General features: G+C 35.0%; 3 protein-coding genes and 1 long non-coding RNA gene across 7 annotated transcripts; 3 read left to right on the forward strand and 1 right to left on the reverse strand.

Moving 5' to 3' along the window:
• Positions 1-7993: 7993 nt before the first annotated feature.
• LOC136036998 (uncharacterized) lies at positions 7994-13654 on the forward strand. Its single transcript, XM_065719397.1, has 2 exons — positions 7994-8124; positions 12932-13654. The coding sequence occupies exons 1-2, from the start codon at positions 8110-8112 to the stop codon at positions 13379-13381; spliced, it is 465 nt and encodes a 154-aa protein (XP_065575469.1). The 5' UTR covers positions 7994-8109; the 3' UTR covers positions 13382-13654.
• Positions 13655-20457: 6803 nt separating this feature from the next.
• Positions 20458-91461, forward strand: LOC136036999 (prostamide/prostaglandin F synthase-like). Of its 4 annotated transcripts, none has more exons than XM_065719400.1 (5): positions 20458-20555; positions 45257-45461; positions 58183-58298; positions 67849-67998; positions 72553-72760. In XM_065719400.1, exons 2-5 carry the CDS (start codon positions 45410-45412, stop codon positions 72745-72747), a joined length of 513 nt encoding a protein of 170 aa, XP_065575472.1. In that variant the 5' UTR covers positions 20458-20555; positions 45257-45409; the 3' UTR covers positions 72748-72760. The 4 variants fall into 4 exon arrangements, with proteins under 4 accessions (XP_065575472.1, XP_065575474.1, XP_065575471.1 ...); XM_065719402.1 differs by lacking the exons at positions 20458-20555; positions 72553-72760 and adding exons at positions 33340-33473; positions 91205-91461; XM_065719399.1 differs by lacking the exon at positions 20458-20555 and adding an exon at positions 33340-33473.
• Positions 91462-120628: 29167 nt separating this feature from the next.
• On the reverse strand, positions 120629-126788 carry LOC136037001 (uncharacterized). The gene is made up of 2 exons (XR_010619847.1): positions 126669-126788; positions 120629-120940 (listed from the first exon to the last, which is right to left on the reverse strand). It is a non-coding gene; the product is annotated as an uncharacterized LOC136037001 (long non-coding RNA).
• A 7998-nt stretch (positions 126789-134786) lies between these two features.
• LOC136037002 (uncharacterized) lies at positions 134787-143888 on the forward strand. The gene is made up of 4 exons (XM_065719404.1): positions 134787-134897; positions 135817-135944; positions 137427-137658; positions 143742-143888. The coding sequence occupies exons 1-4, from the start codon at positions 134799-134801 to the stop codon at positions 143820-143822; spliced, it is 540 nt and encodes a 179-aa protein (XP_065575476.1). The 5' UTR covers positions 134787-134798; the 3' UTR covers positions 143823-143888.
• Positions 143889-144179: the final 291 nt, after the last annotated feature.

Genomic DNA, 144179 nt, shown 5'->3' on the forward strand with positions numbered 1-144179 from the left:
TTAAATGTTTACATGTTTCGACTTTAACTAAAAAAATTTTTAAAACTTTAAGATTTTTTTATAACCTTAAAGGTTATAACCTTAATTATAACCTTAAGGTTATTATAATCTTAAGGCTTATGCATATTAAACTGACATTCCACGACCATTTGTTTTTGTTTTTCTCAGTAAAGTGCAAATCAGTGCCCTCTTTTCCCCAGGGGTGCCCAATCAAGTTTTTAGATGGCCAAATTATCAAAATAGGTCAAAGATCATATAAAAAAGCCTCAGGGGTGGATACAACCCCCCACATTTACTTGGGAAGGGTTGTAAGTTTTTACCGCGGGCGTATAAGTTTTCTATGGAAGGAACGGTCGTATATGATTTGAAGAAGGCTCATTCAACCAGAAACTTAGAGGTTAGTTAGGAAACATAGAATCCTAATGAAAATCACACGACCCGATTCTGCTTGTCAGAGAACCCTAGTGTAGAGGTTGTAAGCTCATCTCTTCAAAAATGTGGAATTTTGTATTTTTTCCAGAAGAAAGATCACGGAGCGTGTTTATTTGTTTTTTTTTCCTTTTCCCAAGGGTGATTGCATCGACTCAGTGGTCCTAAAATATTACGAAAGGGCTCATTTGAGCAGAATTCGAAAGCTTTATTGCCACTTTTAAGTGACAAAAAATATTGGAGGGCAACTCGGCCTCCTCAAACGACACCGGATAAAAGATTTAAAAGAATTGGATTTTTTCCCGAACTCACCGGATAAAAGATTTGAGATAGCCATTTTTTTTTCAGCATATTAGAAAAATCTAATAACTATGTCTTTGAGGACGACTTAATTGTCAGGTATGACCTTTAGCTGTGACGGTAATGAAAGGGAATACAATTTAAACAGCTTTTGGTATTTGATTCAGAAGTTTAAAAAATCAGATATGACCTTTAGCCGTTACAGTAGCGAAATGTCATATTATTTAAACAGTTTTTCGTATTCGTCAGTTGTGACCTTTAGCCGTGACGGCAACGAAAGGTCATATTATTTAAAAAGTTTTTGGTATTTATCTATGACCTTTAGCCGTGATGATACTAAAAGGTCTAGTTATTTAAACAATTATTGGTATCAGACAGTTTAAGGTAACGAACTGTAGTAAAGAGCGACCCGGCTCAATAGTAACCGAAACTCTAAAAAATGAAACTTTGATACCAAGAGTTACATGAAAAGAACTACATTTTAATGCTGATTTTAAATATATAAGTTTTATCAAGATTAGTCCTACCCATCAAAAGTTACGAGCCTGAGAAAATTTGCCTCATTTTAGAAAATAGGGGGAAACACCCCCTAAAAGTCATATGATCTTAATATAAATCACATTATCAGATTCAGCGTATCAGAAAACCTAATTGTAGAAGTTTCAAGAACCTATCTACAAAATTGTGGAATTTCGCATTTTTTGCCAGAAGACAAATTACGGATTCGTTTTTATTGTTTTTTTTTCCAGGGGTGATCGTATTGACCCAGTTGTCCTAGAAAGTCGTGAAAGGGCTCATTCTAACGGAAATTATAAGTTCCAGTGCCCTTTTTAAGTGACCAAAAAATTGGAGGGCACCTAAGCCCTTCCCACGCTCATTTTTTCCCCAAAGTCACCGGATCAAAATTCTGAGATAGCCATTTTATTCACCATAGTCGAAAAACTTAATAGATATGTCTTTGGGGACGACTTACTCCCCCGCATTCCCAGTGGGAGGGGCTGCAAATTACAAACTTATTGGATACCCAGAATCAGACACGCCCTGTTTTCCCAAATATAACCTTATATTTTAATTATGGGCAACTTGTATAACTTTTAGCCCTTGCCTCTAGGCCAATGCTCGGTTTCCATGTTTAATTGACCTAGTGGGAGGCTTATAGCGTCTTGAAGTTCAACATTCCCCTTATGATTCTCTGAAAGTTTCAACTAGACACCCTTTCCGAACTTCCCAAGCTGAAAAATTGAATGTGTAACCTTTTAAAACCTCCATCTGTTTACCATATTTTGATTATGTTTAACATCATCCTTAGCCTTCCATTAAATTTTCAACTTCTTACCCCCTGGTCGTCCTTAAGATCAATATAGATACACTTTTTTGACAAGTCGGATACAGGCAATGTACTTTGGTTTAGTGAGATATCCCCTCTCTATACTCCATGAAATTCCCAATTTAGCAATTTTAGCCATTCGTGAGATATTGCAGAAAAGCGTTTTCGACAATCTAGATACACTATGCCATTTTGATATCCAAGATGCAGTTAAACGCTTTTGATTTAGCTAAATTGTTCTAGTTGTAATAATAAAAGTTGTAGTAGTATTTGCAGTCACAGTCACAATCGTAGTAGTTTTAGCAGTACTAAATGTAGCTGTCACAGTCGTAAGTGGTAGCAGTTCCAGTCCCGAGTGGTCGAGTTAGTAGTCACAATTTTCAACAAACTTATTTGCAGTTAGTCGCAGTCAGGGTTGCAAGTAGTCACAGTCATATGTAGCAGCTCTAGAATTCGATATCTCTTCGTATTTACTCTCGTATCTAGTGGCAATTACAAGTGCTTACAGTTGAAGACAGTGCTTACAGTGCTTATCTCTCACGCTCCAGAGGGTTGGTCAGCCACATATTGTCACGGTGGCATGAAATATGCATAGTCTTGGCTCAAAGAAACGAGACATTTCCATTAAAACATCTCAGAAATACGTCTTAATATTGCTTGAATTTACCTCTAATAACAAGCCCCCCCTTCTGAAATTGGTTGATTAACTTTCTTTAATTCAAGCTTGTTTTGCTTATATTTCATCCTACATCAGGTTTTCTCACGTTTGTTTTTTCGTTTGTTGAGTTTTAACTGCTCTCTCTGTGATTTCATGGTTCCTTTTGCTTATATTTTACCCTATATCGAGTTTTATAATGTTTTTTCGTTTGTTGAGCTTTAACCCCTCTTTTTGTGATTTCATAATTTTATAACGCTTTTCTGTTGATAGAACTTTTGTTTATAATAAAAACTCTGTATATGTTTAGATTACTTGTTCAAGGATGAATCTTCAATATGTAATTATTTACGTAATGAAATATCTAAAACCAAAGCTATGTAACATCTGCTATGTATCTCAACCTGTCTAGATCACATTAGAATATGAATAACATTTTAATAGGCCGGTGCATCGAAAGGATCAAATATCAACAACATTGGAATGCTTTTGTACTCTCATGTAGAAAGCGTTGGAACATGCCATCAATTTAATCATGCTTTTAAGCAGGGCATGGGGAATTCTCCGCGTGCGGAATTAGTGCTTTTGCTGAATATGTTTCCCAAATCAAAATTTTTAAAAGTTTTTCCTAGTCCAGCTGTCTAGGGTCCAGTTCCATTGGATGAAAATATTCCTTTGGAATCCTAAAATGGACATAAAACTTTGGAAAATAAAGGCTCCCTGAGAAAAAACGGAAAAAGAATTGAAAGAAAAAAATTCACTTAAAGTATTATCGGAGAGCACATTTGTGCAATGTCATTACACAACATCCCACGTGTGCCATCTCCTAAGTTACAAAAGGGGATTCCCCACGGAGCCTGAAGTAACAAGTCATATTAGAATGTGTCATTATTGACATAAGCTAACATTATCCTATTAAATAACAACCAAAGAAATCATGAAACGTCTTGATAAACCTCTTGTCGGCGAATTTGGTTGCTAGGGGTCCACCCCAATGGAATTGGATGCTAGGACTCTTGGTGGTTAGGTCAGAGGCCCGATGAAATTTGATACTAGGGCCCCGTTTGAATTGGATGCTAGGGCGCCTGGTGATTAGGTTAACACTCCCGATGAAACTGGATGCTAAGGCCCCGATAGAATTGGATGCTAGGGCTCCCATTGGAATTGATTGCTAGGGTATCCCCGGTGGTTAGGTTAGGTTAGATTATGGTGATTAGGATGAAGTTGGATTTTAGGACCCCAATGGAATTGGATGCTTGAGGTAGGGTCCACAAGTAAAGTTGGATGCTAGAGGCCCTGGTGGAATTGGATTCTAGAGCCCTCAATAGTTAGGTTAGGCACCCATTGATATTTGGGTGCTAGGGCCCAATTGGAATTGGATGCTAGGGCCCCCGGTGGCTAAGTTAGGGCTCTGACGAAATTGGAAGCTGGGAACCCCTGGGGTCAGGTTAGGTTTGGGACCAATAAAATTGGATGCAAGGACAGATGGCATTGGATGCTAGGGCCCCAACGGAATTAGTTGCTAGTGGACCCGGTTGAAATGGGTTGAAATGGCTCGCTAGGGCCTCTGTTGGACTGGATGCTAGGGCCCAAACAAAATATACTACAAGGGAGGCCCTGGCTAAATTGGCTGCTCTGTCCTCCCCCGTTGGAATTGAATGTTAGGGCCCCATTGGAATTGTATTTTAGGGGGTCGGTGAAATTGCTCGCAAGGGGTCTAGCGTCTTGAAGGTCCCCCTCTAGCGGGCCCCAGAAGGTTTTTTCCCAACCCTCTGAAGGTTTTTTTTAGAGAATCGGAGAAACTATCACAACTATCACATAACAATCTAGGAATCCTGATTTTTGGGGTCTCCTAGGTTTTATAAAGACTCTCTGTTAGGTTAAATCCAAAGAATTTCTGGATTAGACAAGTCCTGAAGGAGTGTCAACGAATCAAAGAAACAATTATGTAACGTTTGCTTCTTGACTTTCGGATCCTGAAAGCTTTTTCTCCGGCCCACGTAAGTACTTTAAATACTCTCTATAACATAACAAGCAAACATAACTTGACTAACAGACACCTGCGTCTCTTAGAAAACATTCCCTATGACATATTATACACCTGCGTCTTGAAGAAAATCTAAAAAAAAAGTACCGCGACTGAGATTAGAAGGAATAGGACCCCACTCAAAACTGGAACCTCCTCACTACTTCCCCCTAAACATGTCCTGAAAGTTTCATCTTACCAGCCTCAACTGTTGATAAGATACTGAAAATCCATCTTTTTCGTGAAAGGGATACTCATAGTGAGCTTTTGATTGAATTTAACTTACTCTCCAACATTCATGGAAGTTTTACACAAAATCAAATATTTCCCTTTTTCAGACATACAAATTCAAACATTTCCTTTTTTCTCAATGATAGATTCTGTAAGTAAAAAAGGGCAACTAATTTACAACCCTTACCCGGGGCTTCTGGGGCATAGCATTTCCAGTGGCAGAACTATTAGAACTAGTTTTAACAAAATAGCTATATCAAAATTACGATCAGTCTTCAGGAGAGGGGTATCTTAAAAAGGAAAGGAGAGAGGGCTGATCACCTTTTAATAACAATTCAACATCTCATCAAAGTTTAAACCAAATATCTTTAGTTGTTCTTTAGATATTATTGATATATCCTTTTCATAACCAGCATACACACAGTATTTTTACGTTGCTATCGGAATCCCTCTCAGTACTTCCTTAAAGTTTCATTTTAACATTCTAAACTTTTTGGAGGCTTAGGATATACGTACACCCTCTTCTCAATAAAAAATCTTATGTATTAAGTATACACAACTTGCTTAGCTTACAACCCTTACCTTGGGGGCTCTTGAGGATGATGGCAGCCCTGGAGGCAAAGCTATTTGGCTCTTAAATTATTTTAAACATAGCAACTATCTGAACATATTCGGGGAAAAAGGGCCGTCCGATCCCATTTGAAACTTTAAAAGGGCACTATAACTTCGAATTTCCAATCGAGTGAGGCCTCTTTGAAATTTACTTGATATCCCTTTCCATATGAATTACCTCTGGGGAAAAGTAATAAATCAATAATAATAAATTGAATCCTTATTGCTCTTTACATTGGGCAACGCTGAAGTGCTGGCTCTGATCACAAAATATGATTTTGTCTGTATGGTTCAAATTATTAACTGCCAAATACGAACTTCCTTCTGATAGTGATTTTAAATACTTATTTGGGTCTATAATTATTTAAGTACTTATTTGGGTCTATATAATTCCAGTGGATTTTTATGAGAATAATGAAAATATGTGAAACGGTTCATTACACAGAACTTTATTTCTTAGTGTACAGCAAGAGTGCATGTCTCATTGCTTACTTTTCATGTCATTAAAAGTCTAAAATATAAGAGAAACATCAAAAGCGAGAATTCCTGTAAAAAAATCTGAGTTTCTATAAATTTCTGGCATTGTTTCTCAAAATCTAGGAGAAAAAATTGATACTTTTCTTGGGTTGTCGAAGAGATAAAATAAAAGTTCTTTTATTATTTACAGGTACTTGAATTCTAAAATGTTTGGACATTTTCTAAAAAGCTAGGGTGCTGGTCTAAGTAAAGACGAATGTGACTTCAAAACATAATTCAAAATATGTAAGGGCAAAAACTTCAAAATAGAAACACAAAGAAGAAATTTTATTTCTTGAGAGCCGATGTAAGCTCCATTGCTTAAAAAATAGAAAATTTGTCTATCCACGGTGGAAAAAAATCTACTTAGTTCATAAAAAAATTGATTTCTTGTATGTCAAATTAATCCATCCGCGATGACAGCTTTAGAAGCTATTTCTTAGTGTGTGTTTCAATTTCTATTACATAGAGCGTTTCTTGCTTATTTCTTATGGTACTATAAGTCTATAAAATACTAAACATAAAAATTAAAATTCTAGAAAAAAATTAACATCAAAATTCAATCAAATCGTGATTTACAATAATATATTAAAAAACTTATGATAGACACATAAGGTTTCCTGAGGTTGTCGAAGAGTTAGTATAAACTTTTATCAATATTCAAAGTTATTTGATTTCTAGAAAGTTTAGCTGTGAAAATATGATCTTTTACTCTAACAAAATGTAAGGAATAATCAAAACCAAAACTTCAGAATGAAAAAGTCACAGAAGGAGTTTTACTCTCGGAATATCAACGTAACACTCAGTTCTTAGAAGATCCAAACGTGTTCATTCACGTTGACAAAAATTATCGTGTATAGGAAAAAAGTTACCTCTAGGATATAAAAAAAATAATTCGTTATGAAAACTTGGGAATTATTTCAATGGAGAAGGGAGAAATTTTATGCACAAGAAAGTTTATATTATCTTGCAAACTTTTCAAAGTCTTACTCGATTATCATACAAGATACATCAAATCAAAATAAATTTTAGAAAGCAGTCTAATAAATTTGAATTTGGCATTCCAAACTGACTGTTTTAGAATTATATCCAAGAAATTTAGAAGCGATAAGCGATTTGAAAGGCCGTTTTCGGAGCAATAATTTAATATTCTGATAGAGAAGAATCAAAATTTTTTTGGAAAATTTCGATTTCCCAGCCATAATAGTTTTATTTTGACACAACGTACATGATGAAAAATCCGCTTCATTTTTTTTTAAACAACTATAGCTTTTAAAAACGTAACTCAACCTTTTCTGCTCCAGTTCACGATTTCCATCCCGAGGAAAGATGTTGAGTTTCATCAGTTAGGCCACTTTGCTGCTATAGACCATAGATCTTATTTTGGGATCAAAAGGAAGGGAAAACGCCAGGGAAGTTTAATTATTCATTTTTTTTTATTCACCACTACCATGAATCTTTTGTGTCATTCGTTGTCTTTGCATTATTGAATTTCTTTTTCAGCAACTGAGCCACTGAATTAGGCTCTACAAGTCACACAAGTCAGTTATGTGGATCTGTGGACACAGAATTGTATTTTGAAGGGGTGCAAATCTGAACCAAAAACAAAGAGAAATCTAAAATAGACCTTTAATATGACCGAAATAAGAAATTATAGCAAAAATTGTTGAGGCTTCAAAACTGTGGGGGCGGAGTTACGGCCTTAAAGATTCAAGTCTGCATACGTGTGTAAGCTCCCGCACTAATAATGAACATTATTTGCTACAAAAACAGTTTGCACAATCATTTCTAATGATACAGTATTGCTTCATCACTAACAGGGGCAGTCACGGGCAATATTTAGTATTAGTATTCTACGTATCAGTAAAAATTTAACGAGTAGTTTCTTGTTTTTTTTTGTTTTTTTTCACAGAATGACTGATAAGGCTATTTAAGTCTAGGTGAACATTCAGTGGTCGGGCAGTAGATATTAATTTGATTTTGTGAATTGAAGAGATAAATCAAAGTACGAGAATGAAAACTACTACAGTAAGTTCGCTTTATCTTTCATTTTTGATTTTAATTCATCTAGATAAGATAAGATTTATTCATCACGAAACACACATACAATATTACATTTTACTATTCCCCCAAAAGCTCGTTGGCCTGTAAAAAAGGGGAAAATAAACGAGTCACTTACTCAGAGATGAAAAAAATTTAAATAATCACTTATTTACAGAGAGAAGAGTAAAAAGGAGAAGAAAAGAAAATATAAATAAAATAAAAACTTTTGAAAACAAAACTAAATAGACTAATAGATTGAATAGACTAAATTGATTATATAGATCATTAGATAAAATAGACTCCAATGAAATAATAAGGAAATATATATACATATACATACATACACGCATATACACATATAAAAATAGATAAAATAATTTCTTAGAAGCAAAAGAATTTTTAATAATTTTTTGAACAAACCGAATGAGTGGCACCTTCGAGCTGATGCGGGCAACTTATTCCAAACAATATGACTCGCAATTAAAGGATTAAAGTCTAACCTTACACAAGGAGTAAAAGGAACTTGAGTATGATTTTCGGTATTCCGAAGATTGTAATTATTCTGATCAGAGATGAAAGATGGCGGAACGCTTAGGGGATGGGGGGAGGTCACCATGAAGCTGAGGAAAAGTAAAACGTGCACACGAAAGAATATACATTGACTCGAGATCAAGTAAGGGGATAACTCTTGAACGGTTAGTTTCCTTAATGAGGTTTCTAGCTTTATTATAAACCTTAGAAAGTGGTTTTAACAGTGAAGGTCAGTAACAAGTAACAGCCTACAAAACAAGTAACAAGTCTACCGTAACAAGTAACAGTCTAGTCAAAGCTCTGTAGGCTGCTAAGCTGTCTAATAAAAGAAACAAATGACCATTAGGCAAATGCTTGTAACTTTGATTTGAATGTAATGTTTAATGTATTCTGTCGTATGAATGTACATAACTGAAAAACTACTAGGAATAAGCATAATAAAAAAATCAGACTGCAAAGGAGGGGCACAAGTCTAAAAACTTTTGAAGGGATGAAAGTTTTGAAAAAAGTTCTCTATGCACAAAAACTATAGAATCTTTATACAATTTAGAAAAATCTTTGTTTTATTTAAACACCCTTTTATAGACGGGATTACAAACTCTTTCTATAGATGCCTACATTTATATCTATGTCATTTGTACTTTGCGAAAAGACAGCGCTTCGCATTATGTATTTATTGTACCGTTGCGAAGACAGCACTACAGACACAAAATATCATGATGATATTATTCCATTAAGAATTACACATATTGTTGTTCTATCTTTTTTAAATAGAAATATAAAACAAAGACATTTAAAAATGTAAATAATAAAAGAAGCTTTTTTCAAAATCAATTAGGGGGGGGATAGAAATTAGAGTAGCAATACGCTCCCACGCCCAGCTTGCGAGTGTCCATTGGCATTCATTTTTTTATTCCATAAGGCAGCAGTCATATGCGTGTCTCGGTGACACTAATTTCTACAAATTGTCTACTGAAAAGCACAAATGAGCTAAATGAATTTTGCAGTGACAAAATAGGCCTATCAAACAGTTTGCCGTATGAAACTGTAAGTAAGGAGCGACCCGGATCAATAGTTACTGAAACTCTAAAAAACGGATTTTGATACCAATAGATACATCAAAATAATTGGAGTTTTATGTCGAGTTCAAATATATAGATATCATCTAGTTTAATCTTACCCAGCAAAAGATACGAGCCTGAGAATATTTCCCTTGGTTTTGAAAAAAGGAAGAGACACCCCTAAAACTCATAGAATCTTAATGCGAATCACACCATCAGATTCAGCGTATTACAAAATCCTTCTGAAGCGGTTTCAAGCTCTTATCTGCAAAAATGTGGGATTTTATTTTTAATTTTTTTTTGCCAGAAGATAAATCAAGGATGCTTGTTTATTTATTTTTTTTTCTTCCTTGGGTTGATTGTGCCGACTCAGTGGCCCTACAATATCCCGAGAGGGCTCATTTAAACAAAACTTAAAAATTCTAGTGCTCTTTTAATTTATCAAAAAATTTAGAGGGCAACTAAGCCCCCCACACGCTCACTTTTTTCCAAGATCACCCGATCAATTTTTTTTATCCATTTTATCCAGTATAGTCGGAAAATATAATAATTATGTCTTTGAAGATGACTTTATTATCCAGTCCCCGGGGAAAGGGCTGCAAGTTGTGAACTTTGTCCATTGTTTACGTATAGTATTGGTTATTGGGAAGCATACAGACGTTTTCAGGTTTTTTTTCTGGTGGAGTGGGGTCAGGGGAGAAGGTTATGTGGGAGGATCTTTTCATGAAGAAATATTTCATGGGGAATGAAACTTTCCATGAAGGGGGCCCCAGATTTCCTAGCGTTATTTTAAAAACGACCAGAAATTCGATAAAAAAAAAACAAGTTTTTTCTACTGAAAGTAAAGAGAAGCATTAAAACTTAAAACGAACAAATATATTAAGCATATGAGGGGGTTTGCCCCCTCGTCAATACCTTGCTCTTTGCGCTCAAGTGTTTTTTTAGCACTTTCAAGAGAGCTATCTAATCTAATTAAACGGCCTTTGTGATTCAGGGGACATTCTTAAGGGTTTGGAACAAAATTTGAAGTTTAGCGTAAAGAACGAGGCAATGACGAGGTGGTGCACCCACTAATGGTGCAAAGCACAAAATGTTCTGAAATGAGAGTTAATTTATGATTTGCTAAGGGATGAATTATTACATAATAGATTAAATGAATAATTAATTTCAATTAACACCGACTTTTGAAAAAATAAAAAAAATCACAGGTCGAAAAGATTAAAGAGAAGGAAAGGAATAAAATGCATCAATAAATTAAAATGATGAAGAAAAGGGGGAAACCAAGGAAGTGGTAATGGCAACAATGTCCAGAGAAACTATTTGGGTGGCTGATTAATTCTTTTCAGTAATCCGGGTGGCAGAAGTATTTTTCACATCTTGAAGTAAAGCAACGAATAGGGGTAAGAAAAGAGCAGGTTGAGAAAGAGCATCGTTAAGGTGGATTTGAAATGGGAGGAGTACGGTTCCTTTGGGGTATATATATTTCCATTTTAGGACTGAAGTTTTGAAATCACAGAGGCACATTATATTTCTCTTGAACTACGTTTCTAACCTAGGGTTTCTTAGAGCCACCCTGTCCCTTAGATCCCAAACGCTATCAATCAGGAACCTTCATTTGTAGCCACATGTGCCGTCTCCACATTAAGGTGGAAATAAACTCGTGTTTGTGGAAGCTACTATGCCCGATAAAGTGTAGGGCAAGACTCGCAATGTAAGCAAGAAATCTTGGTTGAACCTGCAGGCGAATGCCAGTTAAGACCAGTGAATTTAATATAGATCTACTGCTAAAATATATTATTACATAAAGCTGATTCCTAGATAGCATAAATTTCCTGTATATTTGAATAAATGAAAATCTAGTCTTTGATATACCCGTTTTCGGCTATGTATACATAAGTTTTATACTTGTGAGAATTATTACAATGCAAGCATGAAATTAAGAATAAAACTTCTTTTGAGAGAACAATGATTTGAATTTCTCCCTCCGATTTGTTGAATTGTCTGTCTAACTCCTCCAGTAGTCTTTCTATTCATTTTACTCAAAAGGCCGATGGAGCTACTTAGACAAGAAATGGTGACACTTTAAAATCGGTCTATTGGAAATTACTTTTTATTCCTATTAAAATCATTTTGTTCGATTAGCTTTCATGGTATCCAAAGTTGAACTTTGTATAGCCTAATGTACTAATTTACTAATGAAAATACTATACTACGAAAATACTATGAAAATGAAAATACTAATATACTATGAAAATACTAATGTACTTTAATACGTTATTAACGGTATGTTAATACGTACCACTTGTACGTATTAAATTACTAACATATTAACGTACTAACATATTAAAATGTGTCCTAGTACGTTAATTAACGTACCTTAGTACGTTAATACGTACTAATAAAATAAGGCATGAAGGAGTTTTTTTTGCAAATATATTCTACCACAATGGGCAAATTGTGATTTGTTTCAGTGCCAGGTAAGTCTGTTGATCAGTGAAGAAGGTGGTAGTTTAAATAAGTCCTTCTCGTCTTCTAATCTTCCTTTCCAAACTTCATGGATGTATAATTTCTTTAGTTGAATAAATTGAGAATGCTCAGGAAACCAAAGATACTCTTGCAGTTGCTGCTGTGTATTCCCAGGATTATTTTAGTAGAATTTTTGAACTTTGTGTATTTCCACCGAAAAACAAGAAGTTTGAGTTGGAGGATCACGAATGAGAAAGAACTACTAGTAATACTGAAAGATTTGAATCTACTATAATATTATCTGGGAATAAACCCATTTATTTGCAAAGTAAAATATTTTCAGCCAAGGCTATATTGCAAAACGTAGGAATTTAAAAAATAACAAACAAACATTTCTATAGTACCTAATACGCAACATTGACTTTTGACTTTCAATTTGATAAAATGAACTTTTTCAAGATAATATGAAACAGAGGTAAAAAAAAAGCATTAGAAATAATAAAAATAATTATTATAATGTTAATAATATTAACTTCATGATTTTGCGGGGTATTATAAGATGGCGATGGCTGTTTGTCTGTCAGAGACAAACTTGGGTTTCCTTTTAATGAGTTTGTCACACCCTTTCGTTCTGCTAATAGGACAAAATAACAGATACAGAAAATAATTTTCACGCTGTTAGCAAAGTTAATTGTTTCTGAACAATCACAAATAAAATCATTGTTCTTTTACAGCACACTATGCTGCGCCTGTCCGCCATTACCTTTGTCACATCTTTTCCACTCACTGCAGTAAAACACGAGATTGTTTCTAGTATAGAACCTGAAGCCGCAGCAGTTGGATCATTAAGCAGCGACTCTGAAACATCTGTCACAAACATGAACAGCAATGAACAAGAGGAGCTACACTTGGAATCCGAAATCACACCAGTGAAATTGAGCGAAAGTAACTCTGAAGTATCGGTTATGAGCACCAATATTGGCGAACAAGTGAAGCCAAGCTTAGATACTGGATTTCAGCCACTTAAAAGTCTTGCTAAATTGGTCACGGAAGGCATAACAGACGAAACTGAAGTTGATGTCAGTAGAGTGAAGCGATCCCCTGGTCGAGGAAGAAAAAAGGGTTATGAATTTGTAAAAATTGATCCACAGCAAGAGAATTTGAGATTTATTTTGCAGAATTGAATGTTATGGAGCTGTGTTTGGATTGCTGAATCCGTGACTTTAATTCCTCTTGCCGTTTTTTGGCATAAGTTTTCCCTTTTTTGTGTCATACACAAATGTTACGTTTTTTACCATTGTAAGGTATGAATATTTCGATACTTTTTTGTTATATACAAAGGTGATTATTGCTTAATATGTTTTCAAAACGATTCGACATACAGTATAAGAATAAAGTATTCCTTGTTTCATTTAAGGATGACTTTTATGTTAATACAGGAAATATTAGGCATGTAATTTTGTGGTTATTTGTTCATCGATGCTTATATTATCAATATCTTCAATATTGATAATTTAGCAAGATATTACGAAATTTTTACACTGCCAGAGTCAACAACGAGATACAATTAATTAAATTTTTTCAATGAGTTCAAGGCAATGGCCACTTTTCGATAGAAACCTTTGTGCTAATCATGGGTCATCAAGTTTATTCTGACTTAATCTGACTTATTTAGGCTGAGAAAACTTTAAAAAAAGTAAAGTTCTATTAGACCTTCGGATTGATGAAATAGAATCGACCCTATCAATATGCCAGCACTTTCCATTCAGTGCTAGCCCAAAAAAGTAGAATTACTATAAAAGTATAAATCTGAGATAGCAAGTGTTTTAAAATTGCAAAACTTTAAAATACCTTGTTGGGATCAGAAGCCACTCTATAATGCTGTTGTAATGTGTAAATCATTTTTGTACACTTTGACTCCTTGTGATTGTGACATCACTTACTTGTTCACATGGCTGCAATTGTTTATTGCTTTAGCCGTGACTGCTTGTTGCGACTTGTGATTGCAACTAGTTGCAACTGCAACTACTTGTGATTGCGATTACTTGCACCTGTGACTGTAATCATTGACTGTAACTGTAACAACTTGTAATTGCGACTGCGATCACTTGTGATCACGGCTACTAATGCCATTAATACAATTAGGACTGCGACTGCTACTTCTACTCGTACGAAAATTGGTACAGGTACTACTACTAAAACTGCTACTATACTATAACTATTGAGCTAGAACAAAAGAGTTTAATTGTATTCGGGTTGTCAGAATGGCACAGATGTGCAGAATCTCAGTAACAGAAAAGGATATAAAGCTGAAATTTTAGGCGAAGTTAAGGAGGATGGAAAATGGAATCAAAAGAAAACTATGTGTATCCAGGTTGTCAAAAGAACGCCTGTGCAGGAATAACTAAAATTATTGCTTTGGTACTTTCAGTGCAAGCTGTTGAGAATATTAACCCAAGGTTGTCGTATTTGAGATATCTAAGAAAAGGCTAAGCTTGTTAGATTGAAATTTAGAAAGCAAAAGTACCCATATACAATATCTTAAGAACGCCTAAGGATATTAAGCTATGAATACCAATGGATATTATGATAAGTAATAAACAAAATCAAAAGACACTATGTGTGTTACAGGTTTTAAAAGCAATTATCTGTTATGTCTCAGGACTACTGAATTGGAATAAATTAAAACTATTAAGTCATGCTAAGGGGGGCAGTTTGAATAACAGCTGTATATGGACAGGGTTGTAACGTAATAATGGTCAGAATAAGAAGCCCAAAGACAATGCAGATTTTCAATCCATTAATTTTGGCTTTATGTGTTATTTGTTACTTTGTTCTATTCACCAATCTACTTTGTATGGAAAGAGTTGTCGTAGATACTTCGGAAGAGATTCGTTAAATTAGAATTTGAAAGTTCTTGTGTCCATTTTAAGACTCAAAATTGACTGAACAGTAAGCAGCGCCCATCACGCCACTTAATCCCCCAAAGACACCTAAGCAAATTCTGGATAGCCGTTTTGTTCAGCATATTTGAACGATCCAACAAACTATGCTTCTGACGGTGACACCTCTATTCCTCAAATACCCATGGGGTGAGGTCTTTAGGTGATGTAGTTCACTCATTACTTACATATAATGTTTTTTATTAGGATTAGTTTAAAACCTTTTTCTACAAAAGTTCAAAGTAAAGTACAAATTATGTTCTAGTCTTTAGAAGGCATGGGGGTTGTCAGCCCTACTTCAGTTAATTTTTGCTCGTTTTGAGTTCGACTTGGTGGTTTATTATAATTTCGGATTGTTTTTGGGTTTCATTTATTTATTGATGGTGATTGGTGGTAGTTATACACTCTTAAGATTATTTAATTCTATTTCTGTGCATTTTGGCTTAACGGGGCTCTTTACTTTTCTTTGAAAAACTTTTTGTGAAAGCATTTTGGAATTAATTACTGACCGTTTTTTATTGACATTAAATAAAAAAAACAAGTTTTTTTAACTGCGAGTAAGGAGCGACATTAAAATTTAAAACGAAAAGAATTTTTTCCGTATATGAAAGGGATTGTCCCCTCCTCAACGCCCCACTCTTTACGCTAACGTTTGACTCTTTGTCACAACTCTACTTTTTAAAACAATAAAAAAAAAAAACAATAAAACTGAATCAAGATGTGTCTCAGCCGGCTATGCCGAAGCCTTCTTACTCGGTTATAGTTAAGAACCCACCGAAACAGCTGGACAATTCCTGAGGCCCGTAAGAGCCTTCTGGACTCTGTAGGGGGGAGTAGTAGCGCTAGCATCGTACAGCTGAAGTCTCGTAGGGAAGCTTGGCGTGTGTTGCTCTCTAATAAAGTGACGTAAGCCACCGCGCAAACGCATTAAGCAGTTCGGACAAATCGATTGAGGCAAAAGTTAAAAACCCGTCATTTTATGGGATAGTACGCCATGTACCCGAAGACATGGATAAAGAAATGCTTTGCTCCCTCATCGTAAACTGTACGGATGCACTCCAGCTAGGTAAAACTAAATCTTTCCGGCTCAAATTTGAATCTCATGAACATTTGAAACATGCTAGCGACCATGCCCCTGTAATCGGTTAAGAGCGGCTCCCCTTGTTTGAGTGTAAGCCTCTCCCAAATAGGTGCTATAATTTTCATTCTTTCGGTAACATTCTAACCAATGTAAGAGCCCCCTTAAATACTCCGGATGTGCCGGACCTCATCAAAGTGACAAGGTCAATCCATGCGTGGAGGAACTCAAATGTGCCCTCTGCGGCTCCAGTGATCATCCGTGCTACTCGTTTAAATGCCCTGAAGCACAAAAAGCCCTGTTAAAAAAAATGATTACTTTATTACTGTTCAGATAAAAGATCTAGTAGTGTTTTCAGTGTACATGCCCACTAATTACAGAGATGGCGAGTCTGAAAATAAAAAATTCAGCGCGTGTGACAGACTATCCTGCCTTCTCGGAACTTGTAGTGACAAAAAACTAAAGTGGATTATCGCAGGCCACGTTAACTGTGATCTATCGGACAAAACGTGTTCCCGTACCCATGTCTTTCTTTAGGCATGTCCTGATACTCAAGCAATTTCAAATGATCTGCCCTTCACTTATGTACATAACTCCAGAGCCGCTTCTTCCCTTGATTTCATGCTTTCCTGTCCTGAACTCCAGTTTAGAAGTCAGGAAAGAAAATTTCAGCGCGTGTGACAAACTCTCCTGCCGTCTCGGAACTTATAGTGACAAAAAATAAAAGTGGGTTATCGCAGGCGACATTCAATGTGATCTATCGGACAAAACGTGTTCCCGTACCCATGTCTTTCTTGAGGCATGTCGTGATACTCAAGCAATTTCAAATGATCTGCCCTTCACTTATGTAAATAACTCCGGAGCCGCTTAATCCCTTGATTTCATGCTTTCCTCTCCTGAACTCAAGTTTACAAGGTCTTCCCATGTCGATATCAGTGTTAATGCTTCTGATCATTTTCCGTTACTTAACTCCTCTCTTTTTTTGCTAAATGGCTTTCTCATAGTTTTTATCGAATGATTTTGAGAACAAAAAGAGCGGGAGGGGAAGCCTAGTTGCCCACCGATTTTTGGTTACTAGGAAACTAGAACTTTCAATTTTTTACGATTGTTTTTATTAGTAAAAGGTATATGTAACTTATAAATTGGCTTACGTAACGAACTTTTGTATTCTCATGTTTTTATTACATATATGAGGGGGTTCACCCCCTCGTCTTTACCTCGCTCTTTACACTAAAGCTTAAATAGGCTTCGTCCCCAGCTCTTTTTTTTCTCAAAATCATTTCATCAAAACTATGAGAAAGCTATTTAGCCAAAAAAATAAATATACAAGTTTCGTTTTAATTATTCCTCTGCGGACAAAATCAAAACATACATTTATTCAAAAACGTACAGAAATTAAATAAAAAAATTTTTTTAACTGAAAGTAAGGAGCGACATTAAAACTTAAAAAGAACAGAAATTACTTCGTATATGAAAGGGGCTGCTTCCTCATCAACGCCCCGCTCTTTACGCTAAAGTTTTTTACTGTTTTAAATGGAAGAGTTGAGAGAAAGAGTCAAACTTTAACGTAAAGAGCGGGGCGTTGATGAGGAAGCAGCCCCTTTCATATACCAAGTAATTTCTGTTCGTTTTAAGTTTTAATGTCGCTCCTCACTTTTTTAGGGGGGAGGAAGGCAAATTATAGCGGGTCTGCATGCCAAATGTGTTATATACAACTATTCTGCATATTATGAAGAAAGAATTGTTTTCTAACTTCACACTGTGAAAATACTGTCCAAATACTGTTCACACTGTCAAATTATGCATTTCCCATCTATTTTGTCACTTCTCTTTGCCTTGTCTCGTGCTAAGTTAAAAGAAACCAAAGAAAAAACCGGTTTTACAGTGCGTCAGTGGATAAACAACTTGAGTGGTCGGGGCAATATCATACAAGTAGCCTGTTGTTTTAAGGTCCAGACCCTACAGAACCCTGAGGAGGAGAAGAGTAACCTCATTTTTTGTCACCAGGCTTACTTACAAAAAAAAACACAAACAAACAAAGAGCGAAGAAAAACAAATGGTGCCTGCCCATTATTCAAAAAAACACCAAAAATTTGGTTCCCAATATCAAACAGTAACCCGTTCACCGTTGTATGAACTCGGAGAGAATTAGCTTCGGCTCAGTGGAAAACTACATTGTAGGTATATTTTAATTAAATTTTTGTTTGGCATTTTCATTAGGTTAAGAAAGGTCAAGTTACATTTTACATGCAGGCCCGCTAAAGTTACCCCCCATCTAATGTTCAAATGTACCGCCTAAACTATATATATACATATATATATATATATATATATATATATATATATATATATATATATATATATATATATATATATATATATATATATATATATATATATATATATATATATATATATATATATATATATATATATATATCAGTTGTTTCAACCCGTTTACCTGTAATTTAAATCAATTTGGGTGTTTACTGAATAATGGACAAATACCAAACAAATAAAACAAAACAAAAAAAAAATACAATACTGCTGCTAAGATAATTTTCAGCCATTGGCTAGTTTTACTGTGTTTCTATGCTTACGCAATCGTTTCGTAATTATGCTCTACGATATTTTAATCTTAGATCCTGTTTAAGTAAGGGTAACTTGAATAAAAAGTTATTGGAGATATTAAAATATATTAATAAACTTAATTAAATGTCTTAGAACTATCTGTCAGGAACTTGAGCCCTAAATTCTTTCAAGGGTCCGTCGCCAGAGGGTGTAGTCGAACCTAATTTATAGGAAACCTTAACTGCTGTAAAAACAACCTTACCCACTTAAAAGATTGAAAAATAACGGTCAAGCAATAATTACTGGTCAAGGACCCCTAAGCCAAGACGGTACCTTTCTTATAAAATTTTATTAAAATCTGTGCCTAAAATTTTGGGCTAAATAAGGACCTTTAGCAATAAGTAATTTACGGTTCAAGAAGTCCAATATTGGAAATTTTCTTCCGAAATACATAAAAACACTTTGGAAATGCGATAACTTTTGGGTATTTAGCCAATAAATTCTAGAAAAAAATACCAATTTGCCAATTGAGGCTTTAAATGAGTTTTTATTGTGTATTTTGAAGGTTTTTTTTTTTTTTTTTTTTTTTTTTTTTTTTTTTTTTTTTTTTTTTTTTTTTTTTTTTTTTTGCAGACAGATTCACGAAAAACCAGTTCGTGTCCTTCCAAAGAAATAAAAAAAAAATAAAAAAAAATCAGGCTTTCCTTTTCAGTTTGCATATGGCACCATTATTTTTAGAATATTTTCTAGTTATTTTTAAAGAATTTAATTTTTAGATTTCTTAGGAATTTAACCATTCTATTATTTATATTGTACCATTATACGTACCAGTATGATATGAACCGTTCCATTTAATGCTTCCAGCAAGATCTTAATAAGATACTAATTTTGCAAGGTTTTCCTAAAAAGAAGTTTTCAATAAATTTATGCTAAAGCTTGAATTTTGTACCAGTTCTTTAAGAACGACTATTGAAACACAAAGGTCGTTTAATTGGAACAATAAGAACCCTTTTTCTAAAAGTACTAAAAAAAACTTTTAGCTTAAAGAGTGACGTGCTGAGGGAGAGGCAGCGCCCTTCATATACGTAGCGATTTCTGTTCGTTTTGAGTTTTGATGCTGCTCCTTACTTTCAGTTGAAAAAACTTGTTTTTTTATTTCATCTGTATAAAAAACCAAGATATTAAGGGTATACCTAAAAAAAAGTTATTCTGAGGGGGGATTAAGCCCTACATGGGTGAGCCTAACTCTTTGGGGAAAGTACCGTCTAGGAAAGAGGACCTTATTTAACCTTAACCAAAAACACAGATTGTCACATGCTTAATGTGTTTATTACACAACTTTTTCCGCTCTTAAATAATCATTCTTAAAAGCTCATCGGGGGACAAAACCAAGATCGTTAGGCTTTTGGGACCTCTTGTTGTCACGCAGGGCTAATATTTGTCAATGTTTTAGGTTTAAACATCGATTACATTCATCAATAAATCATAAGAAAATACTATATTGAGCAACAAAAGGCGAAATATTACAATTTTTTTCACGCAAATACACTTCCCGATCAATTCTATGATGCAATATTATAATCATGGGTCAGTCACAGGAGATTAGTATTCTATATACAATGAAAATTAACTAGTAATGATGGCAAAATTAATAATGACAAAACAACAAGTTAAACATAGGTATATAGGAAACATTTGTGCATTAGGTTTATTTTGAACCCGTGGTCTAAAGAGATAAATAGAAGCAAAATAATGAAAACTATCGCTGTAAGTTCATCTTATCTTTCTTCTTCTTCATCTACTTCATTGTAAGTTCATGCTATCTTTATATTCTTTCTTTTCAAGAATATCGAGAGCCTTGTTAGAATTGGTCTAAAACTCGGCTGAACTTGGTCAAGCAATTTTTATTCGCCAGAAACTTCGATTTCAGATAGCAATTTCTTTCTTGCATCCCTGATAGAATCAAATTCAATACGAGATTTTGTCCCTATAAAACTCAATATAATATTCACTTAACACATTAAAAATAGAATCAAACCATTTCCTTTTTCATACGCTAGTGTCTGTTGTACACATTTTAATCTCTGGAGTAATCCTTCTGTGCTAATTTCCCTACTTTACATTAACTTATCAGTGTTAAAATGAATCAATACCACATTATCCGAGGAAACTACATTTTGGGAGGCCAAAAGATATGTATACATGGGGTCCAGGCTAATATATACATACATATATATTTATTTATATATATATATATATATATATATATATATATATATATATATATATATATATATATATATATATGTATAATAAAAAAAGAAATCACCAATTCAATAGCACAAATACAAAAAAAAAGAAAAAAAAGGAAGACTGTTTTCCTACATTCGTAATTAATATAGATAAGTACCTGAATGAGGCCTTAACCCTACTCATCCATACAATCACATAGGTCAAACAGCATAGCCATACACAATCAACCATAAAGTCATCATTTACCAAATAGTAAAAACAGTAAAAAAGACAAATAATTCAGAGGCAACAACCCAACACAAGTACTCATCAGGAGAATAAATGATGACTTCTGCTTACTTACGACATGACTGCCTGTCCATGGATTATTCTTTATGGTTTGAAGTTTGAAGCTTATTAGCAATCGTTGTTAGAAATCAGACTTGCTGTAATAATCGAATATTTTTAATAGACTTAATATGAAAAGACATGACATTGCTTAAAGAGCAAAACTTGTAATTGCAAAAATATATATTTTAAATAGGGATTAAAACAATTTAAAAACCTTAAAAAAGAAAACTGAAATTTTGAAGCTTAGAAGAAATTGTTGCTAGAAATCGGACTTGCTTGAATAATCAAATATCTTTGAAAATAAACAGGATGAAAAGACAATAAATTGCTTATAGAGCACAAAACCAGTAATTGAAAAATATTTGTGTATATTTTTACAAGGGATTAAAACAATTTAAAAACCTTAAAATAGAAAAATAAAAGTTTTGAGCTTAGTAGCCTATCCTTGTTAGAAATCGGACTTGCTTCAATCATCAAATGTTTTTGAAAAGACACAGTATTTCCCATTTCTTCTGAAAAACTTGTATCTTGTTATATTCTGGCCTAAAAAATGATCTAGATTACATCCGTATTGCAATAATAAACATTTTATTACGATTTTGAATTATTTTGGTTAAAAGTGTTCTTTTGCCAGACATTGATGGTCCGCAAAGAAATGATCTGAATGGAGTTTTAAAGTGATAGATACTCCTTAAATTTCAAAATAGAACTGACCAAACATAAGCTCAATCTGTTGAATAAATACTAAAAAATAAAATACATGGTTTCTTTAACGCAAAATAAACGCAATACAAATCATATTACCATAAGCACCTGAATATATTTATATGGACATTAAAAAACACTAGGACAATTAAAATACACTTAAAAGAGGGTCCCACCAAGAGGGTGGTGAATGCTGTGCTCGCGGGTGGCCGCATCCTTCCTCACAACGCAGTGGCTAAAACGGCGGCTGGAAGATACCACTGCAGGTGGGGACAGCTATGGTAAATTCATAGCATAATATTAAGCACTTTTTAAAACAACGATTCTGCTTTGTGCAAAAAAATATAAATAAAATACATAAATATAAAATAATAACAGGTTGAAAACACTACATATAAAAAACACTCCGTATAAAAACACTAAGAAACGACTAGAAAACTGATATTGCTGAGCTGGAGACTGGTCAGGCCCCCTCCCACCAACTATTGAGCTTTTTTCAGACCAAGATGCCGTCCGTTCTCTACACAAACGTCTCGATCTGAGGTAAGGTACTGACCGTGTGGAAGTACTCTCACACTGTCCGTGCGCACATACACTTTGTCCAATATGGCTGAAATGGCACTTTTCTCTGCTCGAACTGTGTAGTTTCTAAATTTTAAACGGTGAATTACCATGACCGTCGCTCTTGGAATAAATGTCTTGGCGCTTCACTAGCTCCAGGTAATTGGACTCGTCCAAGTTGTTGCAGTCCATTAAAGATATTATGTTTGTACCATTTTCCAAATTGAAAATGGAATCTGTCAACATATTATCTGTCTTAACTTTTAACAGGAGTTAATCAGTGTTTTCATAATACACTTGACTTTGTACCTCCCTTGGTCATTGGAGGTCACACACATTGTAATAAAATCCCAACATGAGTTTCTTTGAAATTTCTAGTATTGCACTGCCAGTAGTAGTATCTTTATTTAAAACCACGTTTTTTTTTCTATGCAAAAGGACCATATTGAAGTCTATGATCGTGAACAATGTGAAATTTGGATCTGCAATGATTCGAGCACATTCTTGTAGGTCGGTTACAACGTCACAATGACTCCTATTGCGCACACTCTCGCGTATCTTACCAAAGGCCAAATTTAAAATGAGTTTTAAGATTTCATTTTTCAATTCGGGACGTTTCTTGACAAAGATGTCAATAAACGTCTATTTTTTTTTACAGACAATATCCCATAAGGCCAATACATCACTTACCAAGTACGTTTTACAATAGTCCTCTCTATTTTACACCCTCCCTTGACCCATAATTTTCTAGTAAATTCATAGTCGGTAGTGATGCATTGAAGTAAATCATAAAACGCTTGGATAGACGGTAATTTGTGCTCACTTTACCTCGGGGTGGTGTTTAGTACTTATGCAGGTATATGCCATTACAAGTTAATAGGTTATACATTTTATCATTTTGAAAGTGCTATTTGAGGATGGGAAACAATTAAAATCATCACTTTTCTGTACTTGAATGAGTTGACTAAGGGATTTGGGGAAGAAACAATAGGAATCTAAAAACGGATTTATTCACGTCCGTATTGCCATTTTTAATCTTTTTGCATTTGAATTCTAAGAGGGGCATTACTTGAATCTCTTTGCCCGTGAATAAAAAAGACCGCAATGGCTTCATGTCCTTTAACACGATTCGATTCTGATGGATCACACAAATCTATGAGTTTCGTTTTGATATCTAATGCCACCTTGTCACTATACAGGAATGACCTCTGAAAATTCTTAGGCCGGAAGATGGAATTGTCACCCGAGCTCGTCTCCACAGAATGGTACCCATGACGCTTACAGTGCCTCAAGTGATGTTTTAATTTTAATTTAGTATGGAATCTAGATAAGCACATTGGAAAAAAACAGCAGGTCCTCACTTCATCATATTTTGAACCCTTACTTCAAAACTGACTAACTTGTAGAATTGAAAAGAAATATTCAGTTACATCAGGCTCCCTGGCAGGCTTGTAAAGAAGCCATACCAAGTGTTTCACCGATTCAATGGATGGAGCCCTTACTGGATATAAAACCTCTAATTATATTTAAGTTCCCCTTCTCCATACTCTGTATCGCACTTTAACACTGAAACCTCAATCTTTGATTGCTCATTTGCTCTCTCAAAAATATCTATCCCCTTGAGCGTTACGGGATTTTGACCCTTTAAACATTGAAACTCAACTTAGGAAATTCTACCCACTCTCCACTCCTATTAACTGCCAAATCATCCGAAAATTTTTTTCTAAGACATCAAATCCTTTAAATTATTCCTTAAAACAAAGTCTTTCTTAAATTTTGTAAAATCAAAACTTTTCTATAAACAAAACAACTGACGCACTCCCATTTTCATTGTCATTCTCCACCCTATTAAATACACTACCCACCCAATCCTAAAAAGCCCTCAAAACTATGGAAGTCCGGATGAAGTGTCTGCATATCTGTTTTTAGGTAATGCAAGTATATATCACCCGTGTTTTCATCTAAGACAAAAATAGTTTTTGTGCGATGAATGAATTGACGCTGTCCCTAACCCGGCCTCCCGAATGTGTTTTTCGAGAAGTACCAGAATCTTGCTTACATAGGAGTGTGCTTCTATGTATGTCCACAGGATATGTATGGATACTACTAATTGGAAAAGTATTAAAGGAGTCTCCAAACTCAGCTCTGAAAACATTAATATTAAGCAAAGTGGTATCGACAAGGTAAAAATCGAGCAATACAGGGGATGAACCACTTCCACTTTGTCCTGCTCCCCCTGCTCCATCACTTTACAGGGCGGGTACTTTCTCGGCCTTGCTGACTGGTAACTCATAGTTGACCCATTCATAGTCCTTATTGAGACTGATTCCCCACGCAAATACATCTAAATCAAACATAAAGGGACCTGCATTAACTGGGTTCACCGCTGCACTTGAACTCCCCTCGCATTCATTGTTCTCATGGGGTGTACGTGAATTATTATAGAATTGGGTTGGCTTTGACAGGACAACCGTCTCAATGTAGGCCCCTTGTGATGTAGGTATGTGAGCCTAGAATCCAATAAGAGCTGTTTAGCTCATTGAAACACTCTGGATTTTTTCCTGCAAAAGAGTTGATATTACACTCAAAAGAGAATAGGTTAGTTAAGAGTAACCCTTCGGATGTGTGGAGACCAAACTACCAGTTACGAATTTATAACCAGAATTGGACCCTCAAAGTGATCTTTCGGGTCCATAGCCCCTCACACTGCCATCTAAGGGTTTAATGACCATGCTTGAACCACCAAAGCTATTTTTTCGATCATTATAGGCACGTGTTCAGTGTATTTAATATTTTTAAGTCTTATCATTATAAGTTGCTTAAACCGCTATTATCATACCGTGTCCTGCAGGATCACGTCCAGCCTGTAGCAATGTTGGATATTCGCCGGGCTTTAAGAAAAATCAAGTGTTCAAACAGCCTTGATAATGACGGCCTTTCTTACAGATATTTTGCTTATAAGTGTCCTGCTCTACTTAACCATCTACAAATACTTTTCCAGTCTTGCCTAGCACAGTCGCTTGTTCCTGATAGTTTCCTTTGTGGCCGTGAAACCTCTATTCAAAAGTGAGGCAAGCACCCCACGTCATATGCAAATTATCGTCCCATTACAGTATTGCGTTTCATAAGTAAGTTGCTTGAACATCTATTACTACCAGAAATTGAGTCGAAATGTGGTTTTTCGCCTTTTCAGTTTGGTTTTCGGAAAAGTTTCGGTTGTTCCCATGCATATCATGTTTTAAGCCGGCTCATGAAAGATGCCGTAAAAATGAAAATGTTCTTATACTGTCTTACTGTTGACATTTCTTGGGCTTTCGACAATATTGTGCACTCTCAGCCTCGATTTTCCCTTGCATCTTCAGGTGTTAACCCTTCTGTGTTATGTTTATTATCTTCTTGGTATTTTAAAGCTGAAATGGCCAGATATCTAACCCGGTAAAAATTAATAAGGGAATTTGGCAAGGTGCCGTGATGTCTCCTAGTGTATTTAATTGAGCTCTTGCATCGTGCCTTCGTCCCCTTAAAAGTTCTGTTTTTTAGGAAAATATTGGTTTGTCTTAGGTTGTATATGCAGCCGACGTTCTACTTGTTGCCCGGACTCAACGTGGATTGCTTTCCAATTTTACTATATTAACAAATGAGCTATCTAAGATTGGACTGTCAGTTAATGCATCAAAATGCGAGTTTATTTGTTTTAATAGCCTTTATGCGGTCGCTCCATTCGTTGCTGGGACTGCAGTTCTACCATGTTCTTCTTTAGTTAGTAGACTTGGTCTGTATTTCGGCCCAACGCTTTCCACAACCTGCTCATCCCTAGTGAATCAAGCCGTGAAAATCTACGCGTCACCCAAACAAAAGTCGTTACAACTGCAACGGATTGTAGATGATTTATGAAGCTTATTTTGCCCCTGTGCTTTTGTTTTTATCAGGCATGGCTCGTCTGTTTTGGAAGATAGAACGCAAGACTCTACGTGTGGCTTTTTCAGATATTGCAAATTCTTCCTGGGGCCTCCTAGACGGCACTGAAACAAAAAAGCTATTGCTCGATTTGGTTTAATAGACATGCCCTCTCGGATTTGGTCTTCCAGTGACAATTTCTGTAAAAAAAAAACTATCAAGTTTATTCACGTTTACGACCCTCTGCAGCCTTTTTTTTCCATATTGATCCTGGTTAATTAGTTATGTTGTCTTTGCTGTTGATCGTTTTTGTTTTTATTTATTTATAATACTCCGTACTTTGTGTATTTTATACTTTTAGAGGTAATGAAGTTCATTCATTCATTCATTCAAAGAGCTCCCTTTGGATTTATTGAGACCATGCAACACACTAACACACTTTTTTTGGCGGGGGTAGGTATAGTAAGAGAGGCTTAACTGTTGATATCTTTGAGACATACCCGTTTTTTTAAAAGTTGATGTGTCACATCCAAATCTTATGCAAGACTGATGGACTTTTCGTTCTAATATCTGTTTTTTAACCCCCCACCCAGGACAATGGAACTACTTAATACACCGTAAGAATAGTTATGGATAACTTTTCTGCTTTCTGGGAAATGACAGGAATCCTTTGTTCAGAGGAAAACCATTGGTCTCTCTAATGGTTCTCCACATAGAAAATAACTGCCAATTTGCTAGCACAAAATAGAAGAAAAAGCACGAATATATTTGTATGACGTTAGGACCATGCCCTTACTTAAAGCAGGACCTTGAAGGTTTTTAAAAGGAAATCTAGATTTGGGGGGGGGGTTGAAGGTTTTTAGTCATAACAACCAACGTAATTTTGAAGCAAAAAGGCCCCGATGGTTTTTTTTAAAAGCATCTATTATGTAACAACCGCATTAATCCTGGACTAAGGGAGCCCTGGCCCTCGTAGGTTCTTTGAAAAGAAACTATTAGGTAATTAGCAATGCGACTTTTAAAAAACTTTCCCTAAGACGAAACCAACACCTGCCGGCTGTCATGGAATGACGGGATAGGGATGTCATAGAATCCAGGGATAGGGATGTCACGGGAGTGCAGGGATAAGGATGTCAAGAGAACCCAGGAATAAGAATGTCACGTGAATATGTACATATATATATATATATATATATATATATATATATATATATATATATATATATATATATATATATATATATATATATATATATATATATATATATATATATATATATATATATATATATATATTGTGTGAAAAAATGGCGAACGAAAAGGTGTGTCGATTCTTAAAGAGCTGCCTATCAAACCGTTTTGGTATTAAGGGGTCCAAAGCAAAGACTGGCATTTGTTAATAAAAGAGAAACTGAAAAACAGAAGCGTGATTACAATATGAAAGATAGGTTAAGATATCTTAGCCCATTTTATCTTATCTTACCAAGGCTACGTTTTACAATTAAGTATTAGGATTGTCAAAGATTGTGACTTTGGTCATATGCCTGGAAAAATGGAAAATTGTTAGGAGGGCATAAAGGTTAAATCTTGAATAGTTTAAGGGTAGAAGGAGAGTCTGAGCAGATGCACTATGCATGGCTTTTATGGCTTACTACTTCAATGAAATGTTAGTAAAAGTAGTACTAGTTATAATACCCAATTCTATCATTAAATATACATATATTTCTTCATTTTCTATTTGTCTTGCAGTATTCTATGTTGCTAATAATAGCCGTCGCACATGTCACATCTTTTTGGCTCACAAGAATAATTGACAAATTTGCTTCAATCTCGGAATCAGAGCTTGTGTCAGCAGAATCACGCCAAAGCAGCTCCGAAGTGTTTGTCATAGATGCCAGCATTGAAGATCAAGATAAACCGAACACATTGTTTGAGACTTGGTCGTTTGAATCACTCAGCAACAGCTCTGGAATTTTTGTCACTGACGCTAATGTTGAGGGAAAAGTTAGCTCGAATATGTCAGCCAGGGCTCAATCCCTTGAATCACCTAAATCTTATTTTGAAGTGTCTACTACCACTACAAATAGAGAAGAAAAAGACAAATCCGATTTACAACCCAGGCTTTCTACAGTTACTGCTCTCAATATTGGTTCGAAAATACTAGGAACTGCAGTTAAGAACGAAGAAAGGGGTAAAGCTAACATTGAAATAAGCCGAACGAAGCGAACATTTATCCGAGGGCGAAAAATGAAATTAAAAAGTTTTTTAACGAACCCTTTTCATGAAAGGAAAAAGGAACAAGATCGTGATCTAGAGAGCATTAGATTCATTTTATATGCTTGAATAAGTTTAAGATTTATTTTGTATTAATTTATCTGTGAATTAAGCTGCTATTACTATGATTTGGTATAAATATTTCTATTCTTTTTTTGTTATTCAAAAGTAATCATCATATAATATAGGATTTTGATTTGAGAAGGCTGCTCTTGTAAGTATAGATAAAAAAAACAAGTTTTTTCAAACTTAAAGTAAGGAGCGACATTAAAACTTAAAACGCAAAAATTACTTCGTATATGAAAGGGGCTGCTTCCTCATCAACGCCCCGCTCTTTTTGAAATAGTAAAATTTTTTTAGCGTAACGAGTGGGGCGTTGATGAGGAAGCAGCCCCTTTCATATATGAAGTAATTTCTGTTCGTCTTAAGTTTTAATGTCGCTCCTTACTTTCAGTTGAAAAAACGTGTTATATTTTTATTTAATTTCTGAACGTTTTTGAATCAATGCATGTTTTGATTTTGGCTCTCCGCAGAGGAATAAATAAAACGAAATTTGCATTTTTATTTTTTGTTGGGCTAAATCGCTTTCTCATAATTTTGATCGAATGATCTTGAGAAAAAAAGAGCGGGGGAGGAAGCCTAGTTGCCCTCCAAGTTTTTGGCTAATTAAAAAGGCAACTAGAACTTTTAATTTTTTACAAATCTTTTTATTAGTAAAAGATATACGTAACTTATAAATTAGCTTACGTAAAGAACTTTTTATTCTCATGTTTTTATTACACATATGAGAGGGTTCGCCCCCTCGGCAGTACCTCTCTCTTTACACTAAATCTTAAATTTTGTCCCAATTCATTAAGAATGACCCCTGAATCACAAAAGCCGTAGAGTAAATAGTTGACATTAATAAAAATACTTTAGCGTAAAGAGCGAGGTATTAGAAGGAGGTGAGCCCCTCATATGGGTAATAATTTCTGTTCGTTTTAAGTTTTAATGCTGCTCCTTATTTCCAGATGAAAAAAACTATTTCATATTTATTTTTTCATTGTGTTTTTTGTAATAATGCTAGTAAATCCTGCGCTCCCTTCATGGAAATTTTCTTCCCCCATAACAAATTCCTCGATGGAAAGTTCCCCCAGTATATCCTCCTCTTCTCAACCCCTCCCCCCAAACCAAAAAATCCTCCTGAAAGCGCCTGTACACTTCCCAATAACCATTACTGTATGTAAGCACTGGTCAAAGTTTGTAACTTTGGGGGTACTCTGGGAGTAAGTCGTCCCCAAAGACTTTTGAGAATTTTGATCCGTTGACTTTGGGAAAATAATTAGCGTGGAAGGGGGCCTAGGTGCCCACCAATTTTTTTGGTCACTTAAAAAGGGCACTAGAACTTTTCATTTTCGTTAGAATGAGCCCTCTTGCAACATTCTAGGACAATTGGGTCGATACGATCACCCCTGGGAAAAAAAAAACAAATAAACACGCATCCGTGATCTGCCTTCTGGCAAAAAATACAAAATTCCACATTTTTGTAGATAGGAGCTTGAAACTTCTACAGAGGGTTGTCTGATACGCTAAATCTGACGGTTTAATTTTTGTTAAGACTCTATAACTTTTACGGGGTGTTTCCCCTTATTTCCTAAAATAACGCAAATTTTCTCAGGCTCGTAACTTTTGATGGGTAAGACTAAACTTGATTAGACTTATATATTTAAAATCAGCATTAAAATGCGATTCTTTTGATGTAACTATTGGTACCAAAATTCCAGTTTTTAGAGTTTCGGTTACTATTGAGCCGGGTCGCTCCTTACTACAGTTCGTTACCATGAACTGTTTGATAACAATAAACTTATTTCATCTCAAGAGTGAGTTCCTTCCTTTGTTTTTTTTTATTTTTGAAAATGGATAACATTTGAAAATGGTTGAAATATTTGCCAAAATGATCTAATGGACGTGCCACCTTCCCACTCAAATAACGCCGTGTCCTTTAATCCGCCAATTTTAGAAATGGTTCAAAAGTGAGCCTCTTCCCCTGGAATCTCATCCCCCCTCCTCATCATAAATCAACTCCTTCGTATTAAAACTAAACTGTTCTAGCTGGTACTCCTGCTTCTGCGAAACTTAGTGGTTTATAGCTGAAAAAATGGTTTTTAAGTGATACATTTTCAAACAGTTCGTGGTAACGAACTGTAGTAAGGAGTGACTCGGCTCAATAGAAACCGAAACTCTAAAAAATGGAATTTTGATACCAATAGCTACATCAAAAGAATAGCATTTTAATGCTGATTTTAAATATATAAATTTCATCAAGTTTAGTCTTACGCATCCAAAGTTACGAGCCTGAGAAAATTTGCGTTATTTTAGAAAATAGGGGGAAACACCCCCTAGAAGTCACAGAATCTTGACGAAAATTACACCATCAAATTCAGCGTATCAGAGAACCCTATTAAAGAAGTTTCAAGCTCCTATCTACAAAAATGTGGAATTTTGTATTTTTTGCCAGAAGGCAGATCACGGATGCGTGTTTATTTGTTTGTTTGTTTTTTTCTTTTCCCCAGGGATGATCGTATCGACCCAGTTGTCCTAGAATGTTGCGAGAAGGCTCATTCTAACAGAAATGAAAAGTTCTAGTGCCCTTTTTAAGGGACCAAAAAAATTGGAGGGCACCTAGGCCCCCTCCCACGCTAATTATTTTCCCAAAGTCAACGGATCAAAATTCTGAGATAGCCATTTTATTCAGCGTAGTCGAAAAACCTTATCACTATGTCTTTGGAGACGACTTACTCCTCCACAGTCCCCGTTGGAGGGGCTACAAGTTACAAACTTTGACCAGTGCTTACATATAGTAATGGTTATTGGGAAGTGTACAGGCGTTTTAAGGAGAATTTTTTTGGTTGGGCGAGGGGTTGAGAAGAGGAGGATATACTGGGGGAACTTTCCATCGAGGAATTTGTTATGGGGGAAGAAAATTTCCATGAAGGGAGCGCAGGATTTACTAGCATTATTTGAAAAAAAATGAAAAAATAAATATGAAAAAGTTTTTTTTCAGCTGGAAGTAAGGAGCAGCATTAAAACTTAAAAAGACAGAAATTATTACCCATATGAGGGGCTCACCTCCTCCTAATACCTCGCACTTTACGCTAAAGTATTTTTAGTAATGTCAACGATTTATTCTACGGCTTTTGTGATTCAGGGGTCATTCTTAATAAATTGGGATAAAATTTAAGATTTAGTGTAAAGAGAGAGGTACTGACGAGGGGGCGAACCCTCTCATATGTGTAATAAAAACATGAGAATAAAAAATTCTTTACGTAAGCTAATCTATAAGTTACGTATATCTTTTACTAATAATAAGATTCGTAAAAAATTAAAAGTTCTAGTTGCCTTTTTAATTAACCAAAATTTTGGAGGGCAACTTGGCTTCCTCCCCAGCTTTTTTTTCTCAAATCATTCGATCAAAATTATGAGAAAGCCATTTAGCCAAAAAAAAAAAAAATGCAAAGTTCGTTTTAATTATTCCTCTCTGGAGAGCCAAAATCAAAACATGCATTGATTCAAAAATGTTCAGAAATTAAATAAAAAAAACAAGCTTTTTCAACTGAAAGTAAGGAGCGACATTAAAACTTAAAACGAACAGAAATTACTTCGTATATGAAAGGGGCTGCTTCCTCATCAACACCCCGCTCTTTACTCTAAAGTTTTTACTGTTTTAAAAAGAAGAGTTGAGTTGAAGAGTCAAACTTTAGTGTAAAGAGCGGAGCGTTGATGAGGAAGCAGCCCCTTTCATATACGAAGTAATTTCTGTTCGTTTTAAGTTTTAATGTCGCTCCTTACTTTCAGTTGAAAAAACTTGTTTTTTTATTTTATAATTTATAAGAACAATACTTTGTCTCATCAAGTAAGATTAATTAAGCTCTTTCTCGAGTTCTACTGCACCCACTTCGACATAGCCAACCAGCTTGACTACCATGACTCAAAAATCGATTGACATTCGAGGGGATGAATCGAGTACAACAAACCGAGACAAAAACATGTAGCATAATAATAGGTTATAAATAGATGCATTTCTTATAAAGAAATTTCAATAGAAAAGGTATATTCTCGGTTCATTTTTAGAAACTTTGAAAAATTATGTTGAATTGACTTTGGGCTAATAATTCTTAACAATATTTTTGGGGTTAGATTATTTCAAACCTCTCAGACATTCCTTTTTTAAAGGATAATTCCAATGTGGGTAGAAATTGAGGATTCAAAATGAGCACAGAAATTAAGACAGAAGGCAAATGAAATCTTGAGCATGACCCCGGGTAAATGGTTCTACATATTTCTGGAATCCCGGAAATTTGAATTTGGAATGGAAGCAAACCGCGCGGGAAATCCCTTTTTAAGAATGATAAAACATTCTTGCCAGTGCTAATCCCAAAAGTATCTTTCTTACTTCTCCTTTCATCTAGAAGACCACCCTAAACTTCAAAACCAATCCCGTGATTCAGATGGCAGAGAGCACCAATCTTAAAGAATAACTCCATGTAAACGTTGAAAATACGCATTAGAGAAAAGCAAATACACATAAAACAGGTATTACTTTGTGTGAGACCAGATATTATGGATCAGAAAAAAATATTAGCTGGTATTGAGAAAATTCCAATAAATGACGCTTTCACTGACAAGGTAGTAGGATTTTATGTTGTTCAGTCAGATCCAAAAATGTAAAAAATAGTTTTGGTACCTATCAAACAGTTCGTGGTAACGAAACTCTAAAAAATTCAATTTTGATATCAATAGCTACATCAAAAGAATCGCACTTTAATGCTGATTTTAAATATATAAGTTTCATCAAGTTTAGTTTTACCCATCAAAAGTTACGAGCCTGAGAAAATTTGCATTATTTAAGAAAATAGGGGGAAACACCCCTTAAAAGTTGTAGAATCTTAACGAAAATGACACTATCAGATTCAGCGTATCAGAGAACCCTACTGTAGAAGTTTCAAGCTCCTATCTACAAAAATGTGGAATTTTGTATTTTTTGCCAGAAGACAAATCACGGGTGCGTGTTTATTTGTTTGTTTGTTTTTTTTTTGTTTTTTTTTTTCTTTTCCCCAGGGGTCATCGTATCGACCAAGTGGTCCTAGAATGTCGCAAGAGAGCTCATTCTAACGGAAATGAAAAGTTCTAGTGCCCTTTTTAAGTGACCAAAAAAATTGGAGGGCATCTAGGCCCCCTCCAACGCTCATTTGTTTCCCAAAGTCAACGAATCAAAATTTTGAGATAGCCATTTTGTTCAGCATAGTCGAAAACCATAATAACTATGTCTTTGGGGATGACTTACTCCCCCACAATCCCTGGGGGAGGGGCTGCAAGTTACAAACTTTGACCAGTGTTTACATATAGTAATGGTTATTGGGAAGTGTACAGACGTTTTCAGGGGGATTTTATTTTGTTTGGGGGTGGGGCTGAGGGGAGGGGGCTATGTTGGAGGATCTTTCCTTGGAGGAATCTGTCATTGGGGAAGAAAAATTCAATGAAAAGGGCGCAGGATTTTCTAGCATTACTAAAAGAAAACAATGAAAAATAAATATGAAAACGTTTTTTCAAATGAAAGGAAGGGGTAGCATTGAAACTTAAAACGAACAGAGGTTATTACTTATATGAGGGGTTCTAAAAATACTTTAGTATAAATAGCGAGGTATTTAGGAGGAGATAAATACCTCGCTCTTTATGCTAAAGTATTTTTAGTAATTTCAACTATTTATTCTACGGCCTTTCTGATTCAGGGGTCATTCTTAAAGAATTGGGACAAAACTTACGATTTAGTGTAAAGAGCGAGGTATTAACGAGCGTAAAAAGCCCCTCGTATACATAATAAAAATATAAGATTATGAAAGTTTGTTACGTAAATTAATTCTTAAGTTACATATATTTTTTACTAATAAAAACATTCGTTAAAAATTAAAAGTTCTAGTTGCATTCTTAAGTAACCGAAAAATTGGAGGGGAACTAGACCTCCTTCTCCACCCCTTATTTCTCAAAATCGTCTGATCGAAACTAAGAGAAAGCCATTTAGCCAAAAAAAAGAATTAATATACAAATTTCATTTTAATAATTTATGTGAGGAGAGCCAAAACCAAACATGCATTAATTCAAAAACGTTCAGAAATTAAATTAAAAAAAACTAATTTTTTTAGCTGAAAGTAAGGAGCGACATTAAAACTTAAAACGAACAGAAATTACTCCGTATATGAAATGGGTTGTCCTCTCCGCAATCCCTCGCTCTTTACGCTAAAGCTTTTAATTGTTTTAAAAAGTAGAATTGTGGTAAAGAGTCAAACTTTAGCGTAAAGAGCGAGGGATTGCGGAGGGGACAACCCATTTCATATACGGAGTAATTTCTGTTCGTTTTAAGTTTTAATGTCGCTCCTTACTTTCAGCTAAAAAAATTAGTTTTTTTTAATTTAATTTATTATAAAATCAACACTCAAGTTTACGCTGGTAAAACACAAGAACAAACCAGTTTTCTATTAAGAAACAACAGGCTTACGCTCAGTGGAAAACAATCTGCGGGTGACGGAATACATTGAAATTATATAATTTTGGCTATACTTGCACATTAGGGGGTGGGGGTTAGGCTATCCTCAACCCCACCAATGTGCAAATATATATTCCAAGTTTGTTTCTAAAGTATTAAATTTTCATCTTGTTTTGGTATAATTTACCTAACTTCAGGATTAACCTAACTTCATTTCCTGAGTGTTGGCGGCATAATACAAAAGTACCATAGTTTTGTTACACGGAGATATGCAAGAAAAGTTACACTGTGGGAGCGGGGATCTTCTGAAGGAAACATCTTAGTCAAATAAAAGTAGTACCATTAGATTCCATATTTTATGCTTCTTTTCTGTATAAAAGTCGCTACCTTTGCTACGCACTCCCCCTCCCCCTGATGGTTCCATATATAGCCCTAATAATGTTTTCTTCATTTTTCCATCTAGTCATTTGTCACAGGCCCTTTGTTAAGCCATTTATCCCCGTGGTCTGGAATTTATCTTTGGCTGTGACTGGGTGTGTAATTTACTCAATATTATTTGACAGTTTTTAAACTGTATAATAACGGAAGGAATCTGATTAATAGAAGCGTGTAATATACTGTAAAATAGTAATTTCATTGTTCTAATTTTTATGGCACTTGGTATTTACCAAGTGACATATAGCGATCGCAAATTCTGTTGGTCCCAGTTTTGCTAGTTTAGGCACTTTCAGATAAGCTAGGATGATGAAATTCTGTAGGTGTATCAGGGACCAGACGAGATTAAATTAGAAATAGTCGTTTCTCCGATTTGACCATCTGGGGGATTGGGACGACGGTTAATTTGGAAAAATTAGAAAAAATGGGGCATTTTTTACTTACAAAGGAATAATCGGATCTTAATGAAATCTCATATTTAGAAGGACCTCGTAACTCAGATCTCTTATTTAAAATCCCGACTTTATCCAGTGTCATTGGGGGGAGTTGGAGGGGAGGGACCGGAAATCTTTGAAAAAGCATAGAGTGGAGAAATCAGGATGAAACTTGGTGGAAAGAATAATCAGAAGTCCTAGATACATGATTGAAATAACCAGACTGAATCTGCTCTCTTTGGGGGAGTCGGGGGGGGGGATCATTCGGAAAAATGAGAAAAATTAAGATATCTTTAACTTAAGAACGGGTGACCATTCGTGAGGTATTTTTAAATTTGATATTTAGAAGGAACTCATGTCTCAGAGCTGTTATTTTAAATCCTGACTACGTCTAGTGACATCATGGGGGGAGGGGGGTTGGAGGGAGATACCGGAAATCTTGGAAAACGCTTAGAGTGGAGAGATCGGGATGAAATTTGGTGGATAGAATAAGCATATGTCGTAGATACGTGATTGACGTAACCAAACTGAATTCAATCTCTTTGGGGTTGGGGGGGGGTTCCAGTGCTTTGGCAAGTTTTGTGCTTCTGGACGTGCTAGGACAATGAAAATTGGTAGGCGTGTCAAGGAGCAGCATAAATTGACTTGATAAAATCGTTTTCCCCTATTCGACCATCTGAGGGGGAGGGGCTGAAGGGAGAGGAAAATTTAAAAAAAATGATGTATTTTTAACTTACGAATGGGTGATTGGATCTTAATGAATTTTGATATTTAGAAGGACATCGTGTCTCAGAGCTCTTATTTTATATCCCGACCGGCATTAAGCCTCTGATATTTCCTTTTAAATTAATCTATAGATTCTTAGAATTTTGCTAGAGCTCGTGCCATGAGAGCTCTCGGCTCTTGGCTCTTCCGACTTCATAACAAGTGCCTTGTGAGCTCTTAGTTCTTGTTTTTTTTTTGTTATATATACTAGGGATGGAACCAATGCCATATCCGTATCCAGGAGAAGGAGTACCAACTTTGCAACCCCCCCAAAATTTAAGTAGCCTTCATGTGTTTACAAAGTCAATTTGTGAAACCTCTCACCACACACAAAAAGTAGCCTCCCGGAAACGCGCATTAACAGTAACATCTAAAGTATATGTGTAGATTTTTTTTCTTGTAAGGAACTTATAATTAAAGCTCAAACTGTGTCCAGTAGAGCAAACTAATTACGCCTGTTCTATATATTATTCTAAGCACTTGCAGTTAGATCGGAGGATCTTAGGTTTGACTTTTATTCACGTTCAATTTTCAGCAGGAACAATTTCAAAACAGCAAAATGTGATTCTAAGTTCTTTACATTTAAACGCATAGTTTACAGGAAAGTTCTAGAGTCTAAATTGTGGCCTGGAGAGGTTTCGTGAAGTATTTATCTTCATCCTAGCCTTCTCTACTGTGCCCTGGTCCTTAACAAACTTTTTCAAGCCTTTTTATAAAATTGAAATTTCTGGACGCAAATTGACAGCACAAATAATGCCAATCAAGTTTTTACCTTTTCAAAATCCTGATAAGAGTTTATAGCTATTTTTTTTAATTATGAAAAAGCTTTCAAATCAGTTCCAGTTATTGAAAAGTTGTTTTCAAAGTCAATAGGCAAAGAACAGTACTCATCAAACTTTGGGGCAGAATTTTTTTTCCTCAGCAATGTTGGAATAATGTATGCTCTTCAGTTCTTAGTCAGTTCCTTTGTGTTAATAGTGCCCTCCGCAAATATAAAATGAGGAATACAGATTATTTCGTAGTTGAGCTTCGAGATGCCACACGTGCCGACGTCATGATCCGTTATTTAGCTCCAGATATTTGGAATGGTTCACCAACTAGCACTAGGGAGACTGTACACGCTGGTTTGTTTAAACAGAGATTGAAGTACAGTGTCTTTCCTGGGTGGCTGATGTGTTTAACGTTCATTGTATGAGTTTAGTAAATAAAATAGTCAATAGTCCCAAAGTTATTGATGTAGACCTGTGATACGTGTAATCCACTTTGTTTCTTATGGTAATATTGAATTGTAAATATTCATTTTTTACCCTCTGAGCGATTCAGATGTGAATTTTAATAGCCAATTTCTTAAAGAAGTTGAGATTCATGATATTAGACAATAACTTGGAAGTCAGAAGTATTTTATCAGGAAATCGTACACATTTGCAATTATTACATTTATGACATTGTTATATTTGTTATCAATAATTATTACTAGCTTAAAAAAGCCATCTGTGTGAACCCAGAGAAACAATAAAGAACACTGAACTTTCGTAAGTCTGAAAGGAAACTTTTTAAGGATAATGTAATGTCAGGCTGAAGCAGAAAATAGAATTAGTCTACATCTCTGTCATATAGGATCAAGAATTTGTTCGTCTTCAATATTTTTTAGAGGTAATTCTCTAAACTTCATTCTGGGTGTCCCAATTCCATTTTATTTTGGCTTTTTATTGACCTTTCAATCATGATCAGGTTTTTAGAATGTCTGAATGTGTGTATGGCTTGGACCTAGTAGTAACCTCAAACAAGTCCCCCAAGATTTTAATCATGAATGGGGAGAGTCGATGAGTCCTTCAAGATCCTGTCACTCACCCACCTATCAGAAGTGACTGTCAAATCACAACAAAACTTGTTAGAAAAGCCAGTTTCCTAATGAGCCATAATACAAATTGGTTTCATGCAGCAAAATTAACCTGAAACTTAAAATATAATTGATAAAGAATTTGATTTTGAGTTTGTATAATTGGTAAATGTCAACTAAGAGAATTTAAAAAGAGCATCGCTAAACGTGGAAACCCACTTAGTGACCAAGATAGACCCACAATTACATCATTCTCTACTCAACTGGAAGTCCCAGACACCTCTTTTTTTCTGGTTCTAAACCTTACTCTAAACCCATTTGAGATGAAGATTTAATCCCTGAACTGCACTGGTGGGATCCGTTGGTTTTCTTGAGGACGCATCATTTTTAATGATCTAAACAATATGAAAATTGCGATTTGAAACATGACAACGGTATAAAGTGCCATTGTCTCTGGGTATCTGGTTACACAGTAGCTTATCCCTAGAACACAGCTAAAACCAGTTTTAACACGCTCTAGAGGCCCCACCAGGTCCATTCCTATTTTGTGAAAAGGAGTTTCAATGGTCTGAAATGTTTGTATTGGCACTTTGTCTATTTGGGAGTTTCTGGCTGTCATCTGGCAATCAATACACTGTTAGCAATACTTTGCAACGTCCAAATAAACCTTTAGCCAAAAGAATTTTTGCAAAATCCTGTCAGTAAATCGTTGCCTGCCCGTTTGCCCTCCCATACATGAATTTTGGGCCAGGTTTAGCACGTCTGTTCTGCAGGTTGAAGGAGCCACTAATGATGACTTCTGCTTGTACTGACCTTTATCTGTAACTACTCGGTAATTTATCTTATCCATCACAATGAAATCTTTTGCCTCTGTAAGTTCAGCCTTCGTCTGCACCCAGAATTTTCACAGAGTTTCATCCATCTTCTGCAACTCGTTGAAAGCTTTTCTTCCTGTACAAGCTGACTTGAACAAGAAGCCTCATCTCTGTCGGATTTGCTTTGAGACGCGGCCTTTCTTTCTCTACGCTTCTGCCCCTAAATCTTTCATGCTTTTCCTACTCAAAAAAAAAACTAAGTCATAGAAGTTAAACTGCCATGCCTCCAAAATATTCGTTTGTGTCTCAGCCTTTTTGTTTTCTCAGGCTTTTGTTGTCATAAACACATTAACTGTCAAAATCATCATCCTCTAGAACTCTAGAAAATTTATCCCCGTCCCTGCCATGAACTTCTTTGGGATCCGATTTGAGATTGCAACCTTCCCTGGAAAGTCAACAAACAATCTATCTGCTTTTTTCTTTCTTACGTCCAATATTGACATAGGGTATTTGTGTGTGGCGACTTTTGTGCATCTTAAGCTTCTAGATTTCTCACAGCACCACGGCTTTTCTGGTACCAACTCTGGTAAAACTGTTGTCCGCTTCACTGTCCAACAACATTTCGATATTTCTTCCATCTAATTTGCCACTAAGCACTACCGCTGCCCTTTTGATCTCCTGGTGACAAGGCCTTTCCTGGCTATCAGCCAGGAAAACCTATCACATATTCTCTGGCTGCTATTCGTTCTTCGGAGAGTTCTTCTCGAAGTGTGACATTTCAATATACGCAAATTAGATTCTTCCGTTTCCTGCTCGGTGACTCTCGCGTGGTTTCCTACCTTAGACTCAGCTCGCGTTTGATGACTTTTTTCTGCTCCTTCACGCTTGTCGTCAAAACTCCGCTGTTTCTTTCCTTCCTTGCCCGGACGTCGGTCTCGGTTTGCACCAACCGTGTTCAAATAATTTTTCATTATTTTACTAGCTAGAGCGCTAGCTTCAGCAAAAGAAACAGCATCCTTAAGAGTTTGAAACTACCTCTTTCGAAGGGCCGCCTGCAGGTGGTACTGTACTACCTGCGTAAACTACTCCACCTGTAAAAGCTCAAAATTTACCTCTACTTCCTTCAACTGCTAAACCACTTTGGCTCTCCAGGGAATTTGTTGCCACCTTGTTCTCTGGCTGCGCTTTCAGTGAGTTCGGATTGAGCCATCTATTGAAGATGGTTGCCAGCTTCCTCCCGAATTCTCCGTAGTACTCCCTTCCTTCCTTTCTTCCACTTCAAAAACGCATGCGATACGTTTGAGAATACTTCAAATGAGAATTGAGAGTACTTCTCAATTACTGCTGTCTTACCCGAATCATAATCAGCAAATTTATCCACCAATAAACTTGACATCGTCTCCAACACGGGAATGAAAAATTTCGCTAGTGTACTTTAATTAATTACCATCGACTCAGTAGCTCTTCAAACGGGATCACTTGCAGGAATAGCAGAACACTTTGTCAATGTTCCTGATCCACCGTTCAAAGCCTCTCTGAATTCAGGTGTCTCATCCCAGCTTTTCCAAAGCAACATTTCCCAAAGCAACTAGCAATTAGAGCCCAAGTCCTAAAATTGGTCTCAATTGGGAATCCATTTCGCGGTAAAAACTCAAGAAGTTCAAGGATTTTCAACAGAGATGTTTATTGTTCAACGTTCAGGATAGGTCTAACTCATACAATAAAATCAATAAATTCATTGACGGTAAATCTAGCTATTTCCTTGGCTCTCAGCCAAATTAGGTAAAAACAACGATATTTGGACTGAACACTAATGAACCAAGAGTTCATAAAGCATCTTATAAGGAAAGTAAATGTAATTGAAAAACCATCACAGGCATTAGCTTAGTTTCTGCAGGAAACGAATTACTTTCGAAAGATGGTTCTTATTAGATTAAGAGATGCTGTGCATACAAGTATTACAGAAGAATAGTTTTAGAAGAGCTGAAGAACAAGTTTAAGGAAGAGGATAGGATGCTTTGTTGGAATTTTCACTCTTACATTAATAATTGGATGTATTCTGAATCATCAGACCCTTTAGTCCTCCGTTTCATAAACTCCGAACAGGCATTTAAATTAGCCAATAAAAGAATTTCAGTGAAGGTCTTACCCTTTGTACAGTATGCAAGATAAGCACAAGACCAGTCCTATGTACGAAAACAGTGTTGGCATGGCTGAGGTAGGAATTCAGGTTACTAACTTGTTCGGTGTTGAATAAAAATTAAGGTAAGGAAGGTTTAATCCTATCCCAATTAAAATTGATTTTTTTTTATGAACTTTGTCGTAAAGAACTTGGCAACGGACGTCGGAGAGCATGGAATCAAACCGGAATTTAAGACTCCTAGACGTAGATTATACAGATGGCCTGGGCGTGTTAGATAAAAATGTCAGAAAATTAATCAATTTTGGATATTTTGAGTATCCAATACACAGAGTAGGTTTGAAAGTTAATACAAAAGAATATCAAGTCCCTCTAACTATCAGCAAATGAAGATGAAGATGTGATGAAGGGTAACGAGAAGATTGATCAAGTGAAGAGCTTTGTTTATGTGGCAAGTAACATTAGTAAACATGGTGGATGCAGTAAAGGTGTAAAAAGTACAATAACGGAGGTGAGGTTTTTTTAACAGTTAAAACAGATCAGAAAGATATAACGATGGGTGTGCCAACCAAGAGTAGAATATTGGAAGCTGTGGTAATTATAGTGGTCAAGTATGATTCTGTAACCTGGGAACTTTGAAACGCAGAGCAAAATTTGTTTGCCATATTTTAGATGCCCAATTGCCTGAATGTATATTGAACAGCAAGCTTTACAAAAAGCGTATTTTTATCTCACTTTTTAGGTTTATAATGACTTTTTAGGTTTTATGTTGAATCAGACTTATATTTTAGGTTTTATGTTTTTAATGAAATCTTTAGGTTTTTTATGTTGAGATGGCTGGGATATGTCTTACGGATAAAGGATGACAGATTGACAAAGATTGTTCTTTTTAGCCATCCATCTTGGGCCAACGAAAAGCAAAATTTAAAATTTCCCGGATAGAGTGGGAAGAGGTCATAAGAAAGGGGTTAAAGGATATTCAAGAGGCAATGTCAATTATAGAATGGCATTCAAAAGCACTTATGAAATTAATTACTTGTTTATCGTGTTTCAAAACTACAATTCTTTCTCTTACAGATAGAACATTCTTGGTGTATTTGCCTATTCAAATAAGCAAACAATATTTTTCGTTATTATAAAAGATTCTATCGGATTTTGATATTCTTTTTATTTACAAACGATTCACCTTGATGTTCAATCTTTCTATTGAACATAATAATTGTTTTTTTTCAATGAATTATTACAATTAATTTTAATAAGCCCCATTCAACACGGGGCATAAGACGCCCAGAACTTTGACTACACAGCTTTTACTTGTCCACTAGATCCATTCTTTTTACTGGCCTTACTACTTTGGAAAGCCGTTACTTAAATGTGGGGTATGGACCAAATCCTTTGAAATTTAGCACCCATTAGGAAATAGTATAATACACGATCAACATCTTCTTACAACATAAATTAACACATATAAATAGAATATTATTGATTGTTTATACTGCTAAGATATTCTAAGGTGTTCTAGTGGATACCCAAGGGTTGCCAACTCTCAATCACTATGTAAACTTGGCAATTCGGACCGAGCGTTGCGGAACAGTGCCAAGCGTTTTGGGTATTGTTCCAAGCATGCTGAAACAGTGCTGCATACGTGGTGCTCCGAGACATATGCCGGGTGGCGAGAGGTGGGAAATCCCTAGGTAAATAAAAATCTAAAGCTTACTGTCTATAAATGGGAAGGAGGGGGTAGCAGCCCCCTTTACATATATGAAAACTTCTGTTCATTTAAGCTTTTTATTTTAATGTTTAGTTTCATTTGTCTTTTTGTTTTACCATCAGCGTTCTTTATGTCAAAGTACCTTTTTATTTTATTAAAGTGCTTTGAGAATGAGTAAGATCATTTTGGCAGATGTAGGCTATTAATATTTACTAATTTAGTTATTTAGTTCCTTTAGGAATTCACTGCTTTGAATCACACAGGCGTTCTCCCCCCCCCCTGCCCCCCAATTTCTAATATCCTACAAAAATTTTAGTAAATTTTAGTCATGTTTGCCAATTGTTTGTGTATTGTAATTTGTAGAAATTTTGTGCTGGTAAAAACTGAAAAAGTTTTAATCCACAAAAAACTGATTCTTGGCTGGAAAATATTGGGCCTAATCTTTCCTGTTTTCTTCAAACAGGAAAAAGTCAGGTTTGCCACTTTTTGAAGATGCTCTCAAATTCATTTTTCTTGTAAAAAAAAATATGAAATTAGTAAAAAAAAATATATATATAGCGCAGGAGGAGATATATACTAGCGTGATTCGCAATATAATTTCGACAAAAAACTCTCGTAAATATATAGGTAAAGAATTTAATATCACTAAGTCTTCTAACTCCACTCATCTGGATAGTATTATTATGAAAACGATGGGTGCAGTAAAGGTGTAAAACGTAGAATAGCTAAGGTGCAGGGTGCTGTTTTACACTTGAAAAAGGCTTGGAAGAATAGGAAGATAAGTCTGCAAAATAAGATTAGACTATTGAACTCTATAATAGTGACAGTGGTCTACTACGGTCTTAAAACGTGGGCGCTTTGAAATGCCAAGGAATATTTGATTCCAAAGGAAAGGGTTGAATATAGTTTTGGTTTATCATACAATAAGCTGTGCAAAAAACAGTCCTTTCCTACTTTTTAGGGCTAAAATGACTAGTCCACGCTTCACACAATAAGGATGATGAGAAATGTTGTTCATTTTGCCGCAATTTTGGGCCAATCAAAAAGCTGGTCGTCTCCCAAATAATTTTGGGAAGAGGTCACACAGAAGAAATTAAGATTTCATTTTGTTTCATAGGGGTTTTGTTTATATGGATCTATTAAATGATTACCCATTCCCTCGGACAGCCATTACTTTTTAGCTTGTTCAAATTTGTTTGTTATTCTATGATTGCGTCTACTTTTACTTTTTTTTAGATAATTTTTAACATTTTTTTTGTGAAAAAAAAAACAACGGAAACTCCCAATACTTCCATTATATTCATTTCTAGATACTAAAATGCGAATGCCTCTATGACGAATTCCTTTCGGATTTTAAATATCCTATCATGATATTGCATTGGTATCACTAGATATAGGCCAGGAAGAGGAATCTCCCCCCTGTAAAAGAAAGACAAAAGCTTCACGATTTGAGACCTAATTGCCCCTTTGTCACGTTTTATTCCCCTGTTTAGTCCCCTTTACTCTGTAATCTGTTCATAACTAAAACACTGTAATTTTATCAAAAGTATTACAACCTATTAGTGAGTTTCAAGCACTTTGGCTTATCATCATTACGCCTATTCATTGGAAATCTTACTCCTACCTTATAGTCTCCCCCCACCGAAAAAATTTATTTATGAAAGTCTTGCTAAAATATGAGCACTATGTTTTTGTGACCAGTTTTGTAGGTTAAGAGATTGTTTTACTAATTTCTGAATTTTTTTTTTTTTAAAGAACCATGGCTGATCCTTATTTTTGCTATTTTAGGAGACTAGTATTGGTGAGCTGTGGAGATATCATGACTGTGTAATTTATATAATTCGTCGGCTGGGATGATCCTTTAACCGGGTGCACGTGCGGTCTATTTCTGGGTTAAAATCAGAGTTAGATGCACGTGATATCCGGTTGATTTGCATTGGTATGGATACAAATTTCATCGACGATTTTTTTAAATTAACAGGATATGAAGGAAGTAAGACTTTTTTGGCTACATATTTTTTAAGTTTTTTTTGGTAAATCATATTTAACCTTATGCGACTTCCTAAAAGCACTTAACTAATTGCATGATAGTTCATCAAAATACCACCCAACAAAGGGAAATACACAACGAATTCTATGATACTCAATAATTCAGCATATCTTAAACCGTAACTAGCAGAGAAAACTTAACAGTGTACCAAAAACTTTTTCTTAAGCGGCGTTCCCATGGGTATCTAGCTAGAGTTCTGTGTCTAGACAGGTTTCTGGCCAGAAATCAAAGTCTAGGTAACTACCGTTCACAAGTAAAATTCCGTGCGTAGCTAAAACTATAAATTCAGTTTCGAATGGATTAAAGTCGTCGTTTCTAACGAATCAAGAGAGCTTATACTGGCAAAAATTTCAAAGTTGTAATACTAGCATTTTCTCAATAACTTTTACAAGGCCCATAGCCACTACTCTTTTCTTCTTCGCTGTTAATCACGAAGAAGTTTAGAGGTGATTCTCTTCGAGACACTGATTTTACCAATTGTGTACACCTTTTTGTTAAGAAATATTATAGGGAGTGTTTTTTCCTTGCTAGTTACGTTATTGTTTACTTATACATGTGTTTTCTTCGATATTTCTTTGGTTGTTATGTAATACTTATGCAAATGTTTAAAGACCTACGGTGCCAGGTAAGAAAAACCCTCAGGTGCCACCAGTCAAGTGAGGAGCCCCTAGTTATAAGAAATTGATAGTAGTCCATTGTTTACTTATTTAGAAGACATAGTTCTTTTGGTTTACACAACCCTCTGTTTTGAATTTTATTTTCATTGCTTCTAACACAGACAAAGGAACCCCGTCATCTATCAATTTTCAAGAGCAACAAAGACGTCCTGTTAATTGGTGTTGACACCTATTGATTTTCAACATTGTTTTGCAAGAGTTTGTTATTCTCATAGCGGATAATGGACAGGGTAATTCTCTCTGTCTCTTGGAGCTATAAGACTCTCATCCAAACATAGAAAACCATCAGTTCAGTATTCGAGATCAATAGTGAAGCCCGATTTTAAAAAAAGGATTTGATCCGAGCACACATGCAGGTATGGTTCTAAGTACATTAAGCGATTGTTCCCATCCCCTTCCCAAAAAGGGGTAAGTCTATTCAAATTGAAACTGACAACTATATAAAATTAACAACTTAAACTTCTTTCCCTTCCCCGCTATTGCATGCTTCTCTACGTGTTATAATCTTATTTCTCATGACAAAATATATTTTACTATAAATTTGTCCCCTTTTAGAAATGCTTTTCACTAAGTAAAGCCTATTCGGGCAGATGTGTTTAACCCAATGTAATTATCATCCATCAACTATTTGAGGATTAATCCTTAACTATAGTTGGCACTGAGGTATAGGGTTAGTTTCCATGAGTGGCTAGTGTCATGCATAGGACTAAATAATTGGACAAAAATTTTTCATTTAACATCTGATTTGTCTTCTAAATTGGCGTATTTTAACCACTAAAATAGATATGTAAAAAAGCATGTTATATTTACATTAAATCTTTGATTTCGAGTCAAGTGGAGAAGGTTGTGATTACCATTTTCTTAGTGAAAATGTGATTAGCTCTAATTTAAATAGTCAGTATTTATTCTGGGAAACGGGGCGGGGGCTGAGTATAAGTTATTATGAAAACTAAAACATGTATTTCTTAAATGATCAAATATTATTAATATAATCAGATTATATTAACCATATGCATCCTTATTTCTGAAAACTAAAATCCACGTTTCTTAAATGCTCCAATATTTTTAAAATAAGAAGAAGCATTTTAACCACGTGCGTTCCTTATTATCAAACTTAAATTCAAAGTTTCTTAAATGATCAAATATTATTAATAAAGTTATAGGTATTTTTACTACATGACTCCTTATATCTGATACCAAAACCCAGGTTTCTTAAATGCTCAAATATTTATAATATAATGAGATGTGTTTTAACTTTATGTGTTCTTGTTTCTGAAAACTAGAGCTCAAGTTTATTAAATGATCAAATACTATTAATAAAATCAGATTATATTAACCATATTCATCCTTATTTCTGAAAGCTAAAACCCAAGTTTCTTGAATGCTCCAATATTTTTAATATAAGGAGAGGCATTTTAACCACGTACGTTCTTTATTATCAAAACTAAATTCCAAGTTTCATAAATGATCAAATGTTATTAATAAAATCGTATGTATTTCAACCACATGACTCCTTGTTTCTGAAAACTAAAACCCAGGTTTCTTAAATGCTCAAATATTTTTAATATAATAAGATGTAGTTTAAATGTATGTGCTCTTGTTTCTGAAAACTAAAACATAAGTTTCTTAAATAATAAAATATTATTAATATAATCAGATTATTTTAAACCCATGTGCTCATATTTCTGAAAGCTAAATCATTTTATTTCTATATCAGGAAAGTTCTGCACAAGAAGGGTTTCCTCAAAGTGATCCAAGTGACTTAGGGATAAATTACCCAATGAGTCTATCACCACAGGACAAGTTGGCTATTCAAAATAAAGAAATGTGTTGGATCTGTAAGGGAAATTTGTTGAAGATAGTGGGGAAACGCCAGTTCACAACCATGATCATTTGAGAAATACAAATCTATCAGGGGGGAATAACTTTCGTGGACTGGCACATAAGATTTGTAATTTAAACGTTAAGAAGCAATTCTTTCTGCCGGCTAACATTCATAATTCCAACTACAATTTTAAATTCATATTACCAGCGTTGGCACTTTTTCAAAAAGGTGAAGATGTAAATGGCGCATGGGTAGATGGTTCTTTTTCATATAAAATCATACCCAAATCTTCCGAGAAGCTGCAAGTCTTCGATTTCAGATTGAAAACAGTTGATAATAGTAATACGTGCTTGAATCAAATCTATTTTTTACGTTCTTATAGTTTTTTCCCTAAGTCACTAAGTCAATTAATTCAATTACAGAGAAGCGACGACTTTAATAGTTTTCTGTTACTTAAACAGCACTTTCCAGATGAGATGTAGGAATTATTGGCGTTATGAATACTGCAACTCCACCCCAAAGCTAAGTGAGGAAAAATTGCCACCCATCTAAGCATTTCATGATTCATTTTACGACCGTCAAGTTAAGACTGCCAACTAAGAATTCGCTAAAAAAGTTAGGGCCAAGGGTGGGTATAGAAAAGGGAAGGATTACTGTAAAAATATGCCTGGCAAGTGATGTATTGACATTGTTGGATATTATATGTAAAAACAAGGACAACATCTAGCAGGAATTTACGTTGGATTTGGGATGTTAGTTTTCAACTCCTCATATGGTGAATTTGTAATAAAATAAGGAGGAAATAGGTCTGATCACCAACGTTGATCAGCATTTATTTGTTAAGAGACTAGTGAAGGGAGGCTATGTTTTTGACGGAGATCTTATCCTAGAAACCAACCCGACTAGAAAACGCACTGGTGAAAGGTCAGATGTGGTATATCTTTATATAAGCTCCCTTTATCCATCGGAAGTGTCTCACCTCTTTGCCTTATTAGAATTACAAATAGATGTACAATCCTTGTGATTCAAGTTTTCCTGAAATTACCACTAATGAGGAGAGGGGACCACAAGGATGGTTTTTCGAAATTGATGGTAAGATGCCAGTGGAATTTCATGACTTGGAAAGGATTTTTTTCCCGTTTATAAGAAGACCGATATTAAAGGACTCATTGAGTCCACATAGTATTTTTTTTGTAGAGAATGGGGGTACGTACCAGGCACCGTCAAAACAGAAGCTTATTGCCAACCTTCATCTGAAACAGAATATAGTTGTTACACCACGTCTCTTGCAGTGGATGCTAGCCGACGGTTTCAAGGTCACAAAGATTCATAGAGCCCTCCAGTTTGATTCATAAGCCATTTATGAAGACGTTTATTGACACCTCCGTCAGAAAATACTCTCAGGCAAAGTCGAATGTTGAAAAGGAGGTCATTAAACTTGTTTTAAATTCAGCCTTGGGTAAAATTTGCAAAAGTGTGTGCCATATTAGTTGCTGTGACGTTGTAACCGACCCTAGAGAATGTGCTTGAATCGTCACCGATCCGAACTTTACGTCTATCACCCTCATCATCATCATTCTTTCGCATAAAGAAAGAAGTATTAATTTCAATAAAAAGATTGCCAGTTGCAGTGCAATTTTCGAAACTTCCAAAAAACTCATATTGGAATTTTATTATAAAGTGTGTAAGCTCCAATGGCCGGGAAGAGTAATTTCAAGAGTAGCATTGAAAAAATGATTCACTTCTGTTACAAATTAAAACAGAATCTGTTGGACGATTTGGAAAATGGTGGGCGTATTAGCTATCGAATGGACGATACCAACAGGGATGAGTATTTAACCGGATCTAGTGAAGTGTTGGACCCCAAATAAGTTTTTGTATGTAAAATCTTAGAGGGGGATTAACTAAATTTCAAGTGGTATGTTTGCAGGTCCGAAGATTTTACTGTGTGCAAACGCACAGTGACGATATCAGTAAAGTCTGCAAGGGGGTGCCTACAAACTGTGTGAAGCGAATTATCGACATGGGTGATTACAAAAACTGTGTAGACAATATATTAGTTCCAAGAGCGAAGGTCATGGCGATTCGGTCTATAAAATTTAAAAACATATAAAGTTAGAGTTAGGAATAATCCAATGTCAGTCACATCAGACAAGGTCTATGTATATGCGGAAGGTTTGGAGGTACTAGAAGACGGTGATTGCCTAACTTCGGACGGGATGTATAAGTAAAATATAGATATGGTCTGGGTCTGGAGAAAATTCAATAGTTGGGGAAAGGAGGGCCCATCTAAACAGTCTGCATCTCAGCAGAGTGTTTTTACGTGTTTGTATATATTTGTTCCGGGTTTGCGCAAGGCGGAATCGTTGTTGTATTTGAAAAGTGTTTAATATTATACCATTATTTAACCACACCTCGTGCCCGCCATCGGTCCGACCTGGGACCCTCGGCCTTCGGCCATTGTAGCGGCCGCTGTGTCCTCGGGATAGGGCATATACCTGGATGTTTTCCAATGCCTACTTTTTGTTATTTTTCCTCAGTTTTTTTGTTGTTTTTTTCCCAAGCACCCATATAAATACGTTCAACTCCAAAGTGCCTATTTCATGTTTTCCCCCAAATGCTTATTTTATGTAGTTCTTAGAAAACTTGTAGTGCAGTTTTTGTCAATAAAGAAAACACGTATTTTTTTGTGTCTTTTTGAACATAGGAAACTCGTATTTATTCAACAGTTTGAGGTTAGGTTTGGATAGTTGTATTTTTACATCGGGAAGAGTAATATATATCAGTTTATAAAATTCCTTTCAGGTCATGTTTTTGCAGGTCATCAATGTCTGGCAACGAAACTTGACGAAATTAATTCAAAATCGTAATAAAATATTTTTAGAAAACTAGAAAAACATCTACTATTACCATAATATATGGCAAGAGTCCTGTGATAAAATAAAAACTATTGCACCAGACACAAATTTCATACGGGAAGTTGACAAGTTTAATATTATCGAACAAAACTCATGGTTTGTTATTGAAGCTGAATCCATTGACGTATGATCTCAGGAGAGAGTACAATTATTCATTGTCCGATCTAATCATAAAAAAATCATAATTATTAATCTCCACTTTCTCTTTCATCAGAGCGAATGTACGAGAACACTTGTGTTGAATTGTACTTATTATTTCATCTAGTGGGTTGTCGTGATTCCAGCCCCCCCCCCATAATTTTAAACAAACAAATATATCTCGGTGAACCAAAATTTCTAATGTCAGAATGCGATTAGGCTTCAAATAAGCCCTATGGTTACATTCTATCGGGTCTCAATTAAAACACACAAGAGGATTTATGTGTAGGTACTGATATTTTTGACAAAGAAGAAACTGACACTGAACATGACACTGGATTGATGATGACTGAGACATGACACTGAAGAAACTATATGAAAACGTAGATTTATTTTTCGTACTCGGTATTTCAAAACTGTGATACTCAAACATCATAAAATCCATTAACCTCCTATCATATCTTTGTTTAAATATGACCGAAGTTAATTTTCAACTGCCAGAAATAGCTAAACAGCAGACAAAGCAGCATTGTTCACGTCTACGTACCCTTGCATGCAAAAATAAGGGAAAGGATTTAAAAGAAAAGGGCTTTTTCAATCAGGTGGTAGGTTCTTATCGCCATTACTGCCGTAATTGCTGCATTTGTAAACAGTGCAGTGCTCTATAAAACAGTGCTCTAAAAAAATGGCTAAGCCCTATAAGCTGACAGCAATGGAACTATTCCTTTCACCAAAAGAGCACTTTGAAAATAATCTTAGTAAATTTATTAACAATGAGACAATTGTCGACCAAGAAAAATTTATTTTGCTTTAAGATACCATTCCATGAGTAGATAGGCATAAAATCTACCACAAAACATCGCTCAAAGTAAATGTCATTGATCACACCAGACCTCAAATTTCACCGACCATCAAACCCAAAACAAGAAGAACATTTATCATTGTGTAAGGGTTTAACAAGTGTTTTAGACCTATTACCTCAGTCAGATTGTGAGCAATGTAAAAGACTCTTGACATATCTCGCTGAAAATGAACATATACTAATTAAAAGTAAAAAGATTGAGAATTAATAGTAAAAGAAATGATTCATTTCAAGACCTACAATCTAGTTTATTTGATACCAGATATGATTGTAAATCGTAAGAAACTTGAATCATGTGACAGCCATTTGTATAAATTTCTAAAGTAATCAATTTTCTAAAAATTTGCAATGGGAATAAACGTATTTTAAATCGAATAAAGATACATGATCAAATATCAAAAGATGATTTTAAATCATTTTCGGAAAATACTAGCACACTAAGCGGCGATATTGATTCGCTAATTAAAAGGTACCAAGTGAAGGTGTCGTAATATCAGTGAAAACACTTGTCAGTATACAAAAGGATATTGGACACTTCAGAACACGTTTAAATTAAAGATGGCTCATATTTAGAAATGTGTTTATGAGAATATATGGTGAACCGGGAAGCTTAAGTTCCCCACCCCACTGACTTGATTCAATGAACTGGAAAAGAAGTTAGTGATAGAGTATTTACAGAGTGAACCAAGTTACACTATATCGAAATCATAGAGTTCGCGGTAGTTGTTATCGAAAAACTAAAGCCCTTAGATATATTACAAGCAGATATTTTTACTCTATACGTAAATAATATCTGAGACAAAACTGGCTAATCATGATAAAACTATATTTGGTCAAACAAAATGACTTTGTGGATGTATGTAAAAATGCTCAAAATTAATAGTTTCATACATCCACATTCATATATCCACATACACACATATTTACGTACATTTAAAAAATTCTGTTGTGGAATCAAATAGAGTTTCTGATAATAATTTACCTGGAAAGCAAGCAATTAGCCTTTGAGAGTGCTTTACGTAAGAAGATATTGTGAAATGCAATTTAGACTTGTGTTTTTTATTCAGTTACCCTTTCAAAATCAATCAGTTGGGGTCATCTTATTTTAGTTTTGTGTTGTTTTTTTCAAGGTTCATTTTTGTATATTTTAATCAATTTTGTCCTGCACTGAGGACGGTCAAGCGGAGGTCTTGACCGAAATATTTGCAAAATTTTCAATTTTTGTTTCACTGGCTTTTTATTGTCCTTGTTTTCTTCCTATCTTAGTGAATTAATGTATTATTAGACTCTATACGAGGTTCAAAGATGTCACAATAGTCCTTACAAGTATATTTTACTGGCAATCAGTGTTTATAGTTGCTATAAATTTGCCGTTACGGTGCAGATAAAGCGAAGTCATGAAGATGGATGTAGGCCCTTGAATCAATCTTTGAACAAGATTGTTATAGGAAAAATCAAGCAGATCGAGGTAGAAAATTTATTAATCTACATGTAAAAAGGGTTTTATTGAAATATAATACGGTGCTCTATCATAGTCGTAGCCAAATAAAGGCAGTGCTGACTGAACGATTGATAACAATTATTCAACTTTTCAAGATATTGTACATTGAACACTAGTGCTGCTTTTATTCAAGGTTCAGATAAAATCATCTTGGTTTATAATCAATGCCCTGTCCAATCTTAGTCCTCTGGAAGTTCTTCGGGGGGGGGGGAATGATACACTTGAAATTTTTTTGAAAAATATTCTAATGAAAGGCAAGTGAAAAAGAAGTTAAAATCAAATGGAATATTTTTGAAAAGGGGAATTACTTATGGTCCACTGAACTTTTTAAAGTGAAAAAACTCTTGGTGTTTTATGACTATGAATTACAAAAAAATCAGAAACAACATAATGTATTAAATTGAAAAGACATTGAAGAGTCGAACTCACAGAGGTAAGAGACAGTTGCTTTTTCTTTGGCTAGGACACAAATCCGATTTTGATTCATGGATTGCCGCTAAAGACGTTTACAATCCCCAGTGATTTTCATGTGACATTCCTGTCCTTTGTCTCTGACCCTCTCTGTGATAATTTGAATGCAACAAGCAATCTTTGGACTGTCCTGCGACATAAAATTTAATGCATTGTACGAAGTTGTTCGTGTGGATTGTATTCTCAAAAATACATCTAATATTCTCAGAAAAAATCGTACATATAACATAAAATTTAGACCAAACGATTGACCACTGTGTGATAAGGAAGAGGAATGAATTAAAGCACTCGACTCTGGTTTACTCACATCTCATCTGAAAATACAATGAATATGGTAGCGTGAAATATATGGGTTGTGCAATCAATACAAAGATTTTTTCTCGTAAGAGTGATGCATGCCACTTTAAATATTCATGGGAACATGATAGTGTTTACATTAGCTCCTCAATAGAGAATGAAATGATTCATCTCAACGATAAACTGTGTGATGTTCTTGCTTTTAAGTGGAATATAATCAATGGTAAAAGTGGTGGAGCCTTCAGCAGGATGGAATGTTATATTTTTGCAAACTATCCACCCGGCTTTTCATCGAACAATTGTCTATTTCTTTGTACATCCTTTGTTGAGACGTCTAGAGTTGGTAAAACCAGTGTCCCCCTTCTATGTGTTCTTGAATGAACAAGAGCTAAGAGTTCATATGGCACTTGTGACGAGGCTGGAAGAGCCAAGAGCTCATATGGCATGAGTTCTAGCAATTTTCTAAGAATCAATATATTTTTTTAAAAGGAATATCAGAGGCTTAATGCCGGTCATGATTCAAAATAAGAGATCTGAGACACGATGTCCTTCTAAATATCAAATATCTGTTGGTTCAAATAGCTGTTGGTGTGGCGCGAAGCGCCACACCAACAGCTAGTTATATATAAAAAGAAAAACATTTTCAAAAAATGGAATAGTAACACTCCTTTTTTACAGATTGATTCAGATCACAGTCTTCAAATATTTCACTAATGCGTTTAATTCATCTTGTAGTCTCTCTATATGTATTATATTCTCTTTTGCTGCATAAAACAACTGTTCTTCCAACTTCCATTTGATCAATGATATCACGTATCTTGCAAACATCTCATACCATTCAAGGGTTATCCGACAACTCCTTTTAATTTATTGCGACATTAGGTACTCTGGATTTCATTTCACCACTGCTAGTTTCTTCAACTTCCATTAGAGTAAACGCATCCATTACTAAAAATATGCTAAGAACATAAATCAATATCCACAGTGTTGAAACTCTGAACTCTTCCAATACTGAGGTAATTGAACCACGAGCTCTATCAAAACAAGTGTCATTGACCTTTAAAACCTGTTTTCATTGGATTATAAAGGTCCCAGAACCAAAGCAAGTAATTTAAAATAACGACATCTACATAAGCCATCAATGGCCTATGATCATTTTTATAACTGAGGAGCTACCACCTTGACTGGGGGGGGGAGGGGGCTGACGGTTTTTTAGCCTTCACCGTAGGTATTTAAACATTTGTGTAAGTTTTACGTAACAACCAAAGAAATTTCGAAGAAAATATTTGCATAAATGTACAATTACATAACAGCCGAAAATACTCCCTTTAGTATTATGTAGTAAACGGGTGTGCATAATCAGTAATATCAGTGTTTTGAATTACCGTTAAACTTCCTTGCGATTAATAGTAAAGAAGAAAATAGTAGCAGCTATGATCCTCGTCGAAGTTATTGAGGCGATAATACATGTAATTTGTGTTCTTATTGTCACTCAATGGATGAGACCAGCCAAGCAATTGCTTTAGCGTGCTTTAATATTATGTCTGATGTTGCATATTTGCTTGAAATGAAAAAAGATTAATGAAGAAACAAAACTAAATTTCAACTTCAAAATATAAACGTTGATGATGAAAATAGTGGAAATTTGACATATTCTGATTGGCTGTAGTCGAAAATCCTAGATATTGAGAATTAGAATCTAGAATTGGATGCTTGGCTCTAACTTATCTAGCCAATCACCAAAGTTTACTTATGAACGGTAGTTACTTACACATTGATTTCTTGTCAGACAGGTGATTAAACATGGAATTCTAACTAATTTTACTGTGTTTGCCTCAGTTGATCAGAAGGCTCCCTGGTTGAGTTTAGATTCGACTTGCATCTCAGAGAAACATTACTGTCTGTTTAAGGGTTTGAACCACAGGACAAAGAGCTTTGCTGAAATAAATTGCTGTTGCAAAACATTCTTCCACTTCACAAGAGGAGTGCACCAGTTTGTACATTGACCCCAGAACTGTTCAACAGTGTAGTCATAGACGGTACTATGATAAAGACTACTAAAAAAATCCAATTCAGCATAAAGTTTGGGGATTGTTTCATCTCATACTAGCTGACTCATTAAAGTAGGCGTAACTGCTGAGAGCGCTCTAAATTTTATAAAAAGTTGCCACAGTAGGACAACCAACGACCCAAATAGAACAAAAGAAAATGTTGCTGGTTCTTCATTCAACCTGGACGGCTCTAATAGCATTGGCATTCTTCGCAAGTTCATCTTCCTGGGCTCCATAATTTCCTCAGAATGGATCATTTCTTTCTCAACTGCAAGCGAGAATATCTAAAGCGTCTTCTGCCATGAACAGACTGAACTGCTGCCTTTTGGTGAAAGCCAAACATCGACCGTGCAACAAAGAAGAGTCTTTCAACATCTTTGTTGTTTCTGTGATAAGTGAACATCAAGTATCAGCAACATCTCTTCCAAAGTATTCTTGTAAAAGAACCAAAGGGGGATAAAAGACCGTGATAATACGTCTTCATCATCAAGGGTATTTTGCTCCAGCTGACTAAGCAGTTGAAGCGTTAGATCCAAATAGGCAAACAAACCTTACGATGTTTTGGACACATGGTTCGAATGCCTCCGCAAAGACCATTTGTAGCAGTTACCCTACACAGAAGGCTAGAAGTGACCTTGCGGTTGGCCGTAAAGACACTGGTCAAATAACCCGTTCAAGTTCCAAATGATAGCAAACATCAGACTTGGCAAAAGGTTTGTGCTCACCATAGACCAAAGTGGATTTACATCATTCTACACCAGCCAGTACCCGACAGGAGGTTTGAATTAATTAAGCCTTGTCGACATGTATGTTTTATGCCAAGTTCTTTTTTCAAGCGTAACATATATGACATGATATGACGTGGCATATTTTTTCTGGAATGAGTAAAAACAAAATCTTGGTACAGGAATTTTCCTAACTGTCTTATAAATCTGGCGAATGACGCAAAGATAAAGGGTTATCAGGCAATGATGGGACCAAATTAGTGATGGTGTTGACATAGCAAATTAAAAAAAAATTAATTCAGAAAACGGTTCGAACTATATCTCAGCCATCAAAGTATTGTAAAATTGTCATCATTTATTTAAATATCAATGCCAATTGCAAGGGGCAATGTAACTCTAATGAAAGGTTAAAACACAATGTATTTTTTGAGTTCCAGCATCTGTAGCATACCTGTGATGTACTATATCACCTTTTGAATTACCATAATTAAAAATTGAAAATGACAGAACTAACCCAATGTAAGAGTAGGATGTAGTCCCTGTAAGCTGTGTTTGAGGATGTCATAGATTGCATGTTCTGCTGAAAATACATTACATTGTGTCGGAATCTTGAATTTTCTAGTTTGATAAGATTTTGGTAAGCTCGAATATACATTTGTGCGGTGAGCCTTCTGGTCGATAACTTCTTTCTGAAATGTTACATTTTTCCCCATCTATTATAAACTCCCTTAGAACTCACGAATTTTTATGTGTTTGCTTTCTTTTATAACTAGTAACTTCTCCCTTCGGAATAAGTACTCACGTTTATCCCTGAGCAGCTTAATCTGCTGTGTTAAAATTACTAAATTTGTATTTAGTTCCCCTGAAATAAATATTTGATTTTTCTTTCTTTTTTTTTATAGTCCTCTGAAAACAAAATCATGTAAAAATATGTAGAATTTCAAAAAAAATATGTAAAAATATGGAGTTTTACGTGTCAACCATGAAAAATTGCAAGTAGACGTAAATAACGATTCCTTATATGCTGTACCTCTGACAATTTCCAAAGTCAAGGATAATACTGTTTTCAGACTTGATATTAAACCTTGATATTCTGAGGGTGGCATTCATAGGTCATCTGTGTTTTGAGTAAAGAGATAACCTATAAAAACTTGACTTGACGCAGAACTATTGTCGTAACTTGTTTCTCTTCTTTTTAGAGTTATATATTGATGAAAACGAAGAATGTTATCAAGCTCTTCAATTGAAAAGGATAACACCTTTGAATGCTTTACCAATGGTTTTCTCAAAATCTGCAAGGAATGGGATAAGACAGGTAGGGTATAGCAATTTTAGAGCTGAGGCACCCATATTATACTCACTGGTACTATAATTGCTACTAATAACAACTCAGTGCAGCACCAAGCCCCCCGAGGCCATCACAGGTACGCACGCCCCTCCTTCATCTTAATATATTCAAATTCTCCCTCCTTACACCCTCAGGAAGTTTCCTTTTCCTTAAAATTTTTCTTTATGAAGTCCTCCGATCCAACCGCGAGCGACTTACTTTCAGTTTAGCCATAGACAGTGGCCGAAAAGGATAATCTTTGGCAATCTGTCGTCCTTCATCCGCAAAACGTGCCTTGGCCATCTCAAAAATTCTCTCGTTATAGCTCTAGAAAATGGGACTGATCCACACTTTTCGTAAATCCTACTGTTTGAAATACGGTCAGCCAGCCGGGTACCTAGAACAATCCGTAGGCAATTTTTCTAGAAAACATCTAGCAAATCCTTGTCCGGTTTTCGGAGAGCCCACGCTTTGGAGCCATATTTTTCCTTTTGATCATTAACGGGCACATTTGTTTCTTTGGAGCTCGGCTCAAATATTTTATTTGAACCTTAAATAAATTCTGTGAGGGGCTTACTGAGAAAAATTCAAATGAACACAAATTGCTGAACTGATATCTCACAAGTGTTTTTTTTTTTTTTTTTTTTTTTTTTTTTTTAAGGGGATATATTTTTTTTGCAAAGTTTCTTATAGAAAGGCATTAATGTGGAACACTTTGAGCTTCAATAACAAAATGTTCCGCCAGTTTATATAAATAGTTAATAGAGAATTTAGAAAAGCATTTCAAAGCATTGAAATCGGCTGAAATCGGTTAAAAGTTGGGGCTTTGGTATCCGTAAGGCTAAACGTTGATGTGCAACCTAATATTGGTGTATTTACCTGATTGAACTAATTCAAAATTCATCTTACCATATAATATGCTTAAATTCCTCAGCAAAAAAGGATATCTCCTGTAGTACTAATTGATAATTTTTACAAAACATGGGTTTGTGGAAGATTAACATTTACTAACAATGTTCCAATCAATCAGTAAAACCTTCCTGTTTCCCCTACTTTGCCTGGTTAGAAGTTCCAAAATTCCCTATTTCTTCTTTTACCGGCTAATGGCTTAGATTAATTTTACCAGTCAATTAATCAATCAATCAATTTATTAATAATAAAACAACTATTACAAACGTAAAATGGGAGATGAATATCTTGATATGAACTTGCTCTTCTGCATGCCTGAAAATGCCTGAAAAAGACCATCCCCCTGTATAAGCAACTGATCCTCGTTCATTTCTTCCATAAGCCTATTAAATTTAAATTGTGTGGTGAGATGTTTTTTTTTAATTTATTTTAACAGTGAGCTTTCAATTCTTTGAGCTGGTATAGCTTGCAGGATCATGGAAAAGTCCCAAATGAATGTGCTTGCTAATGTAGCAAAAATTACAACACACTTAAAAAGAATAGCAGAAATCAAAATGTTGCAGAAAAGAAAGGAAAAAACACAGAATCCCTTAATAACAAAATGAATAATCAATGATATATTAACATTAAACAATTCTCCCAACAAGATTCTATATATATGCATTAATTGCAGTCGGTTTTTTAAAGAGAGAGAGAGAGAGAGAGAGAGAGAGAGAGAGAGAGAGAGAGAGAGAGAGAGAGAGAGAGAGAGAGAGAGATGAGAGTGAGAGAGAGAGAGAGAGAGAGAGAGACATAAATAGAGACATAAATAGAGAGACATAAATAGAGAGATATAAATAGAGAGCGATAAATAGAGAGAGATAAATAGAGAAAGATAAATAGAGAGAGATAAATAGAGAGAGATAAATAGAGAGATAAATAGAGAGAGATAAATAGTGAGAGATAAATAGAGAGAGATAAGAGATAAATAGAGAGAGATAAATAGAGAGAGATAAATAGAGAGAGATAAATAGAGAGAGATAAATAGAGAGAGATAAATAGAGAGAGATAAATAGAGAGAGATAAATAGAGAGAGATAAATAGAGAGAGATAAACAGAAAGATAAATAGAGAGAGATAAATAGAGAGAGATAAATAGAGAGAGATAAATAGAGAGAGATAAATAGAGAGAGATAAATAGAGAGAGATAAATAGAGAGAGATAAATAGAGAGAGATAAATAGAGAGAGATAAATAGAGAGAGATAAATAGAGAGAGATAAATAGAGAGAGATAAATAGAGAGAGATAAATAGAGAGAGATAAATAGAGAGAGATAAATAGAGAGATAAATAGAGAGAGATAAATAGAGAGAGATAAATAGAGAGAGATAAATAGAGAGAGATAAATAGAGAGATATAAATAGAGAGAGATAAATAGAGAGAGATAAATAGAGAGAGGTAAATAGAGAGAGATAAATAGAGAGAGATAAATAGAGAGAGATAAATAGAGAGAGATAAATAGAGAGAGATAAATAGAGAGAGATAAATAGAGAGAGATAAATAGAAGAGATAAATAGAGAGAGATAAATAGAGAGAGATAAATAGAGAGAGATAAATAGAGAGAGATAAATAGAGAGAGATAAATAGAGAGAGATAAATAGAGAGATAAATAGAGAGAGATAAATAGAGAGAGATAAATAGAGAGAGATAAATAGAGAGAGATAAATAGAGAGAGATAATAGAGAGAGATAAATAGAGAGAGAGATAAATAGAGAGAGAGATAAATAGAGAGAGAGATAAATAGAGAGAGAGATAAATAGAGAGAGAGATAAATAGAGAGAGAGATAAATAGAGAGAGAGATAAATAGAGAGAGAGATAAATAGAGAGAGAGATAAATAGAGAGAGAGATAAATAGAGAGAGAGATAAATAGAGAGAGAGATAAATAGAGAGAGAGATAAATAGAGAGAGAGATAAATAGAGAGAGAGATAAATAGAGAGAGAGATAAATAGAGAGAGAGATAAATAGAGAGAGAGATAAATAGAGAGAGAGATAAATAGAGAGAGAGATAAATAGAGAGAGATAAATAGAGAGAGATAAATAGAGAGAGATAAATAGAGAGAGATAAATAGAGAGAGATAAATAGAGAGAGAGATAAATAGAGAGAGATAAATAGAGAGAGATAAATAGAGAGAGATAAATAGAGAGAGATAAATAGAGAGAGATAAATAGAGAGAGATAAATAGAGAGAGATAAATAGAGAGAGATAAATAGAGAGAGAGAGAGAGAGAGAGAGAGAGAGAGAGAGAGAGAGAGAGAGAGAGAGAGAGAGAGAGAGAGAGAGAGAGAGAGAGAGAGAGAGAGAGAGAGAGAGAGAGAGATAAATAGAGAGAGATAAATAGAGAGAGATAAATAGAGAGAGATAAATAGAGAGAGATAAATAGAGAGAGAGAGAAAGAGAAAGAGGTTTATTTAAACAACAATCATAGCTCAAGTGGCTAATTTGGTGTTGATATATAAAACATGTTATTATGCACTATTATATATTGACCTAAGCAAAAGGGACGAAAGAGGTCTGGTAGCGGTTCGTCCGAGCACATATAGGCACGAGTAAATAGTGCTTGATGATTAAGAAAGAGGTAAAAATAAAAAATATCGTCCAGATTGTATTTGTTAAAAATATATGGGATAATATAACTGTTTGAATGCCCTGAGCTCTTATCTTTAGTAGCTGATAGAACAAGTAAATCTACAAGGGGTGCCAATTCACAAACATTTATGAGGGGCAATTTAAGTTTCAAAATATAGGCAGTGGGACGATATTTTTTTCCAAAGAAAACTCAGAATCTAGGGCCTTGCAAAAATATCTAGGGTGTGTTATAATAATGATTAATCGTCAAAAGTAATCAGTCTATGATTGGATTGAGAAAAGGCATTCCGCGGCATTCCTATTCCCTTGTCTATATCATCAAGGGGATGGCATATGAGCCCTATTAGAGAATTAAATAAAAAAAACTAGTGTTTATAACTGAAAGCAAGGAGCGACTTTAAAACTTAAAATGAACAGAAATTACTCCGTATATGAAATCGGTTGTCCCCTCCGCAATCCCTCGCTCTTTACGCTAAAGTTTCTAATTGTTTTAAAAAGTAGAATTGTGGCAAAGAGTCAAACTTTAGCGTAAAGAGTGAGGGATTGCGGAGGGGACAACCCATTTCATATACGGAGTAATTCCTGTTCGTTTTAAGTTTTAAAGTCACTTCTTACTTTCAGTTAAAAAACTAGTTTTTTTATTTAATTTCTGAATGTTTTTGAATTAATGCATGTTTGATTTTGGCTCTCCGTACATAAATTATCAAAATGAAAATTGCATATTAATTCTTTTTTTGGCTAAATAGTTTTCTCTTAGTTTTGGTCAGACAATTTTGAGAAATACGGGGTGGGGAAGGAGGCCTAGTTGCCCTCTCATTTTTCGGTTACTTAAAAAGGCAACTAGAACTTTTAATTTTTAACGAACGTTTTTATTAGTAAGAAATATACGTAACTTAAGAATTAACTTACGTAACAAACTTTTATATTCTTATATTTTTGATTATATATATATGATGGGGTTTGTCCCTCGTTAATACCTCGCTCTTCACACTAAATCTTAAGTTTTGTCCCAATTCTTTAAGAATGACCACTGAATCAGAAAGGCCGTAGAATAAATAGTTGAAATTACTCAAAATACTTTAGCCTAAAGAGCGAAGTATTTATCTCCTCCTAAATACCTCACTCTTTATGCTAAAGTATTTTTAGAACCCCTCATATGCGTAATAATCTCTGTTCGTTTTAAGTTTTAATGCTACTCCTTACTTTCAATTGAAAAAACTTTTCATGTTTATATTTTCATTGTTTTTTTTAATAGTAATGCTAGAAAATCCTGCGCCCTTTTCATTGAATTTCTCTTCCCCCATGAAATATTCCTCCAAATAAAGATCCTCCCACATAGCCCCCTCCCCTCAACCCCACATCCAAACCAAAAAAAATCCCCCTGAAAACGTCGGTACACTTCGCAATAACCACTACTGTATGTAAACATCGGTCAACGTTTGTAACTTGCAGCCCCTCCCCCAGGGACTGTGGGGGAGTAAGTCATCCCCAAAGACATATTTGTTATGGTTTTTGACTATGCGGAACAAAACGGCTATCTCAAAATTTTGATCTGTTGACTTTGGGAAAAAATGAGCGTGGGAGGGGGCCTAGGTGCCCTCCAATTTTTTTGGTCACTTAAGAAGGGCACTAGAACTTTTCATTTTCGTTAGAATGAGCCGTTTTGCAGCACTCTAGGACTACTTGGTCGATACGATGACCCCTGGGGAAAAAAATAAACACGCACCCGTGATCTGTCTTCTGGCAAAAAATAGGAAATTCCACATTTTTGTTGATTGGACCTTGAAATTTTTTCTATAAGGTTCTCTGATAACCTGAATGCGATGGTGTGATTTTGTTAAGATCCTATGACTTTTAGGGGGTGTTTCCCCCTATTTTCCAAAATAAGGCAAATTTTATCAGGCTCGTAACTTTTGATGACAAAAACTAAATTTGATGAAACTTATATATTTAAAATCAGCATAAAAGTCTGATCTTTTGATATATCTTTTAGCATCGAAGTTCCGTTTTTTAGAGTTTCGTTTACTATTGAGCCGGGTCGCTCCTTACTAAAGTTCGTTACCACGAACTGTTTGATAAAGAAGAAACTAAAGTTCACGAGGAAACATGAAATTACTGTCATATAATGTTACCTGGCAAAATTCTAAAGCATATTATAAGAGTCAAATAAAAATATTGGTCGGATTTTGTTTTCCTGTGTTAATTTATTGAATTTTTTCTAGAAAAATGCGAAGAAAATTATGATATCATTAAGATTCAAGATTTTCTTATTAAAAACAGCTTTCGTAGTATTGGCAAAAGCCTCAGCTAAAATACGCTACCATTTTCAACACAGAAGAAAAAAAACTAAGCGTGATTAATGACACTCGTATAAAACGGAATAAAAGGATTGCTGAAGCGATTTGTTCTGTATCTTATTGGCTTGAACCTGTTGATGTGTCAAGTATTGGCTTTGGGGGTAATAAGAGGAGGCAACAACGTACTGTGTTTTTTCCTAGCGAGGAGCGACTCTCCAAATTTGCACATGGGATGGAATCTCCGTTCTCTCAACGTTGCTTTATTCAACGTTGCAGTTACAGTTGTGTACGAGTCACGTTCGGAGCCCAGTATGATTTTTGTCATACATTTTTGAAAGCATAGTTGCCCCTTCTCACAGTGTTAGAAACTTGGTAGCTGAAAGAATAGTCAGTACTGAAAGTCATACCAAGAATCTTTGCAGTTGAAGTGGTAGGGATCCAAGGTTCAGGACAAGCTACGTCAATTTTTAGTGGTTTTAAACGAATCACTTTTGTTTTATTGAGGTTAATTTGAAGCCCATTATTTCTGCTCTGATCAGTGAGACTGTCTCTCAATTCACCTTTGAAATGGAGTATTGCTTGGGATTTATCCACGAGAAATTTGAGCAAGGTGGACAGATCATCGATGTATTTAAAGTGTTAGTCAAAGTCAACGAGAACATAGTTGATCACAGCCAAAAACAGTGAGGCAGCCAGTTTGGTATTTTAAGGAGCACTGCACGCTATTTCAGCCCTTTCAGAGTTGAGATCACCGGTTAAAAGTGTATAGGCATACTGGTTACGGCTCTTGAGGAAATCGACTATCAGCAGCAGACTCTGTTTTCTAACCCCAATTTGCTTTAGGTTTTGTACAGCAGTCGTTTGGTGGATTAAATCAGGCGCTGTACGGTAATCAGCCATCAGAAGGTCTACTATGGTATTCTCTTGTCTAACTATTCAGTTATCTGGGGATAGAGACGCACAAGATAATGGATAGGGCTGCTTCCTTTCAAACAGCTATCCTGGATAGGGTCTAGGGAAGGGCTGATTTGCGTCAGGAGGTTAAGATTTATAAAAGATTCGGTGACCTAGGCAAGATTATAAGTTATTAAAATGGATAGAGCTGCTCTCGGGATTTTAGGTCCTTCACTTTAGCTCTAACCCAGACCTATGCTCTCTTTCATGCTTGAGGGAAGATTTGTTCTCTGAAGTACCGATTAATTACGGACGTAGAAGACTTAGCCAGGAATACTGCACATTCAATCAAAAGTTTGACGGCATTTCTCTGAGATGCGAAGCTCAGTTCTTTTTTTATTTCTGCAGTTCCTTAAAAACCGCATGCTCAGGTATGTAAGCAAACTGGTAGTCTGACAGGTCCGCTTTGAAACTTTCGACATCTGTTTCAGTGAGTGATGAGTAAGTCAAACATATATTTGTGAAGAACGTGTTCACCTTGGCTGGTGATAGAAAAGTTCCATGGTCTTTTTGCGCCTTTAGGTCACTGCGACTTTAGCGGGTCATGATTAGACTTTGAGATTCTTCCGTTATCCGTGGCTTCTTGCTGTCACTTACCACAACTGTTTTAATGGGGAAATCTTCATGATATTTCGACTGGAGAAGAAAAGTTAGTGACTGGACTTTCAGGTTGACATCTTAATGAAAATTTTCTGTCAAAGTCAAATGTTCCTATCCATATCTTGTAAGAACAGATAGACTTCTTAGTTATAGGTTAAGTTGTAGACTTCTTCTTCTTTGGTCTTGGGAAAGCTGTCTTAGCTTGCCATAGAATGATGAAATGATCAGAGCTTTGTGGTTAACCAATGGAATGGGGAGGAAGGTAGTAGTCAGAAAGGTTGTTAAGTATGAAATCCAGTGTACTATCACTGGTGGGTGGGAATTTTCACAACTTACTGCAAGTTGAGCATGCTGGACACCATTGTTTGTGACTTTAATTGAAATTGCCGGTAACTACATTCACAGGAGTAGAGCAATGACGTCGAACATTTTTATTAAACGTTTTTCGATACTGTATTAGGTCTTTCCTGTTCTTAGCAGTTTCAAGATAGTACAAAACTGCGAGCATGAGACGCGAATATCAACTAGAGAAAAGTTTAGCATGCATTCAGCCCATATCTTTTCATGACAAGTGTCCGTAGGTTGGCTTAACAGCTTGCACGGTATGTCTTTCCAAATGTTCATGCCAAACCCTTCCACCGTAGCACTGTAAGCCACGGTCGCGTCTTGTAATAAAAAAGTTTGTATAATCATTTACACGGCTGTTTCGTCAGTAATGTCCCAGCATTCATAACAGCTGCAACCGGGTAACTCATCTGTTTGATATGAACTTCTAGCTCATCTTCCTTGTTATTTAGAAACCTCGCATTACACAGCAAGATGTTAGGCAATCGCTTCTTTGCTGTAAATACCACAGGTTTCAGTTAAGATGGGTCTGAAGCAGTTTCTATGACTGGCTCCTCATACCGTGATAATTGTGGAGGTAGATGTCGTATCATGGCGTACATTGAACTGGCGTTAGTATCCAAGGTCTTTTACTTCCATGAAGCTTCATTCTGTTCTCTGAAGTCTGGACTGGAATCAAGAAATGCAGGTTTCTTCACCCACCTCTTTTCCCTTGCCATCTACTTCTAGACTTTGGCGTCAAGCAGGCGATGTCATCTGATAGGGTTTTCAGTAGGAGGCTTTGGGTAGCTCAACGAAAATAGATGGTGCTGCGACCAGACAAAATGAATTAGCCTTGTTAATATGGTGCTTTTTGTATCAGATTGCCATGGTTAATACATTTAATGAAGCTAAAATGACTAATTCTTCGATGACTTGCACTATTTCACAGAAAATTGCACAAAATGCATAACGCAAATGAAGAAATCAATTGACTATATCCTCACAACATAAATCTTAAAGCGACAAGGCAAAACTCAAATCCATCTTGAATTATTATTCTTTTTTTGCACTTATTAAAGATCAGTTGCTTTTACGAGAATGGTTATGGATTCAAACTAAAAAAAAAACAAACAATTTTTTTGTGAAACGCTGCATTTCTCAATTATGTTCAGCTAATATTTGGAGACATAACACACATCGAAAAAGAATTAAAATTTCTATGCGTCTTGATTTACTTCTATTTTCACATTTTTTAGACTTTTTGCAGTATAGTAAATGAAGATTCTCGTTTGTGCATAACGAACAATAAACTACTTACGAAAAATGCGGTGCAATCCCATTTTCAAGGGCAATAATAAAAGAATTGATAGGATTCATAGATCAAATTCAATGGGTGGAAGATCAACACTATTTGGTAATCCACCTGGGGTTATGCAGAAACAAAGACTTGTTGAATAAGGCTATAAGGGCCCATAAGAAAATCTTTGAAAGAAAAATGAACAGCGTAGAAAGGAGTTCGAAGTGAGGTTTTGAACCAATTGGGGTAGAGGAGAGATGTTTGGGGTTAAGTTGGGCGTAGACCTTTTTTTGTTGTGGTGAAGTATCAGCAGTATTAGTGGCACTAATAAGTTTCGACATCAATGAATGTATGAGCATTGCTATGATTTTGTTGTAAGCAATCATCGAAATACTTGATTGTGATAAATCCAAAGGCACTCCTCTTTCTTGCAAGATGTTAACCTTTTCAGTTTTACCCCTCATAGAAAATGTACTACCTGTTTTCTTTATTCTTGCAATTTTATATGTATTAATCCCTAATTTCAGGTGAAAGAACAACGAGTTGGTGGTAACTTAAGAGGAGATGGATATCAGCTTGGGGGAGTTTTGATAGTCAGAAAAGGAGGGGATTTGGTTGCGTTTCAAAGACAAGAAAGCCCAGCTCAGTTACCCATGGAACCACACGAGGTTCTTCAGGTAAACAGCCAGAATTGTTGAAATGGGGGGGGGATATGCCTGATGCCCAGTTCAAAGCTTCAACGCGGACATGTGCAATATTTCTTTCATGGGAATTTTCAGCACAAACAATTTCTTAGTCTAATTTACTAGAAACAATATTCTTTGAATCCAGGGTTTTCCAGCTAGGTTAAAATTGATGTTCTAAGTCTGAAAATAGTCATGGTTTTGCTCAGTCAGGTCAGAATTCTGGTACAGAAATTTCTTCACAGTGAGCAACTGGACGGGTGCAGATGAAAGATTGGAGAACTGGAGGCTGTTTCCATTCTGCCAGTTCATGCCCGTAATATTGATGGCGCAGAAGTAACAATCACAGGCATGGTCTAACGGCTCCCCCCAAATCATTGGAATCACGAGTTTCAGCAAAGTTTTCGCACGAGAATAATAATACTTTGTTCAAGACTGAAAGTGAAATTACTAGTTTGTTCAGTGCGGAATCAGGGGTTAAGCAGGAATGTGTCTTGTCCCTGTTTATGTTGATCATTAAAAAAAAAATGTCCTAAAGAACTCAGAAAAGGCGAACTTGACATCATATTGAAAGGTAAATTTCTTCTAGGTGAAGACTACGCAAGATGATTTGAGTGTCTTAGATAAAATGCTAGTCAACTTAATTAGCTTTTCATGGCTTTGGAAGTTAAGTACAAAGGGTGAAGAGTTGATTTTTAGGTAATTAGTAAGTGATGATGGCCAAGTATGTCTGTACAACATGGGTGCTTTGAAAGTCGGAGAAATTTTTTTTTATATTTCCGATACGCAAAGTTTATTTACATCAGTTTTCCCAAGTCTCCCCCGCCCTCCAGTAAAGTGGCAAAATTCCTGTTTCTTAGTTTCCAAAGCTGTTACGTAATTTTGAATAGATAAAATGATGTTTTCAGGTATGCGCATACAGATGAGGGGCCTCTGGAATCGTGCCCTCCTCCGGAAAATCTTAAACTTAAAACCCCTTGTTTCTTTGTCGCTTATATTTTTCATGTATTTAACTTTTTCTTCCTTTGTTATGATTGACCTACTCCCTTCCCTGGAAATATTACTGCTCTTCCTAAGCAAACTGCACTGTATATTCACGCCTTACGTATTTTCTTTTTTGTTTTGTTGAAATCATGTATGCAGTGAGTTCAACAACAAATTATGAAGACGAAATTTCAAATTTTTAAGGAGAGAATAAGCGTCCTTCTATAGTTAAAATTGTTTGTCACTTTCATGCAGAGAGAAAATTATATTAGGAACTTAATTTCAAATTTCAAGGATAAACCCTTTTATTGTAAGGATAATATAATCCCCTTTTTGACACTGACTTCCTTAAATTCTTAAACAAATGAATTTATCTATATTCCACAGACACTTGAAAACGAACAAATTCAAAACATTCACCGTATTAAATTAGATTCTTTAGCTTTGAACAATTAATGTCTAGCTGATATTTTTGCGGTTTTTTTTTTAACTAATTAACCAAATGTACAGAATCTACCAGGCCATGTCCTAGAGTATATTTGCGTCACAAGTCACTGCTTCTATTGTGGTACTAAATTTACAAATAATAAACAAAAATACTTTAATTTTTGTTCCCCCATTCTTCTGTTTACCTTATTGTTATTTTTAATTTCTCCAAATTTACTAACTAAGAATCTGAGTTCGCCCAAATGAAAAGCCTTGGCCGTTGCCAGAAAAAGCAATACGCTGAAAAGCTAGACAAGGCTTTTCTTTTACAGTTTTTAGTGTTTTTGTTTCAACTATTTTCACACAATCCTTTTTAAGTGTTCAAAAAAGCAGAAACACCTTTACCAAGACAACTTATAGATTCCTTTTGTCAATTTATATTTTTTGAACCGACCTCAGTTTCAAACTATTCTTCAAATCAAATGACACCGAATCTTCAAAATTATGACTCTTAATTTATTTTAACTTAAAAGCAACGTGTTCTTTGAGACACCGCCTAGTTCCCCTAGTCCCCCTTTTCTTTTTCATTGTTCCCCAAACATTCAAGCGAATTGACAATCCATTTCCTTCACTTGCGTTGACACTGTATAAACTCCAACTTTATCTTATATTTCACTAGATTTAGTCCAGTTTTATATTAAACTTAAAACAGAAAACTAGAAACTGAATTTGACGATCATATTATCAGTTTGAGAGTCTGGGTTTTTAATCAAAAAGCCATTTAGTTATCATCTCGAAACAAAGAATATTTTACCGATTTCCCACAGTCTCCCTAACAATGGATCCGATTTTGGACAATCAACAATCTCCAGCAAAAAAAAAAAAAATCTGCCAGTAACTTTTTTTTTTATCTAAACAGGAGGTAAATTTTAATTTTGGTGAAGCTAGGATAATTTTTTTTATTCCAAAACCGATTTGAATTCGGTTCAGCAGTGGATTTAATAAATAAATAGACAACCTATGTTATCCGAGATGATTTCCTAACTTTACGGCTTGCAAACTTACGTTTTTTAATTTTTATCTATGATAATTGTGAAGGAAACCCGCTTTTGTTTTTGCTAAAAATATATGGACCTAACAACAAGTAAGTCAATAAAATTCTGAAATAGAATCAGTTACTCTCTGCCAAAACCCAATGTCTAAATAAAAGCATGACTATAAGTTAAGAATGACCATCCCAGTAGTGAGGGATTTTCAGGTTTAAACAAACCCATAGCAACTACTCTTTTCTTCCTTAACGATTAAAAATCATGAAGAATTTTAATGGGGATTTCCTCAAGACGCAGGTGTTATTAATTTTTTTTGAAGATGCAAGTGTTTGCTACGTAATAAAGAATGTTTTCTTAAGGATGCAAGTGTTTTTTAGAAAATAGAGTTTTTTCTTTGATTGTTCCGCGAGAGCCAGGAAAAACCATCAGGACCCCCAAGTAGGGACATGGTCCCAATATTTTCCTACATCACACACAAAGCCTTGGTTATCGGTAAATAAATGGTTTTTCCGCTATTTCCACCGAACCGTTATAAAGTCTAGACGTCTTTTTGTTTTCTAGGAACAAAGGTCTGTTATTCTTCTAGAAGGACCAGGTAATTTTCTATTGCTCTTTGGGGGTTATAAAAAACCGCTGCTAGAGGGGAATTCTATCAGTCTTATATTAGATATTGAATGTACATCAAGGATTTATAAAAAGGATATAACCTAAGGATACCAACAGGTGAGCCTCTATATATTAGGGATACCCCATCCCCCCAGAGAAAAGAGGGTAGATTATACTCAAATTTGAGCCGTTATAACTCACTATGTTCGATTACCAAGAAAACTTTCCCCCCTGCTATTACAAGATTCTCTCATTGATAAATTTACCTAATTTTCTCGCAAAATTACACTTATTCTAAATTCTGTCTATTATTCAAAAAGTACATTATGACTGACTTAGCAGACGGGTTAAACACACATCAATTATTATATATCGTGCGTAGGGTGTATTTCCGCTCGGTCTTTATTACCGTGAGCAGGTATCATCTAGCATAGGGTTAAAAATTTGGACGAAAAAGGTAGCATTTAACAATTGCTTTTGTCTGCGAAATTGAAAAATTTTTAAATGCTCACATATGTCCATGAAAAGTAAAACGTATTTTAACCATATCCATCCTTTTTATGAAAACTAATATTCAACGTTCTTATTTGATTAAAATAGGATGTATATTTTTACTTTAGAAAAACTAAAATTTTATTTTTATTAAAGGAAAGTACTGGTTAATACACCCTCCCCCTTACAGGGCAAGAGCATGTGATAAGGAAACATCTAGCCTTCCCGTATAAAATCAGGAGACGACCCCTTCAGCACCCAATCAAAGCAGCAAGAGTTCGGCCCCTTCCGCACTACACGGCTATGATGTGGGGCCTTCTTTACAGACCAACAAAGATGAAGCTACCGATCCGAATTTAAATGTAAATCATAGATATTTTGCGTCAAGTTTAATGTTTTATCGGTAAAAAACTTAGTGCAACTTCAGCACGATGAATCCATTCTTTTAGAGGTTAACAAAAGGAAAATAATTAGGATGTCAGAGACTAGGCTCGATGCCTTTGAGAGAGGATGGAGGAATTTGTCCCATCCTAAAAAAGTTTCTTTTGAGCTTAATAGTGGGGAAACTAGCTGGGTCCTCTCGATAATTTTAAAGATACTCTGAGGAGACCCCTTGGCCCTTAAAGAAATGGCTAAAATAACACTTTTTCGTTTTAATATAGGAAAAATAGCTAGGATCATGCTGGTTCTAAAAAAACATTCTTTTAGCGAATAGTAGTGTTTTACTGTTGAAAGGGAACAACGTTTGGAGAGGGGACCTTGAGGGCATTGCCCAATAGGTTTTTTTTTCAAGAAAGCCTAAGTACATGGACCATATTTTAGTAGAGTTTTACTATTGAAAGGGGGCCTTGTCAAATTGAGGAGCCTAGTCCCTAGATTAATAATGGGTTTCTTTTCAGCTTAATAGTATACTCTTTTCCAACTTAATATTCTTTTTTGCAGCTTAAAATTATAAGTGTTTCAAGGGAATAACAATCGTCACTCTTTTCAGATCGAAACTGAAATGCCAGCATGGATTGATGATTTGCTGACCGATTTCTTCGGGCGCAGAGTGGAACAACCCCTGACAATGGACACAACCTCCCCCTCTATATTTATTTTAAGACTCAAAATTTCAGTGGGGAACTTTGTAATAGCTGAAGCGTCAAGGAGGGAAATTGATCCCTATGTATTGGATAATTTTTGACTATTAAATTATTAGCTGGTAATATGGAATCTCTAAATCTAAGGGGTCACTTTGGGTCAATTTATGGAATAGTTTCTGGTAATTACACCTTTAGGTGATAGTTTGGTCTATTTATGTCTGAAGTGTCACTCTGCCCTCTCAAAAAATTTTCAGACTAATAATGTATTTCTTTTTCAGCCTAATATAAATTCTTTCTCAGGATGAAATCAAAAGTGTTTCAATGGGACAATAAGTTCTTATTATTATTTTTAGTTTCACGTAAAATCATCTCCAGTGGTCTATTTCCTGTATGAGGATAATGAATCGTTAATGGAATTGGAACAGACTCCAAAGAAAAGTGAACGAAATAGGGGATTTTAGTGCAGGGTTAAATCCAAATAGTGCATATCCCCTATTTTGATCTAGACGTGTTTGTGTGGGATTGTTACCTCGATTAGGACTATGAATGGGTTGACCAACTACAAGCAATTGGGGTCGAGAAAGTAATCACCCAACTAAGTGACCGAAATGAGGGGGAATAGGACAAAGTGGAGCGGGTTCACCCTGTATATTATCAGAGTTTATGTAGCTGATTCTACTTTGTGCAATGTTTATGTTTTAGAGCTCATAGAGCCCTTTAATGCTCTTACAAGTGAGAGTATCATACAGATCCAATGGACATAGTCCACTCCTATGCGGGGGAGATTCAGGCCCTTCTAGAAAAACAGTTTCAGGAGACGGTAATAATCATGTTATTACATGATTATACATGGTAATCATGTTATGCTAGGTAATAATCACTTCGGCAATTAGGGGTTAGCAACTTTTCCTAGTTGGTGTATCTATTGTTTATTTCCAGTGTATTTGATGGTAATATCAATTTAGTTCTAGTGGTAAAATATTTAGGGGACTTGTAAGTAATAATCTGCTGTAAGGCAACAGTCGTTTTCAGTGATGAGGGGTTTGCAACTATGCTAGTTGGTGTACCCATTTATTTGTATCCGGTGAACTTGATGCCTATCACGAGAGAGGGACTTATAGGTAAAAATCGGTTCACTTTCGGTGGCAATGAGGGGTTTGCTACTTTTGCTAGTTGGTGTAATTTTATTTGTTTCCGGTTTGTTTGATGGTTAAACCAATTTGGTTCCAGTGGTAAGAAATGTAGGGGACTTATTAGTAATAATCGGCTGTTGGGCAATAATCATCTTCAGCGATGAGGGGTTTGCAACTTTTGCTAGTTGGTGAACCCATTTATTTTTTTCCGGTGAACTTGATGTCTATCACGGGAGAGAGACTTGTAAGTAAGAATTCGTTCGTTTTGGGCCAGAAATTTGTGCAAATTGGTGCACATTGTATTCGCTCTCTTTAAATCCGGCAGAAGTAAGGGTTTACGCAACGGGTACAAACGATAACGTAAAATAATGAAGTAGTTTCGTAATAATTAGTGTCACCTCTGGTATTTTAATCCTGAAATTTACGGATAGCTTTATAATACCAACTAGATTATATAAGATATTGTTCCAAGTTTTCATCCGTCATGATGTCTACGATTGAATAGGATAAAGTTCAACTGGCTGCAAAGTCAATTTAGTCCCTTGTTTCAATATTATTTTGTAGGTGTTATTTTTCCAACGCTCAGGAATGGCCTTTGGTCACTTTATAGCTGATTGCGTTCTTGTTTGAAAATGCTGTTTTAAAATTTTCGATAGGCTGACAACTTCATCATTTAATCGATAATGAAGAAACAAGCACATATGAGAATGTAAAACAATGACATAGTTTCGTAATAACTAATAGAATTTCATCTATGGGATTTTGATCCTGAAAAGCTAGGGATAGCTTTACAATATCAACTAGATTATATAAGATATTGTTCCGAGTTTTCATCCGTCACGATGTCTACGATTGAAAAGGATAAGGTTCAACTGGCTGCAAAGTCAATTTAGTCCCTTCTTTCGATACTATTCTGTTGTTGTTTTTTCAACGCTGAGGAATAGCCTTTGATCATGTGATTACTGATTGATAGTGAAGAAACAAAACCAAAGTGTTGCTCTCGCTAGTAGTCGGCGAAGCCGGACAAAGGCTGCCACAACACTTCACGTTAACCGGGCAACGTAGGTCTAGCTAAAACTACATTCGGATCATTTTTGCGGACCTTCAATGTTTGGCAAAACAACACAACGAAAATAATCCAAATGGTTATAAAATATTTTTGGAAATATCTAAAAATATCTATTTTTGCCATCTGTAGTGTGTGGCAGGAGTCCTATGATAAAATCAAGAATATTACACCAGGCATAAAATTCTTGCGGGGACTTGACACGCTGAATATTATTGAACCAAACTTTTGGTTGATTATTGATGAAGTAGCTGAATTCATTGAAGAACTGTCTCAGGATATTTTACAGTTATTCACGATCTGGTCTTATCCTGAATAAATTTTAATAACCGTTGTTATCCACAATCTCTTTCATAAGAGCAAATGTATAAAAGCTCTTTCTTTGAATTGTACTTACTATATCGTCTATAGGGTTTTTCTTGATTCAAGTTCTCTTATAACTTTAAACAAATAAACATATCCCGGCGAACCTAAATTTTTACTCTCATCATAAAATCAAGCTACAAATAAATTTATGGTCATTTTCTATTGTATTTCAATCAAAACACGCCCGAAGATCTACTTGCGGTCACTGAAATTTTTGACAATGAAATTACCGTATATCTACCCATAAACAGTAAAAAGGTTCATCAGTTGGCATCAAAGCACTGTAGAAACTATATGAAAACAGACACTTATTTTCCATCCTAGGTAGTTCAAAACCGTGGCTTAGGAAAGCTACGCTCAAACATGGTATTGACAATTGGCCATGACTTTCACTTTTGTCACAACTATTCCTTTTTTTAATTCAAAAATCAACGGATGAATTCATTAATCTTCTATGTGAGCTTTGTTTAAATTAAACAGAATGCAATGTTCAACTGCCAGAAGGAGTTAAGCAGCAGACAAAGCAACATCGTTTTCTTTTATAAGAAAACGGCTTGTTCAAGCCAGTGGTAGTTTCTTTTCATTGTTACTGCCAATAATCGCGGGACTTTTAAACACTATTCTGTAGAAAAAGGCTAAGCCTTGCAAATTGGCGTCAATAGAACTCTCTCTTTCACCAAAACAGCACTTTGAAGATAACCGTGATAACTTTATTAACAATGAAACTATTTGTGACGATGAAAAGTTTGTTTCAAAATGTCCTTCGAAGTGTTGACAAGCATAAACCCTAACGTGAAAGACTGCTCAGAGTAAATGTCTGATCAGTTTCAACTTCAAAATTCTGAAAATTCAAAATCACCATCAGCACCACAGCCACCACTAAAACAGGAAGAATATTTGTCTAAAGTTTTATCAAGTGCTGTAGACCTAATGCCCCGTTAATATCTCTAGCAGAGTAAACGAAACTTAACCTATCTTGCTGGACATTAACATGCACAAATGAATGACAAAAAGAGTGGGTTTTATACTCCATAGCAATATTAATAATTTGATATTTTGGATTTGGCATTAGATTTGATTTCAAATCGTAAAACACTTGAATCATTTGATAGACATTTGTATAAACTTTTAATGTCATACTTTCAACTTTCAACTTTCCAAATCAACTTTCCAAAAAGTCTTATTGGTAATCAACATATTTTAAATCGATTAAGGGAATATGGTTAAATATCAAAAGATGTTTTAAAATCGTTTTCAGAAAATAAAAGTACGCCAAGTGGGGTTGATGATTTAAAAAGTATCAAACGAAGGTGTCTTAATATCAGTGCATCACCTATTAGTATTAAAAAGGGTAGTGGACAATTCACATCACGTTTACGTTCAAAATGGTGAAATGGGAAGTTCAGGTCCTCCCTCCACTACACTTGCCCGAGTTTCAGTAATTCAAAGGAAGTTAGCGACAGAGTATTTACAGAATTAACCCAGCTAGTCTCTTCATCGAAACCATAGATTTTGTGGTAGCCACTATCGAAAAACTAAAGCCTTTTTCCCATTACAGATATTACAGGCAGATGTCTTGACTCTATATTAGGTTCAGAGACGTCAGAATATCCAGTAAAATATATTTTACTCGCCATCAGTGTTTTTAGTCGCTATACATATGCCTTTCTATTGCGTTCAAAGAGAGATGAAGTTGTTAGAGCTCTTGAATAGGTCTTTGAGCAGGATTCTTATAGAAAAACTAGCTGTTGGGGTGGCGCTTCGCGCCACCCCAACACCTAGTTGGTGGGGGCGCTTCGCGCCCCCCTGAGCCCCCAGCGCGCGTAAGTCGTTACGCGCCATATTAGTTACGCGCCATTGTAGTTGTGTCCCTGTATCCCACCTGTGAGTATAGATATATATGTTTTTAACTACGTAAATCTTGCGAACATACAACATTCTTCGATGTCCCATTGTCTGTGCATATAAAACGATTGTCAGGTTTACCGACTCTTGGACATGCAACATAAAATTGTCCATGGGAAAAACAATCCGTATTCAGATCTATACCTCATTATTCTAATGATTGCCCTTGAGCTTTGTTGATGGTGACTGCTAATCGACTATTCCCTGTGTCCCGGTCGTCATTTATATTCCCAGTATCCCGGTCGTCATTTGTGTCCCAGTGTCCCAGTCTGTAATTTCTCTTTGAGCGTCCCATTCGTCATTTATATTCCCTGTGTCCCGGTCGTCATTTGTGTCCCGGTGTCCCGGTCTGTAATTTATCTTTGAGTGTCCCTGTCGTCATTTATATCTCCCGGTCGTTATTTGTGTCCCAGTGTCCCAGTCTGTAATTTCTCTTTGAGTGTCCCGGTCGTCATTTATATTCCCTGTGTCCCGGCTTTTAGTTTTCTTTTTCTCCTTTATTTTTCAGTGTTTTTCCTTTTATTAGTTTTTTTCTTTTTCAGTTTTTATTTTTTTTTAGTTTTTATTAGTTTTTATTTTTTTTCTTTTTAGTTTTTTTGTAGTTTTTACCTTTTTTAGTTTTTTTTTAGTTTTTTTTCTTTTTTGTTTTTAGTTTTTTACCTTTTTTTGTTTTTTTTTAGTTTTTTAGCTTTTTTAGTTTTTGTAGTATTTTCTTTTTTGTTTTTTTGTAGTTTTTACCTTTTTTAGTTTTTTTCTTCTTTTGTATTAATGCTAAAGCCAAGGTTCAAACCTGGAGCCTCTCGGAGCTTGAACCTGAAACGTAACGCTTTACCAACTTAGCCACTTCGGCTTGAATACATTCGTTTTAAGCAGCTTCCTCGGGTGTTGCCATTGTAGGTTCTTCAGTCATTTTACAATTAGAAATTTCTCTTTCAACGATCTTCTTACAATTAAAAATTTGTCTTTGAACGATATTCTTAAATACCTGTGTCCTGGTCGTCATTTATATTCCCTGTGTCCCGGTCGTCATTTGTGTCCCGGTCTGTAATTTCTCTTTGAGTGTTTTTTCTTTTTAGTTTTTTACCTTTTTTCATTTTCTTTTCGTTCTTTATTTTTCAGCGTCACTATGAAATACATATCGCCGAACCTTTGTTTTTTTTTTAACTAAAATCTGGTAGGCATTGATGACCTTATCCAAGTCAAAATCCCAAACCCAATCATCATCGCTATCATTTTCAGTTTTGATATGTTTTGACTCTCGCTGTCCAGGTGGATTTTCATCTAACTGCGCGGTTTTGCGTTCTTTAGCCGCAAGCCTGTTTTCTCGCTGTTCTTGTGATATCTCGGCACGCTTTCTTTTCTTACTTTCTCTATCAGCCGCAAGTTTTTTTGGCATAGACTCTTGGAGCAGCTTCCTCGGCTGTTGCCATTGTAGGTTCTTCAGTCATTTTACAATTAAACATTTTTCCGTCCACGATCTTCTTACAATTAAAAATTTGCCTTTGAACAATTTTCTTAAATACTTTTATTGACGTCATCGTCATAACAAACATGACGACATGATGACATGACGTCACTCGACAGACCCACAGACAAACAACTTATTTTTATATGCATAGATATAAACGGACTAGGGAGTGAATCTATTAATCCAAATGTAAAAAAGTTTTGATTTAAATATAATACAATACTCTATCGTAGTCATATTCCAATAAACGCTGCAATGGCTGAACGATTCATAACAACAATTCAAATTTTAATTTTGAGATATTGTAAATTGAAAACTACTGCTGTTTTTATTCAAGCTTTAGATAACATCAAGTTGATTTATAATAAACACCCTCCTCGATCCCTGTCCAATCATTTTTCTCCTTGAAGTTCATATAAGTAACAATACACTTGACATTTTTCTTGAAAAATATTTCGATGAAAGAAAGCAATTGAAAAATAAGAAATTTAATGTTGGTGATATAGTTCTAAAAAATCAAACAATCAGTATTTTTGAAAACAGAAACTACCTGTGGTGCACTGAACTTTTTAAAGTGTCAAAAGTCTTAGAAACTAAACCCTTAACGTATCGTCTACGTGATATGAAAGATGATAAGATTCTTAGCGGCTTTTACGAGTATCAATTACAAAAATTTAGAAACAATGGAATGTAGCAAGTTGAAAAGATATTAAAGTGTCAAACTCGCAAGGGTGATAGACAGATGCTTGCTCTTTTGCCTGAATACATCTGATTTTGATTCTTGGATTGCTACTGAATACTTTCACAATACCTAACGACTTCTGTGTGACATTCATGTCTAGTGTCTCTGATCTACTCTACAATGATTTGAATCAAACAAGTGAATTTTGGACAAAACCCTCCCCCGCCATCAAATTTTAGAGAAACCATGAATTTGCTCTGGTTGATTGTATTCTTAAAAATATGTATAATATCCTGAAACAAGATAGCACTTATGATGCAAGAGCTAGACCACATGATTGTGATTACCACGATAATAAAGATGATAACGATGATCACACATTATCGAAGAAAGGATAGAATCAGTTAATTTTGGCGAATGTGTCCATTCATCATATTACCATACAAACAATATAATCTAATAGAAGAATCTTCACACGCAAAAATGGTGCCTTTTACTTTAACTATTTAATGGAAGAGGGCAAGATCTACATTAGTTCTCCCATTGACAATGACAACATTATTCACAAGGATAATCTGAAACATGTCTTCAGTATCAATGTTAATAAAATCAATGGTAGAAGTGCTGGAAGCACCAAGGGCTTGTATCGTAGTATCTTTGGAGACTTTGGACTTTGATTCTCATCAGACCATTGTATATTTCTTTACGCGTCCTTTGTTGAGACATTGAGAGTCTGTAACACCAATGTCCACTTCATACGTGCTCCTGAGCGAAAAACCCACTCAGGAACACATTCACCACTGCAATATAAAACACCTTGTATGTGTTCCAGTATACACTTCACATTTGAAACTCTTTCAGTTAGCATTAAGAAGTGAATAAGGTGATCGTCTAGCAATAACAAAAGATTTGGCAGTGACTAAATATCACTTTGACCTATTCAGTGAGACGATTAAAAAGAAAAATCGTTTGTCCTTATATTGATTGGTATGTCGCTAATCTAGACCTCAACAATTGGGTCATAGTGGGGTCGTTCTTCAATATCCGCTTACGGTCTTGGCAATTGGTTTGCTAATTTGTTTCACTATCGAGTACCCCTTGCTAAAAATATTTTGTTCGTTGATTTTTCACCCTCTACAATACAAGATTAGAGCTCTGGGAAATATTTTAAAGACTATGTTGCACAAAATCTATCAGTCATCAGTCTCAACTCGGTCCGGAAGCGAAAAATATTGCTCTTGTCAAAAAAGCAACAGAAACCAAGAGTAAAAATTATTGAATCAAAAAAGGATTTTTTCAGCAAATAAAGAATCTCATCCTTCAGTCACCTCATCTCTTAATCTTTTCAATGCGGATATCATTGATGTGAGCATAAAACATGGTTACTATACACAATTTTATTCGCAACAACCACTCTCTGAAAACTTACATTTTCAAATTTATTCCTGTGAAGACCTATTTCGTAGATTTGACTTCCACATTTATAGATTTGCTCATGATTAACAAATAATCTAAAAATGAAAAACTAAGTACAGCCGTGGGGTTATCCTATGATGTTTTTGTATTGCACAATTTGCTTTGACAAATAATTGTCTAAATAAATGGAACGTTTTTAAGCACAAACAACAATCTTTCAAACTATGCTAGTTACACACAATGCCTGTTTACGACTATAATGCTTCATAAGCTATTGAGAGACTTGGCTATTGGACAAGAATATAAAACGGACACTGACACTTGCAATATACTTAGAGTTGCGAAAACTAAAGATTTATGCTTGGTTGGGAAAATAAATCATGAAATATTTATATACCTTAATATATAGCCTTCAATGTTAAGATTGATATAAAGGTACAATTTGCACGGTCCCATTTTTTTGCAAAAAGTACTTGGTACTACACCCGATGTAACAGTCTCTCTTACCTCGCCAATACTCCATGTGCGAAAACAACAGGCTATGAGTTCTGCTACATACAATACAAATGCATACAATCACGAAATACAATCATGAGTCAACGAAATATTAATACGGGTTTAAATACATACACCAAGTCGTCATATATCAATGATTGAAATTCCTTCAAAACTCGCTTTGGTTTTTTTTAAAAGTCCTAGTGTCATAGAATCATAGACAAAATCTCCATATAAATTTGGAATTTTTGGACTTTCATCTCTTGTATGTAAACTAAATGGAATTCTACTCTACAATACATTTTCAGATAAATCCCATAGCACCCTATACGAATGGACAATGCCATCCCTAGTTCGAGATCCAAATGATATCATAGTTCTGAATTTATATGGTAATCAATATATGAATACTGTTCAAACAGACACAGTATTTTTAGATTTTACTTTTGCTGAGCCGTTGGAGGAGAGTATAGCATTAGTCTGGCTAAATTACTTTGGAACTTATTGAGAAATTACCCCTGATGGTAGTGTTTTATTAGACTTGGCACCAGAAACACTAATCAAATAATCAATGAATTCAAATTGAATCCCTACATGTCCAAATGTATATCCTATTGCACACCTTCGGATTTGCTCAACCATATCCAAAGCGTCATCAATACTCTTAGCTTTGTTAGTAGCAGTCTATAAAGTGTAAAGACAGGACATTTTCTATGCATATTTCAAACATCGAAGAATACTGAATTTTTCGATTCCCTTGGCCTACCGTTCGCATTCTACACGCTTCACATTAAAAACTTTCTTGAGCAAAATGAAAAATCTGTTATACCAAATCGGAAGCAATTAAAAGATTTATCAGCCAGAAGTTGTTGTATCATGTACTATTATAGTTTATTTTTCAGTGTAGCGGATGTACTTTCAGTGAATTTTTCAGTATTAATGTGGACAATACTACTACTACTACTAATAACTCACTGCAGCACCAAGCCGCCTGAGGCAAACACAGCTACGCACGCTCCTCCTCCAACCTAATCTATTTAAAGCCTCCCTCTTTACACCCTCCCAGGAAGTTCCCATTTCCTTTAAATCCTTATTTATGACATCCTCCCAACCCAGACAAGGACGACCTGCTTTCCGTGTAGCCCCAGACGGTTGGCCATAAAGGACAATCTTCGGTAATCTGTCATCCTTCATCCGTAGAACGTAGCCTAGCCATCTCAACCTTTCTTTCATTATAGCCCCAGAAATCGGGATTGAACCACACTTTTCGTACAACCTACTGTTTGAAATACGGTCAGTCAGCCGGGTACCCAGAACAATCCGTAGGCAATTTCTCTGGAAAACATCTAGTAAATTTTCATCTGCTTTTCGGAGTGTCCATGCTTCAGAGCCATATTTGACCACTGTCATCACTGTAGCTTCCAATATTCTAATCTTGGTTTGTAGGCTTATCTTTCTATTCTTCCAAACTTTTTTTAACTGTGAAAAAACACCCTGAGCTTTAGCTATCCTACTTTTAACATCTTCACTGCTCCCACCATCTTTACTAATAATACTACCAAGGTAACTGAAGCTCCCAACCTGATCAATCTTTTCGTTACCTAAGGTCACCTGTTCATCTTCACTTATTCCTAGCCTTAGTGACTTAGTCTTCTTAACATTAATTTTCAAGCCTATTTTAGCACCCTGAACTCGTAAAACCTCTAAAAATTCATTCATTTTGCTCACACTTTCATCCAATATGCTTAAATCATCAGCATAATCTAAGTCCAGGAGCGTTCTTCCTCCCCATTTGATTCCATGGTCTCCAATTGCCTTTCCTGTGCTCCTTAAGACGAAGTCCATCAAAATGATCCATATAAAGGGGGATAGAACACAACCCTGCTTAACTCCTGATTTAATACAAAACCAGTTGCTAACCTCATTTCCTACCTTAACCGCAGCAGTATTTTTCTCGTACATAGCGCAAATCACTTTAATGTATTTTTCTGGTATACCGTATAACGATAAGACCTTTGTTAACGCTGTTCTATCAACAGAATCGAAAGCTTGCTCATAATCGATAAAACTAAGGATCAAAGGTGTTTAATAACGAAGGAACTTCTCAATTATTAATCTAAGAGTGAAAACATGGTCGACACATCCTCTACCTTTTCTAAAACCGCATTGTTCTTCCCTTAAAACTTTGTCTACAGCATGTCTCAGTCTAAAAAGTATCATATTACTCAGTAATTTGCTACCTACAGAGACCAGACTAATGCCTCGATAATTACGACATTCACTCTTGTCACCTTTCTTATACAGTGGCTTAATTAAGGTTTTCCTAAAATCATTGGGTACTTCCCCTTTTTCAAAAATCATGTTCATAATCTTCAGTAGCTTATTCCTAACCTCAGAGCCACCATATTTAAGGAACTCAATAATCATACTATCAGCACCTGGGGCCTTATTATTTTTTAATCCTTCTAGTACTGTCGCTAATTCTTCCTCACTAAACAAATCTTCCTTCACATCCAAGGTATCACAAACTTTTTCATTTTCATCTATATCTTTTCCTACAACTGTATCTCGGTTTAACACATTCTCAAAATGTTCCACCCATCTTTCTTTAACTTTTTCCTTATCACTAATTGTGGCCCCATTTCTATCTTTAACTGGGACTAGTCCGGATCGGCTACTCCCTTTCAATTTATTAACATGCCAGTATAATATTTTACTATTATGCCGTCTAGCCGCATCTTCCAGATCCTCAGCAATTTTATCCATCGCCTCCATTTCACATCTCCTTAGTTCATATTTTAATGCTTTCTCCACTTTCTTTACATTCCATTTGTTTTCATACGACCTATCGCTGAGATAATCTTATACAAACCCCTTCTACTCTCTAGTAAACCTAAAGCTTTTTCACTAATATTCCTAGTTGCTGTCTTAGCACTCTTCCCTAGGACACCATCAGCAACTTCACAAATTTTTTTTCTGAAATTATTCCATCCATCTTCCACATTGTCAAATTTTAAACCCTCAAGTTTAGTACTCAACTGTTCCTGGAATTTTTTTCTCAAATTTTCATCCTGAAGTCTACCAACATCATAACTTTCCGGGAGGGAGTTACTCTTCCGAACTTTCAACTTTAAATTAACCTTATACACTACTAGATGGTGATCTTTACTTTTAACATCAATAACGGCACTCCTATACACCCTAGTATCTTGTATTGATCCTGCTAGTCTTCTGTTTACAATAACATAATCAATAAGGTTTGCTGTCTTACCATCACTTGAGTTCCATGTCAATTTATGGGCCATTTTATGACCAAACACCGTTTTGGTTATACCTAGATTGTTATACCTACACAATTGCAAAAGTCTGTAGCCATTACTGTTTTCTTTTCCTACACCAAATTTACATAGGCTAGGATACCATCTATCCCTATTTCTACCAACCTGGGCATTAAAATCTCCTAGCAAAAACACCATATTTCTACCTGGTACCCTGTCTATTTGCTCCTGTAACTGTAAGTAAAATTCATCTGTGTCACTAGTATCTCCATCAATTGGTTCAATGGGGGCATTTACTACTATAACTGATACCCTAAACTTTTTAGTCATAAAATGAGCAATTAGTATTCTATTATTAATACCTTCCCAGCCTAAACAAGACTTAGCAGCTTCCTTATTCATCATGAGCCCTACTCCCTGTCTATGTACCCCATCCTTCCTTCCTGAGTAAACAAATTCTATGTCACCTAATTTCATGCTTCCTACCCCTGGGATTGAGTTGCTGAAACTTCTACTAAATCCAGTTCAAACCGTCTGAATTCGTCAGTCAAAATGTCGATGCGATAGTCATTTTTTAACGTCGTAACATTCCAAGTTCCAATTTTCATGTTCTTTAAATCTTTGAAATTATTTTGGCCTCAAGAAAAGCAGTGATCCCGGATACCAGTGCAGGATGGGGACCAACATATCTTCTCAAGTCTACACCGAAGCGCTTAAGCCGGCTTAGAACCGGACAGCAAGAAGTCCCTGGGACCTCCAGTAAGTTGGAGGCTTTGTGCAATCCTGGGCCCATCTTGGTCACAACATGGTTTTCAGCAATTGGCGATGCTCTTCTATCAACAAGAGTCGAAATCCTGCACAGACAGTCCCAAGCCTATTACCTCCGACTCATTATATATTCATGCCTACAAATATTATGCTACTACGAGGAGGCAGCCCATAGTAGATAAATTAGCTAGGAAGAGGTTTTTCAGCCCGAAAACGCCCATCAAAACAAACCAAGCCCAGAAAATTATCCAATATTCAGAATCCCGTACGATTGCTGTGTTGTTTACTAGGCTATAATTTCCTCGAGGGGCGCCACTCCTCAAGTGGGAAAAATTGACCGCAAGTTTCCCAGTCTTGCAGGTACCCCGAAAGGGTCGAGGCAGCCCTTTACAGAGGCCGTTGTCCATAAATCTGGATCTTACGCCCTGCCGCAGTTGTCCTCCTATAGAGGATCCTCCCACGATGGTGTTCTGCTTCACCATGCAATTTAACCCATTACTGGGAGAAGGTTTGTAACTCATCTGACGCGTGAACACGGCAGTTGGCCCTGCTGAGTGTACATTTGAGGGGCCTTCTTCCTCCTCCACCTGAAATTATGACCCCCAGGGGAGGGTTTCCCAGTTTCTATTATGGGCCCCACTGGGACAAGGTCCTACTTGGTCTAAGCCTCCTATGGAGCTACTCTACCTATCTATAGGGCTTTCCCCTATCTGTTGTCCTCCACAAAAATCTAGCATGATTATATAATAATTTTACTAACTAATTAATAGTTGCAGTAAATTGCAACTTTACTTTAATTTAGACTATGCAACGTCTTCGAGAATTTCCATTGCACTGTTCTTAATATTTCTTCTGCACTTTTCGAGCAATTCTGTAGTAATAGTACTACAGAAGCAGAACGAAATCCCAGACCTACAGGAAATGGTAACGAGACTGGATTTCATTTTTTTCAGCATAAAAATTCACCATAAATAGAAAGAAATCATCAATAATGAGGATTTCATTTTTAAAGCACAGGGTACCAGATTTATCTGAAGTTGGTATAACAGTAGTTCAGAAAATTAGAATTCTGGGTGTCATTTTTAACGATAGATTGACATGGGACGACCATATAAATCATTTAATTTCCCAAATTATCCCTCTACTAAGGTCTTTGGCAAAATTACGCCGGTTTAATCTAAGAAAAGATGCAATGCTTACTTACTACAAAACTCACATGAGACCAATTCTAGAATATGCGTGCCCAGTCTGGCACGCTGGTATCACAAAAGATCAAACCAACAAACTTGAGGGAATACAAAAGCGTGCATTGCGAGTGATTTTGGGGGATGCACTGTTACCTTATGGAGAATGTCCTGTTCTGTCAGGTCTCACAACGCTTGAAACAATGCGGCACGAGCTACTAATGGGCTTCGGACATGGCCTTCTCTCATCACAGAAGCATCGCGCACCGAATATTACACAAAACAAGCACGACACCCAGCACTGCAACAAGCTACAGCCATGCAACCCCAGAGCAACACAGTGATACAGGAAATCTTCCGACAATATTTCACCACTCATTGTGTTGCGAGAGCAACACTTTGGTTTTGTCGTGTTTTTTTTTTTTTTAGTTTTGTTTTATATATTGCGATTATTTATTTTGATATTCCGCAATAAATTATTTGTCGTTGTCAAAAAGATCAATAGTGCACAACTTAAACGACATCTTTATTTGGTAACAATTAGTAATAATGGTAATAATGTAAATTAGTAATGCTAAGCTAAGTTTTGCTAGTCCAATGTAGACCCTGTTTTTACCAGCGTTTAATTTTTTTATAAGTCTACTCATAAAACCTTCAATTTATATTTTTTTATAACCTTCAATTTAACATATCTATTTGGATCTTAACAGAGAACATCGACACTCTAGACTTCATAGTCCCAACGTGGGGCGCAGGTCTACCCTAAGGGGCATGGAAATATTTTCGTGGGTCACGGGCAGGACATGCACCTTTCGTCTGACTAAAATTTAAGAATTAATTATTGTATGAATGACGTCACATTCAAAGCCATTTAAGGAGCAAAAATGATACATGATAGTATTGCAATGATGCTATACACTGCAGAAAAGGAGTTGCATCCAGACAATATTTTTCATTAGCATAAAATATGCCAATAAGATGACCCAAAAACAGAAACCAAGTTAGTGGCCTTTTAAGCTTCGTTCAGGAATGGTAGTATTTATCCGTTACTCATTGTATTTTGATATTTATATAATGATATTTATTCATGATAATTTCTGTTGATTTTACGTTTGGCTTCATTTATCATAGTAATTTTGAATAGTTACAGTTTTAATTTCTTAATTCAAAGCGATTTCTAATCCTTTAAAATTTGGTCTTATGTAAACTAGTTTCTCCTCATTAAGTTTCAAATTTGCTCTTTACCTTTCATGTATTTTTTTCTATTTGTTGATTTGGTTACAGGACTATAACTTTCACTGTACCAAGTAAACACTTAGGTCAGTCGGTCTATTACTACTACAACTATTAAAAACTGCCTGCAGGACCAAATCACCTGAGGCGAACACAGCGGCATATACCCCTCCTCCACCCCAATTTACTCAACGCTTCGCTATTTATCCCTCCCATAAAGTTATAATTTCCTTTGAAGCACTCCTTATGATTATTTCCCATCCCATTTGGGAGCAACCGATATTCATTTGACCCAGACAGATAGCAAAAACGACTATTACCATCCTTCATCCCTAAGACTTGACCTACAATGAGTTGAATGCCAATTTACAAGAATGGCCATACACAATCCTCGATTGAATTACTTTCTAGTTTTGAACGGTTGGTTTTCCAACCTTTCTTGCTGGTTTTCTGATTTTCTGTCTTTTATACTTTTCTCTGATTTACCCTTATATATGTTACTGTTCATCTGTGTGGATGTCCACATTTCCCTCGATACTTGCTCCTATTCACAATCCTTATGAGAAAGCGGCAAGAATTCTCCAGTCGGCTACACACATTCCTCTTGACCTCCTCAAAATTAAAGATATTTATAAGGCTTCTTATTAAATGTTTCTTATGGTTTATTCATTATTTTTTTTCTTTTTTGGGTTGTTGTTTTGTTGGTGTTGTATCCTCGATGACGCGAGAATTTTAATTTGTATTTTATTGTCGGGTGATGTGAGGGTCGCTGTTTCGCGGGGACTGCCGGTGAGTTGATTTCTTTTCCTTACATATTTTTATTTAGATGCTGGTTAGTATGTTTATGACAAGTTTTATGATTCTTTATTTATTGTATGCCGTTTCCCAAATAACGGGCCATTGAGCCCTTTGGGATATTGTTTTTGTTATTGTTATTGTTATTTTATGAAATTAAATAGAACTTGAACTTGAACTTCAATGCTCTTTCCTACCTGTTGAATACAAATTTCAGTTCCATAAGGGTACAATTTTTTGAACATGCTCGTTAATTTGTTTATTAATAAATTGTATGTACAATAAAAAACCTGTGTCCTTTAGATTTCTTTTTCAACGTATAGGTCACCATCGGTAATGATAAGTGGCAGCAGCTCGTCAGGATTCAACTTGTATTCATCTTGGCATACAAAGTTTGGGTTGCATTTTCGACAATATAATGTAACTTCACTGTTATTATATCTCCTTGTAAAATCAATAATATTATTTTGATTCATATTATAAAATTCAGGTGTTTCGATTTGCTTATTTGATGTAAAGTCATATACGATATTTTCATACGATCCGTCACTTCCTATAACAGTCAAATAAAAAGTCAAAAATTTATAATGATAATGAGCCGTATAGTCACTGCGATGTTAAAAAACCAGACTCTGTTATTCTTCCAGCAATTGAAGCGTAAACCAGGTTCTTCCTCTTGATATAATTTAGAACAACGATAATACCAATCTCTTACAAATAAACTGAAATCACGTTTAGGGTATTTTCCAATCATACCAGGGTAAGTATTTTCCCATTGAACGTATTTATCGTAGTGACGATTGAAACAAAGGAAACCTTTATTGTGAGTCACAAACTTCTTCAAGACAGGAATTAAAGTCTTTAAATTACACTGCGTATCCTCTATGCAATTAACATGGATTGCATATTTTACTCTTTTTATTATACTCATCAACGATAGTACAATTCATGTACAATAGTAAAAGAGGATGACCAGAAGCCCAATGTATACAAACATAAGGGATATGTGTAAAAAAAATTTTAGATGTTTACTGTCTCACAGCCAAAAAGAAACTGACTTACAATTGACAAAATGAATGTTCTTTGCTATCACTAGTCACTTTTGCTCGTTACTTTTTGGGTCAGTAGCGAAATGGGTAGAGTAACTGAATCCCTGGGTAATGTTCAAACAGACGCGCAATGTCATTTTGTTTTGTTTCGATTAGTATGTGAATAAATTGAGTAAATGTATCTGAACCACGACGTAAAAGTTTCATAAAATAGTCGAAAGATGGAGACTCATTTCTCATTATATCGTTAAGCATTCTTTGAGAAAATATTTTACTTTGAAGAGATAACTCTTGAAGATTCATCATCTAGAATCGAACATTTTTCCAAAGTCACTAGACTCCCTGTGATTTTTTGTTCCTCAAATCCCAGTATTTTTAATCTTGACACTCTCACTAACGATTATATACTAATAATGAATGAAGAGTTTCTCGCTATTAAAATATCCATGAAACTTAATTCTTTTTATAGATTGATTCATGGTTCAAGGAGTGTGTACCTAAATAAACTATCATTGGCACCAGTAAAATTTGCATGGGGTATGCTTTTCATCAATTCAATTTAAATTTTCTTACTGGTAATATCCCCTGGTGCCCTTTTGTTTTACCAGTGACTTTTCTGTCCATTACCACATTATTTTTACATAGATTGTAGTTTCGTTACCTCGAAGAAATATGTTGCATGCCATTGGAAAATGGGCATGATTTTCTTCTTTTTACCTTTCGTTGAATAGTAATAGTAGGAGCATGGTGAAAAGATTTATCAAGTGGTAACGAGTTACCACCAGCAGTAGAAAAATTGGCCTTCGTCATTAACTTTAAGTCTTATGTTTGCTTTTTCTTCCAACGCCAACTCTCTCTGGGGATAACACTGTCACATATCCACCTCTATAACACTTCATTTTTCTTTCAGCACTCCAAAGGAAACTATCTCCTTACTTTCATGACAACGCACGCTTACACAGCAAATAGTGTTACCATTAGCACTTGCTTCATAATCCAAATATTTTTCTTTCTCGGCATTCAATGCTACTACAACTCTATCATGTACACATGCCTTTTTGGAATGTTTCATCTTCACTTAAAATAAAAGAAAAATGTGGATGTTTACCCACCCAATGCACAAATAATACAGAAGCAGATATTAAGATCCAGCAATCACGTAAGATTATGTCCCTCTCAATAAATTTAACATGTAACACGAGATTACGTAAAAACACCTGCATCTTGAAGAAAATTAAATAATACCTGTGTCTTTACAGAATCACTGTTAAACTTCGTTTTGATCTTAAATCATGAGTGAAAAAAAAGTAGTGGCTCTGAGTCCGTCTAAACCTGGAACCCTTTCACTAGTCATCCCTAATTTTGACACATTAATGAGAAATTTATATTTATCTATCTGCTATACTTCTACAGTTCTTGATTGTGTATTTTTCCATGTTGTGTTTTGAATTTCTCTCCGTTTTTTCTTCTCTTTTTTTCTTTAATTTTTTTTTCATTGTACTCCGTTTTGTTCCATGTGAAAAATACGGATAATAAATATTTTACTTACTTACTTAATGGCTTAAAAAGTTTGCAAAGAGTTCCTCTGTTCTCTGCACCTAACGTAAAGGTAAAAAAAAGTAAAGTAAAGGTTAAAAGTAAAAAAAAAGTAAAAAAAGGTAAAAAATTTTAAGGTTAAAAAAAGCTGACAAAATTATCATTCTATCTCATTGAATTTTAGATAATCGATGACAGAAGCCTTGGCACCAGACAAGAAAACTTAACAACGTTAAAGCAACCGCAACAGAATACGAGATCTCCATCAATACAGAATATTGAGAAGATAAGAAGTGAATAAACATATCCAGTTTCTTGGAAAGTAAATGAAGCTTAAGGTCTAAATATTTGACTTTGAGGCTGATGTAAAGCTTTCAAAGAGACTTCATTGTTTTATATCATAGTTTTGTTATTGGTAAAATACACTTCCTTCCTAAATGACTTCAATTAGTGTATCAATTAGGAATTGCTGAAATAGCCTGAGTGGTGGTGGGCAAGGCTGTTTTGCGGGGTGTTATCAGGTTTATCCTCTTCCAAATTTTGTCTAACTCGTAAGAAATTAACAGAAAACTTATATAATCTAGAATAATTCTGTGGGAGGGTTGCAACCCCTCCCACAAGCAAAACGCCTGGATACACCCTTGGCGGTCCGCGCTAAGCCATAGCAAAAGCAAAAAGAGTGGTTTAGAGCAGGGAATTTGTAAAAGAAACAGTTAATTTAGTAGCTATAGAAAGTTTGACCAGTATTGACTAATTTTTGTGTGCATATGGCCCATGGGCTTTTGAAATACACTTCTTCTATCTGTCTATAGTCAGTCTATTTGAGAGTAAATGAAGTTCCAAATTGTCTAAATGACTAAACTGGATTTTTTATTTGTTCAAAGTAGAGAAATCCCATTGCATTCAAATGCAAGAGTATGGAAGATAGAAGACGAATTTTCAGACATTCCGTGGTAAAAAAAAACTAAGTAAGGGGTGTCTGGGTCCTATAGTAACCAAAACTCTAAATAACTGAATTTGATAACAATAGGTATATCAAAAGATTTAGCTTTTTCTATTATTTCTAAATATATAAAAATTATTAAACATAATGTTATCCATCAAAAGCTACAATCCTGAGAAAACTTTCTTCAAACTTGAAAAGGGAAGAAACACCCAAAAAGTCAAGAAATCAGATCCAGCGTATTAGAAAGCGCTTCTGAAGAGGTTTGAAGCTCTCATATGCAAAAATGTGCAACGTCGTATTTTTTGCCGACGAAAGATCTGGGATGCGTTTTATTTTCTTTTCCTTTTCGGGGGTGATGGCATTGAACCATTGGTTCTAGAAGATCGGGATAGGGCTTATTCGAACGAAACTCAAAAGCTCTAGAGCCCTATTTAAGCGACCAAAAAGAATTGAGGGCAATTAGCCTCCCTCCCACACCTTTTCTCGAAAGCCATTTTATTAATATTTTGAGATAGTAATTTTGTACAATATATTTGAAAGGTTTAATAACTATGTCTTCGGGGATGAAATGATCCCCCACCCTATATCCTCTGGGGAAAGGGCAGCCAGGAATGAAATTTGCTCACTATTTATGACCATAATATTTGCTATTGAGATGAATGCAAGCATTTTTTAGGGGGGATAAATTCTCTGCAGTTGGAGGGGGGATTTTCCATGGAAACTCTCCGTGAGGGGGAATGTCCAAGAGGAAATTTTCAGGGGAATTTTACATGGGAGAGTATACTAGAATTCCCATTAAAAACTCTGTGTTTGACTTACTTTCTCTTTGGCAACTGACTTTTACATGTGAAGTCCATCCGGATGAAATTTTCTCTGTGTTGGAACTGTCTGAGGCATTTTTACTAGGGGGGAGGTAGGATTTTCCGCAGAAGAAATTCTCCACGGGGAATTTCACACATGAGAAACATTCCGTGGGAGGAGGATTTAAAGAAAAAAAAATCGTTGTGATTTCAAAGAGATCAAAATTTAAATAAGTAACTACTATTTTTTAAATAAAACTAGACATAGGAGAACTGAACTTTACAGATAGAATTGTCCTTAGGAAATTGTCCGGGAGAAAATTTTCCGCGAGGATGGAATTTTCAGGGGCGGATTTTCCTTAGAGGAATTTACCGCGCGAAGGACATCCCATCCTCGAATAGTCTATGGAGGGGGAATTTTCCATGAAAGGGTGAGGCGGCGTTTTGCTGCATTGTTTGAAAAACGATCAGAAACTAAAAAAAGTTTTTCAACTGAAAGTGAGGAGCAACATGCAAACTTAAAAAGAAACAGAAACTATTCTATATATGAGGGTGGCTGCCCCTCCTCAGTGCCTTAATCTACTCTAAAATCTTTTTTTCCCAACTCCAAGAACGACTATTAAATCAGAAGAGCCATTTAATTAGAACGAAACACTTTTTTAAAGCACTAAAAAACAGTACGTTAAAGAGTGAGGTATTGAAGAGGGACTAGACACCTCTTATATGGAATAATTTAAACTGTTTTGTTCTACTAAAAGTGACCACAGCAGGTGAAGTTCTACTCAGCTTCCCGGACCAAAAGTATACATCTCTTCTGCAATATCTTGAACATTCCTAATTTGCTATTGAATAGATAAAATCAGTTAATGTACTCTTATTTCTACTCAAGTCATGGGGTATTTAGAAACTATAGTTGGTTCAAATATTTTTGAAATGGAAATTTTCAGCGGTACCTTGGCTTCTATATTAATTCTAATCTTTCGTGAAAACATCATAGTGACATTATTTCCACAAAAATTGCACGTGGAGCAACTATCAAACAGTTCGTGGTAACGAACTGTGCTAAGGAGCGATCCGGCTCAATAGTAAACGAAACTCTAAAAGCCAGAATTTTGATACTAATAGATATATCAAAAAATTGGATTTTTATGCTGATTTTAAATTTATAAGTTTCATCAAATTTAGTCTTACTCATCAAAAGTTAAGAGCCTGAGACAATGTGCCTTGTTTTGGAAAATAGGAGGAAACCCCCCATAAACATCATAAGATCTTGAAGAAAATAACACCATCGCATTCTGCGGATCAGAAAACCCTACTGAAGAAGTTTCAAGCTCTTATCTACAAAAATGTGGAACTTAGTATTTTTTTTTTCTGCCATAAGACCGATCACGGGTGCGTGTTTATTTCTTTGTTTGTTTGTTGATTTTTTCCCCAGGGGTGATCGTATCGACCATATGGTCCTAGAATGTTGCAAGAGGAATCATTCTAACGGAAATGAAAAGTTCTAGTGCCCTTTTTAAGTGACCGAAAGTAGGGCACCTAGGCCCCCCTCCGATGCTCATTTTCCCCCAAAGTCAACGGATCAAAATTTTGAGATAGCCATTTTGTTCAGCATAGTCGAAAAATATAATAACTAAGTCATTGGGGCTGACTTACTCCCTCACAGTCCCCAGGGGAGGGGCTGCAAGTTACAAACTTTGACCAGCGTTTACATACAGTAATGATTATTTGGGAGTGTGCAGACCTTTTCAGGGGAATTTTGCGTTGGGGGGGTTGAGGGAAGGGGGCTACATGGGAGGATCTTCCCTTGGGGGATTTTTCGGGGGAGAAGAGAAATTCCATGAAGGGGGCGCAGGATTTTCTAGCACTATTTAAAAAAACAATTAAAAAACAAATATGAAAAAGTTTGTTCAACTGAAAATAAGGACCAGGATTAAAACTTAAATCGAACAGAGATTATTACGCATATGGGGGGTCCATCTCTTTCTAAATACCTCGCTCTTTACGCTAAAGTATTTTTAGTAATTTCAACTATTTATTCTACTGCCTTTGTGATTCAGGGGTCAATCTTAAAGAATTGCGACAAAATTAAAGCTTTAATGTAAAGAGCGAGGTATTAACGAGGGGGCAAATCCCCTCATATACATAATAAAAATATACGAATATAGAAGTTCGTTACGTAAGTTAATTTGTAAGTTATGTATACTTTTTACTAATAAAGAGGTTCGTTAAAAATTAAAATTCTAGTTGCCTTTTTAAGTAAACGAAAAATTGGAGGGCAACCAGACCTCCTCTCCCACCCTTTTTCTCAAAATCGTCTGATCAAAACTAAGAGAAAGCCATTTAGCCAAAAAATTAATACGTAAATTCGGTTTTAATTATTCATTTGCGGAGAGCAAAAATAAAAACATGCATTAATCCAAAAACGTTCAGAAATTAAATAAAAAAACAAGTTTTTTTAACTGAAAGTAAGGAGCGACATTAAAACTTAAAATGAACAGAAATTAATCCGTGTATGAAAGGGGCTACTTCCTCCCTCAACGTCCCGCTCTTTACGCTAAAGTTATTTACTGTTTAATAAAGTAGACTTGAGAGAAAGAGTAAAACTTTAGCGTAAAGAGCGGGACGTTGAGGAAGGAACAGCCCTTTTCATACACGGAGTAATTTCTGTTCGGTTTAAGTTTTAATGTCGCTCCTTACTTTCAGTAAAAAAAACTTGTTTTTTTTATATTTAATTTATGTATAATATCTGTTATTTTTAAGTATGCATTCTGTTTTTGGGTAAAGGATTGAATTTTCTGCTGGAGGATTTTCCGCAGGGAGAATTTTCCATTGGGAGGGATATTCCTGTGGGATAAGATTTTGAGTGGAAATTTTACACTGGGGGGAGTGGCCAGAATTCCTAAACAAAATTATTTTTATTTATTTTACGTTTCTCTTTGTAAACTCAATCTTACGCGTGAAGATGCTAAGAGTAATTGTCCGGGATAAATTTTTAACGGTATTGAATTGTCTAGACAATTTTTTTCCGGGGAGAGGATTAATTTTTCCGTGAAGGTGGAGCTAAATTTTCTGGCATTTTTAAAAGACCATTTGAAATAAAATAAAAGTTTTTTTGTCTCAATGTATGCCTAAAAGAGAAAAATTAAAAGGAGCAAAAAAATATTACATATATGAAGGGGATTGTCCCCTGTTTCTTTACGACTGAGTTTGAATTAAGTCCCGATTCTGTAAGGACGACTCCCAAAACATAATTGTAGTTTAAATAGAACAATGAGAAGCTTAAGTACTAAAATACTTCACCTTGAATAGTCGGGTGTTTAGAGGGGGCAACCCCCTTATTATGTTATCGTTTCTTTTTTTTCTTTTTTTCTTTTTAATGCTGCTCGTTGCTATCAGGGGATTTTTTTATTAAATTGCTGGTGTAAGTTCATGTTTGCTTGCCGAAGAATATTCATTAATTTGGAGAAATCATTGCACTTGTTATTGCTCTATATGCGATTATTGCTTTTCTGTACTTTATTTTTGTGGTCTTTCTGGAAATAAATTGCATGAAGTCTCATTTTCGGGCTTACAGAATAAAGCAGCAAAAATAATATAAAACCTACAGCATAAGTTTCAGAGCGTAATTCGGCCTTCTTCTTTTTTATATATTTGAAAACAGTTTTGAGGTTTTGTCCGCAATATCAGCAATAATCGTTTTAGCTATGGGTTCCAATCCCCTACACTGGCTCTAATACCTACTCTGTTAAAAAGAATATAAATAGATATATACATGTTTTTAATTACGTAAAACTTGCGAATATACAACATTCTTCGCTGTCCCATTGTCTGTGCATATAAATAGATTGTCAGGTTTACCGACTCTTGAACATGCAACATATAATTGTCCATGGGAAAAACAATCCGTATTCAGATCTATAACTCATTATTCTAATGATTGCCCTTGAGCTTTGTTGATGGTGATTGTTAATCGAATATTCCCTGTGTCCCCGTCGTCATTTATATTCCCTGTGTCATGGTCGTCATTTGTGTCCCGGTGTCCCAGTCTGTAATTTCTCTTTGAATGTCCCGGTCGTCATTTATATTCCCTGTGTCCCGGTCGTCATTTGTGTCCCGGTCTGTAAATTCTCTTTGAGTGTCCCGGTCACCATTTATATTCCCTGTGTCCCGGTCGTCATTTGTGTCCCGGTCTGTAGTATCATCTTATAATGACGTCATATACAAAGCCTTATATACTTATAATGACGTCATATGCAAACCCACAAACAAACAAACATGCATACATACAACTTATTTATATATATTATAATAAGTAGCTTCGCGCCACCCCAACACCTAGTTGGTGGGGGCACTTCGCGCCCCCCCCCCAAGCTCCCCCGCGCGCGTAAGTCGTTACGCGCCATATTAGTTACGCGCCATTGTAGTTGTGTCCCTATGTCCCACCTGTGAATATAGATAGATAGATATATATATATATATATATTTATATATATATATATATATATATATATATATATATATATATATATATATGTTTTTAACTACGTAAAACTTGCGAATATACAACATTCTTTGCTGTCCCATTGTCTGTGCATATAAATAGATTGTCAGGTTTACCGACTCTTGAACATGCAACATATAATGGTCCATGGGAAAACAATCCGTATTCAGATCTATACCTCATGATTCTAATGATTGCCCTTGAGCTTTGTTGATGGTGATTGCTAATCGACCATTCCCTGAGTCGCCATCGTCATTTATATATCCCCCTGTGCACCCCGGCGTCCCCTTTGTAGTTATGTCCCTGTGTCCCGGTCGTCATTTATATTCCCTGTGTCCCGGTCGTCATTTGTGTCCCGGTGTTCCAGTCTGTGATTTCTCTTTGAGTGTCCCGGTCCCGGTGTCCCGGTCGTCATTTATATCCCCCTGTGCCCCCCGGCGTCCCCATTGTAGTTGTGTCCCTGTGTCCCGGTCGTCATTTATATTCCCTGTGTCCCGGTCGTCATTTGTATCCCGGTGTCCCGGTCTGTATATACATTCGTTTTTTAGTTTTGTTTTTCTCCTTTATTTTTTTCCCTTTTTCTTTTTTTTCTTTTTTAGTTTATTTAGATTTTTAGATTTTTTAGTTTTTTTATTAGTTTTTAGTTTTTTTGTAGTTTTTACCATTTTTTTTAGTTTTTTTAGTTTTTTTTTTACTTATGTCCTGGTCGTCATTTATACTCCCTGTGTCCCGGTCGTCATTTGTGTCTCGGTGCTTTGTTGATTGCTAATTTATATTATATTTATATTTATATTTTTTATATTTATTAATATTTTTAGTTTTCTTTTTCTCTTATTTTTCAGTTTTTTCCTTTTTTTTAGTTTTTTCTTTTTTAGTTTTTAGTTTTTTTGTTTTTTACCTTTTTTTAGTTTTTTTAGTTTTTTTATTAGTTTTTAGTTTTTTTTTAGTTTTTGCCTTTTTTTAGTTTTTTCAGTTTTTTTAGTTTTTAGTTTTTTACCTTTTTTAGTTTTTTTTTAGTTTTTTAGCTTTTTTAGTTTTTTTTCTTTTTAGTTTTTTTTTGTAGTTTTTACCTTTTTTAGTTTTTTTTCTTCTTTTGTATTAGTGTGAAATAATTCAGACGTCATATGCGGACAAACACGACGTCACTCGACAGACAGACAGACAGACATAACCCACAAACAACTTATTTTTATATATATTTATTCATATTTTTTTAGTTTTCTTTTCTCTTTTATTTTTCAGTTTTTTCCTTTTTTTTAGTTTTTTTCTTTTTTAGTTTTTAGTTTTTTTTAGTTTTTTACCTTTTTTAGTTTTTTTTAGTTTTTTTAGTTTTTTAGCTTTTTTAGTTTTTTTATTAGTTTTTATTTTTTTTGTAGTTTTTGCCTTTTTTTATTTTTTTCAGTTTTTTTTTAGTTATTAGATTTTTACCTTTTTTCAGTTTTTTTTAGTTTTTTAGCTTTTTTAGTTTTTTTTCTTTTTAGTTTTTTTTGTAGTTTTTACCTTTTTTAGTTTTTTTCTTCTTTTGTATTAGTGTGAAATAATTCAGACGTCATATGCGAACAAACATGACGTCACCTGATCCATCCACAGATCCACACACAGACAGCTTATTTTTATATATATAGATATATATATATATATATATATATATATATATATATATATATATATATATATATATATATATATATATATATATATATATATATAGATATTGTTTCTTTTTTAGTTTTTCTTTCTTTTAGTTTTGCAGCTTTTCAGGTTTTTTTGCTTTTTTCTTTTTTATTTTTTTCCTTTTTTAAATTTTTTTTCTTTTTAGGTTTTTTCTTTTTATGTTTTTTTTATCTTTTTTCGCACCATATTAGTTACGCACCATTGTGGTTGTGTCCCTGTGTCCCACCTGTGAATATAGATATATATATATATATATATATATATATATATATATATATATATATATATATATATATATATATATATATATATATATATATATATATACTAGCTGTTGGGGTGGCGCTTCGCGCCACCCCAACACCTAGTTGGTGGGGGCGCTTCGCGCCCCCCCCCAAGCCCCCCCGCGCGCGTAAGTCGTTACGCGCCATAATAGTTACGCGCCATTGTAGTTGTGTCCCTATGTCCCACCTGTGAATATAGATAGATATATATATATATATGGTTTTAACTACGTAAAACTTGCGAATATACAACATTCTTTGCTGTCCCATTGTCTTTGCATATAAATAGATTGTCAGGTTTACCGACTCTTGAACATGCAACATATAATGGTCCATGGGAAAACAATCTGTATTCAGATCTATACCTCATGATTCTAATGATTGCCCTTGAGCTTTGTTGATGGTGATTGCTAATCGACCATTCCCTGTCCCGGTGTCCCGGTCGTCATTTACATCCCCCTGTTTCCTCCGGTGTCCCCGTTGTAGTTGTGTCCCTGTGTCCCGGTCGTCATTTATATTCCCTGTGTCCCGGTCGTCATTTGTATCCCGGTGTCCCGGTCTGTATATACATTCGTTTTTTAGTTTTGTTTTTCTCCTTTATTTTTTTCCTTTTTTTTTCTTTTTTAGCTTATTTAGATTTTTAGATTTTTTAGTTTTTTTATTAGTTTTTAGTTTTTTTTTCTTTTTAGTTTTTTTGTCCCGGTCGTCATTTATATCCCCCTGTTTCCCCCGGTGTCCCCGTTGTAGTTGTGTCCCTGTGTCCCGGTCGTCATTTATATTCCCTCTGTCCCGGTCGTCATTTGTATCCCGGTGTACCGGTCTGTATATACATTCGTTTTTTAGTTTTGTTTTTCTCCTTTATTTTTTTCCTTTTTTTTTCTTTTTTAGTTTATTTAGATTTTTAGATTTTTAAGTTTTTTTATTAGTTTTTAGTTTTTTTTTCTTTTTAGTTTTTTTGTAGTTTTTACCTTCTTTTTAGTTTTGTTAATTTTTTTTTTTACTTATGTCCTGGTCGTCATTTATACTCCCTATGTCCCGGTGCTTTGTTGATTGCTAATCGAACATTCCTTTTGTCCTGGTCGCTTTCTCTTTGAGTGTCGTCATTTATTTTTTTCTTTTTTAGTTCTTTTAGTTTTTACCTTTTTTAGTTTTTTTTAGTTTTTTAGATGAAAATTTTTTTAGTTTTTTCCTTTTTTTCTTTTTAGTTTTTTATTGGTTTTTACCTTTATGTTAGCTTATTTTTCAGTTTTTTCCTTTTTTTATTAGTTTTTAGTTTTTTTGTAGTTTTTGCCTTTTTTTAGTTTTTTCAGTTTTTTTTTAGTTTTTTATTGGTTTTTACCTTTATTTTAGCTTATTTTTCAGTTTTTTCTTTTTTTTTAGTTTTTTTTAGTTTTTAGTTTTTTTAGTTTTTTACCTTTTTTTAGTTTTTTTAGTTTTTTTAGTTTTTTAGCTTTTTTATTTTTTTTATTAGTTTTTAGTTTTTTTTGTAGTTTTTGCCTTTTTTTTAGTTTTTTTAGTTTTTTAGCTTTTTTATTAGTTTTTAGTTTTTTTTGTAGTTTTTGCCTTTTTTTAGTTTGACAACTTATTTTTATATATATAGATAGTTTTTTTTTTTTACTTATGTCCTGGTCGTCATTTATACTCTCTGTGTCCCGGTGCTTTGTTGATTGCTAATCGAACATTCCTTTTGTCCTGGTCGCTTTCTCTTTGAGTGTCGTCATTTATTAGTTTTTTCCTTTTTTTTCTTTTTAGTTTTTTATTGGTTTTTACCTTTATTTTAGCTTATTTTTCAGTTTTTTCCTTTTTTTTAGTTTTTTTTTATTTTTTATTTTTTTTAGTTTTTTACCTTTTTTTAGTTTTTTTAGTTTTTTTAGTTTTTTAGCTTTTTTACTTTTTTTATTAGTTTTTAGTTTTTTTTTGTAGTTTTTGCCTTTTTTTAGTTTTTTCAGTTTTTTTTTTTAGTTTTTTATTGGTTTTTACCTTTATAGTTTTTTTAGTTTTTTAGCTTTTTTATTTTTTTTATTAGTTTTTAGTTTTTTTTGTAGTTTTTGCCTTTTTTTAGTTTTTTCAGTTTTGACGTCACCTGATCCAGTTTTTTCAGGTGACGTCACCTGACACATCCACACATCCACAGACAGACAACTTATTTTTATATATATAGATATATGTTTTTAACTACGTAAAACTTGCGAATATACAACATTCTTCACTGTCCCATTGTCTGTGCATATAAATAGATCGTCAGATTTACCGACTATTGAACATGCAACATATAATTGTCCATGGGAAAAACAATCCGTATTCAGATCTATACCTCATTATTCTAATGATTGCCCTTGAGCTTTGTTGATGGTGATTGCTTATCGAACATTCCCTGTGTCCCGGTCGTCATTTATATATCCTCCCTGTGCCCCCCGGCGTCCCCGTTGTAGTTGTGTCCCTGTGTCCCGGTCGTCATTTATATTCCCTGTGTCCTGGTCGTCATTTGTGTCCCAGTCTGTAATTTCTCTTTGAGTGTCCCGGTCGTCATTTATATTCCCTGTGTCCCGGTCGTCATTTGTGTCCCGTTGTCCCGGTCTGTAATTTCGTCAGTCGACAAACAACTTCATGACGACATACAACTCAATCCTTATAATGACGTCAGTCGACACACAAAGGTGACGTCAGTCAACAGACACACACAAGCAAACAACTTATTTATACATATATATATATATATATATATATATATATATATATATATATATATATATATATATATATATATATATATATATATATATATATATATATATATATATATATATATATATATATATATATATATATAGATGGATGTTTAGTGTGGAGCAGCAAATTTTTTGTTAACTAAATGCGCGTGCAATCGCTACAAAATAATGCCGCAAGAATAAATGGGAAGTATTACAAATTGTAAAAGACACCAGTGGATGCTTTAATTTTCTAAGGCTACTCAAGGTTGGACAGGTAAGGGACTATTGAGCGGCGATGTTAGTGTATCTAGTCCTGGAAACTTCAAGAGTGTTACTGTTCCATAAGTTCTGTTCATGATCGTGATATAAGAAGCTTTGAGAGCTTCAACTCTATTTTCAGGCCCCCCACGCGGAGCCTGGAGTTATATTTGATGGTAGTTGTTGCGCTGGAGTGTTTGGGAGAAGATGATTGTTTCTTTTGTTTTACTTTTTAAAATTGATTTATAGCTTAGGATGTTTCTAGGAATGTTTATGTAGGTAATCTATACGCGCTAACAAAATGTTGTTTATTTTCCCAAGCATAATGATTTATATTTGTAACGGTTTCTGTTTTTGTTTATTATGGTAAATTAAGGAAAAGATGCTTCCTAAAACGAAAACAATGAATTTGGACAGTGGCATTATTAAATTAGTTAATTATTAAATTTGTTGCACTTTTCAAATAGTTGAAACAGAGAAACAATTTTGTTTTTCTAGTAATTATTAACTGTTGTCAAAGTTACCTACATTTATATGAAGAATAAACACTAATTGATGGCGTAGTCACCGGCAAGACAGTCACGCATAATTCAGTATGGAATATTTGCAGGAAGTACTGGTCAAAGCTTATAACTTGTAGCCCCCCTCACGGGAACTATGGGGGAGCAAGTCGTCCCCAAAGACATAGTTATAAGGTTTTTCGACTATGCTGAATTAAATGGATATCTCAAAATTTCGATTTTGATGACTTTGGGAAAACAATTAGCGTGGGAGGTGGCCTAGATGCCCTCCAATTTTTTTGGTCACTTAAAAAAGGCACTAGAACTTTTTATTTCCGTTAGAATGAGCCCTCTTGCAACATTCTAGGATCCGTGGGTCGATACGATCACCCCTGGGAAAAAAAACAAAACAAAAAAGCAAACAAACAAATAAACACGCATCCGTGATCTATCTTCTGGCAAAAAATACAAAATTCCACATTTTTGTAGATAGGAGCTTGAAACTTCTACAGCAGGGTTCTCTGACTCACTGATTCTGATGGTTTGATTTTCGTTAATATTCTATGACTTTTAATATTCTATGACTTTTAGGGGGTGTTTCCCCCTATTTTCTAAAACGATGCAAATTTTCTCAGGCTTTTAACTTTTAATGGGTAAGACTTAACTTGATGAAACTTATATATTTAAAATCAGCATTAAAATACAATTCTTTTGATGTAACTATTGGTATCAATATTCCTTTTTTTAGAGTTTTGGTTACTATTGAGCCAGGTCGTTACCACGATTTGTTTGATTCTTGTTACCATTAAAACAATTTGTCTGTCGTAATACTTCAAACACAGTGTAATTTAACCTTTAGGCTATTTGAAAAAGAAAATTTTATCTCGAAACTTTTATCTGAAGTGTTCAGGGGAGGGTATCTAAAAACGCCTAGGGAAGGAGACTGGTTGTCCTTCTTGGCATACCCTTGAAGTTTTAGGTTAATAACCATAGCTATTTCAGATCCTTCCAAGATCAAACATTCCATTTCTCCAAATACGAATCCCATGGATAAATATTGGGGTAATTGCATGACTCACTTCATTGCTCCGAGGGAATTAGGGGGTTGTTTCATCGTGTCATCCTAAAAAGCGTAGCTATTGGACTTTTTGAGCGTACTAAAAAAAAATCACTGTCAAAAATATTTTGATCAGTGTCAAGGGAAGAAGGGCAATTGAAAAGGACAAAGTACGAGGGGGGTTGCCACCAACAGCTTTTCAAAGTCACCCTTTAATGCCCTACAAGTCTCAACTTAATACCCTAAGGCACTCTTGAGGTATTGTTGATACATCCTTTTCACCAGCGCTTATTATTGCTTGTACTTATTATTATGTCTTAAGTTCGCTGAATATCCCCCTCAACATTTCCTGATAGCTTTAATTTTATACCCTCAGTATATTTTGGAAAGCAGGGCCCCACATGCTCTCTCCTGTTTCCTAAGTAACAAAACCCATATGTAAACAATGTGGAATTTATAAGACTTAGGGTCCTCACCTCAAGACTGGGGAATTATGTCATCCCTAGAGATACATTTATTCTCCAGGGATGTGAAGTTTTACTTCACAACCAGCTTGTACTTATTATTGGCTTATATATTTGCTCTATATTTTTGGAAATTTTCACATTTATACCCTCAGCATTTAGGGAAATCAGGACCCAATATGCCATATCCCCTCTGATAAGTAACAAAACCTATATGTAAACAATGAGGAATTTACAATATTTAGGGTCATTGCCCCAGGGATCTAGTGGCCTACCTCATCCCTAGGGGCACATTAATTGACTCTTAGGTTGTTTTGAATAGAGTGGCTATCTTAAAATTTTGATCAGATTCATTTGTCAGGAGAGTGACTAAAAAGCTTATGGGAGAGGAATGGTTGCCTTCGATTACTTTCAAATTAAAAAAAAGTTACATTAGAACTGTCATTTTATAACTTAATAGATCCCTTCCAAAGTGTCTGTTACCAACCTTTTCATATGAAGTGGATTTGGGAAAAAAAAACAAAAAAGGTTAAAGCCTTAGCCCCTTTACTATAGGCAGTGTAAGAGAATTGCCCCTGATATTCCTGGAGGATTTTTGTGTTTTCTTTTTGTGAAAAACTTCGGAATAATATTCCCTTCTAAGGATTTCTAAACCATCCTATGGATAAGCAGAAAAGCTCCTAACCAAACTGGATTAGAAAATTTACTTAAAAAAAAACATGTTTATCACACCATACGGTCAAGTTTTATTGTATTTACATTATGATGAAATCTAGAAATATTTCCACCCCAGATATGCATTCAAACCGTTAGAAAATGTAATATGTTTCGTAATTCTTTCTTCAATGTTTAATAGCCTACTAAAAGAGGTAACAAGATCTTATCAGCTTTATTATCATTCAAATACTCTATAAAAGCGTTCATCTTCCTAACATTGCGTATCAATTCATCCGAAAGTTTCGATTTGTGAACAATATCAGAGATGAAAGCTCAAACGGTGAGTAGCCACGTTCTTCGAGGGCCGCTTTTGGATCAAGTTAAATTTTTTCATTCTTTTCCAATTTGTCGAAGATTGAAATGCAAATAAACGTAATTTGTGTAATATTTCCAAAAATCACGATGCCCAAAAACTAACAGGGGATTTTTTTCCCTATTTTTTTTTGCATTTCTAATATATATGCCCTGTTTCTCTTTGTTATTAGCTATATTTTTTTGAAGCTATGCTGAATTTGTATCTGATTTGCAAATTTATTTAAATCCTTCTGGTTGTTGTTGTGCAGTAAACATCTAAAATGCGCAAACCTTGTACCGCAAGAGTCAAAGGTCGAGACAAAAAATAAATAAAATAAAATTAAGGATTAAAAGTAAAAATTTTCTGTATTTGTTTGTTTTCACTTTTGTTTCAGTTTTTTACATTTCTAAAAGTAGCTTTTAATCTCTTATCACGGTTCCAAACCCAAAATCAGGGTACTTTCAAAATCAGGGTGCCATAGCAAAGGACTAGATATCTAGCTTGATTTTTCTGGTCTTTGGTGGTTTTAATAACTACTAATGGCCATAAGGGGTATCCCTGAAATGAAGCTAGTACAAGATCGAACGGTCTGTATTTTGCCATTTTACGATCTTCAGTCACAGTGGGTAGGGGTCACTACAGCTGGCAGGTATGCAGGGGGGGCCTTCTGGCCCACCCCACCCCCCCCCCAAAAAAAAAATCTGTGAAATGTTTAGTTTTCCCATGGTTTCTTGGGATTTCTGGCAAAAGTAGAACACTTATTAGGAATCTAGATACATTTGTGAAGCATGTTTGGGGGATTTTACAGCATGCAATTATCCGGTCAAGTCACTGCCCAATTATTAACCCATTTTTTGTCTAACTTTTTACCCTCTTTTAAGTAATTACCGATTGTACTTTTTTCGTAAAGAGAGTTTGCTTTCCACAACAAAATAGAATTATCCTTGATATTAGGGCGTTTATCCCCCTTTTTAGGATAACGTACAGCTTTTACTTGATCAATTTTGGAAGAAGACTTTAGTCTTCTTCCCCTCGTCCGCTACAATACTAAAAATTAAAGTTAATCTGTATTTTCCGATATACGTACTTTCTGCATTTTTTTAGTTACTAAATAAAAAAAGTGCTACTTTATATCTGCTGTTTCAAAGGTTTCCCCCCCCCCCCGAAAAAAATTCCTGCGTACGTGCCTGCACTACAGGTATGAAATTCTAACTACAGAATTTCCAATTTGCCGCCCCAAAAGTACTCAGGTTTGCAATATGTGCTTGGTTATTCACGCAAGTTCATCAAATTCTCAGCAAGGACTATATCCGATTCAATTGAAAACTGGTTTAGCTCTTCACTCTCTGAACTCTGACAGTGAACTGAACACTGACAGCGAACTCTTACGCATTAAGTAGTTTAGTAAGGCGCTACGTAGGTATTTTTCACTCAATCTGGAATAAATTTGTCATCATGAAATACAATTACCAAAGCTATACTAATTGTCAAAAATCATATTAAATTTAAGCTCCTACGTCGAAGCTATTGTGCATAAGGAAGTTTAGCCCTTCCTCCTAAAAGAAGCTAAATATAAGTGAACATTAATAAACTCAAGGGAATACCTTACTTTAAATTCCAGGATTCGAAGAGAATTGTCAATGTATTACAAGTTCAGGGTGCAATTCTTGCCATAGGAATATTGCCCCCCCCCCTATCGGTGAATCTAATTGTCACGACATGGAATCTTTTTACAAATATAATTTGTGGTGAACTGCGAGTTTCCTTTTTTAGTCAAAAAAAAAATTCAGTTACAGAAAAAATGGAGGGGGAGCCTGCTTTTTCCAACACGGTTTGTATTTCTGAACGTCTAATTTTCCACAAGCTCCACCACGCTTGGCAAGCTTCCACCATGCTTGGGATGTGCCACTAGGTGCAGCTTGTTTCCAAAAGTGGGTGCCCCCTCAGAAAGAAATTTCCATTTTTGCGGCGATAGACATGATTTTTTACTTCTTAGTATATCAAACAGTTAATAAGAATAAGTTAATAAGGATAAATCCTTTTATTAAACAATGATCAAACAGTTCGTGGTAGCGAACTGTAGTAAGGAGCGACCCGGCTCAATAGTAACCGAAACTCTAAAAAATGGAATTTTGATACCGATAATTACATAAGAAAATCGCATTTTAATGCTGATTTTAAATATATAACTTTCATCAAGATTAGTCTTACATAGCAAAAGTTACGAGCCTGGGAAAATTGGCCTCATTTTAGAAAATAGGGGAAAACACCCCGTAAAAGTTACACATATTTAACGTAAATCACACCATCAGATTCAGCGTATCAGAGAACCTTATGGTAGAGGTTTCAAGCTCCTATCTACAAAAATGTGGAATTTCGCATTTTTTGCCAGAAGACAAATCACGGATGCATGTTCAATTGTTTTTTTTTTTTTTTTTTTTTTCCAGGGGTGATCGTATCGACCCAGTGGTCCTAGAATGTCGTGAGAGGGCTCATTCTGACGGAAATTAAAATTTCTAGTGCCCTTTTTAAGTGACCAAAAAATTGGAGGGCACCTAGGCCCCCTCCCACGCTCATTTATTCCTCAAAGTCACCGGATCAAAATTCTGAGATAGCCATTTTATTCACCATAGTCGAAAAACCTAATAACTATGTTACGAGCAAAAGTTATGAGCCTGAGAAAATTTGCTTCATTTTAGAAAATAGGAGAAAACACCCCGAGAAAGTCATACATACTTAACATAAATCACACCATCAGATTCAGCGTATCAGAGAACCTTGTGGTAGAGGTTTCAAGCTCCTATCTACAAAAATGTGGAATTTCACATTTTTTGCCAGAAGACAAATCACGGATGCGTGTTCATTTGTTTTTTGTTTTTGTTTTTCCCAGGGGTGATCGCATCGACCCAGTGGTCCTAGAATGTCGTGAGAGGGCTCATTCTAACGGAAATTAAAAGTTCCAGTGCCCTTTTTAAGTGACCAAAAAATTGGAGGGCACCTAGGCCCGCTCCCACGCTCATTTATTCCTCAAAGTCACCGGATCAAACTTCTGAGATAGCCATTTTATTCACCATAGTCGAAAAACCTAATAACAATGTCTTTGGGGATGACTTATTCACCCGCAGTCCCCTTTGGGAGGGGTTACAAGTTACAAACTTTGACCTGTGTTTACATATAGCAATGGTTACTGGGAAGTGTACGGACGTTTTCAGGGGGATTTTTTTGGTTTGGGAGGGAGAGTTGAGGTGGGGGGGTTACGTGGGATGATCTTTCCATGGAAAAACTTCTCATGGGGGTAGAGACTTTCAATGAAGGGGGCGCAGGATTTTTTAGCATTATTTAAAAAAACAATGAAAAAAATAAATATGAGAAGTTTTTTGCTACTGAAAATGAGGAGCAGCATTAAAACTTAAAACGAGCAGAAATTATTGCGTATATGAGGGGTTTACCTCCTCGTAATACCTTGCTCTTTACGCTAAAGTATTTTTAGTAATTTCAACTATTTATTCTACGGCCTTTTTCATTCATGGGTCATTCTTAAGGAATTGGGACAGAATTTAAGCTTTAGTGTAAAGAGCGAGGTATCGACGAGGGGTGAACTCCCTCACATACGCAATAAAAACATACGAATATAGAAGTTCGTTACGTAAGTTAATTCGTAAATTACGTATAGTTTTTACTAATGAAAATGTTTGTAAAAAAATTAAAAGTTCTAGTTGCCTTTTTAAGTAATCAAAAAATTGGAGGGCAACTAGGCTTCCTCCCTCTCTTCTTTTTCTCAAAATCTTCCAATTAAAACTATGAGAAAGCCATTTAGCCCAAAAGAAAATTAATATGCAAATTTTGTTTTAATTATTTATGTGCGGAGAGCCAAGATCAAAACATACATTAATATAAAAACGTCCAGAATTTAAATAAAAAAAAGTTTTTTTAATGAAAGTAAGGAGCGACATTAAAGTTTAAAACGAGCAGAAATTACTCGCAAGTTAAGTAGGTTAAGTTCCGAGTAGGTCTACTCGGAAGTAGAATTAAGAGAAAGAGTCAGACTTTAGCGTAAAGAGCGAGGAGTTGAGGAGGAAAACAAGTTAAAAAACTTGTTTTTTTTATTTAATTTCAAAATAAAAGCGCCCAATCTGCTGTTTTTATAGTCTTGAGTTTAAAATTTCCTGGTACCAAGAATATTATTTTTCATTTTTTGGCATAGTTAAAAAAAAACCCTCTTCTAATTCTTTAAAAAAAAATTTATTTTTGGCTTGGGTTTGTTTAATTTCGTATCTTTCCATTACAGATTGTATTTGCCCTATTTATCATGTTGGCTTTGGTCAGGTCAGCTCCTCTCGAAAATGAAGCTATGGCTGACAGTATTGTTTACGACACAACGTCGTCGAGTTTGGAAACCAGCCAACCAAAATTTGGATTCAACCGCCAGGAGAGGCAAGTGTTCAGAATGCATCATTGGCACCATTATGGAGGGAATAATGATGACAACGAGGAAAGAGAGAAAGACAGAGAAAATATCTTGTTGTTGCTAGAATCATAGACGACGAGACGTGCAATTTTAAAATAAGTGTTCTTAAGGATTCGACAGTGTTACAAATTCAGTGTTTTCCGCTTAGTCCATTTTTATGCTGTTTTTCTATCTAAAATATATAGGCTACTACTACTAAAAAAAACTTATAGCAGCACCAAGCCGCCTGAGGCCAAGAACGCTACATACGCTCCTCCTCCATCCCAATCTATTCAAAGCCTCCCTCTTTAGACCTTCCCAGGAAGTTCCCATTTCCTTTAAACCTTTCTTTATGACATCCACCCAACCCAGACGAGAACAAACTGCTTTCTGTTTAGCCCAAGACGGTTGGTGGAAAAGGACAATCTTCGGTAACCTGTTCATCCGCAGAAAATGCTCTAGCCATTTTAACCTTTCCTTCATTATAGCCCTAGAAAGGAGGATTGAGCCACAACTTTCGTATAGCCTACTGTTTGAAATACGATCATTCAACCGGGTACCCAGAACAGTCCGTAGGAAATTTCTCTGGAAAACATCTAGCAAATCTTCATCCGCTTTCCGGAGCACTCATGCTTCAGAGCCATATTTGACCATTGTCATCACTATACCTTCCAATATTCTAATCCTGGTTTGAGACTTATCTTCCTATTCTTCCAAACTTTTTTTTTAACTTTTTTCAACTTTTTATAAACTTTTTAAAACTACTTTTTACATCCTCACAGCTCCCACCGTCTTTACTGACTAGTACCAAGGATGTAAAGATGCCCATCTGATCAATCATTTCGTTATCCAACCTTACATTTTCATCTTCACTTACTCCAAGCCTTATTGACTTAGTGTTGGTAACATTAATTTTCAAGTCCATTATAGCATCCTAAAGTCGCAAGACATCTAAAATTTCACTCATTTTGCTCATATTTTCATCTAGGGTGCTTCAATCATCAGCATAACCTAAGTACAGGAGATGTTTTTTATCTCCATTTGGTTCTGTCGTCTCCCATTGCCTTTCCTGTGCCTTTTAAGATAAAGTCCATCAAAGTGATCCGTATAAAGGGGGATAGAACACAGCACTGTTTAACTCCTGATCTATAAAAAAAAAACTAGCTGCTAACCTCATTTCCTACCTTAAACGTAGAAGTTTTATTCTCCTACTTTTCAGTAACCACTTTGATGTATTTGTCTGGTATATCATACAAGGGTATGACCTTTGCTAAAGATCTTCAATCAACAGAATCGAAAGGTTGCTCATAATATACATCATTGAGGACCAAAGGTGTTTGATACCTCAAACACTTCCCAATTATTAACGTATGAGTGAAAATTGGTCGACACATCTACCTTTTCTAAAAGCGTACTGTTTTTTTTTTTTTTTTTTTTTTTTTTTCTTTTACATTCAAAACTTTTTCTGCAACCTGTCTCAGTCTAAAAAGTATCATATTACTAAGTAACTTGCTACCTGTAGAGACTGGACTAATGTCTCGATAATAACCACACTCACTATAATCACATTTTTTATACAGTAGTTTGATTAAGGTTTTTCTAAAATCGGTAAGTACTTCTCATATTTCAAAAGTTATATTTATAATCGTCAGTAACATATTTATAACTTCAGAGCCACCATATTAAAAAACTCATTTACCGCAATATCAGGACCTGGAGCCTAATTATTTTTTAATCCTTACTGTCACTAATTCTTCCTCATAAAACAAATCTTCCTTCACATTCAAGGTAACACAGACTTCTTCGTTTTCCTCTATATCTTTTCCTGCAACTGTATCTCGGTTTAGCACATTATCAAAAATTTTCCACCCATCTTTCTTAACTTTTTCCTTTATCACTAATTGTGGCCCCATTTCTATCTTTAACTGGGACTAGTCCGGATTGGCTACTCCCTTTCAGTTTATTAACATGCTAGTATAATATTTTCCTATTATGCCGTCTAGCCGCATCTTCCAGACCCTCAGCAATTTTATCCATGGCCTCCACTTCACATCTCCTTAGTTCATATTTTAATGCTTTCTCAAGTTTCTCTACAATCCTTTTGTTTTCATACGACCTATCACTCAGATAATTCTTCTGCAAACCCTTTCTCCTATCTATTAAACATAAAGCTTTTTTTGCTATTATTCCTAGCTGCAGTCTTAACTTTTTCCCTAAGATACCATCAGCAACTTCTCAAATTGTTTTTCAAAAGTTATTCCAACCATCTTCCGCATTGTCAAATTTTGAACTCAAGTTTATTATTCAACTATTCCTGGAAAGTTTTCAACATAATAACTTTCCGGGTAGCTACTCTTCCGAAATTTCAGCTGTAAATTAACCCTAGACACTACTAGACGGTGATCTTTACTTTTAACTTCAATAACAGCACTCCTATATACCCTAGTATCCGGCCATTCTTCGGTTTACAATAGTATTATCAATAAGGTTTGCGGTCTTACCATCACGTGAATACCATGGCAACTTATGGGCCATTTTGTGACCAAACACCGTATTGGTTATAACTACCTGAGCCCTACTCCCTGTCTATGTACCGCATCCTTTCTGCCTGAGTAAACAAATTCTATATCACCTCATATCATTCTTCCTATCCCTCGGAAATGAGTTTCCGAAACTCCTATTAAGTCTTGTTCGAATTGTCTAAATTTGTCTCAAAATGTCAATACGATAGTCATTTTTTAACGTCGTAACATTTTAAGTTTTAATTTTCATGTTCTTTAAATCATTGAAATTAGTCTGGCCTCAGGAAAAGCAATTATCCCGGATATTAGGTCAGGACGAGGATCAGCATATCTTTTCTTCTTTTCTATATATATATATATATATATATATATATATATATATATATATATATATATATATATATATATATATATATCATGAAAAGAGAAATCACCAATGCTACAGCACAAACACACACACACAAAAAAAAAAAAAAAAAAAAAAAAAAAAAATAAAAAAAAATAAAAATAAAATAAAGAGACAGAAGGAGAAAAGGAAGACTGTTTTCCTAAATTAGTGATTAATATAGACCAGCACTTGAATAAGGCCTCAACCCTACTCATCCATACAATCACATAGGTCAAACAGCATAGCCACACACAATCAACCATAAAGAATAATCCATGGACAGGCAGTCATGTCGTCAATAAGTATAAGTCGTCATTTACCGAACAATAGAAAAAATAATATAGACAAATAATTCAGAGGCAACACCCAACATAAGGGCTCATCAGGAGAATACACTGGCCTATATTGGGTTTCGCCACTCTAAATTCTCTACCCAGCACAGTGTTGTGAAAAACTAAAAAAAATAAAAAGAAAACAACTTAAAAAAACTAAAAAGAAAAAACTAAAAAAAAAATTAAAAAAAAAACTTAAAAAGAAAAAATGTAAAAAAAAAAAAAATAAAAAATAAAACAGTTCAAAATAGGGAAGATACCTTTTTATTGACAGTGAAATATAAAGTTATTTAACTGGATATTTCGAACACATATAGCCTACAGTGTTCATCATCAGCAGTAAAACTCTGTTTTACTGCTGATGATGAACACTGTATATGTGTTCGAAATATCCAGTTAAATAATTTTATATTTCACTGTCAATAAAAAGGTATCATCCCTATTTTGAACTGTTTTACTTTCGTCATGGAAAGGCAGTGTGGTCTTCGAAGTTAACTACGTCGAAAAAATAAAAAGGTAAAAACTAAAAAGAAAAAAAACTAAAAAAAGCTATCCAACTAAAAAAAGAAAAAACTAAAAAAAACTGGGAATTGCACAAATATTTCAAAATATTTTGACAAAAGATTAAGGTAATTCGAAAACCTTAAAACAGATACCCAAATTTTAAGGTTTATTATAAATTTTTGGAGCTTTAGCTTGCTTGGCACGTAAAGATTTTTCCAAGTGTCAATGTTAGAATGAACATTGACAAATTGAAGAAAACAAATCAATAAAAAGAAGAAACTTAAAAAAGAAAAATTAAAAAAGAAAAAAACTAAGAAAAAAACTAAAAAAGAAAAAAAAACTGAAATGAAACTGTATCTATCTATATATATAAAAATAAGTTGTCTGTGTGTGGAAGTTGTCTGTGTGTGGATCTGTGGATCTGTGGATCAGGTGACGTCACCTGAAAAAACTGGATCAGGTGACGTCAAAACTGAAAAAACTAAAAAAAGGCAAAAACTACCAAAAAAAATAAAAACTAATAAAAAAAATAAAAAAGCTAAAAAACTAAAAAAACTAAAAAAAGGCAAAAACTACAAAAAAAAATAAAAACTAATAAAAAAGCTAAAAAACTAAAAAAAACTAAAAAAAGGCAAAAACTACAAAAAAAGCTAAAAACTAATAAAAAAAATAAAAAAGCTAAAAAACTAAAAAAACTAAAAAAAAGGTAAAAAACTAAAAAAACTAAAAACTAAAAAAAAGGAAAAAACTGAAAAATAAGCTAAAATAAAGGTAAAAACCAATATAAAACTAAAAAAAAAACTGAAAAAACTAAAAAAAGGCAAAAACTACAAAAAAAAACTAAAAACTAATAAAAAAGTAAAAAAGCTAAAAAACTAAAAAAACTAAAAAAACTAAAAAAAGGTAAAAAACTAAAAAAATTAAAAAGTAAAATAAAACTAAAAAAAAGGAAAAAACTGAAAAATAAGCTAAAATAAAGGTAAAAACCAATAAAAACTAAAAAGAAAAAAAGGAAAAAACTAAAAAAAATTTTCATCTAAAAAACTAAAAAAAACTAAAAAAGGTAAAAACTAAAAGAACTAAAAAAGAAAAAAATAAATGACGACACTCAAAGAGAAAGCGACCAGGACAAAAGGAATGTTCGATTAGCAATCAACAAAGCACCGGGACACAGGGAGTATAAATGACGACCAGGACATAAGTAAAAAAAAAAACTAACAAAACTAAAAAGAAGGTAAAAACTACAAAAAAACTAAAAAGAAAAAAACTAAAAAAAGGCAAAAACTACAAAAAAAACTAAAAACTAATAAAAAAGCTAAAAAACTAAAAAAACTAAAAAAAGGCAAAAACTACAAAAAAACTAAAAACTAATAAAAAAAATAAATTAAAAAAACTAAAAAAAGGTAAAAAACTAAAAAAAATAAAAAATAAAAAAAACTAAAAAAAGGAAAAAACTGAAAAATAAGCTAAAATAAAGGTAAAAACCAATAAAAAACTAAAAAGAAAAAAAGGAAAAAACTAAAAAAAATTTTCATCTAAAAAACTAAAAAAAACTAAAAAAGGTAAAAACTAAAAGAACTAAAAAAGAAAAAAATAAATGACGACACTCAAAGAGAAAGCGACCAGGACAAAAGGAATGTTCGATTAGCAATCAACAAAGCACCGGGACACAGGGAGTATAAATGACGACCAGGACATAAGTAAAAAAAAAAACTAACAAAACTAAAAAGAAGGTAAAAACTACAAAAAAACTAAAAAGAAAAAAAACTAAAAACTAATAAAAAAAACTAAAAAATCTAAAAATCTAAATAAACTAAAAAAGAAAAAAAAGGAAAAAAATAAAGGAGAAAAACAAAACTAAAATACGAATGTATATACACACCGGGACACCGGGATACAAATGACGACCGGGACACAGGGAATATAAATGACGACCGGGACACAGGGACACAACTACAACGGGGACACCGGAGAAACAGGGGGATATAAATGACGACCGGGACACCGGGACAGGGAATGGTCGATTAGCAATCACCATCAACAAAGCTCAAGGGCAATCATTAGAATCATGAGGTATAGATCTGAATACAGATTGTTTTCCCATGGACCATTATATGTTGCATGTTCAAGAGTCGGTAAACCTGACAATCTATTTATATGCAAAGACAATGGGACAGCAAAGAATGTTGTATATTCGCAAGTTTTACGTAGTTAAAACCATATATATATATATATATATATATATCTATCTATATTCACAGGTGGGACATAGGGACACAACTACAATGGCGCGTAACTATTATGGCGCGTAACGACTTACGCGCGCGGGGGGGCTTGGGGGGGGCGCGAAGCGCCCCCACCAACTAGGTGTTGGGGTGCGCCCCAACAGCTAGTATATATATATATTTCTCTTTGTTATTAGCTATGTTTTTTTGAAGCTATGCTGAAATTTGTATCTGATTTGAAAATTTATTTAAATCCTTCTGGTTGTTGTTGTGCAGTAAACATCTAAAATGGAAAACCTTGTACTGCAAGAGTCAAAGGTCGAGAGAAAAAATGAATAAAATAAAATTCAGGATTAAAAGTAAAAATTTTCTGTATTAGTTTTTTTTTCGCTTTTGTTTCAGTTTTTTACATTTCTAAAAGTATCTTTTAATCTCTTATCAAAGTTCCAAACCCAAAATCAGGGTGCCGTAGCAAAAGACTAGATATCTAGCTTGATTTTTCTGGTCTTTGGTGGTTTCAATAGCTACTGATGGCCATAAGGGGTATCCCTGAAATGAAGCCAGGACAAGATGGAACGGACTGTATTTTGCCATTTTACGATCTTCAGTCACAATGGGGGGGGGGAGACTACAGGTATCAAATTCCAACAACAGAATTTTCCAATTTGCCGCCCCATAAGTACTCACGTTTGTAGTATGTGCTTGGTTATTCACGCAAGTTCATCAAATTCTCAGCAAGGACTGTATCCGATTCAATTGAAAACTGGTTTAGTTCTTCACTCTTTGAACTCTGACAGTGAACTCTTATGCATAAAGTAGTTTAGTAAGGCGCTACGTAAGTATTTTTTCACTCAATCTAGAAAAAATTTTTGTCATCATGAAATACAGTTAGCAAAGCTATACTAATTGTCAAAAATCATATTAAATTTAAGAGCCCTTCCTCCTAAAACAAGCTAAATATGAGTGAACATTAATAACCTGAAGGAAATACCTTACTTTATGTTCCAGGATTCCAAGAGAAATGTCGATGTATTACATGTTCAGGGTACAATTCTTGCCCCAGGAATATAGCCCCCCTCGGTGAATTTAATAGTCACGACATGGAATCTTTTCCATGTCGTGACATGGAAAAGATGTCACGACATGTCGTGACATTATATATATATATATATATATATATATATATATATATATACTAGCTGTTGGGGTGGCGCGAAGCGCACCCTCCAGACGGTTCAACGCGAAACCAGATTGACCATTTCCTGATCGCCAGAAGGTGGCGTACAAGCCTGTTAGACGTACGTGGGTATAGAGGAGCAGACGCCCAGTCGGATCACACGCTCATGATCGCCCACTTACAGATCAAACTACGTGCCCCAAAAAAGACACAGCAAGATCTGAAGAAACTGTACGACACGGACAGGCTACAGGATCAAAAAATCTGCAGAGATTTCTGTATCTCTTTATGGAACAAATTTGATGCCTTGGCTGTTGAGGCAAATGACTCAGAAAGCATCGAAGAGAAATGGGAGAAAATAAAAAGTGCATACACGACGATTGCCACAGAAAAGCTAGGTTTCCGAAAGAAACCAAAGGAAAGGTGGATCTCTGACATAACATGGAAACTGATTGACGAACGAAAGGCACTCAAGCAAGCCATGCTCATAGATACTACAAGGTGTTCAGAGCTGGCAACAAAACAATTATACAAAGAAAAAGATAAAGAGGCAAAAAAGAGTGCAAGAAAGGACAAGAAACAGTTCCTTGAAAAGAAAGCAGCTTTAGCTGAAGAAGCTGCTAGGAAGGGTGACTCCAAGACTGTCTACCGATTGACAAATGAGATGGTAAGAAAACAAAGCAGCCGAATCACCCTTGTCAAGGACGAAAATGAATCAATTATATCTGATCCAGAAAAAATTGACGAGAGATGGGCTTCCCATTTCGAAAAACTTCTGAACTGACCGAGAACTTGTGACCAAGCTAACGTACCTGATATCCCTTTTATGTATTTAGACATCAATACAGATCCTCCGAGTGCTGAGGAGATCATGCATGCAGCAAAGAAGTTAAAAAATGGACGAGCCTCGGGTATTGATGGCATTTCAGCAGAAATGCTGAAGTACTCAATTAGTACCTGCATATCCATTTGGCTTTCTCTCTTCACCAAAATATGGACCTTAGTGAAGGTCCCAACCATAACTGGAGAAACATCAATCTTCTCCCTGTCTCATCCAAACTACTAGCCTCCGTCATTTTGCAGCGTCTGCGGAAAGCACTAGACGCAACTCTACGAGAAGAGCAGCATGGTTTCAGAACTGGGAGATCCTGTTCTGATCTAATTATTTCAAATATATAAGTTTTATCAAGTTTATTCGTATTAATCAAAAGTTGATGAAACTTATATATTTGAAATTAGCATTAAAATGCAATTCTTTTGATGTAACTATTGGTATCAAAATTTCGTTTTTTAGAGTTTCGGTTACTATTGACGTAATTGTTTGATAAATGATTCTTAAAGCAAGTCAGATTTCTAACAACGATATCTACTAAGATTCAAAATTGTGTTTTTTTTAAGATTTTGAAATTGTTGTAATCCCTTGTTAGGATATATACGATTATTTTTGCAAGTACCACTTTTTTGCTGTTTAGGCAATTTAGTGTCTTTTCATACTAATTATTTTCAAATATATTTGATTATTGAAGCTAGTCCGATTTCTAATAACGATGTGTACTATTTGAAACTTTTGTTTTCTTTTTGAAGGTTTTTGAATTCTTGTAATCCCTTGTCAAAATATCGAACCATCATTTATAATAATAACAAATTTTCGTTTTTTTTGCCTTCCTACCGACATTATCTAACCAGTTGCATCACGTGGTGAGTGGACTTTATCTAACAAATAAACAAACTAATTTTAAAATTTTCTGGTATTTTTATAGTTTGAATTAAAACATAAACATTATTGTTCAGGCACCATAAATATTTTTGCAGTTTACCTAATAACTTTGGCGATTCTGAACTGAACTTTTTAAAAAAATCAACTTTTTTCTTTTCTTACAAAGACATTTTATAAATTCAGTAACGATGTTATTCTGACAAAGATTTCTACTAAGCTTCAAACTTTTGGTTTTCTTTTTTAAGGCTTTTGAATTGTTGTAATCCCTTTTTAAATATATATAAATATATTTACAGTAGTCAATTTTTTACCCTTTACCCAATTTAATGTCTTTCCATGCTAAATTCTATTCAAAGATATTTGATCATTGCCGCAGTACTGATTTCTAACAACGGATTTCCACCTTTTTTTTTAAGTTTATATTCAAGATTTTGGAGTTGTTGTAATTCCTTGTCAAAATATGTGTAAATATCTACAAAAATGTGGAACTTAGCATTTTTAGCCAGGAGACGGATCACGGATGCGTGTTTATTTGTTTGTTTTTTTGTTTTTGTTTTTTTCAAGGGGTGATCGTATCGACTGAGCAGTCCTAGAATGTTGCGGAAGGGCTCATTCTAACGGAAATTAAAAGCTCTAGTGCCATTTTAAAGTGACTAAAAAACTTGGAGGGCACCTAGGCCCCCTTCCACGCTCATTTTTTCCCAAAAGTCACCGGATCAAAATTCTGAGATAGCCATTTTACTCACCATAGTCGAAAAACCTAATAGCTATGTCTTTAGGGACGACTTACCTCCCCCGAAGTCCTCGTGGGAGGGGCTGCAAGTTACAAACTTTGACCTGTGTTTACATATAGTAATGGTTACTGGGAAGTGTACAGACGTTTCAGAGGGATTTTTTGGTTTAGGGGGAGAGTTGGGGGGGGGGTTACGTGGGAGGATATATCCATGTAGAAACTTCTAATGGGTGAAGAGAATTTCAATGAATGGGGCGCAGAATTTTCTAAGCATTATTTGAAAAAACAATGAAAAAATAAATATGAAAAGTTTTTTCTACTGAAAGTGAGGAGCAGCATTAAAACTTAAAACGAACAAAAATTATTACGCATATAAGGGGTTTACCTCCTCGTTATACCTCACTCTTTACGCTAAAGTATTTTTAATATTTCAAATATTTATTTTGCGGCCTTTGTGATTCAGAGGTCATTCTTAAGGAATTGGGACAGAATCTAAGCTTTAGTGTAAAGAGCGAGGTATCGACGAGGGTTGAACCCCCTTATACGGGCAATAAAAACATATGAATATAGAAGTTCGTTACGTAAGTTAATTCGTAAGTTACGTATATTTTTTACCAATGAAAACGTTTGTAAAAAATTAAAAGTTCTAGTTGCTTTTTTAAGTAATCAAAAACTTGGAGGGTAACTAGGCCTCCTCCCTCTTGCCTTTTTTCTCAAAATTTTTCGATTAATTGTAATTAATTAATATGCAAATTTCGTTTTAATTATTTATGTGCGGAGAGCCAAGATCAAAACATGCATTAATTCAAAAACGCCCAGAAATAAAATAAAAAAAAACAAGTTGTTTAAATGAAAGTAAGGAGCAACATTAAAACTTAAAACAAACAGAAATTACTCCGTATATTAAAGGGGCTTTTCCTCCTCAACGCCCCGCTCTTTACGCTAAAGTTTCTTACTGTTTTAAAAATAGAGTTAAAAGAAAGAGTCAAACTTTAGCGTAAAGAGCGAGGCGTTGAGGAGGAAAAGCCCCTTTCATATACGGAGTAATTTCTGTTCGTTTTAAGTGATCAGACGTAAGGATTTAAGGGAAATTGGGGCTTCACGGGAGGGGATATGGTTTTTTTAGGCCAGAATATCCCATTTTCCCTGAAGAATATGGAGCCGTTTATAATATAAATATATATATATATATATGTGTGTGTGTGTGTGTGTGTGTGTGTGTGTATGTGTATGTATGTATGTCTAACGAACGGCATGTGCAATTCAGATGCTAGGTGTAAATCTAAATAAGTATTTCTTAATGGCAGCATAAATATATTATGGTCAGGAGAGCAGTATAAAAATGGACTAAGCTAAAAATACCGTATTTTGTTTCAAATTCTAAAAAACACTGAATTTAAAACTGAAAAATCTCTATGAGTACAGCAACATCAAGATACTTTCTCTGTCTTTCTCTCTGTCATCGTTATCATCGTGATCCCCACCATAATGATGCCAATGATGCCTTCTGAACATTTGTCTCTTCTGACGGTTAATTCCAAATTTCTGTTGACTAGTTCCCAAACTTGACAAAGTTGTGTCATAGACAGCAGTTGCGGCCACAGCTTCAGCCTCGATAGGAGCAGATCTGACCATAGCTATCGCGACTAGTAGGGTAAATACAATCTAGAAAGAAAATAAATGAAATTAAACAGACCAACACACACCAAAAAATTTTGGGGGCACATAATTAAAATCATAAGAAAATTTACTCAACCCTTGCAAAATTTTAAGATTTTAAGATTGAGAAAATAAATACATAATTGAGTGCTTTATTTTAAAATATATTAAGAACTAAAAAGAATCTCTGCTGCCATGACAAATTGAAGTTTTTTTTATGTGAGAACTATATTTTAGAAATCAAGTTCATCAGGTGGCGTGCACCAAACGCGGCAGAAGTATGGCAAGGTTGGCAGAAGTTTGCCAAGCATGGTGGAGACATTAACAAGTGTGGTAGAACTGTGTGGTAAACGTAGCATTCTGATATGAACACCAGGTGGTGAAAAGTTTGCACCCCCTCTATGAATACAATTTTTTTTTTTTTTTAATATAGAAAAATAAGTTCGGCTGATCATTACAATTTATAATTAAATGTGGAAAAAGTTCACATCAAAACAATTTGTAACTATTCAAGTCAGTTTCGATTTTGTCTTGGATAGATTGAAATTTTAAAAGACTAAAAATTATGATAGTCATGACGATCCATAGCTATTATAAGGAAACTTTTATAATAACCACCCATTTCTTTTAAGCTTAGAAAAAGTCTACTTTTATAAGAGGAAGGCTGTGACCTTACACTTTTTATGTTATATTTCGTGATAGTTCACCCTTCACTGAAAAAGGAAGCTGGTAGAAGTTTACATAGAATCAAGGCAAAATGATATTTTTTAATATAGTCTGCATTTACTAAATCTTTAACGCTTTTCTGAGCAATATTTATTGACGTATTTGTTGGACATTTAAATAAGTTTTAATCATATTGTTTTCGATTTTGTATGACATATATTAATTTTTGAGCATTTTTTCTTTTTAAATTCTCTTTATTTGCTATGTGTATTAAGTAAACATATCTGACGTTTATATTTCAAATGTAAACCTTGGGGGTAAAAAGAACCGCATGGATAAAGACCGCTGTAGGCCTATCTGCATTCCAGTTATGGAGTAAAAAATGTTCGAAAGATAAAATTCGGAGCAATTCTATACTACGCTATTTAAAATAAAATTAAGATGATCATTTTACAATTTTTCATGAAGAGTCCTAATTATCGGTACAGGGTGAAAAGGGCCTAAATCCTAACATAATCTAGAATTTAATGATGTGGAAGAGTATATTCGGACCGAAGGTTCTATAATGTAAGTATATTAGACCAAAGTATACTAAGTATATTAAGTATATTAACAAGTATATAAATATAAGTATATAAAGTGATAGTATATAAATAAAATTATATAAGTATATAATATAAGTATATTAGACCAAAGTATATTAAGTATATTAGCTTAATATGCAAGTATATTAAGACCAAAGGTTCATTTTTTGCCCACTTAAAAATGGCACTAGAACTTCTCATTTCCGTTCGAATGAGCCCTCTCGCAAAATTCTAGGACCACTGGGTTGATACGATCACCCCAGAGAAAAAGAAAAAAAAAACAAAAAAAAACAACAAATAAAAACGCATCCGTGATTTGTCTTCTGGCAAAAAATAAAAAATTAGACATTTTTGTAGATATGAGCTTGGAACTTGTACAACAGGGTTCTCTGATACGTTGAATCTGATGGTATGATTTTCGTTAAGATTCTATGACTTTTAGGGGGTGTTTCCCCTATTTTCTAAAATAGGGCAGATTTTCTCAGGTTCGTAACTTTTGATTGGGTAAGACTAAATATATTTGAAGACTAAAGATAACTTATATATTTAAAATCAGCATTAAAATGCGATTCTTTTTAGTGTAACTATTGGTATCAAAATTCCTTTTTTTAGTTTTTGGTTTCTATTGAGCCGGGTCGCTCCTTATTACAGTTTGTTACTACGAACTGTTTGATAACTTCAAGATTAGTCTTACCTATCAAAAGCTACGAGCCGGAGAAAATTTGCCTCATTTTGGAAAATAGGGGAAAACAAATAAACATGCACCCGTGATCTGCCTTCTCGCAAAAAATACAAAATTCCACATTTTTGCAGATATGAGCTTGAAACATCTACAACAGGGTTCTGTGATACACTGAATCTGATGGTATGATTTTCATTAAGATTCAATGACTTTTAGGGGGTGTTTCTCCCTATTTTCTAAAACAAAAAAAAATTTCTCAGGCTCGTAACTTTTGATGGGTAATACTAAACTTAATGAAACTTATATGTTTAAAACCAGCATTAAAATGCAATTCTTTCGATGTAGCTATTGGTATCAAAATTCCATTTTTTAGAGTTTTGGTTACTATTGAGCCGGGTCGCTCCTTACTGCAGTTTGTTACCACGAACTGTTTGAAAAATCTTGCTAAACGCCTTACTTAACTCCTTCATGCGTAACAGATTAAATATAGGAAACTGAAGTTAATCTAACTTTTGAAACTTAATTCCGTTCAGTTTTTATATTCCATGATAAAACTAAGAAATTAGTTCTGAATCCAGAGAGAAAAAGCTTAGTAATATCTGAATTATTTCACTTACTTTTTTATGCATGGTTGCTAAACTCCTTTATGCAACACAATATAGACATGGAAGCCCGAAGTTGAATTACCTTTAAGACCTAAATATAGCTAAATTTTCGTGTTTCATGACAACACTTGTATCAAACATTCATTCTGAATTCAGTGACGATATTACTATTAACATCCACAATTATTCAACTGTTTGTTTGTTTGGTTTCATTGTTGTGCTGAGCTCCTTTATGCATTTCCTCCATTTATGCAACTCCTTTATGCATTGCCTTTATGCACTCCTTTATGCATTTCCTCCATTTATGCAACTCCTTTATGCATTGCCTTTATGCACTCCTTTATGCATTTCCTCCATTTATGCAACTCCTTTATGCATTGCCTTTATGCACTCCTTTATGCATTTCCTCCATTTATGCAACTCCTTTATGCATTGCCTTTATGCACTCCTTTATGCATTTCCTCCATTTATGCAACTCCTTTATGCATTGCAATGTAACATTCGCCAATATCTAACCGTTTGCTTTTTTTCTCAACACCACAATGCATGACACTGTGGGCACAGAAGCTTAACTTAAATTATTCTAGTTTAATGTCATTTTGATTTCTATTTTTTTGTGATAAAAAAATAAATTACAAAAAATCACTCAAGTACGGCGGAATTTTTCCAATTATGACTAAATATTCAAATTTTTTGTGGTTAATATCTTTAAAGTTTAGATTTCTTGAATCAAGTTTCGAATTGTCTGATACTTTATGTGCAGCTAAAAGTATCAAGAATGAAGACAATTTTTAATTTTGGTGCAATCTAGAAAAATAAGTGAAAATAGAGATGTACATATTTGAGATACAGATTTTATAGGCACTACAGCTACTTCTAATACAAACAAGTCACAGTAAAACCAAACTCCATCAGGCCAACACGGGTACGCGCGCTCCTCCTCCGTCCCAATCTATTCAAAGCCCCCCTCAAAGCTGCTAGCACTTTCAATAAAGTTCCCGATTCTAATTAAACGTCACTGTGTTTCAGTAGCAGTTGTAGAAAAAAAATTGGGACAAACAGTCAAACTTTACTGTAAAGAGTAAGACATTGAGAAGATGGCAACCCTTCATATACGAAATAATTTTGTTTGTTTTGAGTTTTAATGTTGCTCTATTTACTGCAGTTTGTGGCTCGACTTTTACTTTAAGTTAAAAAAAAACTTGTTTTTTACTTAATTTCTCATTGTTTTCCAAATAGTGGAGCTAAATGTGGCTCACTATCAATGGAATATACCCCACACCCTCACAGAAAACTCACCGACAACGTAAAGTGCACCACCCCCCGTCAAATTCCCTCCAGACAATTCCATCTTTGCTGAAAGTCCCCCTTCCCCTTTAAATTTAAGAAGTCTTACTCTATGAATACTCTATGACAATCTCTTACTCTAAAGAGTAAGACATTGAGAAGATGGCAACCCTTCATATACGAAATAATTTTGTTTGTTATGAGTTTTAATGCTGCTCTATTTACTGCAGTTTGTGGCTCGACTTTTACTTTAAGTTAAAAAAAACTTGTTTTTTATTTAATTTCTCATTGTTTTCCAAATAGTGGAGCTAAATTTGGCTCACTATCAATGGAATATACCCCACACCCTCACAGAAAACTCAGCGACAACGTAAAGTGCACCACCCCCCGTCAAATTCCCTCCAGACAATTCCATCTTTGCTGAAAGTCCCCCTTCCCCTTTAAATTTCTTGCGGATGAGTCAGTCTGAAAAATTCTCCTAACACACTTTTATTTGAAAAGGACTCGAGTCCCTAATCGATATCTCGATCATTCCGAAAAAATACCTCCTTCCATGGAAAAGTTTTCCCGGAAAGCAAAACACGCGGACAACAGCCCCCAAATAATTCTCCCGGAACATCTCCGCACGGAAAATCGAGTTGGCAAAGATAATGCAAGACAATCATATAAGAATTCTGTCGAATCCCTCCAGCGTAAAATTTCCTCTCAAAAAATCATTCCCCGAAAATTTCCATCAAATATCCGTTTTTTAGACTTTCGATAATTCTTGAGCCGAGTCGCTCTTAAAATACAGTTTGTTAACACCAACTCTTTGATGCCATGTTAACTTATTTGCCATTTCATGACCAAATGCTGTATCGGCTACAACTAAACTGTTATACCGACAAAACTGAAGCTATTTGGGACCCTGTCTACTTGTTCCCGTAGCTGTAATTAAAATTCATCTGAGTCACTACTATATCCTACTATGACTATATCCTGCACGACATCCTATTATTAACAAGTTTCCTATTAACAACATTCCTATTATACAACATTTCCTAAATAAGACTTAGCAGCTTCCTTATTCATCATGAGCTCTACTCCCTATCTATGACCCCATCCCAAATGCCTCAGTAAATAGATTCTATGTCGCCTAGCTTCATTTTCTTAACCCTGGCATAAGAGTTTCTGAAACTCCTAATATGTCCCTTTCAAAGCGTCTTAATTTGCCTTTCAGAATATCGGTAGGATTTTTGCTTTTTAACGTTTTAACATTCTAAGTTGCAATTTTCACATCCTTTAAATTCTTAAAATTATTTTGGCCTCAGGAAAAACTATGGCCCTAAAACTAGTACAGGGTGGGAACTAACACATTTTCATAAGTATACATGAAACGCTTAAGCCGGCTTAGAACTAGATTTGGGGTTGAAAATTTTGATAAGAGATTAAAGCCTACTTTTAGTTACACTTAAAACATCTGAATAAAAAGAAAGACAAACAAACGAAGATCCCAAAGGTGGACTTTTACTCCTGATTTTGACTTATCTTTTCCTTCTTAAACTTTGACTCTCATAGTTTAAAGTTTATGCATTCCCGACGTTCTATGCACACCAATAACCAGAAGGCGTCAAATACAATTTCAGATAAACTTCTTATTCTAGTGCAGCTCCAAAAAAATAAATAAATAAATAAAAAAAAATAAAAAAAATAAATAAATAAGGAGTCCAAAACAGCGGAACCATATTGGGAATATAAGAAATATCGGGGATAATAAGCATCCAAACATTTTTTTTTTTTGGGGGGGGGGGTTGGAGGTTTCGGAAAGTTACATAAGTTACTTTAATTTACCTTTCTGTACTTGACTAATTAGATAAAAAACGACTGTAGCTTAGATCTAAAAACTACCCTTCAAGAATGTGACTGCTCACCATTTGAGTATTCATCTCTGATATTATTCACAAATTGAAATTTTCTAATTAACATCAAACTTTAGAAAGACGGAAGCTTTTATGTAGTATTTGAATGATAAGAAAACTGATAAGATTTTGCTACCTCTTATAGTAGGTTAGTAGAATATTGAAGAAAGAATTACGAAACTTATTACATTTTCCAATGGTTTCGCTGGTTTGTCTGAACTGGAGACATATTTTGATTTCGTCATAAAATTTATAGGCCTATAAAATTTAATCGTACAGCGGGATAAACAGGGTTTGTTTAATTGTTTTTCTAACCCAGTTTTGTTAGAAGATTTTCTGATTACAAAAAGAATAACCCAGAAAGTCATAGAAAAAAACTCATTGCGACGTTTCTCCTAAAAAACAATACCATGACCCCCCACAGACCTTGGGAAAAGTTCTTTAAGTTATAAAATTTGCCCACTGTTTACGCATGATGTTTGTTATTGGGAATTATGCATAAATTTTTGGGTGGGGGGGGTAGGAATTATCTACTGGAGGGTTTTTCTACTGGGAGGACTTTCAATGGGAAGGGAAGTTACCAGGGGGTAAACTTTTCAGTGAAATTTTAAACGAGGGTAATTAGCCAGCATTCCTGTACGAAATTAAATAAAAAATAAGTTTTTTTTTAATCAAACTTCGTGGTAGCGAACTGTAGTAAGGAGCGACCCGGCTCAATAGTAACCAAAACTCTAAAAAACGTAATTTTGATACCTACAGTTACATCAAAAGAATTGCATTTTAATGACGATTTTAATATATAAGTTTCATCAAGTTTAGTCTTACCCAGCAAAAGTTACGAGCCAGAGAAAATTTGCCCTATTTTAGAAAATAGGGAGAAAAACCCCCTAAAAGTCATAGAATCTTAACGAAAATCATACCATCAGATTCAGCTAATCAGAGAACCATACTGTAAAAGTTCCAAGCTCTTATCTACAAAAATGTAGAATTTTGTATTTTTTGCCAGAAGACAAATCACGGATGCGTGTTTATTTGTTTGTTTATTTGTTTTTTTGTTTTTTTTTTCTTTTTCCCAGGGGTGATCGTATCAACCCAGTGGTCCTAGAATTTTGCGAGAGGGCTCATTGGAACGGAAATGAAAAGTTCTAGTGCCCTTTTTAAGTGACCAAAAAAATTGGAGGGCACCTAGGTCCCTTCCCACACTCATTTTTTTCCCAAAGTCGTCGGATGAAAATTTTGAGATAGCCATTTTATTCAGCATAGTCGAATATCCATATAACTATGTCTTTGGGGACGCCTTACTCCCCCACAGTCCCCGTGGGAGTGGCTGCAAGTTGCAAATTTTGACCAGTGTTTGCATATAGTAATGGTTATTGGGAAGTGTAGAGACGTTTTCAGGGGGATTTTTTGGTTAGAACAGGGGGGGAGGTTGAGAAGAGGGGGTTATGTGGTGGAAATTCCCCATGGAGGATTTTGTCATGGGGGAAGAAGATTTCCATAAAGTGGGCACAGCATTTTCTAGCATTATTTAAAAAAACAATACGAAAATAAATATGAAAAAGTTTTTTTCAACTGGAAGTAAGGAGTAGCATTAAAACTTAAAACGAACAGAAAATATTACGCATATAAGGGGTTCACCTCCTCCTAATACCTCACTCTTTACGCTCAAGGATTCTTAGTAATTTCAACTATTTATTCTACGGCCTTTGTGATTCAGGGGACAAAATTTAAGCTTTAGTGTAAAGAGCTATTGACGAGGTATTGACGAGTGGGTGAATCATACGTAATAAAAACATACAAATATAGAAGTTTGTTACGTAAGCTAATTCGTAAGTTACGTATGTCTTTTGCTAATGAAAACGTTCGTAAAAACTAAAAGTTCTAGTTGCCTTTTTAAGTACCCAAAAATTAGAGGGCAACTGGGCCTCCTCCCCCTCCCTTTTTCTCAAAATCATTCGATCAAAACTATGGGAAAGCCATTTAGCCAAATAAATAAATATGCAAATTTCGCTTTAATTATTCATCTGCGGAGAGCCGAAATCAATATATGGATTAACTAAAAACGTTCAGAAGTTAAATTAAAAAAAAACAATTTTTTTTAACTGAAAGTAAGGAGCGACATTAAAAGTTAAAACGAACAGAAATTACCCCGTATATGAAAGGGGCTGCTCCCTATTCAACGCCCTGCTCTTTACGCTAAAGTTTTTACTGTTTTAAAAAGTAGAGTTGAGAGAAAGAGTCAAACTTTAGTGCAAAGATCAAGGCGTTGACGAGGGGGCAGCCCCTTTCTTGTACGGAGTAATTTCTGTTCGTTTTAAGTTTTAATGTCGCTCCTTACTTTCAGTTAAAAAAAACTTGTTTTTCTTTTAATTGAAAGGAAGAAGCGACATTAAAACTTATAACGAACATAAATTACTCCGTATATGAAAGGGGCTGTTCCCTCCTCGACACCCTGCTCTTTCCGCTAAAGTTTGACTCTTTCCCTGAACTCTACTTTTTAAAACGGTAAAAAAAAACTTTAGCGTAAAGGGCGGGGAGTTGAGGAGGGAACAGTCCCTTTCATATACGGAGTAATTCCTGTTAGTTATAAGTTTTATTGTCGCCCCTACTTTTAGTTAAAAAAATTGTTTTCTTTTATTTTATTTCTGGACATTTTTGAATTAATGCATGTTTTGATTTCGGCTCTCCGCACATGGATAATTAAAATGAAATTTACATATTAATTTTTTTGGGCTAAATAGCCTTTTTCTAGTTTTGATCGGACGATTTTGAGAAAAAAAGGAGTGCGGGAGTAGGCCTAGTTACCCTCCAATATTTTGGTTATTTAAAAAGGCAGCTAGAACTTTTAATTTTTTACGAACGTTTTTATTAGTAAAAATATACATAACTTACGAATTAAACTACGTAACAAACTTCTATATTCCTATGTTTTTATTACGTATATTGCGGGGTTCACTCCCTCGTCAATACCTCACTCTTTATAATAAAGCTTTAATTTTTTTTTTCCAATTCCTTAAGAATGACCCCTGAATCACAAAGGCCGTAGAATAAATAGTTGAAATTAATAAAATTACTTTAACGTAAAGAGCAAGGTATTAGGAGGAGGTGAACCCCTCATATGCGCAATAATTTCTGTTCGTTTTAAGTTTTATTACTGATCCTTACTTTCAGTTGAAAAGACTTTTTCATATTTATTTTTTCATTGCTTTCTGAAAAAATGCTAAAAAAAAATCCTGCACCTACTTCATGGAAATTTTCTTCCACCATGCTCCATGGAAAGCTCCCCACCGCATAAATCCCTCCCCTCAACCCCTCTCCCAGCCAAACAAATCCCCCGAAAGCGCCTGTGCACTTCCCAACAACCATTACAATATGTAAATACTGGTCAAAGTTTGTAACTTGCAGCCGCTCCCGCGGGTACTGTGGGGAAGTAAGTCGTCCCCAAAGACATAGTTATTAAGTTTTTTCGACCATGCTGAATAAGAAGGTCATCTCAGAATTTTGATCCGGTGACTTTGGGAAAAATGAGCGTGGGAGAGGGCCTAGGTGCCCTCCAATATTTTGGTAATTCACAAAGGGCGCTAGGGCTTTCGATTTCCTATAAAATGAGCCCTCTTGCAACATTCTAGGACCACTGGGTCGGCATGATCACCCTGGGAAAAAAAACAACAACAAAAAAACAAATAAACACGTATCCGTGATATGTCTTGTGGCAAAAAATCCGAAATTCCACATTTTGTAGATAGAGGCTTGAAACTTCTTCTGTAGGGTTTTCTGATACACTAAATTTGATGATGTGATTTTAAGACTCTACAACTTTTAAGGGGTGTTTCCCCCTATTTTCTAAATAAGGTAAATTTTCTCAGGCTCGTAACTTTTGATGGGTAAGTCTAAACTTGATGAAACTTACAAATTTGAAATCAGCATTAAAATGCAATTCTTTTGATGTAGCTATTGTTATAAAATTTCTGTCTTTTTAGAGTTTGGGCTACTATTGAGCCGGGTCGCTCCTTACTACAGTTCGTTACCACGAACTGTTTGATTATTTTTATATGTTTTGGTGTCTCTTTGCCGACTGAGTTTTACACGTTGTCCTGCGATGGATATTTTAAAGGTAATCGTCTTGGGTAAATTTTCACTGGGATCGAATTATCTAGAGGATTTTTTGGTGGAAAGTGGGGATTTTTCCATGGAGGCAGTGCCGGATACCCTGGCATTGTTCAAAAAATGATCATAAATAAAATAAAAAAACAAGTTTTTTCAACTGAAAGTAAGGAGAAGCATTAAAACTGAAAACGGACAAAAATTATTACGTATATGAGAAAAGTCACCCCCTCATAGACGCCTCGCTTTTTATCCTTAAATATGAACTTTGTCTTAATTCTTTCAGTCAAAACTTAAAAACAAAACCGCAAAGAACAGAGAAACAAGGAATAAAACAGCCAGTGAAAAAAATGCAGATTACTATGCAAATATTTCGGTCAAAACCTAACTGAAAGATAACTAAAAATATAATGTAAAAACTACTTGACCAATCACGATGAAGAAAACTCAAATTTATTTTGCTACTATTATTCTCGCTAATTTTCTATTTAGAATGGTTTTTCTTTTGTCTCTCGACTGGAACTCCGAGGGCAGGGTTGCTGATAGAAGCAGGGAGGGAGGGAGTGGTGTTTAGGGAGGGAGTGGTGTTTTCGAAGCCTTAAAACGAGAGCTTTCATGCCAAACTATCTTCAATTGTCTATTTTTCATTCTATTCAAATTTTATCTTCTGATTTTTTGCTTTCATTATCTTTGTGATGTATTAGGTTAGCTGAGAGTTAACTTTGTCTCAGTAAGTAAATTTCGGCTATGACATTTTTTTTATTTGTCAAAAAAGTTGGGGGAGTTTTTTCTATATTTCAGAGCTTTATCTAGGCTAAGAAAGGGGTAAAATTTGTTGTTTCAGAAGCCCCAATAAGTGAACTTTTATGCCTAACATTTATTTTGTCTTTTTTAAATTTATCGAGGTTTCACAATGTCCTTTTTTCTAATTTCTTCTTTTTTTCTGACTTTTTTTTATCTTTGTTATGAGGTTAGCTAAGAGATAACTTTACTTCAGTAAATCAAATCTTGGTTCGATTTACTTAATCAAACTTGGCTTGGGAGGGGGGATTTGTTAAAAGTTTTTGGGAAGTATTTTTCTGAATTTCCCTTAACTAGAAGCAACCGCAGAAGTATTATAGCTAAGACGAGTCTTTTCCTTGTGACTTTACAATTTCACTTTTGTTCGTGTTCGGGGGGGGAGGTCTTTGAGTGCTTGTGTTTTTCTCAATGGTAAGGTGTCTTTCAATAAATACCACTTTTAGTCTCAGTTTGTAGGCTATAGAACTTTACATCTGCCAACTTTCGCCAGCATTGAGTTTGCAAGCCTCTCAGTAAGTAGGTTGATGAAGCGCTATTTATATTTGGAACTTCTCAAAAAATCCCTCCTTACTTTTGACGATCTTCATGTTAGGAGAGAATTTAATCACTAGACATGACAAACCTTTGGTTCACTTTTGCTCAGTGCAATTTTTTGTCGCTGGTATATAAGTGTAAGAGTCAAAAACCACCAGTGTCTGGCCAAAATGTATTTGAAATAATCTACGTAAGATTATGTCACCAAGGAGTATGTAGATACGACAGTCCACGGTATTTTATGTAATAGTAACCGTAAAAAAAAAAAAATACTCGGAAGTTGGCAATTACACTGGATTATCGAGCCCCTCAATTTTCATCGGAGCATTTATTGGAGACGCTTTGTCAGCTGTCTTCATCACCTCGAACGAACCAGCGAGCGATGGTGGAAAAGTACAAAACTTGAACGACAGAACCTCGTTAAAATCAGAGCCACTGGTTCTAGCCATGGAGGTTCTACCACCGAAACTGTGATGATGAGGCTTGGACGCCAATAACCATGTTTAACAGCTATGAATCCTGCCTGAAGAGCTCTAGAGGCTCAATGTATCAGACTATTTTTATCAATGCAAAATTGCCACTTCGTTGAGTTCTCATGTTCTTTCTCAATATTCCGAGTAGGTCCAGATACTGAAACCAAAGACAGGCAGTTCTGAACTCAGATAATCGTTATTTTACACTGTGAATTATTTCGTGGATAAACTCTGCTGCTTCCAACACCTGCGCTTCGTCGATGGTATCTTCTTCAAGGAGCAACTTGTATGCCTGTTTTGCTTCTTCAATGAGTTCTGGTAGCAAATCATTGCCTCTAGACAATCTGCTATTTAGTTCTGATAATAAAAGGTTCACAAAAAGGGTTACGTCCAGCATATCATGGCCTCACACAGCACAAGAGAGAGCTTTGTCTTGTTACGTACTTCACCCACTGCTCGGCACGTATACTTGACTTATAATTTCCAAAAGTCCTGAGTCAGCCACAAGGAAGGCAATGACTCCTAGAAACTCATGCACGTGTGAAATTGATAATTGACACGTTTTTATTTTCCGGTCTGACAAAGTAATCTAGATAGGTCTCGAGTTTGGAAAATTTTGATTTGAGCCTTAAATCGAAAAAAAAATCATATAAATGACCTCACATTCTTTTATCTTAATATTGCAATTTAAAGAGCAAATTATATGATTTTTCCAGGAGGTTTTTGTATTTCTGACGCATGCAAAAATATACAATATGGCGAATTACTCAGAACCGCTAAAGTAAAAGACAAGGACAAGCAATAGGGAGAATCGCATTGAATTAAGAACTAAACAACCCGAAGACAACCCGAGCAGCTAATATTAAATGCAGGGAAAGCTATCAGAAGTAATGATGAATCAAAATATTTCACAATGAGATCTATGATCAGATAACATGCACAATCTGCCGACAGAAGACAGTCCGTACAGCTAAAGCTAAAGGCATGGAAAAGTGTGTTTCACCAAAATGAAACACAACGAATTCTGCAATTAGGAGACATGTGACTACCTGCATCACAAGGGTTCACAAGCAAAAATGATGAATGATGAAAATTACGATTAGGAAATTTTTAATTCAATTCAAATTGCTGATTTGCCAATCTATGAGTTGAATCTGCAGACAATAACACGATATATATGAAATTTAGATTATAGATGTTTCAGAGGTTATGTGGAATAGAATATGCCTGGTTGATAATAAATTATACAATAACGTAGTTAAACCAAAAATGTAATAACTGAGGAAAAGCTAAAAAGAGAGTGTTTTGGTATCTATACCGTCTTGTAAAATTATATAAGAAGATGAATGAATAGAAAAAGCTAAAGAAAAAGGTATGGGAAAAACGTTTCAGGTAATGATGGACGAAAATGAAGCACAATGAGGTCTGACTAAGAGACATGTAACAAAAGAATCAACAAAATCAGCGGTTAAAACTATGGATAAAGAAATTTACTTTTAAAAGACGAGCGATAGCAAGGATCGCGTAAATGAGAATCGTTTACGAGAATCATAAACGAAATTTGCAGTTAGAAGAGGCACAATGGCGATAATAATTACGAATCCAAGGACATAGACATAGACATAGACATTTTTTATTTTCATCCAAAACATATAAATTAAACAAACAATTTACTATTAACAGATGCTCTGATGAAGAATATAAGAGCTCTGTCGCCTAAATGGTGATAGTTTTGAAGAATAGAGGGCGGGGAGGACTATGGGAACTATTCTTAAGGAGGGTTTTGATATGAAATATGGCCAGAGGCTTTTTAAAATGTTTGAACTGAAGTTTTTTGCTTTGTTAAGGAAATACTACTAAATAAGCATATGTATTCTTGAATTGTTTTAATCAAAATCGAGGTTCAGGGTAAAAAGGAAAAGAGTGAAGAGGGTGGCAGCAAAAATTATGCTTAAGACAATTTCAGTTTGTTTTAAGCATCAGCATTACTTCAGGCTCTAGCGGGAAAAATGTTTTTATAGTTATTTAACAATTTACTGGAACTAGACTAAACTGAATGTGAAGAGCTTAGACCGTCCCCCCAGAAAAAATTAAACTTTCATGTTGACAGAAGAATATACAGTCAGTGATTTCAACTGTAAATCAATTACAGAGTCACGAGGTATTTTAAAGATAACAAGATATCCTTATCTATCTCTTTTTAACAAAGTGCATATCTTTCAGTTCCAAAATGAATTACCGTAGAGAAAACGTAAATATTTCGGCTGCTAAGTTTTACCTTGTGAGTGGACTACAGTCATTAGCTGGGATTGGGCTGATATGCAGTAGCGTAAGTCTGCATTTGAATCATAACGACACAGCGAGAGATTTCATAGTGACAATCAGGATTGTATATTTACAACATACACTGTGAAAAAAAAGCTAGCGCTCCACCAACTTTCTAGAATAAGTAGATAGTTTATATCTCACTTAAGACACCCCTTAATCGATCATCAATAATTGATACTTTTTAAAATTATGTAACTATTTGACGGTAAGGAGCTTAAATAACTTTTTGTTTTTTATACTATTTCTAAATAATTCTCATACTTGTAGGGTACTGATGCTCAAGACTGCCAGGGGGGTCATAGGGCTCCATTCTGGGTCTCCAATTATGCAAACTGAAATTTATTTTGACTTTGATTTCAACAAGATATAGCTTATCTACTATTTTACTAAGATGTAGCTATGAAGTTCCCGTTTTGAAATCTAAAAATTGGCTTATTCACCTCCTTGGCAGGAAAAATCTTTGAGATCTATCATTTCTTAAATCTTTGAACCCAATTAACTAAAAATCGGTATCTCAATGCTATGATCTGAAAGCATACAAAATTATTGGACAGAAACATCCAGGACAGAAACAGCTTGACAGTCCATTGATACGCAACACCACTCAAAACTAGCTCAAGAATTCGCAATTTTGTAACTGAATGAGCCATTTCCAACTTTCTATAAGCCTATCTTCTACATGATGAAGCAAGGAAAAAAAGGGAGTCAGATCACTCTTTACTAAGAATTTACCATGGTGCATATCATAATACTGTTCATCAAATATCGTTTTTTAATAATGATAGTTATGAGCCCATTTGAAGTAAATTCAATTATTTAAAAATGAAATTAAACTTACGATATTGCTTCCATTTATATTTTATTAAAGTGAATGTCTATTTTCTTTTTCTGTTTCTTTTTAAGTAAGCTGTTTCTTTTAGGTTGCCGATTTGATGCTAGGCTACAGTGGGAACTTCGCTTATGTTGTCCCTGGAGTATGGTCAGGAATTGTGGTACTGATTTCAGCCAGTTTTGGCATGAGTCTTCAAGATGAAAGTCCAATCAGGAGGTATGTGTTTTTGTGTTTTTTTATTAGACTCTGAGTATTTTTTATAATCTTATGTTTTACATTTTTCTTTTTTTAGCCAATTGAAGAGCTAATTTCACAGAAAATAAATACTTTGGTTCTTTGAAAAATTACACTGATGAAAAATTATTCATGTATAAATCTAGTTCCTATCCTTGAGTGAAAAAAAAAAAGGTAGTTAAAAGAGTTAGTTTGTAGAATCTTGCGAAAATAAAACGGCATAATTTTTACCTCCAAACCCTAAGAGCAGTGGACAGTAAATATACATGGCAATTATAAAATTAGCATCAGGGGAAAATTCGACTGAAATGACTAGAATGGGTAGATTCGCTGAAAGGAGTAAAAAAAAGTATTAGAAACTGGTCAATAGAAACACACATGTATTTGGGAACGAATATGTAAAGCAGCTCATGTTAAAATATATAGACATTCCAAAACGCCACAATTTTAAAAATATGTTCATGTATTTACACAAGCAGCTACAAATTAAAATTTGTTGGGAGAAAAAAATATTAGAGTTCAATAAATCAATAGATGCGGTTTTAGTTCAGTTTGGAAAATGGTGATGTCCTGTGTCATCTTTTAGTGAACTTCGTCCTTATTGGAGGGAGGAATAGCCCATTAATTCTGACCATCATTTAAGGTCTGGTCAGTTTTAAGTTACAATCACTTAATTTTTCTTGAAAAATAGAATAAATCCATTGTCTTTGGCAAAGTTTGATTTATATTTAGCTTTCTCCTCTTTTCGTACTCCATGCCTGAGCAATGAGATTCTGATGGGCAACTCAATCATGTTATATTTAATTCAATCCAGACTAAAATTTTTACTGTAAATTTAACTTTACTGATTATTTGTATTGATTTCAGTCCTCTTAGCTTAGGACTTTAAAATCTTCAGACTCCAATGTTTCTCAAATATCAGATGAATATTCAAAATTAAAAAAACATTTTCATGAATTTTACAGCAGTAGCAAAGGTAATTGGCTGGATTAGACTGAAATTGAAAGAGAAAAAGATTCATGGTTTTAAATGAAAGTAAAAACGGAACATTAAACAAAACATAAAAACCTTTCCAATTAGCACTCGAAGAGCAGTAGAAACTTGCTGCATCTCAGTTCACATTATTTTGCAATGAATAGAGATATGCTAATCTACTTTGTGGTATGCCCTGAGTTGAATAGTGGTGTGCCCTGGGGTTGAACATCTGATCAATTTTCCCTCAAAAACCCGTGTAAAAACATAATAAATTAGCATCTCAAAAATTGTTTAACGCTGCTTAAATTATTTTTGTCAAATGTAAAATTTTTAGTTTTAACTAAAAAGAATAGTAGAAGCAAATTTCTTTTGAAGCATTATTTTGTGAAAAATAGTATAGGCTCCTGCCACCAGGTAGTGCTGAAAGTCAATTTGAACAAGATTATAATTATGAAATGGCTATTCTTTGGCTAAACAAATCTTTTTTAGGTTCAAAATTTATAGAATCCTTCAAATAATTTGCACGATTGTAAGCATATTCCCAGTCTTATTCGGCGCTGGCATAGCTCTTCTTTGTACAAAGGATTTTGAAGGATGGGCTGAAAATGGTCCGGGGATTGATGTTGGAGGATTTATGGCTTTTTTCGGGCTGCTTTCTCTTGGACTCTCTGTATGGGCTCTGATCGAATATAAAAGAAAAATTACGAATGCTCTGAAAAAGGTATGAATTTATAAAGAGTCTTATCAATTCTGGAAAATTCTGGTTGGTAACTCTAAAATAGTCAGGTTCTTTAAAAGACATAAAGTATCATTTGACTGCCGTCTCTTCTTAATTCTTGATATTTTCAAACATGGTCGAAGAGAAAAATACAACCTCAAGTTTTGTGCAGTTTTTATTCCTGAGACTGTTTGAAATGAGCCAACGGGCTTGGATTCTGTTACTGGTGGGTGCGGCGCAAAAACCATCCCTGGGTAGACTGTAAATTATCACATACACAGGAACGCCTATTTGAGGAGAGGGTTAGAGAACTTTTCTTATACTTTTGCCCCTCCCCTCTTTCGAGATTTTTAAAATTATTTTTTGTATGTTTGCATTGAAAAAATAATCAAAAACAACAAGATTACCTCCAACCTAGATTATTTCAGTACTCTTTTTTCTACCACTATATTATTAAAAAACTACATTTTCGTGAGTTGGTACCCTTGGCACATATATATTAAAGAATTAACAGGAAGTTATTCTTATTTATATCGTTTTTATATCTGAAATATAATAAAACACGCGGAGGAGGGAGAATTAGACTGTTTTCAAAGTTTTGTTGGAAGACAAACCCCTTTTTTTAAGGAGCGTCAGCATTTACCGTGGAAATTCTCGGAGGACAAGCAGAAGACGGAACGGAACCTACCCCAAGTATTGTATATACTAGCCGGTATTCAGTTTTTCTCAAGTTTCGAGGAACAGGCGAGTGGAACGCTTCCCTTGTCTGGATTTACTTACACGATAGCTGCCAAGAGCTGTCCGAAATGACAGGCTCAATTTTCGCATATCTGTTGTTGAGCTTTTTTCAGTGACACATAGCAAAATACATGTATTTCAGTCACTTAAATTCACATGTATGGCTATTAGCACCGCCACGTCAGCCATCTGCCGTCTCTTTTGTGTTAACAAACATTCTGAAGATAATAACTTGTAAAGTTATTGTAAAGAAAATTGGTTGCGCAGATAAAGTGATGTAAATAGTTAATCGAAAACATGGCCTGATCATTCATTTAATTGATAAAGTGTCAGGCACTGTAGTAGCTTAAACCATCCTACCAACCTTAAGAATTCATGGCCGGGCTCTCAAGACTTAGATCTTTTATCTATCAAGACTTAAATTTTACCGGGTATACTGGTATTATCAAGATGAATGCCGATTACGACGTTCCCCAGATTCCAGCACTTGTTAATAGGGCCCTAACTACGGAGAGGTATGGAGACCTTAAAATCGTTTTACTTAGCTTTAAAACTTTAAGAAGAACTTGATTTTGCATTCACGGTAGGCGTCAAGATTGATTATTACCTATTTCATATTACTTTGCCAATTGAAAAGCCTAAGCAGTGCCTTAATTGCCAAGGATACGGGCAGTTTGCAAATTGTGTATTTAGTTACTTTGTTATTGCAGTTACTTTGCCAGATGAAAAGCCTAAGGAGTGGCTTAGTTGCCAAGGATAGTTTGTAAGAGACTTTGGTAGCTGTGTTAAATGTGATAAATGTGCAGGTGATCACACTAACAAGGAGCTCACAAGTTTAGGTCAAATTTTGGAGTTTGCTAATTTGGATGGAGTCATTATGGCCACACTTTGGTGTATCTGGAGCTTAATAAGCACATCCCCGCTTAAAGAACCTAGGGAAAATTCAACTTGTCAGTCCATGTGTAATTCCTATATGATACAGATATCTAGCTCAAAGTTTTTGTATCGTTATTTTATTGAAATATCAACGATGCTCGTAAAAATCTTGAAATTTTAGAAATCTTTTTTAGTAGCTACTAGATTGTGCGCATTAATTAGGACTTTCACGTGATCATGTTTTATTTCTTCAGCCCACGAACCAGACATCTGGTCCTCTTTCCATGGCCAAGCAATTATACTCACTTATTATTATTATTAATTATAATTTTTATTATAATTATATTATAATTATAATATATATATATATATATATATATATATATATATATATATATATATATATATATATATATATATATATGTATGAATTTTAAAAAAGAGACTGCACCGCTTATTCAAATGTCATTTTCATCCTTTTCTACTGATAATTTTAGAATATAAAAATCAAATCCGTCCTCTTATGTGTACTAATCAAGTTTTAGCGGGAACACTCTTGATTAAGATTTTTACATGACAGAGCTGGCTCATTGAGCAAACAAAGCTGGCTCATTGAGCACATGTCAAACAAAGTGCTAAATATAAACACAAATTCATGTTTCGCATTTGAGCCAATACGCCTATCCAAATTGACAAAATTGACGCCTATCCAAATTGACTATCTAATTGACCTATCCAAGGTCAAGTAGTCTATTCTAGATCGTCAAGTATAATAAGTGTATATACAGAAAAAATGTGCAGCATGGGGAATCAAAAACAACTCAAGGTGTTGTGGCATCACGTTTCAAAACTTAACTTGTCTTCTTCACCTGCGCACAATCAAATTGATTTCAGATTTTCGGCAATCCATTTCTTCTCTTCAGTTTCTGATGATCCACTTCTTTTTGACTAAAAATTTCGAAATATACTTTTGAGCCATTTTGCATGCTAGAATTTATCAACATTGCGCAAGCATCTATTCAGGCATATATTACTGTCTAAAACCAGGCAAAAGCATCATGTTCTGATGGCCTGCAACCCAAAAATCTGAGCAGCGGAAAAACAAAGTTGCACGACATCTTATCATTTTTTTTCTAGGCCTTATCGCCCAGCAGTATATATCTGAGGCGCTACCTGAAGATCTAGTAAGGTGTATTCCAAACTAAAATTAAACTTCCGAATTCTTGCGTCTCATATAGACCAATAACCCTTTGTTCGACGATCGGAGACCTTCTTGAGAAGCTAATCTATAATGAAAATAGTACAAAGTAAGATCGCATCGATACCCACTTTCGTTTTCAGGAAGGACTTGGCGTACAAAATGCCCCAGCAATTTTCCTATGGATTATAGAAAAGGAATAAGTCAAAAAGAACCTCTACGTTTGTGTCATTGATATTTCAAAGGCTCCTACCTCCCTTCTTTACTCCCAAGCAATTTCGTCTATCCGTAAAGGTGGATTTAATCTATTTCTGTTGAACTCGGCACTAAGGCACATTATCAACGTTTCAAGAGCACAAAAATAGGTCTAAATTGCTAGTACAAACCCAAACTCATCCACAAAGCGAGGAGTTTAATTTGTTAGCCTAGAACTAACAATCTTTTTCGCTTCTAATCTCTTAATCAACTTTTGAAAACCGTTCAAACCTTTCCAAAGTTTCATAAAAAACAAAAACTTTGTTTCTTCAGCGAGCTATAACGAGCAGAGAAGCAATCTCTTAGAATATTTCTCTGACGAACGACCCATTATTATGGAAAACGCGATTCGAATGAAAACAGAACTTCGGCACGCAGCAGAACAAAACATAAAAATGCATTCACATTGTTTAATTTCCTTGTTTAACTAAAGAGATACCGAGCTGTGATGATAGGTTGGGAGTCGGAATTATTTGCAAAAAAAAAAAAAAAAAAAAAAAAAAAATAGCGGTAATTTTGATGTTTTGCTGTTCGGTCCGTAACCATTCCTTTACTCAAAATTTAAAATATTAATCCATTTATCACGCTAATACAAAAAGAGTGCTTTCATATTTACCTGTGGCCATTATTTTCTTTTCCATTCTTACGAATGAACATTAATTTTGTCACTATTGGTTGACTAGGACGTTTAGAAGCACACAGGTACTTCCCTTGACAGCTTTTTGCAACACTTTTCCGCTTTCAAAACGCACGCACACTGTACCTTATTTGGCAGTAAAATCACTCAAAGATTTTCAGTCTGAATTATTCGGCACTCAAAGGGATCTATAGTCCCACCAAAATCCATACTTCTCTCACCAATAACTTCCTAGCACACAGCTAGGTATTTTGCCTCTTGTTTGAATCAAAGACACGCAAGATTTCTCAACCAATTTGGCTTTAGGACCAAAATGCATCAGTAGTCTAGTGCATGACCCATCTTCCCCCACTCAAAACCAAATTTTTATTAAAATGGTAGGCACCCTGTTGGAGCCAGATCATACAAGAATTCTTGATCTGTTTGACTGTAGGCTCAAAGTCAATCCATGGCCCCTCTAAACCCCAACTTCTGGATCTTCAGCTGAAAAGTGGGGCAATTTTTTCCTTTAATTGACTGGCTTGAAACTTATTGGGCAGTCCCCAAAGCTACTGTGACTAGTGTTTTTTGAAAGTGTATGTCCTTTTTACAACCTTCGCACGGAAGTACTCCGGTCCAAATGAAACTTGTGAAAATTTATGAGTCAAATAAGTACTTGGGTCAAGAGGACAGAGGAGGTGATTTTGAAACGCTATGCCACTTCCAAATTCCACTTATCTTCCCATTCCGTTCATTTGAAATGGACTAGCCGGGTACCTAAAGCCATACAGACTTTGCTAAAAAATATTTTGGACCGTTGGCACCTAAGGTCCTGGTCTAACAGGCCTCGATGTGTCATAATTTGTGGATTTTAGCTCTATGACGGAGAATGAGTTGAGAGAAAGAGGCGTAGAGCAAAATTATCTTCGGAGGGAGGGGTTAAATGCGTTTTCCAAGTAGCTATAATTGGTTTGTGAAATGTGCTAGAGTATAAAAATTATTTTCCCTCTCCGTCAGGTGAAATAACTCGTAATAAAACATCACAGAATACTTTGATCTTCAAGGACGAGGGATAAAATACTTGTGCTATTTGGTCCATAATTTAATCATTTCTGACACATCATAGAGTTGAACATTTTCCTTCATAAAAGTGTTGACGGAAGTATTAAACGCATAAAAAGGACTAAGTTTCAAAATTACCATTAAAGTATTTCAGTCGAAATCTCAGTGATATAACCAAATTGCTTTTATCGTCAAATAAATCAGAAACAAAAAACAGGTGTTATGAGGCAGTGTGTTTTGAGGCAGAGTAATGTGGCCTTGATTAGTACATGCTATAAGTTCAGAAATAACACCATTGATTGGGTTGGGTTTTATATTTTGGAATAATGAACATTAGTTTGTAGACGTGGTGCACCTTTATTTAAATTAATAATACTGCTTGCTAGGATATGAAAAGAAGATTAGGTAGCAACAGTGAATTTTGAGCCCATCTTAAAGAGAATACTACATTCTTTTGAAAAATTAATCTTCTCGGGACCTATCCTTTTGGAAGTTTTGAGGGTTTAACAGCTACATAGTTTGATTGGCGAAAAAGAAACAGACACTTCAAGTTGTTCAAGCAACATAAATCGAGGTGTACTTACATCTTGATGGTTTTTATACACTAGGCCGTGAATCTTTCAAAGCAGCGCTTAAGTTTGTTCACAACGTTGGCAATGCTAAGTACACCTAAGGTTTACTTAGAGAATTTCACGTTATGTGAGTTTATATTATGTTACAGACAAAAGCTCAACATAGCAGCAACAAAACAGAACTTCAGGAAGAACTTAGCAGCGCTTAAGTTTGTTCACAACGTTGGCAATGTTAAGTATACCTAAGGTTTACTTAGAGAATTTCACGTTATGTGAGTTTATATTATGTTACAGACCAAAGCTCAACATAGCAGCAACAAAACAGAACTTCAGGAAGAACTTAGCAGCGCTTAAGTTTGTTCACAACGTTGGCAATGTTAAGTATACCTAAGGTTTACTTAGAGAATTTCACGTTATGTGAGTTTATATTATGTTACAGACAAAAGCTCAACATAGCAGCAACAAAACAGAACTTCAGGAAGAGCGATTAATGAGTTTTGAACGCACACTGATATACTTTTGTTTGAACGACTTTTGCGCTTCAATAGAATACAAATCTCCATCTTCATTCTGTGTTTTTTAATTTTAAACATTTTGCTTATGGTGGTTGTGATCATCTTGGCAGAGTATGGTGCTTTGTTCGTCATCCCAATGTGAAAGGACTGGTGCAAGTGTGGAAAGTTATAAGTAACGTAAATTAACCAGAAAGCACAAAAAGCTACGCACTTAGAGTGAGAGCCGCTTAAACCATTTTTATTTTCTTTTACAGATGAAGAGACTTGAAAGTGTGGATGATAGATCTTCAACATCAAACGAATACACAAATGTTGGATATGAATCAAGTAACTGAAGTATCCCATGTGTCTGATAATTTTTGTGTGGTAATTTAATTAAAGTTGCGTTAAAAATAGTAAAACTGTCATCGGCAAAAACACCATTTGGAGAAGGGCATATAATGACCTAAAGCTTAAAAAATATGTCAATTAAAACGGGGTTTATTAGGCATAATCAAATTGCCTGCCTATTACATAGTTGGTTGATACTGCAGAATCACCTGTAAAGAAAGCTTTTATTTTCCAACCAAAAAACTCCCTTTTTAAAAGCAATGTGTATTTCAGGCTTAAAACTCAAAAACTGAGCAATATTTTTTTTTCACGGCTGACAAATAAAATCATTCGAAAGCACTTGCCTCCCTCCATGCAGTAGG

This window comes from Artemia franciscana, chromosome 16 (genome assembly GCF_032884065.1).
Source record: "Artemia franciscana chromosome 16, ASM3288406v1, whole genome shotgun sequence".
NCBI lineage: Eukaryota > Metazoa > Arthropoda > Branchiopoda > Anostraca > Artemiidae > Artemia > Artemia franciscana.

Bases quoted from the DNA above. Each gene is read 5' to 3' on its own strand.
- LOC136036999 (XM_065719400.1), top strand. From the start codon at position 45,410: ATGGATACAAATTTCATCGACGATTTTTTTAAATTAACAGGATATGAA. The intron at 45,462-58,182 runs GTAAGACTTTTT...TCTTCTTTTTAG, and splicing joins ATTAACAGGATATGAAGGAA to AGTTATATATTGATGAAAAC. The intron at 67,999-72,552 runs GTAAACAGCCAG...CACTCTTTTCAG, and splicing joins AACCACACGAGGTTCTTCAG to ATCGAAACTGAAATGCCAGC.
- LOC136037002 (XM_065719404.1), top strand. From the start codon at position 134,799: ATGAATTACCGTAGAGAAAACGTAAATATTTCGGCTGCTAAGTTTTAC. The intron at 135,945-137,426 runs GTATGTGTTTTT...AATCTTTTTTAG, and splicing joins GATGAAAGTCCAATCAGGAG to GTTCAAAATTTATAGAATCC. The intron at 137,659-143,741 runs GTATGAATTTAT...TTTCTTTTACAG, and splicing joins TTACGAATGCTCTGAAAAAG to ATGAAGAGACTTGAAAGTGT.